This window comes from Schistocerca gregaria, chromosome X, assembly GCF_023897955.1.
Source record: "Schistocerca gregaria isolate iqSchGreg1 chromosome X, iqSchGreg1.2, whole genome shotgun sequence".
In the NCBI taxonomy this organism is placed as follows: Eukaryota; Metazoa; Arthropoda; class Insecta; order Orthoptera; family Acrididae; genus Schistocerca; species Schistocerca gregaria.
In genome coordinates this window covers 760461017-760605195 of record NC_064931.1, presented here as the reverse complement: position 1 = coordinate 760605195, position 144179 = coordinate 760461017, and the positions used below count along the sequence as shown (strand labels likewise).

The window sequence follows — 144179 nt, the reverse complement described above, 5'->3', positions numbered from 1 at the left end:
TTAAACATTATGGTCAAGGCAATTGTCCAAAACGGTTCTAAATAATTCGTAAGATTTACACGTTACAAGTATTTGTATGAAAAAGGTACATAACGCATCTAGACCTGCGAAGGGTGCTCGAGTGCATGCCATATCAGCTAGGTGGTTGAAGCAGGCATAAATATGGATATAGATTATAATATGAAAAAGGGATAAAGCAGAGTTAGAAACCGATCAAAGTAGCACTGAACAGAAGACGCAAGATGACACAGTCTCAATCTGTTCAGTTTTGTTACTCCACTGGAAACTTAGCCCGTGTGTTTTTCTTACAGTCCGCACCACGCATTAATGCTGTAATCTACAAAACGTAAAAAAAGTAGAATGTTGTAACTACGACGCATGTGTATTTGCTTTAAGTGCACCATGTTCAGTCTAACTAGGTTTAATGTAAACGTTCAAAGAACTTTCGCAAAATAGTTTTGGATTACAAGGTAGTCTTATAGGACAAAAATTATGGTACAATTTAGTGTGAAATAAAATGTGGAGAACAATATTTTTATCCTCCTTGGCTCTTCTCGATCATCCATATTATTATTTCGTATACACTGAGTTGACAAAAGTTGTGGGATAGCGACGTACACATAAACAGATGGCGGTAGTATCGCATACACATGGCACAAAAAGGCAATGCATTGGTGGAGCTGTCATTTGCACTCGGGCCATTCATGTGTAAAGGATTCCGACGTAATTATTGGTGCAAAACGGGGATTAGCAGACTTTGAACGCGGAATGGTAGTTGGAGCTGGACAGGGGAGACATTACATTACGTAAATCGTTAGGGAATTCCATATTCAGAGATTTACAGTGTCAAGAGTGTGCCGAGAATACCAAATTTCTGACATTACCCCTCACCACGGACAACGAAATGGCCGACTGCCTTCACTTAACGTCCGAGAGCAGGGGCCTTTGAGAAGAGTTGTCAGTGCTAATAGATAAGCAACACTGGGTGAAATGACCGCGGAAATCAATGTGGAACGTACGATGAACGTATCCGTTCACAGTGGAATGAAATCTGGCGTTGGTGGTCTATGGCAGCAGTCGATCCTTTTCTATCAGCACATCGCCTACAGTATCTCTCCTGGGCTCGTGACCATATCGATTGGACCCTAGACGGCTAGAAAACCGTGGTTTGGTCAGATGACTCACGACTTCAGTTGGTAAGAGCTAATGGTAGTGTTCAAGTGTGGCGCAGACCACACGAAGCCATGGATCCAAGTTGTCAACAAGGCACTATGCATGCTGGTGGTGGCTTCATAATGGTGTGGACTGTGTTTAAATGGAATGAATGGGTCCTCTGGATCTTCGGCTTCTTGGAGACGATTTGCAGCCATTCACAGACGTCATGTTCCCAAACAACGATGGAATTTTTGTGGATGATAATATGCCATGCCATCGCCGGCCGTTGTGGTCGAGCGGTTCTAGGCGCTTCAGTCCGGAACCGCGCTGCTGCTACGGTCGCAGGTTCGATCATGCCTCGGGCATGGATGTGTGTGATGTCCTTGGTTTAGTTAGGTTTACATAATTCTAAGTCTGGGGGACTGATAACCTCAGATGTTAAATCCCATTGTGCTTAGGCTATTTGAACCATTTTTTGCCATGTCACCGGGCCATAGTTGTTCGAGATTGGTTTGAAGGCCATTGGTTGGTTGGTTGGTTGGTTGGTTTGGGGGAAGAGACCAAACTACGAGGTCATGGGTCTCATCTGATTAGGGAAGGACGGGGAAGGAATTCGGCCGTGCCCTTTGAAAGGAACCATCCCGGCATTTGCCTGGAGCGATTTAGGGAAATCATGGAAAACCTAAATCAAGATGGCCGTACGCGGGATTGAACCGTCGTCCTCCCGAATGCGAGTCCAGTGTGCTAACCACTGCGCCACCTCGGTCGGTGCAGGCCATTCTAGACGGTTCGAAAAAATATTTTTTCCACCCAGATGGCCCGACATGAGTCCCATCGAACATTTATGGGACATAATCGGGAGGTCAGTTTGTGCACAAAATCCTGCGCCGGCAACTATGGCTGGCTATAAAGACAACCACCTCAGTGTGTATGTCATCTCTAGAACAGTAAGACATTTCTTCTGTGAAGTATATTGTAAGAGTGTTGTCACATTTTGTCACATTTATGTGTCGTACATTAAGTCTCTAGCACTAAGATATTACGTGGAATAACACGCAACAAAACAAAAGTTAAATACGCGATCATACTCCTTGCAGTGTAAATAGCCTGTGACATTAATCCTTCCAGAGCTGAATTTTTTCGGAGGAAGTTAAATTTTTATTTATTTATTTATTTTTAAAGATTTTAGGTGCAAGATTAATACAAAAATATGTGCCCGTTTTTAAATCATACTTTGTACACTTGGCTTCATTTTATGGATTAAAATAACTAATTACGAAATATTCTCTATTGTTATAAATAGTAAAATAATTATTTAATAATTACCATGCGAAATAACAATGACAGTATTCACTTATAGATTGGAATATAGTGAACCAATAACATCCGTGTACTGTGGTGGTCAAGAGCTGCTACGCACTGCTACATTGCTTCATAGTAATGCTCAACAGTTGGCACCAGTTTTGCATGATGAAATTGTTGAACACTCACAAATATGTATCTGAGGTTTCCAGTGGGAAAAAATACTTCTGGTCCACCGAAGACACAGTAAAAGTTAATGCACGCAACTGGAGCCAGAGGATCTGAAAGATTTAATACAAGCTAAAACTTGAACGAGAATCGGTGCTGTTGGCAGAATAGTAGGAAGCAACAGAATAAAGTCCTAACACTTCCTGATTAATGAGAATCTGCGATAAAAATATAGTGCTAAAGCTGTCCCTGGACGTCACACTGGTGTCTTTCTAACAGATTCCCTTTTAGTAATTGGAGACATTAAAATTCAATTGGACACGGATAAGAAATTCAAGACTATCCATTGATGCTGTTCTGGCGATAGGCTGTGTACACCTTAAGGACTAAATATTTATAGTTAAGAGTGCGTCCAGAGACGTAGTTAGTCTTGTGTGATACAGAATAGTCACAGAAGTTACAGTGCGGTTTAGTAATAATGAACTGTGTTTGCAAAATTCATTTCAAGGTACAACCACGGCCCACCGACGAGAACGTACTCCTGCTGAACAGCATAAGCCATTTGAACGGGGTCGCATCGCGGGCCTGATGACCGTGCAGTTGAGCGCCCCACAAACCAAACATCATCATCATCAGCATCATCGCGGGTCTGCGGCAAGCTGGATGGACGTATCGACGGACTGCTGCATATGTTGGGCACAGTATATCGGTTGCGTGTCGCTGCTTTCAAAATTCGGCTGTGGAACATTCGCACACCTATAGAACAGGTTCTGGAAGTATGTTTAATACAGGCGTACATCAAGATCGACGCATTGTTTGAGCAGCGGTGGCCGTCCGAACATCAGCCGTGGACGATGTGCGGGCACATGTTGAGCCAGCTGTGTCATCTGGGACCTTCCAAAAACGTCTGCTTGCAGCACCATTAAGATCACGTGTGCCCCTCTCCAGGCTACAACTGACACCACGACACCGCAAAGCAAGGCTACTCTGGTGTAGTGAAAGAACTGACTGGACAGTGCAAAGCGTTCTGCTGTCTTCAGTGATAATAGAGGGTTCTGTCTGTATGCGGCTGATGGACGTATATGAGTATGGTGTAGGCTTGGTGAGCTATCTGTTCCAGAGTCCATTCGCCCACGACACAGGTGTCTCAGCCTTCATGATGTGGGAGCCCGTAAATTACCACCATGCTACAGTCACATCTTCGACAGGAGGTGATGTGATTTTCAGCATTACAATGCACTTTTACATACGGTTGCTGCGTCACGACGTGGTATTTGTGGTGTGCAATAACTGCCCTGGGCCAAGATCATCCGATATATCGCCAAATGAGTACATATGGGACATGATGGCAGGAACTTGGTCTTTCTGGCTGGTTCAGATGCCTCTGAGCACTATGGTACTTAACTGCTGAGGTCATCAGTCCCCTAGAACTTAGAACTACTTAAACCTCACTAACCTAAGCACATCACACACATCCATGCCCAAGGCAGGAATCGAACCTGCGACCGTAACGGTCGTGCGGCTGCAGACTGTAACGCCTAGAACTGCTCGGTCACTCCGGCCGGCGCAAACTGCTGTGGTCATCGGTCCCTAGACATACACACTACTTAAACTAACTTATGCTAAGAACAACGCACACACAGTCCCATGCCGAGGAAGGACTTGAACCTCCTGCGGGAGGGGCCGCGCAATCCGTGACAGCAGGCCTCAAACCGCACGGCCATTCCGCGCGGCGTGTGTTTATTTTGTCTGAATTTGATATCATATACTCCTACAATGATCAGCCACCTTTTACACCGTATGTCAATAAAATGACGTCCTTAAAGTTATAGCATTATTTCTAGCAGTTTGTGTTAATTATTCTTTTAAATCACGTTCATTAAAAAAGAAACAGCTTTCTATCTCTACCTTAGAAAAATCTTCACTGAATTAGTGGAGTAACTGAACGCGCATTGTCGAGCGAGGAGAAAATATTACTTCTCAGCAGAGTTACCTTTGTTTGCAGCTCGTTTAACGTCACCGCCCTCAGCATACGGCGACTGTTGATAGCGTGCAAACCGCAGCTAGCGTTTGCGCAGTGCAGCCTTCCTTTCCTTCTCCTAGCACGACAGGTGTGCCAGAGTATAATTAACTCGCAAAGCCACTGCAGAGCCTCTCCTCCGAGTGATATTAGCAACAACCAGGGCTGCAGCTGCAGAAGACTTAATTTTAATTACCAAAGAAACTGGAACTAAAGTGAAAAGATTGCAGTGCATTACAGTTGATTTATTCACTGTATTATAGGTCAAACACATGTGTCATTCGTTTATCTCTTAGACACATATGAGTTTATGTTCCATAATGCGTGACTCGTTTTCTCGGTCTTACTTTACGCTCATTTACACGTACAATTAGGAATTATTTCACGGGGAAGTTAACAAAAGGCATATCTCGTACCTTCCTAGTCGTTGAGTAAGACGACTGGGAATACTGATCCATTCTCAAACAGTCGAACTCCGTCAGTTCAGTAGTGTACATGAATAATAATAAAATCCCGAAATGAGCGATGTATATTCTAAGGGAAAACTGAGTATTGACGAAAGATACCAACAATTGCAAGACAACAGGCGGGACATTGTCAACAGTATCGCACGCTATTTCTCCAGTAGGCACCGGGTGTACAATTGAACCCAGGTCATTAATGTACAGTTTGAGGGTGACCAACTCGATGCCACTTCCTCTGCTCACTTCACCCGTCGGCTGATGAGCTTCCATTGGTCAGTGCCATGTGGTGTCATCAAAGACACATCAACACTGCGAAGACATTTCTCTTATTTTCAAAGCTGCAGTCGCTGACCTCGTTTCTTATTATAATTTATCAGCAATTTTAAACTCAGCCCGAACAGGCCATGAAGGCCCAAGGGTTACTGACCGGCCACAGTGTTATCCTCAGCCCACAGGCGTCACTGGATGCAGATATGGAGGGCCATGTGGTCAGCACACCTCTCTCCCGGCCGTATGTCAGTTTCCGTGACCGGAGCCGCTACTTCTCAATCAAGTAGCTCCTCAGTTTGCCTCACAATTGCTGAGTGCACCTCTCTTGGCAGCAGCGCTTGGCGGACCGGATGGGCACCCATCCAAGTGCTAGCCCAGCCCGACAGCGCTTAACTTCGGTGATCTGATGGGAGCCGGTGTTACCACTGCAGCAAGGCCGTTGGCCATTTTAAACAACTGTGTTACTTAAATCTGGTTCCCGTCAGATCACCGAAGTTAAGCGCTCTCGGGCTGGGCTAGCACTTGGATTGCTGACCATCCGATCTGCCGAGCGCTGTTGTCAAGCGGGGTGCACTCAGCCCTTGTGAGGCAAACTGAGGAGCTTCTTGATTGGGAAATAGAGGCTCCGGTCACGTGAACTGACACAACGGCCGGGAGAGCGCTGTGCTGACCACAAGCCCCTCCGCGTCCGCATCGACTGAAGCCGGTGGGTGGAGGATGACACGGCGGCCGGTCGGTACCCTCCGGCCTTCATGGCCCGTTCGAGCGGAATTTAGTTTTGGTGTTATTTAAATACGATACACGTTTAAATACCATTGATTATTTTTCAATTTTTTAAGCGCTCCAAAAATAAGCTGCGACATGAGTAGAATTGTTACGAAATTTAGAGAAATTTGCTGATGACGAGCGCCTGGTGGATAGATTGGTAGCACACCCTCAACATAAACAAATACGTTATGCGCGTAATCGCACGAAAAGGGCCCATTCGTTTGACCACGCGATCGCCGATTAATCACCGAAGTACGCCAAGTATCTATACCTATCGATTTAAAGTGGAACTACCATACAACTGTAGTTGTAGATAAGGCAGGTGCCCTACTGTTTAGTGTATCTTTTACTATTCAAGCTTTCGACGTATTTTTTGCTTTGGAAAATAGCACGGTTTCAAATGTGCATATTAGCACCTTTGTCATAAATAATAATTATATGGCACACAACTTACCTGGATGTAAGTTACTTCTTAGCAAGCGTTATAACATTATACATGCAGTCATTTTCTTTTACTTGTAACCAATAAATTAGGCACCAGAGAGCTATTTTTTAATTCCGGTCACTCATATACCAAAAGCGAACTAGTTTGATAAATGGGTTTGCTAAATGATAATTCTGTTACATATTTAATGATAAGTTCATCACGAAATAATAAGTGAACTATTTTATAGAGCTAGTTACGGTATTTTGCTCAAATATTATAAACGAAATATGTACACTGCAGGAAATATATCTTTAATGCAGTTCTTTATTTCGAACATCGTGATTTTGCGAACTGACGTGTGACAGCGTCTGTTAGATTTTGTGGTATGTTTTTAATGCTTCTTATTTCAACCCACTGTTGATGTAAAATAATTCTCAAATTTTAAATCTTCTATTGTTATATGTAATTAGTTCAAAACCTCCATGCTCATTTCTTGAATCACTGTGTCCTTTGAGCCATATCCTACAAAGAACTCAAAATATGTTAGCGTTTGACATTGTAATGTTGTTTTTATGTGACCTTTAATAATTTTTTCGTTATCTTATCAATTTTATGGATTCTTAACATCAGTCTAAAGTACTGCATTTCTAACGCATTATCCACCTCAGGGTAGTATTTTGTAGATTGCAGCATTTTGTTATTTACAGAAATACGGCTATCAGTAGAACATAAACCATTCGCTTTTTGAGACTATGCTTATATGTTGACGCTCCAAATGTACTATTGAAATTCTTATGACAGTTGTATTTCGGAAACAAGATGTTAGTTTTGATAAAAGTGTATGAATTATACGAAAATAAAATAATTTTTACTCAAAGTCGATGCATAAATGTACATCCGCAGCCGACATCGATAATACACACTATTTGCACTCTGCTACAAAGTAACAGGTTGGTGACGATATTTTTATAACCAGAACTAGAGCGGCAAGGGAATGATTGGTGATAATTAGATTGTCGATTTGTGTCCAAGATTAAATCGAAAATATTTCCTTACGGTCTCACGGACTTGCAGTATGTGATATTACTGTTGGTGTTCTATCGGCCTGGGACTTAAAGTTCAGGGACACATGATATAACTCGGAACTAATAGGTTTTCTGACGGCACTGGTTTTCTATTTGTCCTTTAACTCTGTCATTGCCATCAATAACACAAAACCAAAGCAACAATCCACACACATCGATCACAATCACACAGTGAACATTACAATATTGTATTCATTTTAGATGTAGAAATTGTGCAACTATAGCGTGGCATACGTTGGAGGAACACACACCACCGATACCATTTTTAAATGAATAACACACCACATTTCCCTACAACTTTATAACAGACAAGCGTGCAGAACTATGATAACATCTCAACAGTAACAACAGTAAGTAATATACTTCCTCGTCCTTGCAATATACTGCAAGGGGTGTAACTTTAAGCTAGTGTTCAAATGTGCCTGTTATTGCTTAAACTAACACTTGCCATTTCATTCACTCTCGCACTGTAATTAAAGCGTGCACCAGTCACATAAAATCAGCACGTACAATTTAATCAACCAGGGCATGGACAGAAAGTGGACTCGATTTAGAAAAATGACCTTATTCCTGCATATGTGATTAGAGGGTATCATTCCGATAAAAACTGAGCTACACCAAAGACGCAACACCCGCACTTCGAATAGGAGCAATTTTCAATGGGCGCTTATAAGGAAAAACTTTTATGTTTGCTGTCTGAGCCAGAAAATCCATACAGTATTCGAATTTATTCCGCCATAACACAAACGAAATGCTACACTGGACAAGCATTCGTCAGTTACCCGCACGACATGCATACATATACACTCCTGGAAATGGAAAAAAGAACACATTGACACCGGTGTGTCAGACCCACCATACTTGCTCCGGACACTGCGAGAGGGCTGTACAAGCAATGATCACACGCACGGCACAGCGGACACACCAGGAACCTCGGTGTTGGCCGTCGAATGGCCCTAGCTGCGCAGCATTTGTGCACCGCCGCCGTCAGTGTCAGCCAGTTTGCCGTGGCATACGGAGCTCCATCGCAGGCTTTAACACTGGTGGCATGCCGCGACAGCGTGGACGTGAACCGTATGTGCAGTTGACGGACTTTGAGCGAGGGCGTATAGTGGGCATGCGGGAGGCCGGGTGGACGTACCGCCGAATCGCTCAACACGTGGGGCGTGAGGTCTCCACAGTACATCGATGTTGTCGCCAGTGGTCGGCGGAAGGTGCACGTGCCCGTCGACCTGGGACCGGACCACAGCGACGCACGGATGCACGCCAAGACCGTAGGATCCTACGCAATGCCGTAGGGGACCGCACCGCCACTTCCCAGCAAATTAGGGACACTGTTGCTCCTGGGGTATCGGCGAGGACCATTCGCAACCGTCTCCATGAAGCTGGGCTACGGTCCCGCACACCGTTAGGCCGTCTTCCGCTCACGCCCCAACATCGTGCAGCCCGCCTCCAGTGGTGTCGTGACAGGCGTGAATGGAGGGACGAATGGAGACGTGTCGTCTTCAGCGATGAGAGTCGCTTCTGCCTTGGTGCCAATGATGGTCGTATGCGTGTTTGGCGCCTTGCAGGTGAGCGCCACAATCAGGACTGCATACGACCGAGGCACACAGGGCCAACACCCGGCATCATGGTGTGGGGAGCGATCTCCTACACTGGCCGTATACCTCTGGTGATCGTCGAGGGGACACTGAATAGTGCACGGTACATCCAAACCGTCATCGAACCCATCGTTCTACCATTCCTAGACCGGCAAGGGAACTTGCTGTTCCAACAGGACAATGCACGTCCGCATGTATCCCGTGCCACCCAACGTGCTCTAGAAGGTGTAAGTCAACTACCCTGCCCAGCAAGATCTCCGGATCTGTCCCCCATTGAGCATGTTTGGGACTGGATGAAGCGTCGTCTCACGCGGTCTGCACGTCCAGCACGAACGCTGGTCCAACTGAGGCGCCAGGTGGAAATGGCATGGCAAGCCGTTCCACAGGACTACATCCAGCATCTCTACGATCGTCTCCATGGGAGAATAGCAGCCTGCATTGCTGCGAAAGGTGGATATACACTGTACTAGTGCCGACATTGTGCATGCTCTGTTGCCTGTGTCTATGTGCCTGTGGTTCTGTCAGTGTGATCATGTGATGTATCTGACCGCAGGAATGTGTCAATAAAGTTTCCCCTTCCTGGGAAAATGAATTCACGGTGTTCTTATTTCAATTTCCAGGTGTGTATTTTGCACACAATGCTGAGGAATAAAGAGTTCCCCTCAAAAGGGAAAAGGGAAATTGGGATTTTTCATCCTGTTGATGATGAGGTATTTAGAAGCGGAGAACAAATTTGGATAGGACAAGGATGTGGAAGGAAACAGTATGTGTCAGTTCAAATAACGACTCATTCTGGCACTCGCCTTGATCGATTTACGGAAACCACAGAAAATCAGACGGCCGTACAAAGATTTAAGTTCAATTCCTCCCAAATGTGATTCCAGTGCCTTCATCAACGAGATGGTAGCTACTGCAAGGTGTTAGCTACTGGATCTTAAACGTTTATTGCCACCAGAAAAATCCCACTATCTAGCATTCCACAGTAGCTGACACCTCCAGTAGCTCACACTCCCAGTAACTGACACTCCCAGTAGCTGACACCCAGTACTTCTGGTGGGAACAAGTCTTGGCTTGATAAGTACGAGCTTGCTGACTAATCACTTTTACTTGTTTGAACAAATCACAATTTACTGAAACCATCTCAACTTGCTTAGTCGATGCTATGATTAAAGTTGCTGACATCTGCACATGCGGACTAACACAAACTCCAAGAATGTAATGTTTCTCCAAGTCAAGATAAATGCAGATGTGGGGTTATGAGAGAGTCACTATGTCAACTAACCGTTATTGACCCACATAATAGTGTCTGGGGGTAATTGTGAATTGGTGCAGTGATGGTCAGACCATTTGTCAAAAACTGGCTAATACCAGCAAAAACTGACCACAACTGGTACATTAACATTGCAACAAATTGCCTGCCATGTTACAGCAGTTTTAAAAATCAGCAGCTTACTCTGTAAAACTATAACAATGTAGTTGACTCTGTAACACTGCAACAAGCGTTTTCGTTACTTGGGGACCATTTCCCAATGCAGCCTTTTTCGAGTATAACCGTTTTCCAGTGTAACCATTTTCCAGTGTACCATTTGAAGTGTAACCACTTTCTATTCTGACTATTTTCCAGTGTAACCATTTGGGATATAATGACAGCTGCCATGTTAACTGACCATCATTTCCCTACCCAATAGCATCCTGGCGGGGGGGGGGGGCAATTTGTTTCAGCTTTGAAAGCACAGTAACCTTGTTACTTACCTGTACAAATGTCAGAATCCTATTTCGTCGAAGTGCCATGTAGTTTCGGCTGTGTGACAGCGGAAGATAACAACATTTTGCACTACAAGATGTAGTTACTATCCAAGTATTGGGTCACTATTAATTTTGGCTGAATGTGATGTCAGTTTTAGAGACAAGTTTTCGACAAATTTAGATAGAAGAATAACATTCTTTACTTTGGTAATTCTCGTCGATAATTGCACTTCAAGCAGTAATTTATATCAGCAGTAGTGTCCATGTGTATTTTTCGATGTTATAGAACAATTATTTTTTTGTTGAATTTAACGCAAGGTACGAAGATAGAACTACCTATATTTTATTTTAGTAGTGCCAATAAGTGAGCTGTGTGCATTTTAATATGTAATACAGATGGTTTAAATGGGAAAATATTTCATTCGAGGGTTCATTGTGCTTACACAGGGTGGTATAAAGATCGAACTATGATCAGTCACAAGAGCTACTTAAATTAAACCTGTAGTACCAATATACAAGCCACATGTGTTTCTTTTTAAATTTTGTGAAATAATTAAGTAACAACAGCAGTGCCATGTGTGTTTTGCTCTTGTAATCTTACGCATTTCGAGAAACAATACGATTTTATGTTGGTAAAACGTTCCAGTTTTCATTCATGATCAGATATTTGTAATTATACTTGCGTATCGTGTGTGTGTGTATGTGTGTGTGTGTGTGTGTGTGGGCGGGTGTTTGTGTTTGTTTGTACTCGAATCACTCCTTACTCTGATAAATCATTTTATTTCAGTGTGCAAGGATTTCATTGTCGAGATATCGACCTTTCACCCCTGTCCTGTCCCACCATTTTCTCTGGTCATGTTTCGTCTCTGTTTTGTTCTACCGTCTTATTTTGCCCATGTTGTGTTGTATGTAAATATTTAAAATTATGATGTTCTTGTACATTACGAAATTAAACAGGTTAAATGTTATATTGCAATAAAGATCTACTCAAAACACATTCCGTCCATTCTATAACCGTATTTGGTCAGTTTGTTAATCTGTTGGTATGCTGTGTGTGTTTTTACATATATTTTTGTGTATTAAGATTGTATTTTCGGTATTATTTAGTAGTTAGTTATAGGAAATACAGTCTGTGGACGTTTTAGAGAGCCTTGTCAACCGAATAGCTACTGTAACATATTGCAGCCTTCCTCGAAACTTTTTTGCGCACATAACTTCAAATAGGTCTAATTTAGATGCAATTAAAATCAATATTAGCCTGTTAATAGGATAAATTATATTTTTCGAGTGTAGAACATGTTGCATTATCTTATTCTCCTCCAAAATAGTGCTTGCGTAGCTGAAACATTACCGAAAAAACTATAAAACCGTCAGGTTATCACAGTTCGTTCTATGCACCATCAATAATATAAAATGTTGAAATGTGTGTGAAATCTTATGGGGCATAACTGCTAAGGCCATCAGTCCCTAAGCTTACGCACTACTTAACCTAAATTATCCTAAGGACAAACACACACACCCATGCCGGAGGGAGCACTCGAACCTCCGCCGGGACCAGCCGCTCAGTCAAGGACTGTAGCGCCTGAGACCGCTCGGCTAATCCCGCGCGGCATCAATAATATAGCAGCAGAGGAAACGACAACACCTTTTACGTGTTTGAGACGTAGAGATATCATTGTAACATTTGACGTAAACATTGCGTGTGTTGCTGACACTTTTTTTTTTTGGCAAGATGTGTGTTTATGTAACAATGGCATAAACAACGTTGCTGACGTCTTTCTGCGGAAATTTTACTCACTCAATTAACACTGTGAAATTTGTCAAACTCCGCAGAACAATTTAGATGTAGAAACATTTAGTTTTGGGAATCACTATACTTTATACAATGTGTTGGCTAAAATGGGAATATCATTTACCTGCTTAGGATGATACTTCTCAGCTATAAACGTTTTGTAACTACTTAAGTGGGAAATAGGAATGGGTACTTAATTTGAGAAATCACAGACATGTTTAAGGCAGAAATAGGGAAGGATGTACGTGTATGTGAATGTGTATATGTTTCGCTGACGTAATTTATAAGTGGAAATATTGTAAGTTACATTTTTTGCACAAGTCCTTGGCCAACTATTTTGAACATGGTGTAAACAAAATTTTAAAAAATGGCTCTGAGCACTATGGGAATTACTTCTGAGGTCATCAGTCCCCTAGAACTCCCGGAATGAGATTTTCACTCTGCAGCGGAGTGTGCGCTGATGTGAAACTTCCTGGCAGATTAAAACTGTGTGCCGGACCGAGACGCTAACTCGGGACCTTTGCCTTTCGCGGGTAAGTGCTCTACCAACTGCGCTACCCAAGAACGACTCACGCCCCGTCGTCACATCTTTACTTCTGCCAGTACCTCGTCTCCTACCTTCCAAACTTTACAGAAGCTCTCCTGCGAGCCTTGCAGAACTAGCATTCCTGAAAGAAAGGATATTGCGGAGACATGCCTTAGCCCAGCATGGGGGATGTTTCCAGAGTGAGATTTTCAGTCTGCAGCGGAGTGTGCGCTGATATGAAGCTTCCTGGCAGATTAAAACTGTGTGCCGGACCGAGACTCGAACTCGGGACCTTTGCCTTTCGCGGGCAAGTGCTCTACCAACTGAGTTTCAGACTCCCAGAATGATGACCATTTTAACTCAGATTCTCCGCAGATTTCACACTAGATAAATATGTTTGTTCTTGAATGGAAGTCACAATTTCGACACATTTGTACTGACATACAAAAAAATGGCTCTGAGCACTTAACATCTGAGGTCATCAGTACCCTAAAACGTAGAACTATTTAAACCTAACTAACCTAAGGACATCACACACATCCATGCCCGAGGCAGGATTCGAACCTGCGTCCGCAGCGGTCGCGCGGTTCCAGACTGTAGCGCCTTGAAACCGCTCAGCCACTCAGGCCGGTTAAACACAATTTATATAATTTGGATTCTTTTGAGCTGCTCTGGTGCTACATTAGATAAGGAGGGCACTGACCTGCTCACATGTCGACACAAATGTAAACAAAGTGGGGCAAAGAGTACCTTGCCATACAACAGGCTTGTAGAGCAGGCGTAAGGTCTTATGACTCGTGTCACGTGTAAAATGAAGTGTAAAGTTTTTGTCGATTTCCCTAAATCGATTATTCCTTCAACATCGCCGCGGCAATTTCCACCCTAATGCGAGCTACTGTTCCTTCTTTCGTAACAAAGAACTCGCAGTACGTTAAGGAGCATCACAGATCCCGTATGTTTGAGTAGGTAGGGTGTACGCGTGTGCTGGCGAAAGTTGCGGCCAGCGCGTAAGTACGAGGCGGCGCGGAGCAAGGCGGTGGTGTGGGAGGCAGCCGGCGGCCACGAGATTAGCGGCCGACCCCCCCTGGCGCTGGCCGGCCAAAGCTGGGCCACCTTTAGTCTCCGGATATTACACAGTCACTCACTGCAAACTAGGTCGAGTGTGTCCGACAGCTCCTGGAACCTCCGGCCGCTTGTAAAAGCCTCAGCGACAACCAGTTTTGGTTCCCGGCGTTCAGATATTCTCCGAGACTTCTATTACGTAAGGAAGAATGTACTCCCTTTCTGACCACACGCTTGCCTTACTAGCACTGTCGGCGCTTTGTAAAACTCTGAAAGCAGTTCCAGTCTTCGCCGAGTAAATTAACTTCCTTCGCGCTGCGGGTGACATCAGTAGTGGGTAGAAGAATGAACCGGCTGAGACAATGCCGCAGCAACACAGTAATTCTTTTGTTCCTTTTTGTTTAGCACGCTACGTTTCCTAGACGCAGAGTCGACCTGCTACTTTCAGATAATCCTAAAGCGTCCATTAACAGCAATAAAACAGTCAACTGTGTGTAATTTATGATTTATTGTAACCTTACAGTTATCTTAGAGCTGTAGCTACCCGCCTCCACAGTCGAGGTTGCTAAGGCATGTTAGTGCTTTATGATAGATGGCTCAAATATATGTACTGAACAAAATATAGACATATATCGGAACCTGAATTGTGTCTGAACGAGATGGAGAGCTGATTATGTAATACTACTGATCACAGGACTATGTGCGATTGCCACTGACATTAACGCAGTGTCTCGGGCAGAGAGGGCATACTGTACTGTTGATGGTGGTCCGTCAATCGGATGGTGGCGCTACGATAACCGGCCCCTTGCTGCTATTCGACAGAAGTGGGCTATTTTCATGACCGTTACACGATGCGCACAAGTGTGAACAAAGAAAAACTTTCCGATTTAGGCTGGTGGACTCCCAAGGGTGCCTATAACAGTATCATTCACAATCGACGATGGGTAACGACGAAGCAGTCGCATTTATTTCATGTAAAAAGCGCAACTTGTATGTCAGGCCGACCGTTGTGGCCGAGCGGTTCAAGGCGCTTAAGTCTGGAATTGCGCGACCGCTACGGTTGCAGGCTGAATGGTTCAAATGGCTCTGAGCACTATGGGACTTAACATCTGTGGTCATCAGTCCCCTAGAACTTAGAACTACTTAAACAAACAAACCTAAGGACATCACACACATCCATGCCCAAGGCAGGATTCGAACCTGCGACCGTAGCAGTCTCGCGGTTCCGGACTGAGCGCCTTAACCGCGAGACCACCGCGGCCGGCACGGTTGCAGGTTCGAAACCTGCCTCGGGCATGGATGTGTGTGATGTCCTTAGGTTAGTTAGGTTTAAGTAGTTCTAAGTTTTAGGGTACTGATGACCTCAGATGTTAAGTGCTCAGAGCCATTTTTTTTTGTATGTCAGTACAAATGTGTCGAAATTGTGGATTTCACTCAAGAATAAACACATTTATCTAGTGTGAAATCTGCGGAGAATCTGAGTTAAAATGGTCATCATTCCGGGAGTCTGAAACTCAGTTGATAGAGCACTTGCCCGCGAAAGGCAAAGGTCCCGAGTTCGAGTCTCGGTCCGGCACACAGTTTTAATCTGCCAGGAAGCTTCATATCAGCGCACACTCCGCTGCAGAGTGAAAATCTCATTCTGGAAACATCCCCCATGCTGGGCTAAGCCATGTCTCCGCAATATCCTTTCTTTCAGGAGTGCTAGTTCTGCAAGGTTCGCAGGAGAGCTTTTGTAAAGTTTGGAAGGTAGGAGACGAGGTACTGGCAGAAGTAAAACTGTGAGGACGGGGCGTGAGTAATTCTTGGATAGCTCAGTTGGTAGAGCACTTGCCCGCGAAAGGCAATGATCCCGAGTTAGAGTCTCGGTCCGGCACACAGTTTTAATCTGCCAGGAAGTTTCATATCAGCGCACACTCCGCTGCAGAGTGAAAATCTCATTCCGGGACTCTGCCTGTAGTCCTTTGGTGGTGAGTGAACAATTTAGCATTACTGCTTCTTGGCTAGGATTTTTATTTAAGTAACATCGTGACCACCAGCGTGCATGTTTTCTGTGCTTAACCAAATGTTCTCTACACGAACAGTGGATGATGCCTAATTAAGGTACACACTAGATCGTAAGATGCTTATAATATGTCCATTAAGTAAAATAAATTAATCGAACGATTGAAAACAATCAATTTCAGGAAACTCCATAAGCAGAATCCAGAAAGGATTTTTTTATGGAGCTCTATCGTGTCATTTTGAATCAGGCGAGTACACGGAAGTTAGCTAACTGAGGTAAAAGCAACGGCTTTTTGGTCTAGAGAAGCTCTGTTCCACCACCTGGCCATCCACCTTCATAGATGTCTATCGTGATTTCTCTAAGCCATTTTAGTCGAGCGCTTCTTCCCTTCTGTCTCCATTTAAGTTAACGCTCCGTCTCTAATGATCTTGTGGACGATACGTTAGACTATATTTTCTTCTTCGGTTGCGTGAGAGATTGTGTTTAATTCAGAAAGTGGAAATGTGTGTTGGTCGTTCGTCTCCAGGGCACCCAAAATGTGAAAAAAGTAACTTCTCGGTTCGTAACTAATAACAGCGAAGTCCAAGGGAGTAATCCTGTTTAATATGGTTAAAAAAATTCAGCGTGTTAAAATTCGTGCACCAGCCCCAAAGCTAACAAGCTTTTCACAGTAGAATAGGGGACATAGCGGAAATTATAAACGTCTGTTAACACTTCTGATATTTTATTTTGCTTAGATTCTAATGCAAGTGTTTGATGATAAATGGATATCTGGCGGGCATTTTTGTGCACAGTGTCAGATCAGGAAAGGAGAAATTTTTTCTTCCTAGTGTCTTCGTTGAAGCAGAATTCACCGGAAGAAGAAAGTCGGAGGTAGAGGAAGCATTATCAGTCTAAATCAAAATTACCAGATGGGGGCTTAGAAGCCCACTTCTCTGGAATACGCGTTGATTCTATTAATCAGAGCACCATATTATTTGGCGATACCTTAAGAACGTAGACGTGATTGTTCAAACTAAATTTGTTTGTTTTTTATCACTGTCTTAACCAGGACTGAAGACCACAACAACAACCATATTATCGGATTGTGTACGACGATAGAGTCATTTATCGCTTGACTGCTAGAGCTGGTAAATTATCCCACATTTGTTAAGCATTTGTTGATGGTAATTAGCCAGAGATGTCTTAGTTCCCCGAGATTGGACGTCATTCTTGCTCTAGGGTAGTAAATACAGTGGTAACTAAAGAGTTCCACAGCTGGAAAGGACAAAACCGAATAAAAATTATTTTAAAAGGGGGAGACGTGGCTGTTCAAGATAATTTATCCGTTAAACTCTCCGTTTATACACCGTGTTTCACAATTTCTATTTCTGGATTGTAGTATACAGGGCAATTGAGTGGTTCAGTTTGAGGTCGTTGCTGCAGCGTATAGGCAACGTAATGCGACTACGATTCGGGTATATAAGCACCGATATGTAGACAAGGGTTCGATGTAGCATTCGTGTCATTGCGGCGTGCATGCGGTAAATGCCGAAATGTGAACTGTGGCGACGTTATTATCAAATGATCACAAATAGGACTAACGCGCTGTTATTCTTTTCTTAGCTGCCTAAGGACAAACACAAGTACACATCCATCGGAGAATGAAGGATGTATTGGAGAGCCAAGTGCTGTGCAGATCGCGGTTCGACACAAAACGCTAGTCGACCAGAGAGGCTAGCCTCATCCATTATGGACAAGTGGGAGACACTCCACAAGCCATATAGTCCTGATCTTTTCCCATGCCATTATCTCAAATTCCGACCCTTAAAAAAGGCGTTGAAGGGCCGACGATTCGCGTTGAACGAGGATTCGCAGCAGGCGGTTACCGACTTCTTCACGCAGCGGGACATTGTCTTTTACCAAACGGGTATCTTCAACCATATGCGTCTGTGGAATAATTGCTTCAGTACTCACGGCGATTTTTCCTTATTGACATACCGCTTCTGGACTCTACGGCCTTCGAAAGAAAATGTTTTGAACTCCCACTGTAGACAAAGTTCTGATCACGGTACGCACGCAGACTGAAACGAGGACACCGTCGTCAGTCCCTGTCGTAATTATGACACGACATACCATTTTCGTCCGACTGCAACAACGGCTGCGAGGAACTGGTACATTCGCAACTAGGAGCACTGTCTGTGGTATTCCTCGAACGGGTCACACTCTACACTTCGAAAGGGACGTCCTTCGTCGCGTGGAGGAGAACCCGACGACGTGTACCCGAAACACTGTCCAGGCCGTCGGCTTCTGCAAAGCATACAGGTCAGAGCTCACTGTCTCCGCTGTGTGACTACCGTAAAACACGAGTTTTCAAATTGATCCCATATTCAAACTTATTTTACACCCATGCAGTACCTTTATGGAGATGAGTTCCATACCAAAACTTTGTCTACTAAGTCTCCTCTCTTGCAAGCTTGTACCAGTGTTGAGCCAAACCATTATAACCACCTGCTTAATTGTTTGTTTGTCCGTCTTTGAAACGAAATACATCACTGATCCTGCATATCAGAGATCCGACAGGTTGTTGGTAGGTTTGTGCAGGTATGTGAAATTAGATGTCTAAGCACAGGTCATGTAATTCGCGTAAATAACGAGCCGCTGATTTGCGTACGTTGTAATGGCGCCCGAAGCGGACGCAGATGGGTTCCATGGGATTTACATCAGACTAATTTGGTTCAAAAATGGTTCAAATGGCACTGAGGGCTATGGGACTGAACATCTGAGGTCATCAGTCCCCTAGAACTTAGATCTAGTTAAACCTAACTAACCTAAGGAACATCACACACATCCATGCCCGAGGCAGGATTCGAACCTGCGACCGTAGAAGTCGCGCGGTTCCGGACTGGAGCGCCTAGAACCGCTCATCCACCACGGTCGGTGACTAATCTGGTCGCTGAGACATCCTCAGACCACTGTAGTACGGTTCTGGCTCTCGGACACGGACGGTTAGTACACTGTTGAAAGATGATCATCGCCGTCGGCGAAGACATCAAGCATGAGGCGCAGGAGAATGTCTCCCATAGCATTATACTGCTCCTATCAGCCCGCATCCATGGCGCGCTGCACGTTTCGAATCGCCGTTCACCTCGAAGATGGTCTTTGTGAAGACGACCATCAATCTCTACATCTACATCTACATCTACATGGATACTCTGAAAATCACATTTAAGTGCCTGGTAGAGGGTTCATCGAACCACCTTCTGAATTCTCTATTGCTCCAATCTCATATAACGCGTGGAAAGAATGAACACCTACCTATATCTTTCTGTAGGAGCTCTAATTTTCCTTATTTTATCGTGGTGATCGTTCCTCCCTATGTAGGTCGGCGTTAACAAAATATTTTCGCATTCGTAGGAGAAAGTTGGTGATTGGGATTTCGTGAGAGGATTACGTCGCAACGAAAAACGTCTTTCTTTTAATGATGTCCAGCCCAAATCCTGTATCATTTCTGTGACATTCTATCCCATATTTTGCGATAATACAAAACGTGCTGCCTTTCTTTGAACTTTTTCGATGTACTCCGTCAGTCCTATCTGGTAAGGATCCCACATCGCGCAGTAGTATTCTAAAAGAGGTCGGAAAATCGTAGTGTAGGCAGTCTCCTTAGTAGGTCTGTTACATTTTCTAAGTGTCCTGCCAATAAAACGCAGTCTTTAGTTAGGCTTCTCCACAGCATTTTGTGTGTGTTCCTTCCAATTTGAGTTGTTCGTAATTGTAATACCTAGGTATTTAGATGAATGTACGGCTTTTAGATTACACTGATTTATCGTGTAACCGAAGTTTTAACAAGTTCCTTTTAGCACTCATGTGGATGACCTCACACTTTTCGTTATTTAAGGTCAACTACCACTTTTCGCACCACTCAGATATATTTTATAAATCGTCTTGCAATTTGTTTTCATCTTCTGATGACTTTATTAGTCGATAAACGACAGTGTCATCTGCAAACAACCGAAGACGGCTGCTCAGATTGTCTCCCAGATCGTTTATGTTGATAAGGAACAGCAAAGGACCTATAAAACTACCTTGGGGAACGTCAGAAATCACTTCTGTTTTGCTCGATGTCTTTCCGTCAGTTACTAAGAACTGTGACCTCTCTGACAGGAAATCACAAATCCAGTCACATAACTGAGACGATATTCCATAAGCACGCAATTTTACTACGAGCCGCTTGTGTGGTACAGTGTCAAACGCCTTCCGGAAATCCAGAAATACGGAATCGATCTGAAGTCCCTTATCAATAGCACTCAACACTTTATGTGAATAAAGCAAAATGTAATTCACCCGAAGATTCCATTGACCGACGGTCGAATCCCGATGGTCCCATTTCCGATGCAATCGTAATTGAGGATGTCGTTCTGTCAATATGTGAACACGTAGTGGTGGTCAGCTACGGAGCTGCATGTTGAACGATATACGATGAACAGTGTGCCCCGAAACATCTCTACGTGCACCAGCATTTTGCTCTTTCGGCAGAGATGCCACAGATCACCACCTATATAACTTTACAGAGCAGACAGACCTCCGAACCCCACGTTCTATGATGAGACGTGGACGTCCAACCATTCAGCGCGTGGTGGTAATTTCACTGTCCTTCTACCTCTTTTCGTAAATGCTCACGACAATAGCACGTGAAAATTCGACCAGATTTGCCGTTTTCGAGATAATCGTTAACAGGCGCTGGGTAATAATAATCTGTCCTTTGTCAGAGTCGCTTATCTGAATGGATGTCCCCATTCGCAGCCCATATCTTCGCTAGGGTGATCCCCCGTCCGTGTCTGCTCCGATTACATACGTTTGTTACAGTGTCGCGTGCCCGCAACGCCACCCAGCGATACCCAACGTCGCAGTGGGCTCAAATGGTTCTCAGCACTGTGGAACTTAACATTTGAGATCCTCAGTCCCCTAGAACTTAGAACTACTTAAACCTAACTAACCTAAGGACATCACACACATCCATGCCCGAGGCAGGATTCGAACCTGTGAACGTAGCGGTCGCGCGTTTCCAGATTGAAGCGCCTAGAACCACTTGGCCACACCGGCCGGCCGTCGCAGTGGGCAATGGTCATAATGTTTTGGCTGCTCAGTGTAGGAATTATGTGACACCCTGTACACAATCGGTATTTGAAGGTTAACTGCATGACTAAAACAATACCGTGTAACAGACAATTATGTCCAGCACATTCACAAGAGTCATACGTCAAGTATTGTTAGTCATAAAGCTAAAAATCTTTTAGTAACAATATATGTTACGAAACTCAGTAAGTACAGAGGCACATTTACCAAACTCGAAGTTGCTGTGTTCTCTTACGTTCTTCCCCTTTAGAAGAGCAAGCGTGCAGTTTTAATTATGCGACTACAACATGGAAGAGTGCGACAAAATGTACACACGACAAGGGCAAGATGTGGACATGCAACATTAGTTTCCTTGTATCTCACTGCAGCAGTCGAATATACAGGGTGTTTCAAAAATGACCGGTATATCTGAAACGGCAATAAAAACTAAACGAGCCTCGATAGAAATACACCGTTTGTTGCAATATGCTTGGAACAACAGTACATTTTCAGGCGGACAAACTTTCGAAATTACAGTAGTTACAATTTTCAACAACAGATGGCGCTGCAAGTGATGTGAAAGATATAGAAGACAACGCAGTCTGTGGGTGCGCCATTCTGTACGTCGTCTTTCTGCTGTAAACGTGTGCTGTTCACAACGTGCAAGTGTGCTGTGGACAACATGGTTTATTCCTTAGAACAGAGGATTTTTCTGGTGTTGGAATTCCACCGCCTAGAACACAGTGTTGTTGCAACAAGATTAAGTTTTCAACGGAGGTTTAATGTAACAAAGGACCGAAAAGCGATACAATAAAGGATCTGTTTGAAAAATTTCAACGGACTGGGAACGTGACGGATGAACGTGCTGGAAAGGTAGGGCGACCGCGTACGGCAACCACAGAGGGCAACACGCAGCTAGTGCAGCAGATGATCCAACAGCGGCCTCGGGTTTCCGTTCGCCGTGTTGCAGCTGCGGTCCAAATGACGCCAACGTCCACGTATCGTCTCATGCGCCAGAGTTTACACCTCTATCCATACAAAATTCTTTCTGTGGGGACACTTGAAAGACCAGATGTACCGTCAGAATCCAGAAACAATTGAACAGATGAAGCAGTACATCTTATCTGCATGTGAAGCCATTCCACCAGACACGTTGTCAAAGGTTTCAGGTAATTTCATTCAGAGACTACGCCATATTATCGCTACGCATGGTGGATATGTGGAAAATATCGTACTATAGAGTTTCCCAGACCGCAGCGCCATCTGTTGTTGACAATTGTAACTACTGTAATTTCGAAAGTTTGTCTGCCTGAAAATGTACTGTTGTCCCAAGCATATTGCAACAAACGGTGTATTTCTATCGCTGCTCGTTGAGTTTGTATTGCCGTTTCAAATATACCGGTCATTTTTGAAACACCCTGTAAAAACTACAGTTATATCGGCTTGTTCCATTCCAAATTATTTTACTCACTTGACTGAGACTCCACCGTTGCACTTCGAGTAAGGGAGTAACATACGTCAACACAGTAAATTCGATTTTTAGGAATGTGACTAAGTACTTCAACTCTGAACAGATATCCTGGAAGTAAATTATGTATAAAATATTACTGACTCTTGTGAATGTACTAGTCAGAATTAGCCTTTCATGATATTGTTTCTTAAACTGTTTCTTTCGATTCGTTCACCTTTAAACATCGAATGTACGCAAATGAAAATATTTAGAGATAAGTGACCTAAATGGGGGGTAAAAACACGTTTCTGTGTTTTAAAATTTATTGCTTTTCTTTAAGTTGTTCGAACCTAGGTACGTACTTTGCGAGTAGGAAGGAACAGAGAAAGTAGACTTTGTGTCAAAAACGGGAAAACGCTGCGTATCCGAGAAAATGTATGAAGAGCGACCAGCTGCACAAGGAGCTGTTTTTAACCTGATTTAAATTCGCGGCACCGCTTATAAAAAAGTTTTTACACGTCCGTGGAGAATGGATATACGACCGGGATGAGGTGTAGAGCCTGTAGAAGCTGGGGAGACACATCTGCGACGATAAATCATTCAGTTTATGTCACCTGGTTTGATTATTCACTTACAGCGCCCTACAGCTCCGAATTCATTTTCATTCCAGTGCGCTTGGTTTTAAATGCATTAAGAGTGTTACTCTTCTTGAGAAAAACGAGGTAGGTATGAATTATTGATCTACATCATGCTCTCGTCTGCAACGGACGTCAATTTTGAGTGTAGCAGGGCTATGTTTTAAAAGTCCTAGCGATCTGCTCTGTCTGTGGGACTACCTGGGTTGCAGGGTTCAGACCCATGTGCGACCAGCATACTTTAGGTTTAAAGCACACAAGACGGATCCCCAGCAGTTTTACGAACTCCAGACTTACTTCCGTTACCTGCCTCCAGGGGTGTTTAGGACGCTGAATCAATGGCGTTCTCCTTGTTCCAAATACGAACTTTACCAGCTACTCGGAGATCATTGGCAAGTAATAGAAACATTTTTAAATCTGAAATTTTCTACAGATGGTCCTAAACCGGTACAGATTCAAAGGCATATCCGGTCCAGGCTGCAATGTAGATATATAAGTAATAGTGTTACGTAATCGCCTGTATTATGACAACAGATATTACGTATGGCGTTATATAAACATAGCATCGCTTAAAGTATGATTGTAAGACAACACGGTTAGGCTGCAAACATTATGAGAAGGAGGAGATTAGTGTTTTAGAGTCCCGTCGACAATGGGGTCATTAGAGACGGAGTACAAGTTCGAATTAGGGAAGGACGGAGCAGGAAATCGGCCGTGCCTTTTCAACGGAAGCATCCCAGCATTTGCATTAAGCAATTTACGCAAATCACGGAAAATCTAGAACTGGGTGACCGGACGCGGGCTTGATCCGTCGTCCTCTCGAATGCGAGTCCAATATTCTAACCACTGCGTTAGCTCGCTCGGTGGAAATATCATGACACGTAAATGTAGAAGTGTCCTCTCGCACTACTTGAGCAACGTTTGGATTCTGCTTCGTACTTCTTTAAGCAAAGTTGATGCTCTTAAACTCAAGAATCAGCAAAAAATTCGAAAAATGGAAACAAAACAAAACAATTACAATTTAAAAAAATACGGATGAAAAGTTACCTTTTCCACTAACAAAAATTTGAAAGAAAAAAACTTTCTCTCAACTTCAAATTCGCAGTTGCTCCTTACACAATTCATGAATGTATAAAATTACTCTTGATATGTGTCCCGTTTATTATATAGGACAAACTACAAGACCTTTTGGTGTCAGGTACATGGAACATTTACTGGGGAAGAAAGAGGAACTAATGTACATAATTCCACTTTTGCTAATCACCTGTTAAATTCCGGTCACAAACCGAAAAGCTCTGAAAAAATTTCCATGTTACATTGAGAAAAGAAAGGTCATAGGCTCAACGTACTCGAAGAGCTGGAGATTTTCAAGGACGTTTTTAAGAACGGTGGCCTCATCCTCAATGAACAGCTACAATTACGTAACCAAATTTTTTTTCAATTGTTTCAATCCACTATTCGCGTAATTTTGATTACTCTTATTTTTTAATAAATTTTTCTGCCTCTAGTTCCGAAGCATCGTGTTCTCGAGTCTCATACATGTGTACTACTATGGTTACCTTCGTGTGGATATTGTTTTGGATTATACAGCTGTCTGCATAAATTTTGTATATTATTCTGTCCTTTACGTAATAGTAATTTCTATAAAGCCTAACAGATGGCTCTTAGTTATACTTCGTCGGCTTGTCTAGTGTGTATTTTCAAAAATACAGTAGGATCTCTTCCTTTGTATTAAGTTTTTATAGTTATCTGTCACTGTTCGCGCCCTATAGGCGGCGCAACTTGTAAGGTTTTCGTGGCAGCAATCTAAGCCACTGGGCCGATCAGTCTGATGCTCCTAGCTAGGCGTACGTGCTAAAGGCTGGAACATGTTTTATTTTATTTTGGACTTGAGCATAGCTGCTCCAAACTCTGACCATTGCTTCCTCGCACGTTAATTTTACGCAAATAACCTTTGTAAATCATGACAATTGTCATCTTGGTTAATGTTTTTTGTCGTACTTAATTTTCTAGGTATTATTTTATAGGGTTTCTCAAAATTTCATTCTGATGAAGACATCATTGGTGGTGTCAAAACCTAGCTCAGTGTACCAAACAGTTGCTTGCAACCGGTTGGCTGTGTAATTCCTATGTTGGAGGAGTACGACATACTGTATGTTGCTCAAGGTTTGTAAAGAACGATTGAATTAGCTACACCGAGCAACATGTCCGCAATGTTTAAGACACCAGAAGTTAATCGTTCCCTCTTTCTCAACTCGAAAGTAAAATTCTGTACACCGACTGGACAGAAAATCCTAAGAAGTTTCGGTCTTATGTTAAATCAGTATACTGATCGAAGCCGTCAGTCCAGACACTCTGTGGTGATAATAGCCATGAAAGGGAAGTTGTCACAAAAAATGTCTTTATCAGAAACTATTTCACAGAGGAAGATCGGACTGTAGTTTCACTTTTAAATTATCCACGCGAACGACAAATTCCAAGTACCGAAATAAGTTACCATGGGATAGAAAAGCAACCGAAGTTTCTCAGCAGCGGAAAGGGCACTGGACCTGAGAGGACACCAATACGACTCTACACACAGTGCGCGAAAGAAATTGCCCTCTTCTATCAGCAGTGGACAGTACGTTTCTGGAGGCGCGATGCGTTCCTAATGGAAAAAAGCACAGTCATTCCCTTTCTCAAGAAGGCACATTGAGTAGACCCACAAAACTATAGGCCTATATCCCTGACGTCGTTCTAATCAACATAGATACCGAAAACAACGATCTTGTGAAAGCCAGCAAGCTCCGTTCGTCCACGAGGCCCATAAAGCGGTAGGTACAGGCGCCCAGGTAGTTGGCGTGTCCCTTGACCTTCGAAAGGCGTCCTTTGGTGAAGAAAATACGAGCGTACGGAATATCAGAAAACTGAGTGAAGAGATGAATTGTTTCTAGAAGACAGAACACAGAATGTCATTCTGAACGGAGGGACGTCTACAGATGTAAAAGTGATTTCAGGGGTGCCACAAAGGATTGTTATAGGACCATTACTTTACATAATATTTATAACTAAAATAGTAGATAACGTCGGAAGTTTTATGAGGTTTTCCTTGGATGATGATCATGTATACAGTGAAGTCACAACGCTAGAAACTACAGCGGAATGCAGGAAGACCTGCAAAGGACCGATGCTTGGTGCAGGGAGTGGAAATTGATGCTCAAAATTAACAAATGTAACGTAATGCGCATTAATGAACAGTAAGACCTATTACTGTACACTGTACAAAAAACTGGTATAGGCATGCGTATTCAAATACAGAGATACGTAAACAGGCAGAATACGGCGCTGCGGTCGGCGACGCCTATATAAGACAACAAGTGTCTGGCACAGTTGTTAGATCGGTTACTGCTTCTACAATGGCAAGTTGTCAAGATTTAAGTGAGTCTGAACGTGATGTTATAGTCGGCGCTCGAGCGATAGGACACAGCATCTCCAAGGTAGCGATGAAGTGCGGATTTTCCTGTACGATCATTTCACGAGTGTACCGTGAATATCAGGAATCTGGTAAAACATCTAATCTCCGACATCACTGCGGTTGGGAAAAGAGTCTGCAAGAACGGGACCAATGATGACTGAAGAGATTCGTTCAATGTGACAGAGGTGCAAGCCTTCCGCAAATTGTTATAGATTTCAATGCTGGGCCATCAACAAGTACCATTCCACGAAACATCATCGGTATGGGCTTTCGGAGCCGAAGGCCCACTCGTGTACCCTTGATGACTGCACGACACAAAGCTTTACGCCTCGCCTGTCCCCGTCAACACCGACATTGGACTGTTGATGACTGGAAACATGTTGCCTGGTCAGACGAGACCCGTTTCAAATTGTTTCTAGCGGATGGACGTGTACGGGTATGGAGACAAACGCATGAATCCATGGATAATGCATGTCAGCAGGGGACTGTTGGAGCTGGTGGAGGCTCTTTAATGGGGTGGGGCGTGTGCAGTTGGAGTGATATGGAACCCCTGATAAATCTAGATACGACTCTGGCAGGTGACATGTACGTAAGCATCCTGTCTGATCAGCGGCATCCAATCGAGTCCGTTGTGCATTCCGGCGGACTTGAGCAATTCCAGCAGGACAATGCGATACCCCACACGTCCTGTATTGCTACAGGGTAGCTCGAGGAACACTGTTCTGTGTTTAGACACTTCCGCTGGCCACCAAACTCTCCAGACATGAACATTATTCAGCATATCTGGGATGCCTGGCAATGTCCTGTTCAGAAGAGATCTTCACTCCCTTGTATACTTACGGATTTATGGACAGCCCTGCAGGATTCATGGTGTCAGTTCCCTCCAGCACTACTTCAGCCATTACTCGATTGCCTGCCACGTCATGTTGCGGCACTTCTGCGATCTCCCGGGGATCCTACACGATATTAGGCAGGTGTACCAGTTTATTTGGCTCTTCAGTGTATGATTACACGATTACAGAGACAAAGCCATAAAATATTTAGGAGTAGGCGTTCGGAGCGATTTATAGTGGAGCGACTACATAAAATTATTCGTGGGTAAGGTAGATGCTAGACTGAGATTCAGTAGAAGAAGCCTCAGGAAATGCCGTCCATCAACAAAGGAAGTAGCTTCGTTCGACAAATACTTGAACATTGCTCTTCAGTCTGGAATCTCTACCAGATGGGATTGATACTGGAGATAGAGAAAATCCAAAGAAAAGTAGCACGATTCCTTACAGGTTCATTTAGTAAGAGCGGAAACATGAAGGGGATGCTAAGTCTACTCCACTGGCAGAAGCTGCGAGAGAGGCGTTCTGCACCCCTGTATGGTTTATTGTTAAAGTTTCGAGAACGTACGTTCCTAGAAGAAAAAAGGCCACTATGTTGTTTCCTCTAAGTTCTAATTCACTGAGCTCTTGTGAAGGACCCATTCTGCATTGGCAAGGCAATACTCCCCGCTTCCTTTTTACTGGCTATGGTTTCGATAGCTACGGTTTAGTTGACTGTTTCACAATTACACAATCTGAGAATTAGTTTCCGGACACGCCTATGTACTGCGGAACTGACCACTAGATGTCACAGCTAGTGTTTATAGACGTTCCTAACATGTGATGCCTAAAATGGAAACGAGGTGGAGACGAATAGATATAAGAAAACAAGAACTTATCTCAGCCTGAAGGTGCTAGCTGCATCCGCTAGTAACCTCCGTCTTGTTGTCAACGCTCTAAGATGGAGTAAGGACTTTACGCTGTAGCCTAGGTGGAGAAAGGGCATATCTCTCCTACGCAATGCCGTCTTTGTTATTTCGGCGTTCCTCCGTTCACAAACGAATGTTTGGTGTCAGAATGAGTGGTGAAGTATCGCGAAGCGTACATTACGCAACACGCGATAACGCGAGAATGCTTTTAGGAGGTGGACCCATCGGTCCGCCAGATAAAGACGAGCCCTCCCTAGGGTCCTTCTCTTGGGGGAGGCTGCCCAAGATCTAACAGCAACCAGTTCGTGGCCGTAATTAAACCGCTAATTATGTTTCCCTTTGGGGAGTATCGTTACAAATTGCTGCCCACGTTATTTGGGGCTACACGCGTGCTTTCTCTCTATCTGTGACAACGGGCGCCATTCAATTCACCCTTGCCTGCCCTCCACCCCGCTTTTAGGCAGTCCGTCTGTTCGCAAGCGAGCCTGCGGTAGTCAGCTTGACATCCCCGATATTATGCACAGTCCGCGTGTTTGCAGTGGCCTTAACTTTCTCCGTTCCACTAAAAGCATTTCGGTACGCCCGTCCACCCTAATACCTGCTTTCACAATCTCGCTCCCCTAACTTCGTCGGACGTTCGGTTTTAGTTTGGAGTTGAGCGTACTGCCGGAATTCGGCGCTACCACTGCCCATGTCATTTAGCACTGAAGTCTCTATTTCCGCGTACTATGCACCTATAACTGCCAAGTATTACTTAAAATAAAAATTCCGTAACAATGCTCTAAAAAATCACTGATTTGCTTTCAGTCCGTGAAATTTCTCACAGTAATCTGTCTGTCCTCGTTTTGGTTCTATGCGGCGCACTCGAATAGACACACGGTATTTTCACTTCTTGTCTGCCATAAATAGAAAGATAAATAAATAAATTGACAGAGAGAACGAGAGCGAGAGAGAGACAGACAGACAGAGAGAGAGAGAGAGAGAGAGAGAGAGAGAGAGAGAGAGAGAGAGAGAGAGAGGAGTGTCTGCGAATGTGTTTCCTGACCTTTACACGTACGAGCAGGAAGACAGAATCATTTTAATTAATGACAACACCAAGTCACATGACTAACAGATATTATATATTTTCACACTGGCAAACATAGAAAAAAGCAAGTTGTGGCTAATATTGTACAGAAACAAAAGCCTAGAGAATATATTTAATTTTTGAGTATGTGTGTCGTTCTCACTAACAAATTATGTGTACTGGCGACTGAATCACTATGAACGGCAGCCCATCTGCGTTCTTGATGCAGTAACAAACTAGCTCAGATGGTGCCTATTCTTTTCAGCCTCCCTGTTGTCGCTTTGTGGAGGGGCGTTTCCCGTAGTACTTTTGCAAGAATGAAAAGGTCCCCATCCGCTTCTGTATCAGAGAAACCACGATGACGTTATAAACTTTCAGTGTTGATGGAGAGGGATACATGTATTAATTTGAGGTAAGGGCTCCACCGAATTGAAAGTTGTAAACGAAAATCGTTCTGCTACTTCTGACGGTAGAATACATTTACCGGTACTGTTGTTACTGCGACTGTAGGGTATGCAACTTTCAGACTTGGTAGTATGAACCAAAACAAGAAAAAACAAGTCTAGCAAACATGGGCTCTAAAATGCATACCTTAAGAACTACGAGCACAGGTCCACCTTAGAGACTGTGAAACACATCTCTTCTAATGCTAACTCTTTGGTTTCCATATTTATGGAAGAGGTAGTATGGACTAAAACAATAAAAAAAGTCTCTGAAACGCATATCTTAAGAGTTATAGGCACTTGTTCAGTAGCACTGCCAGAGGTACCAGAACGATTTTCTCTTCTAACTTTCGACTCGGTCATTTTCAGACCAGAATCCCTTTCTTCAGATTGATGTGTTCATCCTTCTCCATCAGCCCTGAAAATCTGTAACGACATCACTGATTCACATTGTATACTGAGTGTTAACAAAATTGTCGCATATTGTTGCGTGGGACACTGTTAGCCAAACCTACAAAAATCTTAAAAGCCAAAGTCCTTAAAAAAGAACTTATAAAGCTACGTATGATAGCTACATGACTTTTGGGGTTACAGGTGTTCTATCAGGTTACCTCCTTCTCTCCCCCCCCCCCCCCCCCCACACACACACACACATTTCTATACGTCCTTCAGCCCTGTTTCTCAAAATACCAACAACTGGTTCGAACCCCCCTGACTCTCCTTGGTTTTGGTCACATGCTCTTGTCATCGTGGACATTATTGACGAGAGAGATAAGCGCAGATGTCTTTAGATGTCTCCATAGCTAAAGAGCTAAGGGATGAGGTAAGAATATTGGGAGAGCCACGGTGGGCACTAAACATTTGGCTCAGGTACTACGGCAGGAGCTCTAGAAAATACGCTTAATCTCTTGACGATAATGTGGATAATTTTCCGCGCTGAAACTGTCGATGAACGGCACGCCTTATGTCTTTGGTCAGTGGTACGGCCGTTTTATGTATATAGTTCCCGTAAGGCCGGCCGGGGTGGCCGAGAGGTTCTAGACGCTACAGTCTGGAACCGCGCGACCGCTACGGTCGCAGGTTCGAATTCTGCCTCGGGCATGGATGTGTATGACGTCCTTAGGTTAGTTAGGTTTAATTAGTTCTAAGTTCTAGGTGACTGATGACCTCAGAAGTTAAGTCGCATAGTGCTCAGAGCCATTTGAACCATTTTGCTCAAAGACATTTGAACCATTTTTTTGAGTTCACGTCCACGAATTGATACTAATGAAAGTCTGAATCCTTGCGTCTTTGACCGCACGAGGATACTGATCTACCACCACGTGGCTATTTCCACAGTAATCGCGTGGAGGCAGAGATAAATCCTCAAGTGATCAGAAAGCCTGCTATCAGTTTCGCTTTAATATGAACGTCATGGCAGGTAAGGTGGGTACTAAAGTTGTACGTGAATCCTCATATCTAATTGCTTAGGCTTTTTCCCCAGAGTCAGTTACCGTGAAAGTTCTCTGGGTATGGTACCGCGTCACATTATGTATAAATATTGCTGATGAAAACAACGTTTAAGAATACCACCGTAACCGTGGCTTTCATCAATAATTATTATTTACAATATGGCGTGGAAACGTACGCAGGAAAATTCCATAATAACGTATAAGATTTCCTCTCTGAACACATGAATGTAGGACCGTTACTTCTAGTTGCAACAGTTACTATTTCCTGTTAGAATATGTTTCTTAAACTGAAAACTGAGACTACGCTTGACCCGGACGTAGCCGTAAGGAGATGGGGCAAGTAACACTGTTAATTATGGGACATCCGTCAGATGAAGACGTTGGGTGTGGTGATCTCTTAACGTCACTCAGAATAAACGCAAGAAGACTCTTGTACTCGACAACAACCGAAGAGGACAGTAGTGATGTTGGCGTTAATGAATTTCTCTCAGAGGAGCTATTTCGGGAAACGAAAGGACAGACTTATCACAACGAGGTGGAACATGAGTTTGTCCAGCAAGAGCTCCGAAACTTGATATCTACAGCTTTTTTATGTTTTCTCGTAGCAGAGCTGCACTGTATTCGAAATATGGACAACCGTGTTTCGAAATCACATTTTAAATTAACAGATTTCTCTGAATCCTATATAAATTTTAGAGCAATGCTGTAGTCAGTTTCTCCGCCAATTCTCTTCGCAAATGGTGTCACGAATAACACAGCGCTTGTTCCACAACAGTAACGTCAGTAGTCCAGTTCGACGAGACTTGGAAAAGATTTTCGATGGCGTTGAGCGACAGTCATTCAATACTTGTTAAAAGAGTAAACAGACATTTGACTGTGTATTATTATTATATTTGTGTATTGCACTATCCAGATTTCAACTTTTATGTCATTATCAAAGTTGTTAGGCCATTATTAAGATGTATCAGTTACGCAGTGTGGAAGGGTTCAGTATTTACAAATGTTGTATTCAATGGAAGCTCTCTTTAAATATAGCTAAATGCAATATAGTTCACATAACAAACAGAAAGAACTCGATAGTGTCCACTTACAAGATTAGTGACAAATTTCCAAAGTCTATTGGATCGTTTAAATATATACCAACGGATACGAAAAGGGACAAAGACGCGTAATCAAGAAAGTAAACGGAAGACTGAGGTTTATTCGAATGATTCTGGAAAACTGCAATACATCTGCGAAGGAAGCGCCGTAAAAGACTCTAGCTCACCACTCTAGAGTATTGCTCCACAGTTTTGAGTCCGTGTCAAGTAGGTATTGCAACAGAAACCGGACAAAATCAGAAATATGCTCCTAGAATTGTGTAAGGTCTATAGAGCACATACAGATGTGTAATAGACGTGCTAAACGAACTTTAATGGTAACTTCTGATATAAAGACACATTTTTCTCGCTAAACTCTATTGAGTAAATTTAGACGACCGGTGTCCGAGAGTATGCGTCTGTTTGCGAGAACTTCTCTCAAGGAGTGAGACGACGGTGTCTTTTATGACACCTATTATTTAATATGTACATAGACAACGTCCTAAAGATATGGCAAAACAAAATACTGCACATTATAAGCTTAATAATAAAGTTGTAAAGAATTACTGTTTGCAAATGATCAAAGAATCTTAGCACACTCTGAAGATAAATTACATTGGGTAATTTGGTCCTAGGAAAAGGTAGGATTTCATTATAACATGACAATATCTAAAGATAAAATGAACCATGGTAAGGAACATTAAGAAGAAAAAAAAAAGTAATTGATGGTAAACCGCTAGAACAAATAAATACTTTGTAATACCTGGATTGTGAGATCGTATATGCTACATTCAGTGACGAACAATTCAAACTGCAAAAATTTCAACAGCTGGTAGGTACTATAAATCGCACTCTCTTAAAAACAATTAGGAAAGAGACAGTACTAAAATTGCATAATATGATGGCGGTACCATTTCTAATGTATGAATCAGAGACTTAGACGGCAACCGCTAGTCAACGGAGGAGGTTAGAGACTTACACATCGAAAAAAGAATAGTGGAATTATGAATGAACTGGTCGTCAAAAACATAACTACAGAAAATAAGAGAGTACAGAAAGAAATTGCATGAAACGATATCAGATGAACGAATACTTAAATAATGTATAGATATACGCCTCACGGGGAATGAAAAGTTGGGAGCCCTAAGAAGAGGTGGAAAGATCATTTGCAGTCTGCTCGAGACAGAAAAGGGTGACTAAACTAAAACTGGATTGATGATGATGATGGCGATGACGAAAATTATGTACCTTGCTCAGGAAGCACGAAAATAAGAAAAGGAAGATGAAGTCTTGTACAGGGGCACATACCTCGCTAAACACGCTAATAGAATACGAGAAAAGTGGCTAACGCTGATACATTTCCTTCGCTATTCACTGAACAGCTCCTTGCAGAGCATGTTTGCCTCTGCAGGCTTGTATTCTGCAGGAGAAAGGCTTAAATCTCCTCCGGTTGTTTACATTTAGATTTTCCTTAGTTTTCCTAAATCATTTCATGCATATTTTGGGACATTTCAGGTAAAAAGGTCGCTATCAGTTTCTTCTCCAATTATTTTTTAAAAAATCGCCATTTCACTGTGTGTTATTATATTTATCTTTTGTACTATCCAGATTTCGGCTTTTATTCCATTATCAAGTAGAATGCTAAAAGTTGTCAGACCATTATTAATATATATCTGTTAAGGCGCTCCTTCAATACTTACTGTAGATAACATGATCTTTAAAGAACAACCCAAAAATGCCGCCGACGCTATATGATAAATAGTTTAGGTATATCGAAAACATTAGTAGTCCTATGACCTTTTCTTCAAACACACTCTCTGTTACTTTCGCTTCTGTTGAATATTTAACGTTCAATATAATTTTCAGTACAACATCAGGGAAAATTCTTGAGTCAGGCATATATTTCTAAAGACACTCCGTACGACGGTATCTTGCTTGTAATTTGGTACAGTGTTGAAGAGCTTGTGGAAGACTAGGAAGATGCTAATAAGCGAGCTGTATTTCATATGAAATTTCTTTCTTGTATATGTGCTGATCCTTTGAGAGGAGCTTATTTCCCTGCAGAAAAATCGTGATGTTAGAATTAAGAAAAGGTTGCAGCATCATGAAACTAAGTGACGTTACGGATATTCGCCTGTAATTCTGGTATTCGTTTCTTTACCTGCTTTGCAACCGGGAGTAGCGTGCAATCTCTTCGGGCCACGTGCGACTTCACAGTGTCTTGACTGCATCGTCACCTCACTTGGTAAAGAGTGCCAGTACAGTATGGTGTGTGATAGACTTTTGAAGAGGAAATGTAGCAGAATAGAGGCGAAAATTAGGGACCTCGGTATTTGTGATGGTCTGCATGATGAATGGTATAATTTCTTCGTGGATTTTTTGTTTTGATTCTATGCTGGTGTAATATCAATAATTCAGGAAATGAAGGCAGTACACAACTGAAAACTCAGGACTGATTTTAGTTCCACATTTTCATTCCATGGGCAACTTCTGTACCACTCGCGATTATATTCTCGACAACTCATGCAATGGTAAAAAAAGACTCTTGGACAGGAATAGCATGCATCAAATACCAACTCTAGGTGACGTTTTATGCTTTTATTTTATCGCTATTCATGAATGCCAATAAGGGTTTTATTACGGCGGCAGTCATTTACGGCTCCTAACCTTTACCTCATTGCGCCATGGGCTGCTTAAGAGATCACAACGAGTCTTTTATTACCAATAAGCTATCTGGCCAGATAACAACGAGACAGTTATTATATGACACTGAAAGGAATAATAAGGAAGCCTCGCCATCAGTCACGTATATTAAGGACATCGTTATTTTTTTGAGTGGATGACATTGTGACTCAGTGCATCTGTAGGAATACAAAGGGTCCTGGTTTCTAGTTATAGTCGTTCTTAGGACTTTTTATTGTTCCTAGCGTGATTTTCCATTCTGATTGTTTTGAGTGTACCCCACGCCGCAGCTAGGACTAAACATTCTAAACGTGCTGCTTGAGTCATTTTTGTAGTTCAGACCATTTTCTTTGTCAGCGTTGCCCTCACAGTGGTGTAATAGCTGGTTATTCATTTCATTTCTGTGAATTTTGCGTTTTCTTTAGTTTATGTATGTGGCCAGATACTTCCCCCCTCCAGCTGAACTTAACAATATGGGAGAAGAAATCTTGAACACTATTTTTATGTGGGAAGATGGGCAACAATCCTACTATTTGTTAATACGAACGTGGGAAACCGTCCAATAATCGTTATCTCGCTGTTCGGAGTACCAGACCGACTTGATTTTCCTCAAGCTAATGTTAAGTGTTGGGGAACATGAGCCCATTCAGACTGCAGGAGTATTTCACCAAAAATAGTCATGCCTAGTGAATCTCACTAGAGCGCATATATGCCTGAAACTTGATTACTCTTTTACCACGGGATGAACTCTGAAGTCGCTAACAGCATCTATCAACAGACAGACAATTTTCCCTCAGTGTTTTTACTCTGATCGGGAAACTGCATCTTCATTTCTGTGTCATTAATTTCTGCGTTTGGCAATAAACAAATATATATTGGTGAAAACGAATATACAGGGAGGTCGAAAGAGTCTGAAAAACTTGTAAGAATGTTGCAGAGTAGGTTATGTTGAAGAATAATTGCTAAGTAAAAATTTCGATAAGTTGTGCGTTTCCGAATTAGCCAATCAGGCCGTTGCGTACCCAAATTCAAGCTTCCCGCCAAAGACTGTGTCACCAAACGTTGTCTTCATGTGGTTCCCTAAAATACGAACAAGACACCGCTACAAAAATTGGGTATAGGGTGGCAGTGAGGATCGAACCCGAGCCAAAGGCTTGCGCTATCGTCTACGCTATGAGACAGCTGACACTTCACGTAAATTGACGGTGGAGGAGGGAGAAAGGGAAGTAACTAACGATATCAGCTACATCGGGACTTCATGCGGAATCGGCGATGACGAGTGAAAATGTATGCTGAATCGAGACATGAAGTCAGGATCTCCTGATTACTAGACAGTTGGGTTAAACACTGCACCACCCGGACGCACGCAGTGTCCATCGCAAATGCGCGGACAATCCCGGTACGCACCCCCCCCACCACCAGCAGACCCGCACTCTCACCTACGGCCACCTATCCGCAGTCCCCAGTTATGCGCTTCATGCACGCAAATTTTAGATTCCTGTTGGAGGTCTAACGGAGATGTGCATCCACACTGAAGGTTGTGTATTTATTGCCCATCGAGGCGAATCAGTTATGCACTACTGGACATTAAAATTGCTACACCGAGGAGAAATGCAGATGATACATGGGTATTCATTGGACAAATATATTATACTACAACTGACATATGATTACATTTTCACGCAATTTGGGGGCATAGATCCTGAGAAATCAATACCTAGAACAACCACCTCTGGCCGTAATGACGGCCTTGATACGCATGCGCATTGAATACAGGTACAGCTGCCCATGCAGCTTCAACACGATACCACAGTTCATCAAGAGTAGTGACTGGCGTATTGTGACGAGCCAGTTGCTCGGCCACCATTGACCAGACGTTTTCAGTTACTGAGAGATCTGGAGAATGTGCTTGCCAGGGCAGCAGTCAAACACTTTCTGTATCCAGAAAGGCCCGTACAGGACCTGCAACATGCGTTCGTGCGTTATCCTGCTGAAATGTAGGGTTTCACCGAGATCGAATGAAGGGTTGAGCCACGGGACGTAATACATCTGAAATGTAACGTCCACTGTTCAAAGTACCGTCAATGTGAACAAGTGGTGACACCGAGACGTGTAACCAATGACATCCTATACTATCACGCCAGGTGATATGCCAGTATGGCGATGACGAATACACGCTTCCAATGTGCGTTCACCGCGATGTCGCCAAACACGGATGCGACCATCATGATGCTGTAAACAGAACCAGGATTCAACCGAAAAAATGACGTTTTGCCATTCGTGCAACCAGGTTCATCGTTGAGTACACCATCGCAGGCGCCCCTGTCTGTGATGCAGCGTCAAAGGCAACAGCAGCCATGGTCTCCGAGCTGATAGTCCATGCTGCTGCAAACGTCGTCGAACTGTTCGTGCAGATGGTTGTTGTCTTGCAAACGTCCCCATCTGTTGACTCAGGGATCGAGACATGGCTGGACGATTCGTTACAGCCATGCGGATAAGATGCGTGTCATCTCGACTGCTAGTGATACGAGGCAGCTGGGATCGAGCACGGCGTTCCGTATTACCTCCCTGAACCCACCGATTCCATATTCTGCTAACAGTCATTGGATCTAGACCAATGCGAGCAGCAATGTCGCTATAGGATAAACCGCAATCGCGATAGGCTACAATCCGACATTTATAAAAGTCGGAAACGTGATGGTAGGTATTTCTCCTACTTACAAGAGGAATCAGAACAACGTTTCACCAGTCAATGCCGGTGAACTGCCGTTTGTGTGTGAGAAATCGGGTGGAAACTTTCCTCATGGAAGCACGTTGTAGGTGTCGCCACCGGCGCCAACCTTGTGATATTGCTCTGAAAAGCTAATCATTTGCATGTCATAGCATATTCTTCCTGTAAGTTAAATTTCGCGTCTGTAGCAAGTCATATTCGTGGTGTAGCAATTTTAATGGCCAGTAGTGTATGAATGCGTGGTGTCTGTCCTTTCGGATATGTACGAAAGAACTGATACCACGGATTAACCCTATGTTGCCTGACGGTACTTAAAAGTACCAGTAAGTTTTGACTCTCATTATTTTCTTGTGCAGTTTCGTGATCTGAGAGCCTTTCGGTACGCAACAGTAACTCTGCTCTACTGTTTCATAGATGTTATTGTGCAATACATAGACCTCTCTGGCGGTCAAAGCTTGAAATTGTTTTTCGCGCGCTGCTGTGGAAACAGAAGATTGTATGTGCTTCTTTCCATGGTGTTGCCTGATTTTGTGCTCAGTTTATTGAAACTTCCGTTGAGTTTTCCATTGTATGTACTTACCTTCTTCGTTTTTATATAATATTTTCAAGTGTTACGTTACAAGTGAATGAGATAAAGTGGAAAATATAAGGCGGACTTATTAGTACCGTCAGGTTGTGCGAACACTTTATTGTAGCAACAATGCGTTACCTCTCACTAGTTGTTCTGTCGACTTTTTCTCACACAGAAATCGGTAAATACATTTGCCTGTGGAACAATTAGAACAAACAGGAAAGGTTTGCCAGGGAATTTACCTAAGGAAAAATGTCTAAATCAAATCACAGAGAGTCATCTTTAGACCTAAAAGTATCTCAATGGAAGGAAAATAAAGTAGTGTATTTTGCGTCAAACTTTCATGGCACTGAACAGAGGGTAGTGACAAGAAAACAGAAAGATGGAACTAGTATGACCATACCATGTCCAGTTATTGTATGTGATTACAATAAAAACATGGTCTTGACAAACGATCAAAGAAATGGTGGCACCGTCTCTTCTGGGGAGCAATAGAAATTGCTTTTGTCAATGCTTACGTCATTTTCAGTGATCTACATGGGGCACTGCCACTGCTGGAATTCAGGCGTGCTGTGGCACTAGGGCTAATGAATGAACAGCAAGTGTCAAATCCCAAAAAGAGAAACTCTGGTAAAGATGAAATAGCTCTCCCAAAGAGAAGGAAGGATAACTTTTCTGTTCCGAAGGATGTACGTCTTGGCAACCGAGGAAACCATTTTGTAGTGTTCAGTTGTAAAAGAGGACGATGCGAATTGTGTACAAAAAATAAAGTTCAGTCGAGACCACAATTACAATGTAGTACATGTAAAGTGTATTTGTGCTGCAATGAGAAAATGAACTGTTTCCTACAATTTCATGAGGTATCACTAAATATGTGATATGTATATGCTGTCAAAAATGTATAGCTAAGTTACTATGTATTGTGCAGTTGCTCTAGAATAAATTTATGCGAAACTTAAAAAAAAATTCAGAAATGTAATATTTCTGTTAATTAATTTTCTAATGTAAAAATATTTAATATTTATGTGGAATAAAGTACAAGTTATAAAAATTGGAGCATTTTTCTGCGCATGTTGTGATTCTGTCCATCGAGTCTGACGGTACTTCTGAGCACCAGGAGAGAAAAAAGTTGTGAAAAATAAAATAAAATTTTACACAAGATCCTACCGTCATTTGAAGCCACAATAGCACAAATTCTGCAAAGAAAATGTTAAAAAGTAAATTTTTTCTTATGTCAGGAAACAAAGGGTTAATACAACTGGCACTAATTGTATCTGGCGGGCCCCTTGATTACGCGTGCGCAACGGTATAATTGACCAACTTCAGTGCCAACGGAAACGCAGCAACGTATTGATTTTTTTATGAACAGTTATTACTCAACACAACCTCCTCTGTAACATCCTTAGAAGCTTTGCAGATTGTTTCTGGCAGCCCTGTGTAAGGGCCAGTCAAATGAGCACCGAACACCCATCACAACTGGGCCACGGAATAATTCCATTCAAAAGTAATCAGCTCACGCGTTAAGACATTTATCCCACTAGGAGACGAGACGATCTTTCTTATTCCGTAGAACGCAGTCGGCCGCTGACGGATCCACAACCGCACCTACTCCTGCACTTCCGTGTACGACTGAAACTGACGTCCACGCATGTCTTTCTGCAGCTCGCCAAAGATGTAAAAATCACTCGGTGAGAGATCCTGGCTGTACAGAAGATGTTGCAGTGTTTCACAACCAAAACGCTGAAGCATAGGCTTCATCTGGTTCCGAGTGTGGAGTGCAATTTATCCTGCAACAGGATGATTACAGCCGACAGCCTGAGGGCAAACGGGGCGGCCAACAGTGGAGACATTCATAGAATGAAGGCTTTCACGACTGGATGACTTAGCTGCTGGTAAATCTTTCGGGATGTGAGGTCGTGATCCAAGAAACTCTTCTGTTCCTGACGTTTCGTCCAGGACTGTACTCCTCAGAGGCGCTCCTACGTTGAGTCTTGCCGACTGACCGGTCGGACGTCCGAGAGCGACATAAATGCTGTAGGAAAGGGGGCGTGGTCAAAGTAACATGTGATCGGAAGAAGAAATCCTTGTCAGAGGTAAAACTCAACTATCGATTGTCGTCTTGTCAAAAATAAAACTGTCTAGCGATTCTGCAGAACTGCAATGCAGTGCAATTGCCATCACCCAGTAGTGGACGGGTGGTACACATCTCAACGGCGATCGACGCCAGCGGACAGCGGCCAGTTGCACTGACGTTTTCAAAACACGTGACGTCACGCCGCGGCGCGGGGGACCGCGGACACGGAATTTAGCGGTAGTCAGTAGCGAGCCAGCAGGTGTGTTGGACCTTCCAACGAGCTACAGACCTCCGCAGACGGCGACGAAACGTTGGGAACTGAGACAAAATTCATCAACCGACCACGGTATAGCAGTCCGGATAATCATAATGGACGTGACAAATTCCGGCCGTGAAAGTCTACATTTTAGTATGCCTTTGTATTAGTTAGAGGGAGGCCTATTGAGGACCTGCAACCAACCTGTATGCGTGTTAGACACACTGGACCTACACCTGAAGTTATGGTCTGGGGAGCGATTACGTATGACAGCAGGAACCCTCTCGTAGTTATCCCATGCACCCTGAGTGCAAATCTGTATATCGATGTGGTGATTTGACCTATTGTGCTGTCTCTCATGAGCAACATTCCAGGGGAGTTTCCCAACAGGATAACGCTCGGCCATATGCCGCTGTTGTAGCCCAACATGCTCTACAGTGTGTCGACATGTTGCCCAGGCTTGCTCGGTCTCCAGCATATATGGGATATCATCGAACGACAACTCCAGAATCATCCAAAACCAGCATTAACCATCCATGTATTGACCGACCAAGTGCAACGGTCATGGATCTCCATCCCACAAATTGATATTCGCCACCTACACAACACAGTGCATGCACGTTTGCATGCTTGCATTCAAGATTCTGGCGATTACGCCGGTTATTAATGCAGCAGCATTCCACATGTGCAATGGCCTCTCTCGCGTTTACATTAACTTGTGATCTTGTTATACACTCCTGGAAATGGAAAAAAGAACACATTGACACCGGTGTGTCAGACCCACCATACTTGCTCCGGACACTGCGAGAGGGCTGTACAAGCAATGATCACACGCACGGCACAGCGGACACACCAGGAACCGCGGTGTTGGCCGTCGAATGGCGCTAGCTGCGCAGTATTTGTGCACCGCCGCCGTCAGTGTCAGCCAGTTTGCCGTGGCATACGGAGCTCCATCGCAGTCTTTAACACTGGTAGCATGCCGCGACAGCGTGGACGTGAACCGTATGTGCAGTTGACGGACTTTGAGCGAGGGCGTATAGTGGGCATGCGGAAGGCCGGGTGGACGTACCGCCGAATTGCTCAACACGTGGGGCGTGAGGTCTCCACAGTACATCGATGTTGTCGCCAGTGGTCGGAGGAAGGAGCACGTGCCCGTCGACCTGGGACCGGACCGCAGCGACGCACGGATGCACGCCAAGACCGTAGGATCCTACGCAGTGCCGTAGGGGACCGCACCGCCACTTCCCAGCAAATTAGGGACACTGTTGCTCCTGGGGTATCGGCGAGGACCATTCGCAACCGTCTCCATGAAGCTGGGCTACGGTCCCGCACACCGTTAGGCCGTCTTCCGCTCACGCCCCATCATCGTGCAGCCCGCCTCCAGTGGTGTCGCGACAGGCGTGAATGGAGGGACGAATGGAGACGTGTCGTCTTCAGCTATGAGAGTCGCTTCTGCCTTGGTGCCAATGATGGTCGTATGCGTGTTTGGCGCCGTGCACGTGAGCGCCACAATCAGGACTGCATACAACCGAGGCACACAGGGCCAACACCCGGCATCATGGTGTGGGGAGCGATCTCCTACACTGGCTGTACACCTCTGGTGATCGTCGAGGGGACACTGAATAGTGCACAGTACATCCAAACCGTCATCGAACCCATCGTTCTACCATTCCTAGACCGGCAAGGGAACTTGCTGTTCCAACAGGACAATGCACGTCTGCATGTATCCCGTGCCACCCAACGTGCTCTAGAACGTGTAAGTCAACTACCCTGGCCAGCAAGATCTCCTGATCTGTCCCCCATTGAGCATGTTTGGGACTGGATGAAGCGTCGTCTCACGCGGTCTTCACGTCCAGCACGAACGCTGGTCCAACTGAGGCGCCAGGTGGAAATGGCATGGCAAGCCGTTCCACAGGACTACATCCAGCATCTCTACGATTGTCTCCATGGGAGAATAGCAGCCTGCATTGTTGCGAAAGGTGGATATACACTGTACTAGTGCAGACATTGTGCATGCTCTGTTGCCTGTGTCTATGTGCCTGTGGTTCTGTCAGTGTGATCATGTGATGTATCTGACCCCAGGAATGTGTCAATAAAGTTTCCCCTTCCTGGGACAATGAATTCATGGTGTTCTTATTTCAATTTCCAGGAGTGTATTAATCACTTAAATATGTGACCTAGACAAAGGTTTTGCCGAAATTTCATTACTTTACATCATTTATTGGTTTTTTGATTTTTTTCCCGTCAGTGTAATATAAGGTATTGTTATGTTATCGCTATTAGGCGGAGTTACTAAAAGTGCTCTAGTTATACCAAAAATGAACTCAAAAAGTGAATGGTTTTAACTAGAAGCATTGACAATTGCCAGCCAACCCATTACTGTTTCTCCCACGACTGAAAAAAAATTCCCTTAGCGTCCCCAAGATCAGCATAGTAGGATACTAATGACAATCGAGTTCTGTAAATCGCGTGTTTCCTACACTGTGTAGAGGAGATGGGAGTAATCCAAATGCAAATGAGATTTGACTGGCCGTGCTGCAGCCTTTCTGTCATTTCTAGATTATATTTGACAGGCAATAAATCTGCGTTAGTACACTGCTCTCGTTTTCGGCACATATTCACACTGAAAGTAGTCTCTCCCAGCATTTAGGTAGTGCGGTAAGACAGCGGAATGTGCACAGCAGCAACGTTATGATAATTTTCCAGACGCATATATATATATATATATATATATATATAACGAAAGCATATGTGTTTTTAAAATAAACTTATGTTTTTTAAATGGACCTCCTATATTTTTTCTTCAGCAATCCATAGCATGACAAAGCACTTTCACAATGGCGTTGATTGCATCGCAATATTCCCATTACATCCCGAGATATTGAGACGCGAAGTTGACGCTTGAACCACCCGAAATGCGCTGCTAGCGCACGTCCTGAGGCTCAGGCGTGAAACCCATGCTGCCCGTAATCGCGATGTGATTGACATGCGTAATCACACTTCCATACTTATCAAGAGGTCCGAAACGAATAATACGGTCTGCTGCCATCAACTCTCATAAGCACATAATGGTTTCCCTCTTGCACGTTTTACGTACCTACGTACACAATATGAACGAGTACCGATCTGTGTACACCCGTCAGCTTGTCTTATTTATCCTGCATACCGAAAATAAGGTTTATCTAATGCGTTATATGACCCATTGTGCCTGTCGTGCAGGGCCTGGCTCTACTTAGTCAAGTGTCCAACGTAGTTCCCACTACTGCCACAGTTACCACTTCGCCTTGTTTATGATTTGCGACCCATGCAAACTCCTGTACTCCACCACCCTCCGAGCATCCCATTTGTTGTTGCTTTGGCGTCTAGTACACCGCTTGCCAGTGTAGTCGAGCATCAGAGTAATCTAGTGAAGGCACGGAGGTAGTACACATTGTGAATAAACGTTGTGTTGTAGAACTTATACTGTACAGTATAATGTACACACATGAAGATATGGTAGAAATGCTGCTGATCTATGGAGAATGTACGTTGACGGGAAATACGTTATGAGATTGCTTGTTTGTTGATAGTACTGTTAGCGAACATTATGATTATTAAGTTAATATGTCGGTTTTCTACCCTACTCTACATACCTGTACTTTACCCTGCTGTAGGTGGACGAAATGCTGTTCAGGCAGAACGACTGTACAGAAGACGATTCCCTCACAAGCCATCGCCTTCGGGCCGGATGTTTGGTCGTCTCACATCTCGTCTACGTGAAACGTGAAGCTTAAATCCAAGACCTCGACATCGTCCTAGAACACGCACAGATGAACGTGCTGAAGTTGCTGTGCTCGCTACCACAGCTGTGAATCCTCAAATCAGCACACGTCCAATTGAACGTGAAGTTGGTGTGTCGAAGTCAAGTGCACAGTGTATTCTTAAACGTCATAAATTTCATCCTCACCATGTTCATTTACACCAGGATCTTCATGGAAATGACTTCCGCAATAGGGTAACATTTTGTCGGTGGGCTCAGAAAAAACTTCTGACTACCGACGAGGCATCATTCTCCAACAAAGGAATTGTCAATATGAGGAATATGCATTATTGGTCCGCAGACAATCCAAAATGGCTCCGTCAGGTAGAGCATCAACTTCCGTGGAAAGTTAATGTTTGGTGTGGGATTATTGGAGATACCATTATCGGACCTTTCTTTATAAATGGCATCCAAAATGGCAGACAATACTCCAGATTTATACGACACAATCTTCCTGTTCTCTTGGACATCGTACCTCTGAACCGGAGAATGGTCATGTGGTATCAGCATGACGGATGTCCTGCACATAACGCCTTACGAGCACGACGACTTCTGAACCGTAAGTTCCCTGGTAGGTGGATTGGACGAGGTGGCCCAGTTAGGTGGCCTGCCCGATCTTCGGACCTTACACCGCTGGATTAGTTTCTTTGGGGAGCATGTTTACCAACATGAACCAACATCACCAGAGGACATGAAGCAACGCATTATTGATACATGAAGCAACGCATTATTGATACATGAAGCAACGCATTATTGATGCTTGTACAGTCATCAAAGAGGAAACAGTAGCACGAAGTAGGGCATCCTTCATCCGCAGAGTGACCCTATGTATGCAAGCCAATGGGCATCACTTAGAGAATGAGATGTGAACACTATGTTTAGTATGTAGTGCTGGTATCACAGTGGACGTTTGTACAAAGGGCCATTTTACCCAGTGATGTTAAGAAACATTTGTTTGCAACAATTTGTCATTTAACGCATTAGATAAACATAACATTCATAATTATGTGATAATAAAACTAATTGGTTAAACATGTTTACATTCATCTTCTATGTCCTGCCTGAACTTCCCAAATCAAAACATTTTAACATAAACAACGGTAAAACTTTTAGTCCACTTGCTCATTTCACTAAAACCATCAACATGAATTTTACTATTACGAGTGAATGATTAACTGTCACTTGCGCTAGATCTACAGTAAAGTAAAGTTTTAACGTTGAACGGCATTAGCTTTTTAGTAACGGATTAACAATAAGCGAAGTTAACTTTGTGACTAACTTTGCGGTACACAGATATGTTACAGAACCGCATCATCCCTAGCCTATGGGATAAATACCTGCTGGAATGTACGACGTTAATGCAGGATGGCAGCAGACCGTATTATTTGTTTCGGACCTCTTGATAAGAATGGAAGTGTGATTACGCATGTCAATCACATCGCTATTACGTAAAGCATGGGGTTCACGCCTGAGCCTTAGGACGTGCGCTAGCAGCGCATGTCGGGTTTTTCAAGCGTCAACTTCGCGTCTTAATATCACGGGATGTAATGGGGATATTGCGATGCAATCAACGCCATTGTGTATGTGCTTTGTCATGCTATGGATTGCTGAAGAAAAAATATAGGAGGTCCATTTACAAAAACATAAGTTTGTGTTAAAAAACACATATGCTTTCGTTTTAGAATGTTTCCAAATATGTACATTCATGGGCCCCAGCCCTACATTGATACCGGTGAAAGTCGTTTTCCAATAGCTGTTATTGTTCCAGAGATATTTTGGGTGGACAAGATAGCTGGGACACATCGTATGCTCTAATCACCCAACCAGGCATCTTTCCACACCAGTTCTTGCACCGATATTCCAGCTTCCATGCAGTTCCATGCTTCATTCCTTTTCTCCCGCCGTATATATATATATATATATATATATATATATATATATATATATATATATATATATATATATATATACGTTTAGTAGTGGTGGCTATTGTAGTGTAGTCTGTGTCATTCAACGTACGAGTAAAACATTTATGATTAATAACCATAATGGAAACTGCCGAAGGAATTAAAAATTCTCTGTCATAATATAACATAGGGTAATGTTTCATTCTATTTTCTTCTCGCAGACATCGCAGCATTCCAGCACTCCGCCACAAAAGAGACACAACTCCATTAACTGTATAAAGCCTACATAAACGTATTTCTTTTTGTTTGGGCTGCCTGTCGCGTTGATAGAGAGGTCGTTACAGAGAGAAATTTGACTACGGACCTGTCCTCAGTATCAATGAAATTCTCCGTGCAAGACAAATTTCATATAAAATGATAACGTTGTTTGTTATATTGTAACCAGCTTCATGAAAAACGAAAATTACGTATTAAATATACACAGAAAGTTATTTTCCCTTTGACGTTTCTTCAGAATATGCGTAAAATGTCTCCTCCGCTTCCAGACTAAGTGCATTATTCAGTTACATTTAAGCATGTGCCTTAGGAGGGACGTTTACAACGGAAATTCAACTAGCGGCACGAAAATTCAGATTTTTAAAAGTAAGTTATCCGCGTTCCTAAGTATAAAAAAGCACGGAGAATTACATGAGGAATTACTTGTTGGAGCTTTCGCACGCAATACTATGTAACTCCCCCGAGATTTTTAACCAGCTGACTATGACATAGTTTTTCTCGGTTTAGCGTGAATCGTTATGTGTGAAGGACGGTGTTATGTCATAGCGAAGGTAGCGGACAGTTTCTGTAAATGACGTCTACTTGCTAAAAAGGTAAATTCGCTTTTTCACACAGAGAGTGGCACCTTCTGTATCTCCACATGAGGCTTTGATGACGTGAGTCGAAGAATTGGCAAACAGCACGCACACGGCGCCTCGAATTGGAGCGTCCAGCATTACGCTAGCACAGGTGTGCTCCACAGGCCATTCCATTCGCCAGGGAACAGTATAAACTAGTTAACACTATCAGTCTTAGCTCTACACTGTCCAAGATACATATGCACACATAGTAGCATCCTCTTCTATCACAGTAGTACATATACAAGAAACAATCACAAACACTCATCTAGAATCTATCCAGTTCTTTCTCGTGTATGTTTTACCCTCTTCTGACATTCCTAAACCCAAGGCATCGCCTCCAATTGACTGACGACATCACTTAGCTAGTTACCCATCAGACCCTCCAATTCCCATGTCTCTCTCCAAGTTATCTGAATGTCTCGATAGAGGAGCGTAACAAATCGGAGCGCCAAGTCATCCACAGAAAGCCAAGCCACCTTCTTTGGGCTCACCACGCTGCGAATACATTGTTCTGATTGACACTTCTCCATTTTCAGACATACTGTTCTTCTTATTGGGCGTCTCAACAGAAGAACAATCTAGAAAACATATATCTTTACCATCAAACACAAATTCTGTACCTACAGCACCTGCTAACAGACTGTGTTTAGGGCATTTATCCTTTGACCATTATCCTTAATTATAAGCCCTAATTCGTTCCCTCATAAGGTTACCTAGATGTCCCCCTACAACCGCTTAATTTTACGGATCCCATGATAAACTAGTAAGATATGCACAACTCTTCACCTTCCCCGTCCATCTACCTTCACCAACTTGCATTCTATACCAACTCATCCACTTTCGACACTTTATTTTCCTAGATCACCTACGATACCAATACATCAACTGAGAAAGTTAATCCCAGCACCCAGTATCGTATGCTCTAATCACCCAACCAGGCATCTGTCCACACAACTGCACCGATATTCCACCTTCCATGCAGTTCCATGCTTCATCCCTTTTCTCCCGCCGAAACTCAACCAACTCCCACTGCGCTCAACCATGATATTCGTTCCAATATTTTCCCTTCCAAATAGCTGTAGTCTGCAACGATTTATCTTACCCTTATCCCACAGTATCCTATTGTTGGTACCTCGTTTCACCTCCCCCCCCCCCCCTCCTCCTCCTCCACCGCCAATTTCAGCGTCATACGCCCCCTGAATTTTTTCATTGCAATGTCACTGTAAGCTCTAACACATCGTAGCAGTATTAACATCATCAACTCTACATAATTTTAATCAGCCCGTAAACACCGTATCAATTGTAAAAATTCGTTAAGTTGTCGTCTATGTACACTTTCAAACAAAACTTATTGCCTAGTTTGTCTAAAACATTTAACACTTCGGCTAAACAATGCTTTTATCCGCTGCCATCCCGCCCCACCACGGTGTGCTGAAATAATGATAAAGAAGAAATAAAAAAGGTGAGGTATTTATCATTGTATTAGTGTCGTGTATCATTTCGGTTTGGCCTGTAAGCGGATGCATGTGTGCACTCGTTTTAAACACTGGTTTGCTCTCTTGTTGTTATAGATATGTAATTGACTTGGTACTGAAAGTATTGCGTTCATGTTGTCTGAGTTTTGGGCCACTAATGAAGTTCTTGTTTAAATCGAAACAAAAATACCTGACTCCGTGTCAAACCAGATTGCAAGACATTCGTCTGTGCAATATTCCTGGGAGGTTAAAGCTCTGTGTTAGTCCGAGAGTCAAATTAGACACCAGGTTTAGGCGGCAGCCTTGTTCTAGTTGAGCAGTGTTTGTAAGTGGAATGAGGGTAGAAGTGCGTTCTGAAGCTTTGAATCAACTTTTGAAGAGTCCAGATGTCTCGTTCTGCAGTCGATGGTTGATATTTTGACTTTTCGCTTGCACCTATGACTGACATGGTGGAACATTCAACCTCCCGTCCTATTGGCGTAGTAATGGAGGGTGAATTCTTGATAACGCCAGCCACTCGTGCTGGTGAAAGGCCAGAAAAATAAACAAGCAACCGTTTCGAGACCATCTACAGGATACACTTCCAGAAGCGGCTACGAAACACTCTGCGATTCACTACCTTCTATGTTCATAAACGGGCTGTTTGTCCATATATCCATTACAGTATTTGAAGAGACGCCATACTGAAGTGGTAAGCGAAATATTAAATTATTTCAGATTTAATAGGTACTAACGACCTACCATTTTATTGGAGCTGACAATCAATCAATATGCGTGTAGTGAAATTTGAGAAATTTGAAAGTACAGGAGGCAACTTTTTCGTTATAAATGACGGAACGCTAAACCTTTATCAAATTCCCTTTTTCTACGAAATAAAAATAACAGAATAGAAGGAACTTACCTGTTCATGAACGTGTACTACTATATACACTCCTGGAAATTGAAATAAGAACACCGTGAATTCATTGTCCCAGGAAGTGGAAACTTTATTGATACATTCCTGGGGTCAGATACATTACATGATCACACTGACAGAACCACAGGCACATAGACACAGGCAACAGAGCATGCACAATGTCTGCACTAGTACAGTGTATATCCACCTTTCGCAGCATTGCAGGCTGCTATTCTCCCATGGAGACGATCGTAGAGATGCTGGATGTAGTCCTGTGGAACGGCTTGTCATGCCATTTCCACCTGGCGCCTCAGTTGGACCAGCGTTCGTGCTGGACGTGCAGACCGCGTGAGACGACTCTTCATCCAGTCCCAAACATGCTCAATGGGGGACAGATCCGGAGATCTTGCTGGCCAGGGTAGTTGACTTACACCTTCTAGAGAACGTTGGGTGGCACGGGATACATGCAGACGTGCATTGTCCTGTTGGAACAGCAAGTTCCCTTGCCGGTCTAGGAATGGTAGAACGATGGGTTCGATGACGGTTTGGATGTACCGTACACTATTCAGTGTCCCCTCGACGATCACCAGAGGTGTACGGCCAGTGTAGGAGATCGCTCCCCACACCATGATGCCGGATGTTGGCCCTGTGTGCCTCGGTCGTATGCAGTCCTGATTGTGGCGCTCACCTGCACGGCGCCAAACATGCATACGACCATCATTGGCACCAAGGCAGAAGCGACTCTCATCGCTGAAGACGACACGTCTCCATTCGTCCCTCCATTCACGCCTGTCGCGACAACACTGGAGGCGGGCTGCACGATGTTGGGGCGTGAGCGGAAGACGGCCTAACGGTGTGCGGGACCGTAGCCCAGCTTCATGGAGACGGTTGCGAATGGTCCTCGCCGATACCCCAGGAGCAACAGTGTCCCTAATTTGCTGGGAAGTGGCGGTGCGGTCCCCTACGGCACTGCGTAGGATCCTACGGTCTTGGCGTGCATCCGTACGTCGTTGCGGTCCGGTCCCAGGTCGACGGGCACGTGCACTTTCCGCCGACCACTGGCGACAACATCGATGTACTGTGGAGACCTCACGCCCCACGTGTTGAGCAATTCGGCGGTACGTCCACCCGGCCTCCCGCATGCCCACTATACGCCCTCGCTCAAAGTCCGTCAACTGCACATACGGTTCACGTCCACGCTGTCGCGGCATGCTACCAGTGTTAAAGACTGCGATGGAGCTCCGTATGCCACGGCAAACTGGCTGACACTGACGGCGGCGGTGCACAAATGCTGCGCAGCTAGCGCCATTCGACGGCCAACACCGCGGTTCCTGGTGTGTCCGCTGTGCCGTGCGTGTGATCATTGCTTGTACAGCCCTCTCGCAGTGTCCGGAGCAAGTATGGTGGGTCTGACACACCGGTGTCAATGTGTTCTTTTTTCCATTTCCAGGAGTGTATATACAAAATGCATACTAACTAGTTTAAATTTTATTTATTGTTTTGGATTCTGCTTGTTATCGAAATCTAACCAGTTCATGAGCAGCGTGTACCAACTGCACAAATGGGGCAGTATTCGGCACGGAAATATCCGGTCAGGATCCTGATGTATCGGAGTTTGGTCAAAGCTGCAAGGGTAGAGATCTGCTTCCATCGGTATCCTAGTCTTGTCTTAAATTCCTAACCTCTACATAATGTCTGATTTACGACAAAGAAGAGACATATTTCCGCCGAAAGATGATGCAGGATTTTCGGAGAATTTCACTGATGTAATCTTATGGCGACGGTACGTTCTACACCTATCATTTTTACGACCTTGTCCTAACATTGCATCAAGGTGATACTGTTATTCAGCTGAAAACTAGACAAGACTTCATCAGTACAGAAACAATACTTTAGACTTGTTTCCAACACGTTAATGGCAACAAGTAGATTAGAAATTTCGTGGAGAACATTTTCGAAATTTTTATACAGGCATATCTATGATTCATTATATGATATGCTTAGGCTTCTTCCGTCTTCAACCACTGATTTACCATGAGAGGCTAGTTGCTTTTAAACCACTTGTGAACAAGTTAATTTTTATGAGGTGTTTGAAATTTTGATTTTGGCCAAAGGTTTTGAATTTACCGATATTTTGAAATATTTTTAAGTCACAATGTAACTGTTCAAGTTAAATGAACACAGACCCGTGACATCGACACTGAACTGATATCACTGATAATATCTTTGATGATGGAATCATCTTGATGAAGAAGTGCTTAGAGACCAAGCACTTCCTGGGTCGAATGTGGATGGGGAAGGAATTCGACCGTGTTCATTTCAAAGGAACCATACCTAGGGAGTAATAACAGGAAACCTAAATGAAAATGGGCGGATGGCGATTTGAAACCACCTCCTCCTGAATGTGGCTCTGCTATACTAATCGTTCAATTGTTTCAATAGCTGAACACAGCGATTGCAGGGAATTTGACCATCACAACAGTTCTCGAAGTTTAAGTGAAACTCATCGCAAAAAATTGCTTGCTATAAATCAAATCAATAATTTGATAGGCTACCTTTGCGTTAACACCACTTAGTGAAAACTTGTTTAACATCGACCACCGGAAAGTCATTGTACACGCCTTTCAAAGTTTTTCGAAAACACTTTACACAGTACGGGTTGCCGGCCGTGTGTGGCCGAGCGGTTCTAGGTGCTACAGTCTGGAACCGCGCGACCGCTCCGGTCGCAGGTTCGAATCCTGCCTCAGGCATGGTTGTGTGTGATGTCCTTAGGTTGGTTATGTTTAAGTAGTTCTAAGATCTAGGGGACTGATGACCTCAGAAGTTAAGTCCCATAGTGCTCAGAGCCATTTGAACAGTACGGGGTTTTCTGTACTTCCCTCTGAAATCAATCATTAGACGTGTAGACACCTGTCAGAAGAAATTTCCAAAATAGACATTCATATCTGGAGAAGAACAGTTTCCATATACGTAACAAGTCTGTAAAACAATTCATCCCAGTGTCCAGCATCAGCTAGGAGTAACAGTCGTAGCTTTTTTTTAGCCAATCTGGTAATTATTTTAAGAAACTCATTACTGTTGTCATGGTATGGAACACGGATCATCAGTGGTAGAAGATTCTCAGAGTGTGTAGAGCAATGCACGTACCTTCGTGATTGGCAGTTTTACCATACTAGCAGTTATTAAAAAATTCACAGTAAGTATTTGCTTCCATGTCACGAAAAAGGTGAAAAATTGTTTCTCGTGCTGGTAGTGAACATATGTTACGTAAGACGGCGATATGAATCTTGCCTGCCTCTAGTAATTTTGGCACTCTTAGTACTAGTATGTAAATGTCGTGTGACGAGGGCCTCCCGTCGGGTAGACAGTTCGCTGGGTGCAAGTCTTTCGATTTGACGCCACTTCGGCGACTTGCACGTCGACGGGGATGAAATGATGATGATTAGGACAACACAACACCCATTCCCTGAGCGGAGAAAATCTCCGACCCAGCCGGTAATCGAATTCGGGCCTTTACGATTGACATTCTGTCGCGCTCACCACTCAGCTACCGCGGGCGGACCTCTTAGTAGGCGTTTGAATGACAATCGGTGGCTGTGTCCGGGGAACAAGGGGATAATAATGAACGCAGAAATTTTCCAGCGCAAGAGACGCTGTTCAAATACGACCTACGTCTCATTTTACGTTTCACGAATTTCAGCCTACTTCCTGTTACAGTTTTTTTTTCCATTTTTTGTATCTAGTATTTGCACACTTTTATTCGAGGACTGTGCAAATTTATTTTTCTATTGCCTGCAATTGGGGCTGAAAAGTAATCCATTTCGCTAAACAAACACCTGAGACGCCATTCCCTAGTGCCACACTTTGTTTATTGAGTGTATTGACAGCCGGTGTCTACGTATTGAGTTTGCAACAAATCTGTGGACGCTAGCGTATAAGCAGAACAGGAAGCCAGTGCGCAATATGAAACACGTACCAATGTCCACTCGAGATTTTAATGTTCTTGTATAACGAGCTACGTCAACAGTACGTACACACCGTAAACTGTGTTCCATGTAAGCTGTAAATAAAAATTAATGGTATTTTCGTAGTGGTGCGTAACAATATAACAGTTCACAGGCATTTTATTTTTTTAAACAAGTGAGTAGTTATTCGTAAAATGAAATAAAAGAATAAAAGAAAATTAATTGATACATTACTAGTAATGAAGTGTAACGAAACTAAATATTACAAATATACTGACAGGCATACATGTAATGTACCTACTTTTCGACGATCAGCATGTATTATTTATTTAACAGTAAATATTTCTGAATGTAAGCGTTTCCACCAGGAACAATGAAAGTCAAGTGCAGCCTAGTTTTACGCAAAAGTTCTCAGTGCCATTTCTCTATCGTTTCAGCTTCTTTGATGCCCATACGTTGTCAAGTGACCTGCTTGTTCATTTATAAGTTTCTGTCGATGTAAGTGCTAGCAGAAACTATTATAACAATACTACTGTATGAAACTTTTTGGCTAATTCTAGTGCACATTTATTAGCCAAACTCAGTATCAATAGTTAGTTCAACAATACCAACACCATGCGTCAAGGCAGTTACAGAGGAGCCCTACTGGATGTTCTACGAGTTACACGAGTGCTATTCGGAAAGTAAGGTCGGATAAATCACGAAATGGAAACGACTGTGAAAATCAAAAACCTTCCAGCTACTTCTCTATAGAGTTGCCGCTCCCACTTAAACATTTGTCGTAGCGTCGTACAAACATTCCAGTGCCCTCGTTATAGAATGCAGCCCCCTGTGCTTTCTGCCAAATCTCTACGCTGTCTGCACCTCGTTGTCTGTGACAAAATGTTGCCTTCATAGCCAGCGGTTCGCGTGAACAGAAAAGAAACTCAGTGAGAGACAGTTGCGGACTGTACTGTGGGTAATCAAACACTTCCCGTCGAGATCGCTGCAGGAGCATCTTCACTGCCCCTATAGAGTGCGGGCGAGAATTGTCATGACGAAAGAAACGCAGTACAGTTACGTTATGTTGGCTGCATGATACGAGGCGAAATCTTTCGCCAGACCTTCACATTTGACAGAAGAGACTATTTGCTAGCCATCTTTACGTGCTCGGTGTACGCTCAGAACTAAAATGTGACCTGATCGACGGCATGCTAGAGACACCAATCAACACGTCTATGCAAAGTTTCATCGGAATTTCTCTGTCGTTTCCATTTCGTGCCCGATCGGACCCTACTTTCGGAATGGCCCTCGTATTAGTCCTCGTTTATTGGAGACAGGCAACGGCCTTGACGCAGTGGATACACGGGTTCCCGTCAGATCACCGAAGTTCAGCGCTGTCGGGCGTGGCCGGCACTTGGATGGGTGACCATCTGGGCCGCCATGCGCTGTTGCCATTTTTCGGGGTGCACTCAGCCTCGTGATGCCAATTGAGGAGCTACTCAACCGAATAGTAGCGGCTCCGGCCAAAGAAAACCATCGTAACGACCGGGAGAGCGGTGTGCTGACCACACGCCCCTCCTATCCGCATCCTCATCTGAGGATGACGCGGTGGTCGGATGGTCCCGATGGCCAGAAGAGGGAGTGCTTTATTGGAGACAGTAACGTTAGACCAGCGTAAGTGAACTCTGGACTACGTTGCCATGTATCATATTCACTCACAAGAAACTCTTCATAAATTATTGTAAATTTTTGCTTATCTATTGATTGTAAATTTTTGCTTGTCTATGTTTCCCTTAGTTTTGCAGTAGTTTCTTTAGCCTATTTGGCCTTGTGACGAGGGTGTCTAACTGCCGCGTGCAAGCGAGCAACCTTAATAACATTAACTACTTTAGATGGCAGGAGATTCGCTTCCTGTCTCATTTGTGCTTAAGGCCAATCGTATTTGCTTAATACAGAGGTCAGGGTAGACTCATGACTGCAAGCATAAGAGAAATCAGTACCCATATCATTGAAAAGATGTACTACCTCATGAGTTTGGTTGTCCATTCTGTGCTTCACTGGCACTTAGACTTCCGGTATACAACCGAACTAGGTTGATGGCACGTGCAATGCAGAACTGTTGCGTCCTCTCATGTGAAAGGACCACTCTCTCTCTTTCCTTAAACAGTGATTATAAGGTCCAAAACTTAGAAATTACCTTTATCACGAGTGTTATTTAATCTATACGCAGGCGCATTCCTACATCGGTCCATCAAGCTTCCTCTCGGACGCTCGTAATGAGAGCGGTTGTGCACCACACGAGTGCAACGTCGGAACCTTCTTAACGAGCACATACTTGTACGGGGATGCTAACAAATGAGATGTGCGCTCTAAGTGGAGTGGTTGGCAGTACGACAGTGAAGACGCAACTCGGACGTGCGACGGACGGCCCGCCTCGTGCATTACGTAGCAATCGTGTGTCAGCCAGCCTCCGCCTATTGTTCGGGAGGGCACGTCTGATATTTCCAGCGATTTCATGCACATCAGTCAACGCCTTACGCCTGCCAGTACGATTTTCGCCCTTGGTTTTACGCGTCACGTTCACCCATGATCTTCGCTTTTGTTCATCGTTAACTTTCATTCGTCACGACTGCGTCTCCATTTGGCATTAGAGTTGCAAAACCACTTTACTACGAGCACACTGAGCCCATCTCAAGAGAAAGTATGGGCGCTAAAAACGAATCCACGTCTCGGTGCACTTTTCTTACAGATGTGTGACAATGTCTTCCTTTTGGAAGTTTAAGTTCGTCGAACAACAACACATAAAAAAGTATCAATAAACGGAGCCATAAATACGGACTGCGAAACTTGACATTTATAAAAATATTGTGAGTGGTCAGGGATTATTTTGTTACAGAGATATATGGTCTTCAATTCGACATTGTGTACTACAGATTGTTCGCCACGTGACTTGATACAGATGTAATTAGTGAACGTAAGAATCGGTGAAAGTGAAATAATACATTTAATGAAGTCTTGACTTTCTAAGATTTGTTCCAACACTGGGTTTCTCAACCATAACCTCTGTGATGATTTGTGGCCTATCTGTCGATAGGAAAACGATAATATTTCAAAGCTAAGTGGGTACTCTCCACAGGAGCAGTAGTGTGTTTACAAAAGCATTAGCGTGACAAATACCCCAAGAAGCCATACAGTATGCTAATGAACTTTTCATTATCCCAAAACGTGCAACATTCACTGCACACCTGCTACAGGCATCAATTTCGACTTGATATTCCTTTGTGTGTCCCGGTGGTCTAGCGGTTCTAGGCGCTCAGTCCGGAACCGCGCGACTGCTACGGTCGCAGGTTCGAATCCTGCCTCGGGCATGGATGTGTGTGATGTCCTTAGGTTAGTTAGGTTTAAGTAGTTCTAAGTTCTAGGGGACTGATGACCGCAGATGTTAAGTCCCATTGTGCTCAGAGCCACTTGAACCATTTGAACCTTTATGTGTCCGCCTCCGTAGCTAAGTGGTTAGCGCTGATGACTGCCATGTGGTGAGGCCTATGTTCGATTCCCTGAGCCGTCCTGAATTTTTCGTTGGTGGGAGAACTGGTAAGGGGTGGGCCAACTAAGGATCTACTCGATTGCTTAGCAGCGGTTTCCATGTCCAGAAACCCGACAGCGACCGAGAAAGCGGTTCACTGAGCACGTACCTCTACATTAGAATTGTAAAACTACCGTCAGCCACCATAGACTACCATAAGTAAACGTATATGAGGATAGTTCTCCCCGTAGCTTCGGTCGGTTAAGATCGTAACTGCGTTACTTGTGTGTTGCGTGTGTAGCATACCTATCGGGCGTTACCTCTGTGCGATCACTTTACGTATGTCATCAGTGTCTCACTAGATTCCCCTCGAAACCAGAAGTGGTGAACTGTCTAGAAACTGACTGAGGAGATATGAATTGCCAGGTAACGTACGGAATGTAATTTTTCTACATAATTATCCTCCTGTCTTTTGGTTAAGAATAAACAGTATTTATATCAAAACTGAAACTGTCAATGTTTAAAAAAAGTTGTATTTTAAAACTGTTGATTGGTAGCATGAAACAGATGGATGTTGTAGTAAAAAATCAACTGAAACAATGCAGATTTATCATATAACGCTAGCAAACGCAATTTCTCAACAGGAAGGTAACATAAAAGAACCTGCAAAATAGAAACTTAACAAACATCGCGTCAATACTTCGTTGAATTTATATGAAAAATGTTTGTATTATTCATAAACAAGTTTCGCGCTTATCAATAATAACAAGAAACTCCTGCCTTTGATATTATGATGAAGATTCTATTGAGTACCGATGATGATGATGAGGTCCTATACTTCGAAGAGAGTAGGGGACGATGCGGACCTAGGAAAGGTCCTAGCGGAAGTGGTTTGCCGTTGCCTAATGGGGATGAATAATGATGAAGACGACACAATAACACACAGTCATGTCGAGGCAGGGAAAATCCCTGACCCCGCCAGGAATCTAACCCAGGACTTCGTGCGCGGGAAGCGAGAACGCTACCGCAAGACCACGAGCTGTGGACCTATTGAGTACCAACTAACAACAATACATAGAATGTTTGTGCATGTAAATTTTACTTGCATCTCAAGGAATTGCTTTGTTTACATAAAAGTGCAGAAGTTAAGCGATCAACCAGGTTTTATTACTTGTGAAATACAATCTGAATTCTGCAAGGATATAAAATACGCTATGCACTAACGTTGAATGTGCAAAACAAAAACCCAAACAAACAAAAAACAAAGAGAAGTCGTCGACTCCCACTTTTTCTCTAACACATTCATTTATGTATCTTTCCTTGCCAATACTACGGGTAATCTTACCATTTAATACGTCATTTAGTACTTTACAAAAATTACCAGACCATAGTTTTGGTGTAGCGCAACACCAGTCTCCATACAGCATGACGCCATTGGTCGACGGCCGATTGATCCCGATTGGCTTGTACAAGGCCAGAACGCCGAACTTTATCGGTGTTATTCCTTTATGTAACCCACATTCGCAGCTGTCGGGTGAGACACATGGAGGATCGAGTATCGATCGCAGGCACTGCCATGGGTTATTCCTTGGTACAAGTACTGAAACAGACTTATTCCACCTTGTGGGGACTAACAAGAACAGTAATGGCCCAGAGAGTGATACTCTACGTCAGTGCTGCCCAGGAATGAGGCCTTTGAAGGAGGATGACATAGCTAATCGGTCGGTAGCGTCGTGTGATGTCGTGAGACTGACTGCAGAATTTCGTTACCTTTCCTACTTTGATATAGTACCTTACCTTTTACTACCAATCATAACTTCTAACTTCTGAAAATACTTGCGCATCCTTCCTGAATTTCCTAGTGTGTTTCGAGTACAATCACATTTACATTTCTGCCAACTAATTCGAAGAAAGGTCTACTATGGTTTTATAAACAAGTCAGACTTCATACAGTCATATAAAATTATATAAACGATTGAGCAAGATGACATGAAAGACCAGTACACATAGCACTGAAGCACAGATGTGGCCGCAAAGACCCACTTTAAGCTCACCTTGTGCTCTATCATGCTGCCACCGTCTTTTCTGTCGGGTAACGTTAGAGACGCCAAAATTCCAGGGAAATAAATTTGTGTGGCACACAACGTTATCGCGCAATTCACAGCAGGGTAGGACAAATCCATCTTGGGGAAAGTACGCCAAGACAAAATTTGGTCGACATCTTCATCTACATCTACATCTACATGGTTACTCTGCAATTCACACTTACGTGCCTGGCATAGGGTCCACCGAACGATTTTCATACTACTTCTCTATCATCCCAGTCTCGAATGGCGCGTGGGAAAAGGGAACACCTAAATCTTTCCGTTCGAGCTCTGATTTCTCTTATTTTACTAAAATGACCATTTCTCCTGACGTACGTGCGTGTCAACAAAATATTTTCGCATTCGGAAAAGAAAGTTGGTGATTGAAATTTCGTAAATAGATCTCGCCGCAAAGAAAACCTCCTTTGTTTCACTGACTGCTACCCTAACTTGCGTATCATATCAGTGACACTTTCACCTCTATTGCGCGATAACATGAAACAAGATGCCCTTCTTTGCACTTTTTCGATGTCCTCCGCCAGTCCTACCTTGTAAGGATCCCACACAGCGCAGTAATATTCCAGTAGAGGACGGACAAGTGTAATGTAGGCTGTCTCTTTATTGGGTTTGTCCCATCTTCTAAGTTTTCTGCCAACAAAGCGCACTCTTTGTTTTGCCTTCCCCACAACATTATCTATGTGGTGATTGAAATTTCGTAAATAGATCTCGCCGCAAAGAAAACCGCCTTTGTTTCACTGACTGCTACCCTAACTTGAGACGGTAATCCATATGCACGCAATTTGATTAATAGTCGCTTGTGAGGAACGGACTGTGTAATGGACCTGTCGCTAAAATTTAATTGGTCAATAACGACGGTTTGGTCCGTCATCAGCACTCGGCAGCGTCAAGTTCTCCGTTTGCTTATTTCCCGATGGCCTACATGATGTTCGATTCTGTGCATAGGCGATCCTGCAAGAAGTCCGCAAGAGCCCAACTTTTGCAAAACACAGATTTTAAATTGTCATATATACCCCGCTAGCAATATGACGGTATGTGAGAGAGGGTACTTCTGGTACCACTTGTAAGTAGGCTGTTTAGGTTTTCTTTTATTGGTAACGCCACGTAGCGCTCTGCATGAAAAATCACTGGCTGTGCTGTGAGCAGTTTGTGGCTAGTTTGCATTGTTGTCTGCCATTGTAGTGTTGGGCAGATGGATGTGAACAGCGTGTAGCGTTGCGCAGTAGGAGGTGAGCCGCCAGCAGTGGTGGATGTGGGGAGAGAGTTATTATCACTTTTGAACACATCTGAAGTCATCAGTCCCCTAGAACTTAGAACTACTTAAACCTAACTAATTTTGAAACACGTATTGTGTTCGAGTATAATGACTTTTCTGGAGACTAGAAATTTACTCCGTTGGAATCAGCATAGGTTTCGAAAAATACGATCGTGTGAAACCCAGATCACGCTATTCATCCACGAGACTCAGAGTGCCATAGACACGGGTTCCGAGGTAGATGCCGTGACTTCCGCAAGGCGTTCGATACAGTGTCCCACAGTCGTTTAATGAACAAAGTAACAGCATATGGACTATCAGACCAATTGTGTGATTGGATTGAAGAGTACCTAGATAACAGAAAGCAGCATGTCATCCTCAATGGAGAGAAGCCTTCCGAAGTAAAAGTGATATCAGGTGTGCCGCAGGGGAGTGTTGTAGGACCGTTGCTATTCACAATATACACAAATAACCTTGTGGATAACATTAGAAGTTCACTGAGACTTTTGGCGGATGATGCTGTAGTATATCGACAGGTTGTAACAATGGAAAATTGTACTGAAATGCAGGAAGATCTGCAACGAATTGACGCATGGTGCAGGGAATGGCAATTGAATCTCAATGTAGTCAAGTGTAATGTGCTGCGAATACGTAGAAAGAAAGATCCTTTATCATTTAGCTACAATATAGCAGGTCAGAAACTGGAAGCAGTTAATTCCATAAATTATCTGGGAGTACGCATTAGGAGTGATTTGAAATGGAATGATCATATAAACTTGATCGTCGGTAAAGCAGATGCCAGACAGATTCATTGGAAGAATCCTAAAGAAATGCAATCCGAAAACAAAGGAAGTAGGTTACAGTACACCTTTTCGCCCACTGCTTGAATATTGCTCAGCAGTGTGGGATCCGTACCAGATAGGGTTGATAGAAGAGGTAGAGAAGATCCAACGGAGAGCAGCGCGCTTCGTTACAGGAGCATTTAGTAATCGCGAAAGCATTACGGAGATGATAGATAAACTCCAGTGGAAGACTTTGCAGGAGAGACGCTCAGTGGCTCGGTACGGGCTTTAGTTAAAGTTTCGAGAACATACCTTCACCGAGGAGTCAAGCAGTATATTGCTCCCTCCTACGTATATCTCGCGAAGAGACCGTGAGGATAAAATCAGAGAGATTAGAGCCCACACAGAGGCCTACCGACAATCTTTCTTTCCACGAACAATACGAGACTGGAATAGAAGGAAGAACCGATAGAGTTACACAAAGTACCCTCCGCCACACACCGTCAGGTGGCTTGCGGTGTATGGTTGTAGATGTAGATGTAGAACCTACGGACATCACACACATCCATGCCCGAGGCAAGATTCGAACCTGCGAGCGTTGCGGTCGCGCGGTTCCAGACTGAAGGCCACACCAGCCGGCCCCGCTTATCACGAGAGGTCACTTCACCATTACCAACATTGCATCGTACTTCTGAACAACACAGGCACCGCAATATCGTATTTGGTGGTGGTCAGTGTTTAACGTCCCGTCGACAACGAGGTCATTAGAGACGGAGCGCAAGCTGGGATTAGGGAAGGACTGGGAAGGAAATCGGCCGTGCTCTTTCAAAGGAACCATCCCGGCATTTGCCTGAAACGATTTAGGGAAATCACGGAAAACCTAAATCAGGATGGCTGGAGACGGGATTGAACCGTCGTCCTCCCGAATGCGAGTCCAGTGTGCTAACCACTGCGCCACCTCGCTCGGTGCAATATCGTATTGATCCACCGACAATGGACAAGCGACTTTCGATCAGAATGTCTCCGTGAACAGGAATGTAAATAACGGATGTACGAGCGCAGGTTGTAGATATATGGTTGGCGACATATGGAAGTTTAGCTCTGCTGGAATCGTGCTCGGATAGCCTATTGGCAAGGCGACCGCCCGTTACAAGTGGGAAATCCGATCAAGCACAAATTTTCATTATCGTCACTGCAGTATACAAATTGTGGTTGCCCATATTGGCAATTCCGAATACATTTCACTCATTTCATACATATATGTCGGAAGGAACATTGCATCGTACTGCTGAACAACACAGGCACTGCAATATCATATTGAACAGAGTTATTGTGGTCGAGTGGATTCCTTCTGCTATGTATGATCAGTATGTTACATTCATTTACGTTCAGGTCCAACTACCACTCCCTGTGCCATTCATCATTCGCCTGCACGTTTTCCTGCAGTTCGCTACCACCTTCTGACGCTCTAATTTGTTCTAGACGACCATATCATGTTCAAACAACCTCACGGCGAGTCCGACGTCATTCAGTACATTATTTATATATAACGTAAACGGTAAAGGTCCTATCACATTTCTTTCAGGTACTCCTGAAGTTAACTTTAGATATATCGATTTTGTTCCGCTGACAGTGACATGTTAAGTTCCGTCCTCATGGAAGCCTTGAATTCAGTTACAAACCTGGTAAATGACAGTGCGGAACTATATCAATGCCTTCCGTAAGTCAAGGATCACGTCATCAACCTGAGCGCCGATGTCTGCGGCGCTCTGAATCTCAGGTAGCAGCAGAGCGCGCTGCGTTTCGCAAGATCTCTGTTTGCGGAATCCATGTTGATTTTTAAAAAGAAAATTTGGTTTCTCCAAAGACGTCACAATTTTCCACGCAGTGACCCCCATCACTGGATATTAGTTTTGTTCCTTGTGACATCAGAATGGATTCAGTACTGATAATGTTACGAACCAGTTCCCAAATGTGTGATATTCTTATCACTACATATTTCGGGACTACGTTATCCCACTATTAAGTGCTATACAACAATGAAACAAATCAATACATCGCAATACTACATATATTAGCCGTCATGTAAATATATTATCTTGTAGTAAAAACATACCTTGAAGCTTCTGTGTCATTACGGAGCGTCCTAAGTAAAAGCCCAGCAGCGAGCATGTATTGTCAAACAAACTTCTTCCTAGAGCATCTCATGTTTGCGTGTTATACTTTGAAGGCTCAGTTGCTAACTGAAGGCAGCCGCTTTCACCTAATAAAGATAGCACTTTCGTGCAACGCCTGTCACAGCCACCAACTATGCTACTGTCTATCATAAAATCTATGAACATTATTGTGAAGCCCTAGTAAATTGTAAAAACCAATACAACACCTATATCGAAATGTTTGCATCTACACTCCTGGAAATTGAAATAAGAACACCGTGAATTCATTGTCCCAGGAAGGGGAAACTTTATTGACACATTCCTGGGGTCAGATACATCACATGATCACACTGACAGAACCACAGGCACATAGACACAGGCAACAGAACATGCACAATGTCGGCACTAGTACAGTGTATATCCACCTTTCGCAGCAATGCAGGCTGCTATTCTCCCATGGAGACGATCGTAGAGATGCTGGATGTACTCCTGTGGAACGGCTTGCCATGCCATTTCCACCTGGCGCCTCAGTTGGACCAGCGTTTGTGCTGGACGAGCAGACCGCGTGAGACGACGCTTCATCCAGTCCCAAACATGCTCAATGGGGGACAGATCCGGAGATCTTGCTGGCCAGGGTAGTTGACTTACACCTTCTAGAGCACGTTGGGTGGCACGGGATACATGCGGACGTTCATTGTCCTGTTGAACAGCAAGTTCCCTTGCCAGTCTAGGAATGGTAGAACGATGGGTTCGATGACGGTTTGGATGTACCGTGCACTATTCAGTGTCCCCTCGACGATCACCAGAGGTGTACGGCCAGTGTAGGAGATCGCTCCCCACACCATGATGCCGGCTGTTGGCCCTGTGTGCCTCGGTCGTATGCAGTCCTGATTGTGACGCTCACCTGCACGGCGCCAAACACGCATACGACCACCATTGGCACCAAGGCAGAAGCGACTCTCATCGCTGAAGACGACACGTCTCCATTCGTCCCTCCATTCACGCCTATCGCGACCCCACTGGAGGCGGGCTGCACGATGTTGGGGCGTGGGCGGAAGACGGCCTAACGGTGTGCGGGACCGTAGCCCTGCTTCACGGAGACGGTTGCGAATGGTCCTCGCCGATACCCCAGGAGCAACAGTGTCCCTAATTTGCTGGGAAGTGGCGGTGCGGTCCCCTAAGGCATTGCGTAGGATCCTCCGGTCTTGGCGTGCATCCGTGCGTCGCTGCGGTCCAGTCCCAGGTCGACGGGCACGTGCACCTTCCGCCGACCACTGGCGACAACATCGATGTACTGTGGAGACCTCACGCCCCACGTGTTGAGCAGTTCGGCAGTACGTCCACCTGGCCTCCCGCATGCCCACTATACGCCCTCGCTCAAAGTCCGTCAACTGCACATACGGTTCACGTTCACGCTGTCGCCGCATGCTACCAGTGTTGAAGACTGCGATGGAGCTCCGTATGCCACGGCAAACTGGCTGACACTGACGGCGGCGGTGCACAAATGCTGCGCAGATAGCGCTATTCGACGGCCAACACTGCGGTTCCTGGTGTGTCCGATGTGCCGTGCGTGTGATCATTGCTTGTACAGCCCTCTCGCAGTGCCCGGAGCAAGTATGGTGGGTCTGACACACCGGTGTCAATGTGTTCTTTTTTCCTTTTCCAGGAGTGTATATAGAATGACCAACTGAAAAACCTAACGCCGTCAATTTGAGTAAGTCGATGGCTGCTTGCCAAAGAGGACATCGCAAAAGTGCGCTAAAAATGCCCCTTGGACACTTGTGTCTTTTCATTAATCACGCCGATCTTTCTGAACGCGCAGAAAACCTCCACTTCCTCCAAATTTAATACCAACCACACGTTATCCTTAAAATTCAATATCCTCATACTGTCTGTGATGTTACCTAAAGTATGCAGCTCAATATTGAGGTGCCACCGCAGATGAGCCATTTTATTTATTATTATGCTCTTCAAATGTTAGTTTAAAGTTTCCTACCGTTCGTCCCATGTCTGACAATTGGTGCATGATATTCTCAGTAAAGATTCATGAGACAATTGGAATTTCGCTTCACGACAGATAAATATAATGGATTCGATTGAGTGGCTTAGAAGTAGTCCATTTTTCTGTGTGGACGAAAGGGAGTACTTATGAATTATCCATAATTCAAGATGATACGCCCTAACACTTCACGTCTGTAGTCGCTTTTATCAAGGTAGTCTGTCAGTGCCTCACTTGTCTTAAGGCTACTTCGGCTGTGAATATGCTTGCTGCTAACTAAACAAAGGACTCATTTCAGATTTTGTCCTTTCTTGCTAGATTCGACGAATGGTAGTAGCCAGAAAACATAAGACTACTACTTCTTGACCAATTTCGAGAAGAGAAGTTCCAGCAAGGCAATATAGCTTACCACATGGCTGGAGCACAGACAGCCCATTGTGATCTCTCATGACTCGTTGGTAGCTACACTCACTGCTTTGGTATGGTAGAATTTGGGTTGGGTTGTTTGGGGAAGGAGACCAGACAGCAAGGTCATCGGTCTCATCGGATTAGGGAAGGACGTCGGCCGTGCCCTTTCAAATGAACCATCCCGGTATTTGCCTGGAGAGATTTAGGGAAATCACGGTAAACCTAAATCAGGTTGGCCGGACGCGGGATTGAACCGTCGTCCTCCCGAATGCGAGTCCAGTGTCCTAACCACTGCGCCACCTCGCTCGGTTGGTATGGTAGGATCTGTACTATACAAGGTTTGCGTATTCAGTTGCAGAGTAGCATAAAGCAAGCGCTCAAATCCGCCCAGTTTCTTGTTGTGGTCCGTAGGCTGTTCCCGCCAATTTACGTACAAAATTATCTGCGGTAGCCGATTGCAGCTTGGTGATCAGACAAAGCTACTAAAAAGACAGCATAACCTCTACGTATTTTGGAGTTGCACCATGATCCAGTGTTGTGTCGAGTCCTTACCACGGCTTGTCCACTTCAGGATGGTGATAAAAGGCTCTAAACATGGCAGGTACAATAAATATCATTCATATTTTGAAATATTAACTGAATTTTCCGTCGGTGCTTGGCAGAACATGATAATAATATTCAAAAGGATAACACTTCCTAATGTTCTGCAAATTTTGCATGGGCAAACAGCTGAATTGTGTGTGTGTGTGTGTGTGTGTGTGTGTGTGTGTGTGTGTGTGTAAGCGCGACGCGATGAAACAGTTATACAGGGTGAGCACAAAGTCTTGCCCTGATTATAAAAAATTATAACAGAATAACCGTTTGATATAATAATTTACATTTGATACCGTTACAGAGGTTAGTGTTACTAGTTTTTTAAGAGCATTTACGTTAGTAAACCTCAACGTGTGCTCCCTTGGTAGCTCGGAGAATGTCGAGGCGATATTCCAGTTCCCGTCAGGTGTTTCGTAATATGTGTTCTGTCACAGTACCCACAGCAGCTTGTATCCAAGCGTTCAGTTCGTCGACGTCAGCAACTGGTGTGACGAAGACTCTGTCCATGATATAGCCCCAGAAAAAAAGTCAAGGGGCGTAATGTCTGGAGAGCGAGGTGGCCAGGGTTTTGGACCGTTCCTTCCAAGGAAATCACGCACTGTCAAAGCCCAGTGGGGGGAGGGGGGCAGTTCTCCATCTTGCTGGAACACCAGTTGCTGACGTTGACGAACTGAAAGCTAGGATACAATCTGCTGTGGGTACTGTGACAGAACACATGTTACGAAACAGCTCGAGGGGAACTGGAATACCGCATCGACACTGAGGTTTACAAACGTAAATGGTTAAAAAAAAAAAAAAAAACTAGTAACTCTAACCTCTGTAACGGCATCACATGTAATTTGTTATACAAAACGGTTATTCTGTTATATATTTTTATGATCAGGGCAAGAATTTGTGCTCACCCTGTGCAGTTAGTGTACGTCCACACAAATTTGACTTCCGGAAGGCGTTAGATACAGTTCCGCACAGTCACCTGATAAACAAAGTAAGAGCCTACGGAATATCATACCAGCTGTGTGGCTGGATTGAAGAGTTTTTAGCAAACAGAACACAGAATATTGTTATCAACTGAGAGACGTCTACAGACGTTAAAGTAATCTCTGGCCTGCCGCAGGGGAGTGTTATGGGACCATTGCTTTTCACTATATATACACTCCTGGAAATGGAAAAAACAACACATTGACACCGGTGTGTCAGACCCACCATACTTGCTCCGGACACTGCGAGAGGGCTGTACAAGCAATGATCACACGCACGGCACAGCGGACACACCAGGAACCGCGGTGTTGGCCGTCGAATGGCGCTAGCTGCGCAGCATTTGTGCACGGCCGCCGTCAGTGTCAGCCAGTTTGCCGTGGCATACGGAGCTCCATCGCAGTCTTTAACACTGGTAGCATGCCGCGACAGCGTGGACGTGAACAGTATGTGCAGTTAACGGACTTTGAGCGAGGGCGTATAGTGGGCATGCGAGAGGCCGGGTGGACGTACCGCCGAATTGCTCAACACGTGGGGCGTGAGGTCTCCACAGTACATCGATGTTGACGCCAGTGGTCGGCTGAAGGTGCACGTGCCCGTCGACCTGGGACCGGACCGCAGCGACGCACGGATGCACGCCAAGACCGTAGGATCCTACGCAGTGCCGTAGGGGACCGCACCGCCACTTCCCAGCAAATTGGGGACACTGTTGCTCCTGGGGTATCGGCGAGGACCATTCGCAACCGACTCCATGAAGCTGGGCTACGGTCCCGCACACCGTTAGGCCGTCTTCCGCTCACGCCCCAACATCGTGCAGCCCGCCTCCAGTGGTGTCGCGACAGGCGTGAATGGAGGGACGAATGGAGACGTGTCGTCTTCAGCGATGAGAATCGCTTCTGCCTTGGTGCCAATGATGGTCGTATGCGTGTTTGGCGCCGTGCAGGTGAGCGCCACAGTCAGGACTGCATACGACCAAGGCACACAGGGCCAACACCCGGCATCATGGTGTGGGGAGCGATCTCCTACACTGGCCGTACACCTCTGGTGATCGTCGAGGGGACACTGAATAGTGCACGGTACATCCAAACCGTCATCGAACCCATCGTTCTATCATTCCTAGACCGGCAAGGGAACTTGCTGTTCCAACAGGACAATGCACGTCCGCATGTATCCCGTGCCACCCAACGTGCTCTAGAAGGTGTAAGTCAACTACCCTGGCCAGCAAGATCTCCGGATCTGTCCCCCATTGAGCATGTTTGGGACTGGATGAAGCGTCGTCTCACGCGGTCTGCACGTCCAGCACGAACGCTGGTCCAACTGAGGCGCCAGGTGGAAATGGCATGGCAAGCCGTTCAACAGGACTACATCCAGCATCTCTACGATCGTCTCCATGGGAGAATAGCAGCCTGCATTGCTGCGAAAGGTGGATATACACTGTACTAGTGCCGACATTGTGCATGCTCTGTTGCCTGTGTCTATGTGCCTGTGTTTCTGTCAGTGTGATCATGTGATGTATCTGACCCCAGGAATGTGTCAATAAAGTTTCCCTTCCTGGGACAATGAATTCACGGTGTTCTTATTTCAATTTCCAGGAGTGTATAAATGACCTAGTAGTGTCGGAAGTTCCATACGGCTTCTCGCGGATGATGCTGTAGTATACAGAGGAGTTGCATCATTAGAAAATTGTAGCGAAATGCAGGAAGATCTGCAGCGGTTAGGCACTTGGTGCATGGAGTGTCAGCTGACCCTTAACATAGACAAATGTAATGTATTGCGAATACATAGAAAGAAGGATCCTTTATTGTATGATTATATGGTAGCGGACCAAACACTGTTAGCAGTTACTTCTGTAAAATATCTGGGAGTATGCGTGCGGAACGATTTGAAGTGAAATGATCATACACAATTAATGTTGGTAAGGGCGGTGCCAGGTTGAGACTCATTGCGAGAGTCCTTAGAAAATGTAGTCCATCAACAAAGGAGGTGGCTTACAAAACACTCTTTCGACATCTACTTGAGTACTGCTCATCAGTGTGGGATCCGTACCAGGTCGGGTTGACAGAGGAGATAGACAAGATCCAAAGAAGAGCGGTGGGTTTCGTCACAGGGTTATTTGGTAACCGTGATAGCGTTACGGAAATGTTTATCAAACTCAAGTGGCAGACTCTGCAAGAGAGGCGCTCTGCATCGCGGTGTAGCTTGCTCGCTAGGTTTCGAGAGGGTGCGTTTCTGGATGAGGTGTCGAATATATTGCTTCCCCCTACTTATACCTCCCGAGGAGATCACGAATGTAAAATTAGAGAGATTCGAGCGCGCACGGAGGCTTTCATACAGTCGTTCTTCTCGCGAACCATACGCGACTGGAACAGAATAGGGAGGTAATGACAGTGGCGCGTAAAGTGCCCTCCGCCACATACCGCCGGGTGGCTTACGGTGTATAAATGTAGATACAGATGTAGATTTTCAACTGCTGCTATTTCACATAAAGTGTTATATTATCTCGACGGTTTTAAATTTTAGTTGCAGTAACGTGATGGTTGAAATATTCTAGCTTCTAGCCCATATTGCTTTGTTGCGATTCCATAGGCCTAAAACGCTTTCAACACCAGCTTTACAGGCTATGCTGAAGAGATGCGTGAAGCGCTGACTCGAATTGACGCTTTGATGTTTGCCGTCTCTATTCATACCGTCAGGAAATTGAAGAGAGGCATGACGTAATAAAAGTGTGACGCGCCGGCCGCGAGGGGGCTGTGGAGTGTTAATGGCGATCTGCCATCGTAATTTTGTCGCTTGTGCGAGCGATCCCTCTCTAGGATAAAAGGATTGCCGTTGCTCAGCCGGTTGCACGTGGCAGCGGGGAGAGAATGTGCTCCAGTGGAATCGCGCCAGGATCGATGGCGCCAAGTGCACCGTGCCTCTCACAGACGGATCCATCTTGTTAGGGTCAGCGCTCTGCCCTCGTCCGCACCGTTTCATCGGGGCTGCTGCTTTTCAAACCACCTTTCGAACCATTCCGCGAACCCAAGCTGCACAATGAGGGAACAAGTCACTAATGATGATACAAGCAAATGACCGATTGTTCGCTCCCGTGTTCGTTGTTGTTATCGTCGTGGTTGTGGCTCCTCACGCTAATCTATCCCGTACAAGCCTCATTATATGCGAATATTTACTGAAACCTAAATCCATTTGAACTTGCTTATCGTATTCATTCCTTACAAGGGAACCTCCCCATCGCACCCCCCTAAAATTTAGTTATAAATTGGCACAGTGGATAGGCCTTGAAAAACGGAACACAGATCAATAGAGAAAACAGGAAGAAATTGTGTGGGACTATTAAAAAATTAGTAAAATATACAAACTGAGTAGTCCATACGCAAGATAGGCAACATCAAGGAGACAATGAGTTCTGGAGCGCCGTGGTCCCGTGGTTAGCGTGAGTAGCTGCAGAACAAGAGGTCCTTGGTTAAAGTCTTCCCTCGACTGAAAATTTTACTTTCTTTATTTTCGCAAAGTTATGATCTGTCCGTTCGTTCACTGACGTCTCTGTTAACTGTAATAAGTTTAGTGTCTGTGTTTTGCGACCGCACCGCAAAACCGTGCGATTAGTAGACGAAAGGACGTGCCTCTCCAATGGGAACCGAAAACATTTGATCGCAAGGTCATAGGTCAACCGATTCCTCCACAGGAAAACACATCTGATATATTCTATACGACACTGGTGACGGCATGTGCGTCACATGACAGGAATATATTGTCGACCCACCTAACTTGTACACTTAGCGAAAGGGTAAAAAGATTATTCTACCTTGCCCGACTTAGGTTTTCTTGTGGATGTGATAATCACTCCCAAAAAAGTGATGAAAACATAAGAGTTTGTCACATAAACTGAAAATAAAAAATTAAACATGTCACTCGAGGTAGGACTTGAACCCATGATCTCTCGTTCCGTAGCTGCTCTCGCTAACCACGGGACCACGGCGCTCCTTGACTCCCTCTCTCCATGATGTTGCTTATCTTACCGTGGACTATTCAGTTTGTATATTTTACTAATTTTTTTCATAATCCCACACAACTTCTTCCTGTTTTCTCGATTGATCTGTATTCAGTTTTTCAAGACCTATCCACTGTGCCAACTTATAACTAAATCTGAGGGGGGTGCGATGGGGAGGTTCCCTTGTTAGTCTCCATCTGCAGTTTTAACCTCCCACACTTCCCTCCGCTACCAAACTGACGATAGCTTCCTGCAACAAGACGCGTCCTATAAACCGATCCCCTCTCTCTACATCTGCATGGATACTATGCAAATCACATTTAAGTGCCTGGCAGAGGGTTCATCGAACCACCTTCACAATTCTCTATTATTCAAATCTCGTACAGCGCGCGGGAAGAATGAACACCTAGATCTTTCCGTACGAGCTCTGATTTCCCTTATTTTACCTTGGTGATCGTTCCTCCTTATGTAAGTTGTGTCAACAAAATATTTTCGCATTCGGAGGAGAGAGTTTGTGATGGGAATTACGTCGCAACGAAAAACGCCTTTCTTTTAATGATGTCCATCCCAAATCCTGTATCATTTCTGTGAAACTCTCTCCCATATTTCGCGATATTACAAAACGTGCTACCTTTCTTTGAACTTTTTCGATGTACTCAGTCAGTCCTATCTGGTAAGGATCCCACACCGCGCAACAGTATTCTAAAAGAGGACGGACAAGCGTAGTGTAGGCAGTCTCCTTAGTAGGTCTGTTGCATTTTGTAAGTGTCCTGCCAATAAAACGCAGTCTTTGGTTAGCCTTCATCACAACATTTTCTCTGTGTGTACATTCCAATTTAAATTGTTCGTAATTGTAATACCTAGGTATTTAGTTGAATTTACGCCTTTTAGATTAGACTGGTTTATCGTGTCACCGAAGTTTAACGCGTTCCTTTTAGCACTCATGTGGATGACCTCGCACTTTTCGTTATTTAGGGTCAGCTGCCACTTTTCCCACCATTCCGGTATTTCTTCTAAATCGTTTTTGCAGTTTGTTTTGTTCTTCTGATGACTTTATTAGTCGATAAACGACAGCGTCATCTGAAAACAACCGAAGACGGCTGCGCAGATTGTCTCCCAAATCGTTTATATAGATAAGGAACAGTTGTGCTACAAATTTCTTCTCTTCGGAATTCTATTTAGTACCTAATCGTTAGTTATTTGATCTACCCATCTAATCTCCAGCACTCTCTGTAGCACCGCATTCCTCCTCTTGTCTGAACTGTTTACTGGCGACGCTTAATTTCCGTGTAAGACTGTAACCAATACCAGTATTTTCAAAAGCGCCGGCCGAGATGGCCGGGCGGTTCTAGGCGCTACAGTCTGGAACCTCGCGACCACTACGGTCGCAGGTTCGAATCCTGCCTCAGGCATGGGTGTGTGTGATTCCCTTAGGTTAGTTAGGTTTAAGCCGATGTAAGTTCTAGGGGACTGATGACCTCAGAAGTTAAGTCCCATAGTGCTCAGAGCCATTTGAACCATTTATTTTCAAAAACAGACAGTCTAACACTTAAATTGAAATTCAATGTTAACAAATGTCTCTTTTAGAGAAACGCTTTTCTTGTTATCATCAGTCTCCTTTCCTAATCTAATTCCCCACGACATCGCCTGATGAGATTCGACAACATTCAATTATTCTCTATTACTTTCGCTGATATTCATCTCATAACCTCTTTCCCCCCCATGAACCATGGACCTTGCCGTTGGTGGGGAGGCTTGCGTGCCTCAGCGATACAGATGGCCGTACCGTAGGTGCAACCACAACGGAGGGGTATCTGTTGAGAGGCCAGACAAACGTGTGGTTCCTGAAGAGGGGCAGCAGCCTTTTCAGTAGTTTCAGGGGCAACAGTCTGGATGATTGACTGATCTGGCCTTGCAACATTAACCAAAACAGCCTTGCTGTGCTGGTACTGCGAACGGCTGAAAGCAAGGGGAAACTACAGCCGTAATTTTTCCCGAGGACATGCAGCTTTACTGAATGATTAAATGATGATGGCATCCTCTTGGGTAAAATATTCCGGAGGTAAAATAGTCCCCCATTCGGATCTCCGGGCGGGGACTACTCAGGAGGATGTCGTTATCAGGAGAAAGAAAACTGGCGTTCTACGGATCGGAGCGTGGAATGTCAGATCCCTTAATCGGGCAGGTAGGTTAGAAAATTTAAAAAGGGAAATGGATAGGTTAAAGTTAGATATAGTGGGAATTAGTGAAGTTCGGTGGCAGGAGGAACAACACTTCTGGTCAGGTGACTACAGGGTTATAAACACAAAATCAAATAGGGGTAATGCAGGAGTAGGTTTAATAATGAATAGGAAAATAGGAATGCGGGTAAGCTACTACAAACAGCATAGTGAACGCATTATTGTGGCCAAGATAGATACGAAGCCCACACCTACTACAGTAGTACAAGTTTATATGCCAACTAGCTCTGCAGATGATGAAGAAATTGAAGAAATGTACGATGAAATAAAAGAAATTATTCAGATAGTGAAGGGAGACGAAAATTTAATAGTAATGGGTGACTGGAATTCGAGTGTAGGAAAAGGGAGAGAAGGAAACATAGTAGGTGAATATGGATTGGGGCTAAGAAATGAAAGAGGAAGCCGCCTAGTAGAATTTTGCACAGAGCACAACTTAATCATAGCTAACACTTGGTTCAAAAATCATAAAAGAAGGTTGTATACGTGGAAGAACCCTGGAGATACTAAAAGGTATCAGATAGATTATATAATGGTAAGACAGAGATTTAGGAACCAGGTTTTAAGTTGTGAGACATTTCCAGGGGCAGATGTGGACTCTGACCACAGTCTATTGGTTATGACCTGTAGATTAAAACTGAAGAAACTGCAAAAATGTGGGAAATTAAGGAGATGGGACCTGGATAAACTGAAAGAACCAGAGGTTGTACAGAGTTTCAGGGAGAGCATAAGGGAATAATTGACAGGAATAGGGGAAATAAATACAGTAGAAGAAGAATGGGTAGCTCTGAGGGATGTAGTAGTGAAGGCAGCAGAGGATAAAGTAGGTACAAAGACGAGGGCTGCTAGAAATCCTTGGGTAACAGAAGAAATATTGAATTTAATTGATGAAAGGAGAAAATATAAAAATGCAGTAAATGAAGCAGGCAAAAAGGAATACAAACGTCTCAAAAATGAGATCGACAGGAAGTGCAAAATGGCTAAACAGGGATGGCTAGAGGACAAATGTAAGGATGTAGAAGCGTATCTCACTAGGGGTAAGATAGATACTGCCTACAGGAAAATTAAAGAGACCTTTGGAGAGAAGAGAACCACGTGTATGAATATCAAGAGCTCAGATGGCAGCCTAGTTCTAAGCAAAGAAGGGAAGGCAGAAAGGTGGAAGGAGTATATAGAAGGTTTATACAAGGGCGATGTACTTGAGGACAATATTATGGAAATGGAAGAGGATGTAAATGAAGACGAAATGGGAGATACGATACTGCGTGAAGAGTTTGACAGAGCACTGAAAGACCTGAGTCGAAACAAGGCCCCCGGAGTAGACAACATTCCATTAGAACTACTGACGGCCTTGGGACAACCAGTCATGACAAAACTCTACCAGCTGGTGAGCAAGATGTATGAGACAGGCGAAATACCCTCAGACTTCAAGAAGAATATAATAATTCCAATCCCAAAGAAAGCAGGTGCTGACAGATGTGAAAATTACCGAACTATCAGTTTAATAAGCCACGACTGCAAAATACTAACGCGAATTCTTTACAGACGAATGGAAAAACTGGTACATGCAGACCTTGGGGAGGATCAGTTTGGATTCCGTCGAAATGTTGGAACACGTGAGGCAATACTGACCTTACGACTTATCTTAGAAGAAAGATTAAGAAAAGGCAAACCTACGTTTCTAGCATTTGTAGACTTAGAGAAAGCTTTTGACAATGTTGACTGGAATACTCTTTTTCAAATTCTAAAGGTGGCAGGGGTAAAATACAGGGAGCGAAAGGCTATTTATAATTTGTACAGAAACCAGATGGCAGTAATAAGAGTCGAGGGGCATGAAAGGGAAGCAGTTGTAGGGAAGATAGTGAGATAGGGTTGTAGCCTCTCCCCCATGTTATTCAATCTGTATATTGAGTAAGCAGTAAAGGAAACAAAAGAAAAATTCTGAGTAGGTATTAAAATACATAGAGAAGAAATAAAAACTTTGAGGTTCGCTGATGACATTGTCATTCTGTCAGAGACAGGAAAGGACTTGGAAGAGCAGTTGAATGGAATAAATAGCATCTTGAAAGGAGAATATAAGATGAACATCTTCAAAAGCAAAACGAGGATAATGGAATGTAGTCGAATTAAGTCGGGTGATGCTGAGGGAATTAGATCAGGAAATGAGACACTTAAAGTAGTAAAGGAGCTTTGCTATTTGGGTAGCAAAATAACTGATGATGGTCGAAGTAGAGAGGATATAAAATGTAGACTGGCAATGGCAAGGAAAGCGTTTCTGAAGAAGAGAAATTTGTTAACATCGAATATAGGTTTATGTATCAGGAAGTCGTTTCTGAAAGTATTTGTTTGGAGTGTAGCCATGTATGGAAGTGAAACATGGACGATAACTAGTTTGGACAAGAAGAGAATAGAAGCTTTCGAAATGTGGTGCTACAGAAGAATACTGAAGATAAGGTGGATAGAGCACGTAACTAATGAGGAGGTATTGAATAGGATTGCGGAGAAGTTTGTGGCACAACTTGACTAGAAGAAGGGATCGGTTGGTAGGACATGTTTTGAGGCATCAAGGGATCACAAATTTAGCATTGGAGGGCAGCGTGGAGGGTAAAAATCGTAGAGGGAGACCGAGAGATGAGTACACTAAGCAGATTCAGAAGGATGTAGGTTGCAGTAGGTACTGGGAGATGAAGCAGCTTGCACAGGATAGAGTAGCATGGAGAGCTGCATCAAACCAGTCTCAGGACTGAAGACAACAACAACAACAACCTCTTTTCCCTATATCATTTCAAGTGAATGATGGGAAGGAGCCTGTAGAAAATTCATGGACGAATTGTTATATATTCTTGTCCAAATAAATTGCTGCTCCATCTCTAATGACCTCGACGTTAACCTCTAACTTTCCTTTGCTCCTTATAGTGTGAGATAAAGTGTAAATTCGACGTTCCATGCATAATCACAAGCTTCAGTACGGAACTAGTATTATATGAACACGTGGTCTCTGTTCTTTCTGACATTTTCGGAATAAGTAAGCAGAAGATGCCGGGTTCGAGTCCTGATCTGGCACACATTTTTACTCGTCGCCGCTAATGCCTCATAAATTCCTGATGCAGCTGATACCATCAGTTTCTTCCCTTTCCTTTCTTTTCTCCTCCTGCTACCTTCAGTTTACATAATGCGGTAACTAGATCATGATGATGATGATGATGTTTGTTTTTTGGAGCGCTCAACTGCGCGGCCATCAGCACCCGTGCAAAATCCCAATTTTTACACAACCCAATCGAGCCACTGTCACGTATGATCCAATGTTTACTCAACCGAATCGAGCCATTGCCACGAATGAAGATGACGATGAGGACAACACAAAAACCCTGGGCAGAGAAAATCCCCGACCTCTCCGGGAATCGAACCCGGGACCCCGGTATCCAATGCAGCATCGTTAGCCGCTAGACCACGAGCTAGGTCATCCGGGACTACAATAAATAGATGCTCCATTAATACGCACGCAGATTTTTCCAACGTCTGCTACAAAAATATGCTGCATCTCAGAGACATTTCAAGATGGAGGAAATTGGCAATCCACCTCGTGAGAAAAGTGTAGCTGTAGGAAAGTCGAGTGCTCGAAAAATTCACTGAAATTCTGAAACATAATGGAAAAATTATTGTAAAACCATAATTTACAGAATGCTGCCTAATGTATCACTTGCAAGGAAAAATACCTCTAGCAGAACAATTTCCCTGTACCACAGCGATCGTTGTTCGACAACTCATGACGAACGAATTCTGCACGAAATATTATTTGCACTCAGTCTGAAAAGTAGATAATAACACGGTTATAATGTGAAACCAAGTGAGGTAGCAGTCATACGTTGCCTTTGAATGTGTGGCGCAGTAGTTAACCATTAATAGAGACGAACATGTCTCGCAGGTGAAGATATTACTGGCTAGAAGGCCTACAGTCTTCAGGTGTTATTGGCAGATAAATATACAACGTTATGAAAATAAATTGTGACAAGGCATCTTTCCCGTGGGGTAACAGTAAGAAGTCATTCACTGTGACTGTCGTTTGTCATTAAGGTGAATGACCTTAGTGGACAGTACGCTGCACGACATGTTTAAACTTGATGACACCTCTCTTGAGGCCTAATTTTTGGAGCACAGTTCTTGTATCATCTGTACCGACAACTGCGCTGTTTTGGTGTATACGGTGCAGCAGAGGACTGTACCGACGACGCTCACGACTCGTAATAAGACATCATGCACGAAGAGTAAGAACGCACGAAAGCCGATTCCCTGTGGTGGGAATCGTCTGACACAATAGACCTCAGTTTCGTTGTATTCCGCTGCTCTTTTTCTTAACTGGTGGATGAACTACAGCCAAGGATACTGTGGACGTTTTAGGTGATGTAGTGCATTATTCAGGATGAACCAGCTAAGGTTGGTCACCTCAAATGTGTATGCAGAATGATCGATGTACAGGATCCGCTAAGTTATACCAAACAGTATGCCTGATTTTATGACGTACGAAATTAATTTTTAACGTTTATAGCTTCCGAATTATGACATCGACTTTCGTTTCTATTTAAATGGAGGTGTATCCTTTTTTCTGTAGCATTGTAAAGTGTGTTCACAGGGAATCAAACGACGTAACAACTCAAATCGGTTCGTGTGTTTTTACCTGTGGATTTTAAGTGTTTCAGTCTGAGCTGTGTTGTTGCTGCGTTCACAGAACTTGCTCGTGGAAGTATTCAGACATACGCAATCTATACGACAGTCGAAAGAGTTGGTTGGTTGATTTGCGAGAGGGGACCGAACAGCGAAGTCATCAGTCCCATCGGATTAGGGAAGATGGGGAAGGAAGTCGCCCGTACCCTTTTAAAGGAACCATCCCGGCATTTGACAGTAGTGATTTAGGGAAATCACGGAAAACCTAAATCAGGATGGTGGACGGAGATTTGAACGGTTGTCCTCCCAAATGTAAGTCCATTGTGGCAACCACTGCGCCACCTCACTCGGGTTGAAAGAGTGGATATGGGTTTCCTTTATGGCGAATGTCGGGAAACGTGAGAGCAGCAGTGCGGTTGTGTGCTGGAAGTTATCCTTATAATGTCATGTGCCTACAGTCTGTCTTTGCGAACATCATACAAGAATTTAAAGAAACTGCAAGTGTGAAGAGTCAAATTCGCCTTGGTATACCAACTTTTGAAAGAAATGCAGCCACCATTTTAGCAGTGGTTACTGCGAGGCAGTTGGAATGAACAATTGGGATCGGCAAAGAATGCTCTTCGTATACTACATTCCAACTCTTGTCATAGACAGCTCCATGGCAACGACTTTCGTAGTCTGTTAAAGATCTTTGACTATGTCAACAAAAACTGTTAAGTGAGGCTGCATTTCTAAGCAACATTTTGATAACGGGTAAGCGTATTTTGTTGACCACGAAAAATTGGTTTTGGCTATATGAACTACTGGTCAATTGAAAATCCAAGTGTATAAACAACGAGCTTTGTCTGTCAACTTCTAGTGCAAACTTTACAAGCAATGTGTCATTAGTCTCCCTTTCATTGATGGACTCTAAAAAGCCATCGGTATGTACATTCCTTAACGGAAATGCTGACATAGTTACTGAAAGGCACCTCACTGGCAAAAGGAAAACCCTGTGGTACCAACATCGCGAACATCCCACCCATTCCGCACATATAACAGCAAATTGGGAGATCATTGAACCAGTCGTTCGGAAACAGCGATGTTTTGGTGAAGTGAAAAGTGTTTTACTACGTTATTTGTGAAAATACTTGTTATAGTTAAGTGTGCACCACAACACCTCACCACGATGCGGAGAATGAAAGTGCTTGCCACACGAAAACGCAAGTAAAAGCGAATATAGGCACGAAAACATCGCGACAAACTAAATTACATTCTAGAAGATAGGTTAACTCCCAGCAAAAAGCTTTCTCATCAATATCGTCTGGTTGCAGATGACAAGTTACCTGTCGTAACTAACACACAAGTGAACCGGAAAATTCATGCACACCAAATGTAAAGGTATTTACAAAAAGAAAAGATCTATTGTTTGAACTAATCATCCACATAGTTTTACAATCATTTAACAAAAATGTTCACATTACAGAATAAATAAAAACGAAAACCCACTGATGATGGCACAGTGGTGCCGAAACATGTTTGGGTACTGAGAAAACACGGTGCTTTGCATAACTGGTGGACCTCACATCCAACGGTATGTATAATAATACTCAGTCAAATGACGGTATATTCTTTTAAAAATTACTGCATGACTGTGGCTCAACGCCACTGAATTTTTTTTTAGTGAAACAAGACCGTGTTTTTACAAAGATACTTACGTGTGTGTATGTGACAGTATGGCTAAACAGATGAAGTGTAAAGAGTCAAATAAGAAAATAAAGAAGTGGGCTACACGTCTTTCTTTTTTTTTCCAACGTGAGCTCAAATGTTCCTGCAGTGAGCTCTGCTGTAGTGTATTTACCCACCACAATCTACGAAACGGAGTACAACAATGAAACATTATAGCTTGAAGTACGTACATAAATTTTATTATTTGTTCACTTACGAAAGAAGTGATTTTTCATGCTGGGAAGCGTGGTGTACTGCACAAAAGACAGCAGTAGCTACGTCGACAAGTGTGAACGGCGATCCGCACAACCGTTCTTTGACTTTAGAGAAAAAAAAAGTCTCAAAGCTCCTCGTTCGGACTTTAAGCCCGACGAGTCATTTTTCTGAGCTTTGAAGCGCGGAAAAACTGTGTCCTTCTGCCATGTTGCCGGACAATGATTTGACTTGGTGGCTACGCCGTTCCCCCTCCCCCCCCCCCCCTTTTTTTAGGAATCTTCCGCACGACCGCCGGTAAACAAACGTTTGTGTATCAGCGAGCTGCGATGGTACACGACGCACCTCTGGCCGAATCGTCACAATGTGGCCCGTCCGACTGAAGAATTCACAACCATTGATTGCCTCCTCGCTTACTTTTGTTGCTGGGGATTCAGCTGGAAATACTCTCCGAATCGACTGCCGTTTGATGTATAGCTAATAACGACACACAAAAGTTGGTCGCCTGTCACAATATAATACCCTGTATTGGAATGACCCTACTGAAATTTTGAAAGCGTTTTCGCGGCTTCATCGACGCGAGCCATCTTTTTTAGTTTATCTTTCTCCCTCAAACACAAACAATTAATTGTCTTCTAAAGAACTTACACTTCCACGAAGAACAATAGCAAGACGTCCTTTAATATGTTATTTACGTTTATCGCGGTAGTTGAGCTATCGTTCCGAAATTTCCACTTGGAAGTAGATTATTGATCGCTGTAGCCATCCTGGAGCAGCGCAGAAGAGAAATTTTACGTCTCTGTTTTATACTGGGTGACCTTGAAGTACAACCAGATAGTTTTTCGGAGAAATTTTCTGATTATTTTGACAAGTGATACTTGGCCTCCGGTGGTTCGGTACAAAGTAGAGCTTCGCTATAACAACACTGCGCTAGTTTTGATATAGAACGTAAATGACGTAGTAAATGGTAGGATTACCGGTAGTACTGGAAGCACTAATAGGGAAAGAAACATAAATGAGTGTGTGAAAGCCGCGCGGTCACGGTCGGAGGTTCGAGTCCTACCTCGGGCATGGGTGTGTGTATTGTTCTTAGCGTAAGTTAGATTAAGCAGTGCGTAAGCTTAGGGAAAGATGAACTCAGCAATTTGGTCCCATAAGACCTTGTTGTTGTTGTTGTGGTCTTCAGTCCAGAGACTGGTTTGATGCAGTTCTCCATGCTACTCTATCCTGTGCAAGCTTCTTCATCTCCCAGTACCTACTGCAACCTACATCCTTCTGAATCTGCTTAGTGTATTCATCTCTTGGCCTCCCTCTACGATTTTTACCCTCCACGCTGCCCTCCAATACTAAATTGGTGATCCCTTGATGCCTCAGAACATGTCCTACCGACCGATCCCTTCTTCTGGTCAAGTTGTGCCACAAATTTCTCTTCTCCTCAATCCTATTCAATACTTCCTCATTAGTTATGTGATCTACCCATCTAATCTTCAGCATCCTTCTGTAGCACCACATTTCGAAAGCTTCTATTCTTTTCTTGTCCAAACTATTTATCGTCCATGTTACACTTCCATACATGGCTACACTCCATACAAATATTTTCAGAAATGACTTCCTGACACTTAAATCTATACTCGATGTTAACAAATTTCTCTTCATCAGAAACGCTTTCCTTGCCGTTCCCAGTCTACATTTTATATCCTCTCTACTTCGACCATCATCAGTTATTTTGCTACCCAAATAGCAAAGCTCCTTTACTACTTTAAGTGTCTCATTTCCTGATCTAATTCCCTCAGCATCACCCGACTTAATTCGACTACATTCCATTATCCTCGTTTTGCTTTTGAAGATGTTCATCTTATATTCTCCTTTCAAGATGCTATTTATTCCATTCAACTGCTCTTCCAAGTCCTTTCCTGTCTCTGACAGAATGACAATGTCATCAGCGAACCTCAAAGTTTTTATTTCTTCTCCATGTATTTTAATACCTACTCAGAATTTTTCTTTTGTTTCCTTTACTGCTTACTCAATATACAGATTGAATAACATCGGGGAGAGGCTACAACCCTATCTCACTATCTTCCCTACAACTGCTTCCCTTTTATGCCCCTCGACTCTTATAACTGCCATCTGGTTTCTGTACAAATTGTAAATAGCCTTTCGCTCCCTGTATTGTACCCCTGCCACCTGTAGAATTTGAAAGAGAGTATTCCAGTCAACATTGTCAAAAGCTTTCTCTAAGTCTACAAATGCTAGAAACGTAGATTTGCCTTTCGTTAATCTTTCTTCTAAGATAAGTCGTAAGGTCAGTATTGCCTCACGTGTGCCAGTATTTCTACGGAATCCAAACTGATCTTCCCCGAGGTCGGCTTCTACTAGTTTTTTTCATTCGTCTGTAAAGAATTCGCGTTAGTATTTTGCAGCTGTGGCTTATGAAACTGATTGTTCGGTAATTTTCACATCTGTCAACACCTGCTTTCTTTGCGATTGGAATTATTATATTCTTCTTGAAGTCTGAGGGTATTTCGCCTGTTCATAAGACCTTATCACAATAAAAAAAAAGAGTGAAAGAGAAACTGGGAGCCGACGACTTCTATTTTTTTTCGTTGGTTTGTTTTCCACATAATTAGAACCGTAGAGCGTTTATTGTTAATCTATTGTGTATTACATATCCTTAAAAAATATGAATGTGATAAAACCTAGTTAATCGCGTAACTTCAGAGGCCTTATGTAAGCAAAGCAATTATATATAGTTATTATTGTTATCTTGTACTCAATAGAACATTCTTTATCATGATGAAAGGCAAGAGCTTTCTGTTGTTAATTATGTTCGACAACTAGCTCTGCAGACTATGGAAATATTTAAGAAATGTATGATGAGACAAAAGAAATTATTCAGATAGTTAAAGGAGACGAAAATTTAATTGTGATGGAGGACTAGAATTCGATAGTAGGATAAGGAAGAGAAGGAACATTTGTAGGTGAATATAGACTGGGGGATAGGAATTAAAGGGGAAGCCGCTGGTAGAATTTTGCACAGAGCATCGTGAACACTTTGCTTAGGAATAATGTAAAAAACACTGTACACATGGATGATACCTGGAGACACCGGAAAGATTCAGATTGATTATATAATGGTAATACAGAGATTTCGGAGTCAGATTTTAAATCGTAAGACATTTCCAGGGGCAGATTTGAACTCTGACCACAATCTCTTTGTTACGAGCTGCAGATTGAAACTGAAGAAACTGCTAAAAGGTAGGAAATTAAGGAGATGGAACCTGGTTAATTTGAAAGAACTAGAGGTTGTTGAGAGTTTCAGAGGGAGCATTAGGCAACAGTTGACAAGAAAAGGGTAAAGGGATACAGGAGAAGACGTATGGGTAGCTTTAAGATATGAAATAATGAAGGCAGCACAGGATCAAATACGTAAAAAGCCAAGGCTTAGCAGAAATCCTTGGAAAATACAGGAGATACTGAATTTAACTGATGGAGCGAGAAAATACAAAAATGTAGCAAATGCAGCAGGCGAAATCGAATACAAACGTCTAACAATATGAGATTGACTAGAAGTGCAAGAAGGCTAAACAGGTGTGCTAGAGGACAAGTGGAAGGATTTAGAAGAGTATTTCACCAGGCAAAATATAGATACCACTTCAGAAAATTTAAAGAAGCCTTTGGAGAACACATCAGCAGCTGTACGAATATCAAGAGCTCAGCTGGAAAACCAAACCTAAGCAAGGAAGGGAATGCTGAAAGGTGGTAGGAGTATATAGAGGGTCTCTACAAGGGAGATGAACTTGAAGACAGTAATATAGAAAAGGACGAGGACGTAGATGAAGATGAGATGGGAGATAGGATACTGCGAGAAGAATTTGACAGAGAACTGAAAAACCTAAGCCGAAAAAACTTGTACAGAAAGCAGACGGTAGTTGTAAGAGTCGAGGGGCATGAAAGGGAAGCAGTGGTTGAGAATGGAGAGAGACAGTGTGGAAATCCATCGGTACACTGAGAAAGCAATAAAGACAACCAAGGAAATTTTGGAGTAGGAATCAAACTTCAGAGAGACGAAACAAAATCTTTGAGGTTTTCCGATGACACTGTAATTCTGTCAGAGAGTCAGAGACGGTAAAGGAGTTGGAAGAGTAGTTGAACGGAATGGACATTGTCTCGAAAGGAGGATATAAGATGAATATCGACAAGAGCGAAACAAGGATAATGGAATGTAGCAAAACTAAATTAGGTGATGCTGAAGAAATTAGATTACTAACGAAACAGTGAAAGGAGTAGATGCGTTTTGCTATTTGGGCAGCAAAGTAACTGATGACGGCCGAAATAGAGAGAATATAAAATGTAGACTGACAATGGCAAGAAGAGCGTTTCTGAAGAAGGAAAATTTGTTAACATCAACTATAGATGTAAATGTTAGGAAGTCTTTTCTGAAGGTATTTGTCTGGAGTGTAGGCATTTACGGAAGTAAAACATGGACGATTAACAGATTAGAACAGAAGAGAATCGCAGCTTTCGAAATGTGGTACTACAGAAGGATGTTAAAGATTAGATGGGTACATCACGTAACTATCTAGGACGTACTGCACAGAATAGGGGAGAAAAGAAATTTGTAGCACAGCTTGACAAAAAGAAGGGATCGGTTGATCGCACACATTATGAGACATCAAGTGATCGTAGACGGAGACCAAGGGATGAATACAGTAAACAAGTACAGAAGGACGTAGCTGCAGTAGTTTCTCAGAGATGAAGACGCTTGAACAGCATAGTGTGGCATCGAGAGCTGAACCAAACCAGTCTTCGGACTGAAGACCACAATAGCAACATTGATAAGTGCCGAAGCTTGGTTTATTAATAACGGAAACACATTTTGTATAAGCTCGAAGTAGTACTGAAGCGATCTTTTTTATACTTTCGTTTTGTGTCTTTTTATTTTACCATTTTGTTCGGAAACTGGGTTTTCTAGCACTATATGATAAGTCAGTAATTTTTTTATATTTTTGCCGAGTATCCCTCAGTTTCACGTTGCAAATCACTAACTAAACATGGACAGTTTCTGTTTTGCTACAAAAAGTGTTTTTTTTTAAGTAACGCAGAGGAGGACAACTATGTAGAACAAAACTGTTCTGCAGGTAGCACGATGCTTTATATATCCTCACTCAGTTTCTAGACGGTTCCATGCTTCCAGTTTCTAGGGGTCTAGTGAGACACTAAGGGCATACGTAAGCAAAGCGATCGAAATAAAGTAAAGCCCGATAGATATACAACACTCATAACGTGCAGATAACGCGGTTACGATCTTGACTGACCAAGGCTCTTAGGAAAACTACCGTAGTCTACTTACTTATGATAGTTTATGATAGCCTATGGTAGTTTTACAACTCTAGTACAAAGTAATAATGTTACGCCAATTATCTTTGTTCTTGAGAAAATACAGTGTAGAACCCTGTAATATGGAATAACCAAAACCTACAACACAAAATAAAGAACAGAGTGACAGTCCTCAGATGTCATACTTTGTTGTTTCAGGAACGAATTGTATGGGAAATTTGAGTAAAATATTGGGAAATTCTAAGAAAATTTTAACCAGCGTCATCAAAGCGCCTTTGCTTAAACGCATTTCATTCATGTAAGTGCATTAATGAGTCACGGAAAAGTTTAAGTTCATGAGTTACATAAATGTTTACAATCTGGTATTGCAGATAGCATCTTATTTCAGTTTTTCCCGAGGAGGATTGCGTCCAGCATCTGGGACATCCGCACCAAGTGACTTTTGCTTTCACAGATGGCACGTAATCTCGAGTAAGAAAATTAATTGGAGCTGCAGCGTGAGTTGTGGCTATCGCGCGGGCCATCACGGCGTGATCGGGCCTGATTATGATGACTCGGCTGCCGCCGGCAGCTCGTTACCGCGGCTGCTTTGTTCGCGGCCCGCATTCTTACTCTTTCATATTAAACACACGGACAACAACTTTTAACATAAGCACGCCACTAGATTGGAAGCTGCTCCTCCCCATGTTGACGTGCTACCTCTCTTGTCTCGCTCATGTAACGAGATGGCTCCAAGGAGCCAAGCTCAGAATTTCGACTTTGGGGGGGGGGGGATGTGGGGGAGGGGGGGGAGGGCGGGTCCTCAAAGGCCTCCTGTACCTACTTCTTATTTTTGTAACATATCGTCAACATCTGTGTTGTTAAAGTCACAACGATGCCACATATAGAAAACTATAGTTGTTGTTGTAGTCGTCAGCCAGGAAACTGGTATGGAGAGACTGGTTCTTTCGTAGCTGCAGAACTAGAGCAACCCTCGCCCGTCGGAAACTCAGAGTATGGACAACTGCAGAGTGGGCAGTTTCTTTAGTAGATTCGTTGCATCTTCTAAGCATCCTGCCAATAAAACATAGTCTTTGGTTCGCAGTCCGCACAGTAGTTCCAATGTAAGTTGCAAGCTAAGGAAATGCCTAGGTATTTAGTTGAATCGACAACCTTTAAGTTTGTGTAATTTCTCGTGTAGTCGAAACTGAAAGGAATTTTTTTAGTATTCCTGTGGAGAGCCTCGCACTTTTTATTTTTGCGGCTGAGTTGTCACTTTTCGCGTCATGCAGATATCTGATCTAAACAATTTTGTAATGCGTTTTGATCTTGTGACGACTTTACTAGACGGTAAACAACAGCGTCAGCTGCAATCAATCAAATAAGGCTACTCAGAGTATTTCTTAAATCGTTTATATCAATTTAAGAAAGGTTGTGGACCTGTAACACTGCCTTGGGAAGTGCACTAGATGACTTCATCTGCATCTACGTTATTACTCTGCTGTTCACAATAAAGTGCCTGGCAGAGGGTTCAATGAACCACCTTCAAGCTGTCTCTCTACCGTTCCACTCTCGAACGGCACGCGGGAAAAACAGGCACTTAATTTTTTCTGTGTGAGCCCTGATTTCTCTTATTTTATCATGTTAATCATTTCTCCCTATGTACGTGGGTGCCAACAGAATGTTTTCGCAATCGGAGGACAAAACTGGTGATTGAAATTTCATGAGAAGATCCCGTCGCAAAGACAAACACCTTTGTTTTAGTGATTGCCACGCCAATTCACGTATCATGTCTGTGACACTATCTCCCCTATTGCGCGATAATACAGCCATCAGCACGTCTGCAGGGCAACGATTTCAATGTATTTGTGACATAAAGGTAAAACAGACGGCGGGTTGAAGTCTTATGACCTCTATTTGCAAACACTGTAGTCGATACAGCTGCGGATATTCCATGCAGGACAACACTACGGATTTTCTGCTTCTTACTTGGATGTGAGCGCGTTGCCTTTGGCTGTGCAAATGCCTGTTTGATAGGTGCTGCGTAGAGGGCAGCATCTGTGTACATTGCGGAGTCTGGTTCGCTCTGCGTCAGTTTCCCATCAAACGGGGACATTCATGTATTTGTTACTGTGTGGAGCGGACAGCACTATTCTTGGGAGGAAAGGGCAGACATCCATTCTGCTTATGGGGCGGTGGTTGGAAATGATTACGTTGCGCAACGTTTGTACATTCGGCGGTTTCCTAATCGTCGAGTGCCAGATCCACGCTATCCACAGGCCCCTATGACAAACAGGTTCAGCTGAGGTACGTTTTTCAGAAAAAATGGCTCTGAGCACTATCGGACTCAACTGCTGTGGTTATCAGTCCCCTAGAACTTAGAACTACTTAAACCTAACTAACCTAAGGACATCACACACATCAATGCCCGAGGCAGGATTCGAACCTGCGACCGTAGCAGTCGCACGGTTCCGGACTGCGCGCCTAGAACCGCGAGACCACCGCGGCCGGCCGTACGTTTTTCACTGGCACATTCTCGTAATGACGCATGTACATTTAAGGCCTACTTGGAAACCCAGTGTATTCATTTTGTGTTACAGGTGCGAAGGCCTGACGGACGCGATCGTCAACGGACAGTGTGTGCACCAGGGCTTGAAGAGGGGGCGTTAGCACACACCGTCAAATAGCTCGCGGCGTGTAAAATGGGCGTAAGCCATTCCATGCCATGTGGCATGAAATGATATGCACCCCTGACGCCTTCAGAAGGTTCACGCCATTAATCCCAGAGATTTTCCACGTGGAATCGAATTCTGCCAGTGGCTTTTGCAGAGGTCTTCCATTCAACCAGACTTTTCGAACAGCGTTCTTTTTATGGTTGCGGCGTCCTTTACACGAGAGGGTGTGTTAAGCAGTCACAATCAACACGTGTGGGCATGGGAAAATCCACACGCCGTTTTCGTTCGTATTCACCGAGATCGCTTAGCTGTCAACATTTCGCAGACGATAATCTTGTCCGTCCATACATGTTCCCCCGACGACTTGATACTTAAGTATTTTTACGAGAAACTCTGCCAGAATTGCTGTAACATGTTCCACTCAACATGGGACAGTGAATGTGGTACCAACACGATGGTGGACCGTTTCCGCGTCGCACTTGCAGTGCAAATGCGTTTGGTTGAAACCTCTGGTGAGAACTGGAGAGGCCACGATGGCCCAGGGGCACGGCCTGCTTGTTCCCCTGACTTGTCGGGCATTGATTTTTTTCTTATAGAGCCACCTGAAATCTGTTGTCTATGAAACATCTCTTGAGACTGCTGAAGAGTTGATAGAACACATTGTGGCAGCAGCCTCCGATGCAATTTCCACTTTGCCAGGGGCGCTTGAAAGCGTGCGACAAGTCAGTGCAGCGTTGTTGCATGGCATGCATTCAAGCAGGAGCCCATAATTTCGAGCACTTTTTGTGAAGTAACAGACACCATTGATGGCCTGCAGCCGTCTAGAACGAAATTAGAATTATATATTAATGCCTTTAGCTACTGACGGGAGTTGAAATATATCAACGGGGACAGGTGAAAATTTGTGCCCCGACCAGGACTCGAACCCGGGATTTCCTGCTTACATGGCAGACGCTCTACCCATCTGAGCCACCGAGGGCACAGAGGATAGTGTGACTGCAGAGACTATCACACGTACGCCTCCCGCGAGACCCACATTCGTAGTGTCCTTACCCAAGACATTGTTACCAAGTTCCTTAAGAGTTTGTGTAATATGTGTGCAACCACACAGAATAGGAAGGTCATGGCTGGTATTGCCACAACTATATACCTATGTCCGAAAGAACAGATACCATATCCATATAAGTATATAGTTCTGGGAATAACGGCCATGACCCTCCTCTTCTGTGCGGTTGCACACATATTACCCGAACTCTTACGGGACTTTGTAAGAGTGTCTTCCACGAGTAATGAGTATGTTGGGATGGGACACTACGAATGTAGTGTGTGGACGTACAAGGTGAGAATGTGGGTCTCGCGGGAGGCGTGTGCGAGATAGTCCCTGCAGTCGCACTATTCTCTGTGCCTTCGGTGGCTCGGATAGAGCGTCTGCCATGCAAGCAGAAAACCCTGGGCTCGAGTCTCAGTCGGAGCACACACTTTCACCTGTCCCCGTTGATATATATCAACGTCTGTCAGCAGCTGAAGGTATTGAAATATAATTCTAATTTCATTATAAACTTCTCCCCGATATCTCATTTACCCTGATATGTTGGCTGCCCTGCACAACTGGTGTGGTGTATTGGAGTAGTATTGGCCCGCTATTTCGATCTGATTTGCAAGGCGACCTTATGTCGTGGCTTTCCAGCTACCAATCTGTTGGCTACCCTGCGTGACAGGTGTGTTGTACAGGAGTGCTATCAGCCTGCTTCATAAACCTGTTGTGCAGTTGTGCAGGGCTAAACATGCTGATGGGTACTGCTGGTGAAGGGGGGGGGGGGGCAGGGGGAGTCTGAGATAGAGGAGGAATGGACCGAGGGAGGGAGGGGGCAGGAGGCGATGGATAGGCAGCGAGTGGGACGGGAGATGAAGGACAGAGAAACGCGAAAGGAGGGAGTGGACAGAGGGTTGTGGACAGAGAGGGGTGCTGGAAGTGATGGAAAGAGATAGTGGGGCAGGATGGGGAAGACAGAGCGAGGGGCAGAAGGGGAGATGGAAAGAAGGGGCAGAGGAGATGCATAGGAAGAAAAAAAAAAGGTTCAAATGGCTCTAAGCACTATGGGACTTAACATCTGACATCATCAGTCCCCTAGAACTTAGAACTACTTAAACCTAACTAACCTAAGGACATCACACACATCCATGCCCGAGGCAGGATTTAAACCTGCGATCGTAGCAGTCGCGCGGTTCCGGACATAAGCGCCTAGAACCTCTCGGGCCCCACGGCAGGCGCATAGGAAGAGGAGATGGACAAAAAGATAGAGGAGAAGGAGATGGGCAGAGGGGTCAGGAGTGGATGGTCAGAGAGGGTGAGATTCGAAGATGGGCAGAGAGGGGGAGCAGGAATGAGCTTAAACCCCTTGATCGATCTCAAACAAACACATATTACTTATTGTGTGGTAAGAAATACTGCTGGGGTATAACCACCAACCTCCCATTGTAGAAGGGGTGATAATTTGATGATAAGGGGGGAGTAGGAGATATAGAGTGAGGGGGAAGAGGAGGTTGACGGAATGAGGGGGAGGAAGAAATGGACAGAGAGTGAGGGAAGGAAGAGACGAATGAGAGAGGCGAGAGGAGGAGACGGACAGAATGTGAGGAGATGGACAGAGAGAGGGACAGGAGATGGCAGACATGGAGATTTTGGAGGAGGAGATGGAACAGGGAATGGGCAGGAGGAGATGAAAGAGCGTGGGGGAGGTGGACAAATAGAAGACTGGAATAAAAATTACCTGGTAACGTCACGTTTCTCAGTATAATTTAAATTAAAGTTCCCTGCCGCACTTTTCGGTTTTTTTGTGATGGTTAATCTCAGCAACTACTGTAGAGATTTTGCTACTGTTTCCACTAATAGTTGGGGTGACTCACGATGATGGTTGGTGTATATAGTTTATTACCACTATGCCCGACAAGTCGTTCGACCGAAGATACTTAGTTTTACTTGCGCGAAGCCGGGGTATGTCACAAGTGTTCAAAAATGTGAAGCTAGCAAGGAGTGTACTGGAAAGGAGCTTTATAGGACCAGTAACATTCTGAATATAAATAAATGATTTAATAGACAGGATATCAGCACTCCAAGATTGTTCACTCTCGATACTGTTGTCTATAGGAAAGTATCGTTTCTGGGGTATGGTAAGCGAATTCAGAAAGACGTAGGCAGTATTTTGACTTAACATACTCGGGGACAGGTGTCTCTGTGTACGGATAAATTGAAGATAATGGCCATAAAATCTACATCTACATCTACATGGATACTCTGAAAATCACATTTAAGTGCCTGCCAAAGAGTTCATCGAACCACCTTCACAATTCTCTATTATTCCAATCTCGCATAGCGTCCGGAAAGAATGAACACCTATATTTTTCCGCACGAACTCTGATTTCCCTTATTTTATCTTTGTGATCATTCCTGCCTATGTAAGTCGGTGTCAGCGAAATATTTTCGCATTCGGAGGAGAAAGTTGATGATTGGAATTTCGTAAGAAGATTCCGTCGCAATGAAAAACGCATTTCTTTTAATTATGTACATCCCAAATCCTGTACCATTCGTGTGACACTCTATCCCATATTTCGCGACAATACAAAGCCTGCTGCCTTTCTTTGAACTTTTTCGATGTACTCAGTTAGTCCAATCTGGTAACGATCCCACACCGCACAACAGTATTCTAAAAGAGGACGGACAAGCGCAGTGGAGGAAGTCTCCTTACTAGGTCTGTTACATTTTGTAAGTGTCCTGCCAATGAAACGCAGTCTTTGGTTAGTCTTCCCCACAACATTTTCTATGTGTTACTTCCATTTTAAATTGTTCTTAATTATAATACCTAGGTATTTATTTGAGTTTACCGCTTTTAGACTAGACTGATTTATCGTGTAACCGAAGTTTAACGCGTTCCTTTTAGCACTCACGTGGATGACCTCACACTTTTCGTTATTTAGGGTCAACTGACACTTTTCGCGCCGGCCGAAGTGGTCGTGCGGCTCTAGGCGCTGCAGTCTGAAACCGCGAGACCGCTTCGGTCGCAGGTTCGAATCCTGCCTCGGGCATGGATGTGTGTGATGTCCTTCGGTTAGTTAGATTTAACTAGTTCTAAGTTCTAGGAGACTAATGACTTTAGAAGTTGAGTCCCATAGTGCTCAGAGCCATTTGAACCATTTTTTGCCACTTTTCGCACCATTCCGATATTTCTTCTAAATCGTTTTGCAGTTTGTTTTGATCTTCTGATGACTTTATTAGTCGATAAACGACAGAGTCATCTGCAAACAACCGAAGACGGCTGCTCAAATTGTCTCCCAAATCGTTTATATACACTCCTGGAAATTGAAATAAGAACACCGTGAATTCATTGTCCCAGGAAGGGGAAACTTTATTGACACATTCCTGGGGTCAGATACAACACATGATCACACTGACAGAACCACAGGCACATAGACACAGGCAACAGAGCATGCACAATGTCGGCACTAGTACAGTGTATATCCACCTTTCGCAACAATGCAGGCTGCTATTATCCCATGGAGACGATCGTAGAGATGCTGGATGTAGTCCTGTGGAACGGCTTGCCATGCCATTTCCACCTGGCGCCTCAGTTGGACCAGCGTTCGTGCTCGACGTGCAGACCGCGTGAGACGACGCTTCATCCAGTCCCAAACATGCTCAATGGGGGACAGATCCGGAGATCTTGCTGGCCAGGGTAGTTGACATACACCTTCTAGAGCACGTTGGGTGGCACGGGATACATGCGGACGTGCATTGTCCTGTTGGAACAGCAAGTTCCCTTGCCGGTCTAGGAATGGTAGAACGATGGGTTCGATGACGGTTTGGATGTACCGTGCACTATTCAGTGTCCCCTCGACGATCACCAGAGGTGTACGGCCAGTGTAGGAGATCGCTCCCCACACCATGATGCCGGGTGTTGGCCCTGTGTGCCTCGGTCGTATGCAGTCCTGATTGTGGCGCTCACCTGCACGGCGCCAAACACGCATACGACCATCATTGGCACCAAGGCAGAAGCGACTCTCATCACTGAAGACGACACGTCTCCATTCGTCCCTCCATTCACGCCTGTCGCGACACCACTGGAGGCGGGCTGCACGATGTTGGGGCGTGAGCGGAAGACGGCCTAACGGTGTGCGGGACCGTAGCCCAGCTTCATGGAGATGGTTGCGAATGGTCGTCGCCGATACCCCAGGAGCAACAGTGTCCGTAATTTGCTGGGAAGTGGCGATGCGGTCCCCTACGGCACTGCGTAGGATCCTACGGTCTTGGCGTGCATCCGTGCGTCGCTGCGGTCCGGTCCCAGGTCGACGGGCACGTGCACCTTCCGCCGACCACTGGCGACAACATCGATGTACTGTGGAGACCTCACGCCCCACGTGTTGAGCAATTCGGCGGTACGTCCACCCGGCCTCCCGCATGCCCACTATACGCCCTCGCTCAAAGTCCGTCAACTGCACATACGGTTCACGTCCACGCTGTCGCGGCATGCTACCAGTGTTAAAGACTGCGATGGAGCTCCGTATGCCACGGCAAACTGGCTGACACTGACGGCGGCTGTGCACAAATGCTGCGCAGCTAGCGCCATTCGACCGCCAGCACCGCGGTTCCTGGTGTGTCCGCTGTGCCGTGCGTGTGATCATTGCTTGTACAGCCCTCTCGCAGTGTCCGGAGCAAGTATGGTGGGTCTGACACACCGGTGCCAATGTGTTCTTTTTTCCATTTCCAGGAGTGTAGATAAGGAACAGCAAAGGGCCTATAACACTACCTTGGGGAACGCCAGAAATCACTTCTGTTTTACTCGATGACTTTCCGACAATTACAACGAATTGTGACCCCTCTGACAGGATTCCCGCGCCCGGGTTCCCGTGTTCGATTCCCGGCGGGGTCAGGGATTTTCTCTGCCTCGTGATGACTGGGTGTTGTGTGATGTCCTTAGGTTAGTTAGGTTTAAGTAGTTCTAAGTTCTAGGGGACTGATGTCCATATATGTTAAGTCCCATAGTGCTCAGAGCCAATTATTCTCTGATAGGAAAAGCATGGATCCAGTCACATAACTGAGACGATATTCCATAAGCAGACAATTTCACTACGAGCCGCTTGTGTGATACAGTGTCAAAAGCCTTCACAGGAACGATGTTTTCTAAACACATGTTGACTGTGTGTCAATAGACCGTTTTCTTCGAGGTAATTTATTACGTTCGAACACAAAATATGTTCTCAAATCCTGCTGCATATCGAGGTTAACGATATGGGCCTGTAATTTAGTGGATTACTCCCACTACCTTTCTTGAATATTGGTGTGACCTGTGCAACTTTCCAGTTTTCGGGTACGGATCTTTCGCCGAGCGAACGGTTGTATATGGTTGTTAAGTATGGAGCCAATGCTACAGCATACTCCGAAAGGAACCTAATTGGTATACAGTCTGGACCAGAAGATTTGCTTTTATTACGTGGTTTAAGTTGCTTCACTACTCCGAGGGTATTTACTTCTACGTTACTCATGTTGGCAGCTGTTCTCGATTCGAATTCTGGAATATTTACTTGTTCTTCTTTTGTGACGGCATTTCGGAAGGCTGTGTTTAGTTACTCTGCATTGGCTGCACTGTCTTCGATAGTATCTCCATTGCTTTCGCGCAGAAAAGGCATTGACTGTTTCTTGCTGCTAACATACTTCACATACGACCAGAATCGCTTTGGATTTTCTGCCAGGTTTCGAGACAAAGTTTCGTTGTGGAAACTGTTATAAGCACCTCGAATTGAAGTCCGCGGTAAATTTCGAACTTCTGTAAAAGATCGCCAATCTCGGGGATTTTGCGTCTGTTTAAATTTGGCGTGTTTGTTTCGCTGTTTCTGCAACAGTTTCTAACCCGTGTTGCGTACTTAAGAGGATCAGTTCGTCGTTTGATAATTTATTTGGTATAATTTTCTCACTTGCTGCCGATATTATTTCTTTGAGTTTAAGCTAAATCTGGTCTACACTTATATTATTAATTTGGAATGAGTGGAGTTTGTCTCTGAGGAAGGGGTCAATTGACTTCTTTATCTGCTTTTTTGAATAGGTATATTTGTCGCAGATTTTTCTAGGATTTGGGGATTACAATATTCAATCTTGCTACGACAGCCCTATGTTCACTAATCCCTGAATCGGTTTTGATGCTCGTTATTAACTCAGGATTATTTGTTACTAAGAGGTCAAGTGTGTTTTCACAACCGTTTACTATTCGCATGGACTCATGAACTAATTGCTCGCGATAATTTTCAGAGAATGCGTTTAGCACAATTTAGAATGATATTTTATGCGTACCTCCGAAATTAAACATGTATTTCCGCCAACATATCGAGGGTAAATTAAAGTCACGTATGATTCGGGTATGTGTTTGAAATCAAACACAAGTTTTCTTTGAACCTTTCAGCAACTGTATCATCTGAATTGGGAGGTTGGTAACAGAGAAAAAAACTAGTGGTAATTTCATTTCGTAATCAGTAGAAAAATTCTGGAGGCTGTTCAAAAAAAAAAAATGTCTCTGAGCACTATGGGACTTAACTGCTGTGGTCATCAGTCCCCTAGAACTACTTAAACCTAACTAACCTAAGAACATCACACACATCCAAGCCCGAGGCAGGATTCGAACCTGCGACCGTAGCGGTAGAGCGGTTCGAGACTGTAGCGCCTAGAACCGCTCGGCCACTCTGGCCGGCCTGGAGTCTGTAAAACGGTTCAGATACCTGTGGGCATTTCTACCAAACCATATGAAATAGGATGTACACGTAAAATCAGCAGAAAGGGAGGCTATGGAGGACTGAGAATTATTGGGAGCGTTCTGAGTAAATTACGTATTTGAAGCTAATGCGACTAATTTCTGAGTATCGGTCCAGCGACTAGAATCAATTCAGTAATCATCCAAAAGCGAATGTATTGAGAGTCACGCTTGTTGTATTGAAGCACGAAGGTGTAACACAATTGCTCAATGAACTTAAAATGACAATTTTTGAAGAAAAGCCATTTTATTGAAGCAAAATCCTGTTGGGTCAATTTAGAGGTCGATATTAGAACAACAAAATGGAACCATTCGGATGCCTCAACCGTATAATGTATGTAGGGAAATGACGATATAAGATACGTCATGTCAGGAAACATTTCACCGCGTGAGTTTCTTTTAATTAAATGTAACACTTCAAGTAATTTCATTTCATGTGCGATTGTAATTACGCGCCCTTGCTATCTGTCAAGCGACGGGCCACGAAAGTTACCTTATACAGGGTGTTACAAAAAGGTACGGCCAAACTTTCAGGAAACATTTCTCACACACAAAGAAAGAAAATATGTTATGTGGACATGTGTCCGGAAACGCTTACTTTCCATGTTAGAGCTCATTTTATTACTTCTCCTCAAATCACATTAATCATGGAATGGAAACACACAGCAACAGAACGTACCAGCGTGACTTCAAACACTTTGTTACAGGAAATGTTCAAAATGTCCTCCGTTAGCGAGGATACATGCATCCACCCTCCGTCGCATGGAATCCCTGATACGCTGATGCAGCCCTGGAGAATGGCGTATTGTATCACAGCCATCCACAATACGAGCACGAAGAGTCTCTACATTTGGTATCGGGGTTGCGTAGACAAGATATTTCAAATGCCTCCATAAATGAAAGTCAACAGGGTTGAGATCAGGAGAGCGTGGAGGCCATGGAATTGGTCCGCCTCTATCAATCCATCGGTCACCGAATCTGTTGTTGAGAAGCGTACGAACACTTCGACTGAAATGTGCAGGAGCTCCATCGTGCATGAACCACATGTTGTGTCGTACTTGTAAAGGCACATGTTCTAGCAGCACAGGTAGAGTATCCTGTATGAAATGATGATAACGTGCTCCATTGAGCGTAGATGGAAGAACATGGGGCCCAATCAAGACATCACCAACATTGCCTGCCCAAACGTTCACAGAAAATCTGTGTTGATGACGTGATTGCACAATTGCGTGCGGATTCTCGTCAGCTCACACATGTTGATTGTGAAAATTTGCAATTTGATCACGTTGGAATGAAGCCTTATCCGTAAAGAGAACATTTGCACTGAAATGAGGATTGACACATTGTTGGATGAACCATTCGCAGAAGTGTACCCCTGGAGGCCAATCAGCTGCTAATAGTGCCTGCACACGCTGCACATGGTACGGAAACAACTGGTTCTCCCGTAGCACTCTCCATACAGTGACGTGGTCAACGTTACCTTGTACAGCAGCAACTTCTCTGATGCTGACATTAGGGTTATCGTCAACTGCACGAAGAATTGCCTCGTCCATTGCAGGTGTCCTCGTCGTTCTAGGTCTTCCCGAGTCGCGAGTCATAGGCTGGAATGTTCCGTGCTCCCTAAGACACCGAGCAATTGTTTCGAACGTCTTCCTGTCGGGACACCTTCGTTCTGGAAATCTGTCTCTATACAAACGTACCGCGCCACGGCTATTGCCCCGTGCTAATTGATACATCAAATGGGCATCTGCCAACTCCGCATTTGTAAACATTGCACTGACTGCAAAACCACGTTCGTGATGAACACTAACCTGTTGATGCTACGTACTGATGTGCTTGATGCTAGTACTCTAGAGCAATGAGTCGCATGTCAACACAAGCACCGAAGTCAACATTACCTTCCTTCAATTGGGCCAACTGGCGGTGAATCGAGGAAGTACAGTACATACTGACGAAACTAAAATGAGCTCTAACATGGAAATTAAGCGTTTCCGGACACATGTCAACATAACATCTGTTCTTTATTTGTGTGTGAGGAATGTTTCCTGAAAGTTTGGCCGTACCTTTTTGCAACACCCTGTATACTTTCAGCACGTCATGATCAGAACGGAAATATGGAAAAAAACAGCACTTAATGGCGTATCTAATAAGCATGCAATACAACCATAGTGGTTATGGTCACAACTGTCACCCATATGCTTTCGTATAAGCAAAACAAAAAAGGTACATTGGATGTGCTGGTTTACTACTAGCATACACAACACATTAAATCCTGTCAGCAAATACCTTAAAGTAAAAATTCTCATGGACTGATCAATGTCTTAAAATAAATTGGATGAACGGCTGTGAATTCATGAATGGAACAGTATTATCTAAGAACTGCAGTTACAGTGAAAATGAGGTAGTCAGCTATCTGTTACACGTACATACGTCATGTAAACACATTAGTGGAATATAATTTACACTTCTAAGTGGTAGGAGTTGAATTAAATTTCCCTCCCGGTCATCTAGATTTAGATTTTCCATGGCTTCTCTAAGGCTAATAAAGAGATAGTTCCTTTAGATAGGGAACGGGAGCTTAATCCCTATTCTTCCTTCTTCAAAAAATGGTTAAAATGGCTCTGAGTACTATGGGACTCAACTGCTGTGGTCATCAGTCCCCTAGAACTTAGAAGTACTTAAACCTAACTAACCTAAGGGCATCACACACATCCATGCCCGAGGCAGGATTCGAACCTGCGACCGTAGAGGTCGCACGGTTCCGGACTGCGCGCCTAGAACCGCGAGACCACCGCGGCCGGCTCCTTTTTCAAAAAGAATTCGAAGCCAGGTTTGTTTTTCCCGCGGCGCTGACTGGCATGAAATGTCACGTGTCAGTTCTGTGGTTTACGCTGGAAATACAATGGAAAAGTTAATATTACTTGAATATAACTCAAATGGTCTTTTCAGTATTCTACATTTATTCTATGAAGACAAAATTATAGTTATAAATTATTAAATTACTGATATTTGTCTGATTATGGAGACAGCACATATAAAACGAATAAGTTGGAAAGAGAAGACTGGAACTTTTGTTAGTAGTCTCTACAGCCACGTACTCAATGGCCTGAGTTTACCTGCTAGCCTTGTAAGATATAATTTTTTCCTGCGGAGTACCTGATTCAGGCCGGATAACCACTGTGTCTCACTTAAGGCTGATTAATTAATAAGCAGTCATACATGACTACGTCATTGCTCTTGTGGAGGGAAGGAATTTCATGACGCCGCAGGCTTGGCGGAGATATGACGCCCTTGAGAAAACTGTGTGACTGTGGGCAGAACGGTATCGAAGAACTGGAGACTGGAATAGGCGAATCATTCATGTGACCTTAGATGATAAGGTGGTGAACACATCACAGCAAAATCCATTAATGAACGCAGTGTAGCGGAGACACAATTGCATTTCCTAAGTATCTGGATTAGATTCTGCGCTATCTTCGGAGGTCCAGACTACAATTCAGACGTACAGTCGTCTCGGAGAAACTTCGTGATGATCATCGACTGTACCACTAGCGTTTGTCGGAGGCAATAATATTTACATTTGATGTAAGGCATTATTTTCCGGCGGATCGGTATTTTATTCTATATGTGATGGTCCTGGACCAGTATAAACAGTAGGCTCAGTGACGACCTGTTGAGAGCCAAAATACACTCTTGGAAATTGAAATAAGAACACCGTGAATTCATTGTCCCAGGAAGGGGAAACTTTATTGACACATTCCTGGGGTCAGATACATCACATGATCACACTGACAGAACCACAGGCACATAGACACAGGCAACAGAACATGCACAATGTCGGCACTAGTACAGTGTATATCCACCTTTCGCAGCAATGTAGGCTGCTATTCTCCCATGGAGACGATCGTAGAGATGCTGGATGTAGTCCTGTGGAACGGCTTGCCATGCCATTTCCACCTGGCGCCTCAGTTGGACCAGCGCTCGTGCTGGACGTGCAGACCGCGTGAGACGACGCTTCATCCAGTTCCAAACATGCTCAATGGGGGACAGATCCGGAGATCTTGCTGGCCAGGGTAGTTGACTTACACCTTCTAGAGCACGTTGGGTGGCACGGGATACATGCGGACGTGCATTGTCCTGTTGGAACAGCAAGTTCCCTTGCCGGTCTAGGAATGGTAGAACGATGGGTTCGATGACGGTTTGTATGTACCGTGCACTATTCAGTGTCCTCTCGACGATCACCAGAGGTGTACGGCCAGTGTAGGAGATCGCTCCCCACACCATGATGCCGGGTGTTGGCCCTGTGTGCCTCGGTCATATGCAGTCCTGATTGTGGCGCTCACCTGCACGGCGCCAAACACGCATACGACCATCATTGGCACCAAGGCAGAAGCGACTCTCATCGCTGAAGACGACACGTCTCCATTCGTCCCTCCATTCACGCCTGCCGCGACACCACTGGAGGTGGGCTGCACGATGTTGGGGCGTGAGCGGAAGACGGCCTAACGGTGTGCGGGACCGTAGCCCAGCTTCATGGAGATGGTTGCGAATGGTCGTCGCCGATACCCCAGGAGCAACAGTGTCCGTAATTTGCTGGGAAGTGGCGGTGCGGTCCCCTACGGCACTGCGTAGGATCCTACGGTCTTGGCGTGCATCCGTGCGTCGCTGCGGTCCGGTCCCAGGTCGACGGGCACGTGCACCTTCCGCCGACCACTGGCGACAACATCGATGTACTGTGGAGACCTCACGCCCCACGTGTTGAGCAATTCGGCGGTACGTCCACCCGGCCTCCCGCATGCCCACTATACGCCCTCGCTCAAAGTCCGTCAACTGCACATACGGTTCACGTCCACGCTGTCGCGGCATGCTACCAGTGTTAAAGACTGCGATGGAGCTCCGTATGCCACGGCAAACTGGCTGATACTGACGGTGGCGGTGCACAAATGCTGCGCATCTAGCGCCATTCGACGGCCAACACCGCGGTTCCTGGTGTGTCCGCTGTGCCGTGCGTGTGATCATTGCTTGTACAGCCCTCTCGCAGTGTCCGGAGCAAGTATGGTGGGTCTGACACACCGGTGTCAATGTGTTCTTTTTTCCATTTCCAGGAGTGTATATCCTATAACCATCTCACAATAGCCCTGTGTCTGTGGCAGTATGGATCTGCATGTCTTCCCCTGGACACGAAATGTGTCATGTAATTGGAGACTTCCTTGATGCTGGCTACTATTTGGGTATTAGGATGCTTCGCGATTCCTTAAGACCGATAACTTCTTTCTGAAGCAGTAATCTATTTCTAGTCGGACTTGTCTTCAACAGACATGTTAATGATGGTAAAGAGGTTGTTGCAGGGCAGAAAGGGATTCCTAAATTGCCCTTCCACTACTCCAGGCCTCAATCCTATCGCAAACGTATGAGCGCAGTGGAAACGAGTAGTGTGAAAAATAAATTGTCCTAAGTCCGTGCCAAGAATCCGAGATGGCATTTGGAACGTCACCAAAGCTGCGTGGGAGGAGGCGGCGGAAATTGAGCTATTTGCTGGTCACCACATAGACTCCCTTCCTCCCACGATGCAAATGGTAACTGAGGTCGAAGGCCTTTAGCAGTGATATTAAGTAATGTAACATTTCGTGGCCCATTGAATGCTGTAACCATTTTAATAAGAACTATCATATCTTCATTGCGTTAAACATATTTCGTTGTGATGCAACACTTTCGAGTAGTAACACAAATATTTCTTCCACAGCAGGGTTAGTTCCAAACACTATTGTTGAAAGGGATTTTCCTATTTGCCATGTCGATTTTCATGAATTGGCCACAATTGTGAATGAAGTTGCGAATCTGATAAATGTGCTCAACATCTGTAGTATCGATATAATCATATTCTTTGCAAGTCTGTGTTTTGAGACCAAAGATGTTATAGTAAGTCAGAGAGTAGAAGTGTGTTTTTTGTGTTGAACTGTCTGGCTATGTAGTTGGTTTGAAAAGGATGGAAGCTGGCCTGGCCTGTAGTGGAAGCATCATTACTTAAGAAGGATTTTGTACTGATGTGTTTTGAGGAAAGAAAACCTGATTACATCAGTAGAGGAATGTTAGAAGGGGAAATTTTAAGGTAATTCAGTTTTTTATATATATTTGTAACTGTATAATTTCTTTTTGTTGGAACTTTGCTTATGGTTGAAGTTTACTGTAGAAGTATTATAATGAAAGATATGGTTTTGTCTCATAATTGAAACAAGTATCAAGGGAAGTAATTATACACAGGAAAATCATTAAAAATATTTTGCTAACTTGTCTAGTTGTGAGAACTTTATGAAAGGCTGTATTGTTGCTACGGTTTAATGAAGCATAGTTATGCTTGGAGTCTTTGTTCTCATTTATCAGTCGTTGAGATTAATTACCCATGTTCTTTTTTTTCTAGACTGCTTATGCTTACTCGCATTGCACATCGCTAGTTGTTTACTGAGAAACATTTTGTGAAAATTCGTAAGAGAACGTGTTGTATTCAACAATCTGAAGTACGGTAATTGAAATTTGAATTTTGACAATCTCATCATTGTCGTAATAGCAACATGTAGCAGAATAGACGAGAGTTACGTGAGCAAGGGCAAACCAGTAAGATTAATTACCATCAAAGTTAATGTCAATTGTAAGGCACAGTGATTGTCTGGGTGTATTTGTGAAAATAATATCAGTCTCAGTACTGAGCATCAGTATCAGTAACAGGTTTCACTAAAGTGCTATCTTGTGAATTTTCAAACATTTTTATCAGTTAGTCAGATACGGTAATTTTTATGTTCATTTGCTGAGTAATTGCAATGACAGTTCTGGTATAGTGACTGTTTGCGAGAGTAAAGGTAACGATTAATAATATTCAGGGACAACATTTTAATCTGAGTCATTTGTTTTGTAGTCAAATAGCATAGGTAAATTTTATTGAAAACGGATTGCTTTAGCGTTAGCTTCAGATATTTCCGTTCAAAATATAATTTTAACATAGTTCTGTTGCCCGGCATTGAGATTTACATATTTCGGTATCAAAATATGTTTTATACATCTATCAGGTACCAACTTGACACAAACACAAGTTTAACTAATGACAGGAAACTTTCATCGGCGCGCAGGTATGTTCCAATATGTCGTCTAACGGACTGTGCCACCAAATCATAACGACAGCTACATCAATATCCAAGTATTTCTTTTCATTTTCCACCCTTGACTTAGTCAAATTTATAATCCTACACATATAAGGTGCCAGTTTGCTTGTACTGAATGTCGACGAGAATTAACTCTTTCAATCATTCACACAACTGCAAGCGTCCTTCTATGAGCAGAATTATACATACTATAATGTGATTCCGCTTCTCTGTTCTACTGTGTGTAGATCAGATTTCAAACCAGGAAAATTTATAATATAGCCCACAAATTGCATTTACAAATAGACAATTTAGGATACATTGCAGAGTAACAAAGTGAAGGAAAATTTAAAACAGGAATACTCGAGTAAATCTGCTTCTGACCGACGCAATCACAACACATCGCACACCTCTCTTACACTGTCTGATAGAGTAAATCTGCTTCTGACCGACGCAATCACAACACATCGCACACCTCTCTTACACTATCTGATAAAAAGTATCTGGAGAGCCTTATGTAATGCGGGACTCGCCAAAGGATAACTGAAGTGAAGCCATCATACAACTGTTATTCATGCAATACTGAGGATATTCAGCCTAGTTCTCAATCGTGTGATTATTGTCACAGTTTCGGGACAACATTCTCCCCTTTTTTATGCCATTAGGCCTCGTCACAACTTAAAAACAAGCTAGATATGTGCATTGTCAACTCAAACCATAAAACATTACAAGCTGGTGCATCCACGGTTCCCGAGTTAAAGTTGCGAACAATGGCAATAATCACACAGTTGACAACTGGGCTAAATATCAATATTGACCTCCGACAGCAGATCCACCAGTACATATCTCAACATCTACATGACTAGTCTGCAGTTCACACTTAAGTGCCTGGTCGAGCGTTCATCGATCCACCTTCAAACAGTTTCTCAACCGTTACAGTCTCGAAAAGCGCGCAGGAGAAATGAACACTTAAACTTTTCAGTGTGATTTATGACTTCTGTATCACACTACGATGATCATTTTTCCCTATGTAGGTGGGCGCTAACGGCATATTCTCGCGTTCGGAGGAGAAAGTTCGTGAAAAGATCGCGGCAACGAAAAAGTCTTTGCTTTAATGACTGCAACCCCAACTCTCGTACCATATCAGTGATTCACTCTCCCCTATTTCGCGATAATACCAAACGACTTGCCTTTCTTTGAACTTTTTCCATGTCTTCCGTCAGCCTTATCTGGTAAGAATCCCATACCACGCAGCAATACTCCAGAAGAGGACGGACGAGCGTAGTGTAGGCAGTTGTCAACTCAAACCATAAAACATCACAAGCCGGTGCATCCTCGATTCCAGAGTTACAGTTCTAAACAATGGCAATAATTACACGATTCACAACTGGGTTGAATACCCGCAATCTGTTGCATCTTCTAAGTACTCTACCAATAAAACGCAATCTCTGGTTCGCCTTCACAACAACAATACCTTTGTGATCATTTTAATTTAAGTTGTTCGTAATTCTAATCTCTAGATGTTTCAAGTTGAATTGGCAGCCTTTATATTTGCTTAATTTTTCCTACAACCGAAATTTAAGGATTTTCCTTTTAGTATTCACAACTGTGACCTCACACTTTTCATTATTTAATAGTCAATTGCCACTTTTCGCACCATACAGATACCTTGTCTGAATCATATGGCCATTTTTTTCGTCTTCTGATGGCTTTACTAGACGATAAAATACGACATTATCTGCAAAAAATCTCAGATGGCTACTCAGATTGTCTCCTAATCGTTTACATATATTAGGAAGAAGACGGAGCCATGGGGCCTACAACACTGCGGGGATTATTCTGTTGTCAGTAGAGAAGCAGTTACAGCAGAGTGAGTCTGCACTAGTCACTGAATGTCACCTGAGTAACAAATACGTCACGGAGATTTAAACCCTCTAAAACTACCGAAGTCTACTGTTAGTGTTGTGACTGTGACATGGAAACGAGAAGAAACAAAGCCAGCTAAACCAAACTGACAGGGACAATCGATCGTTGGAAGGGTAGCTGTAAAAAGTCGCATGAAATCAGCGGAAGGAATCACTTGTGAGTTCCGAGATCCTACCAGCAGTCCAGCTAGCTCAATCACTGTACGTAAGGAGTTCGAAAGAATGAGGTCCAATCCTCTAGCAGCTCCTCATAAGCCAATCATTTCTGTAGTCAGTACTAAGAAAGGCTTGAAGTGGCGCAAAGAGTGACGCTCTTAGACAGTGGATGACTGGAAACGCGTGTTTTGTAGTAATGAATCGCGTTATATCACGTGGAAATCCGATGAAAGAGTTTGGGTGTGGCGAATGCCTGGAGGAAGTTACCTACCATTGTGTGTAGTACCAACACTGGAGTATGGAATTGAGGAGGTGATATTACCCTATTGGGCTGTTGCGCGTGACTAGGGCGTGAGTCTCTCATTGCGTTTAAGAAAACGCTAAATACAGACGAATATGAACGCACTTTACAGGACTGTTCATACAGTATCTGAACACTTCGGAATCGATTATTGTATTAACGTGATAATTAACCCTGTCATAAAGCACCACCTGCAAGGCAACGTTTCTTGAACAGTAACATTCCTGTATTGCACTGGCACGCCCATTTTCCCGACCTTAAACCGAATGGAACACCTTTCGGGTGAGTTAGCACATCGACTTCGCTCCGGACGCCAGCACCCAACATAAATACCTTCTCTGGTTCAGCTCTTGACAAAAAAATGTGCTGCTACTCGTCCAAAAATGGTCCAAATGGCTCTGAGCACTATGGGACTCAACTGCTGTGGTCATCAGTCCCCTAGAAGTTAGAACTACTTAAACCTAACTAACCTAAGGACATCACACACATCCATGCCCGAGGCAGGATTCGAACCTGCGAACGTAGCAGTCGCACGGTTCGGGACTGCGTGCCTAGAACCGCGAGACCATCGCGGCTGGCGCTACCACTCGTCCACAGACATTTAGACACTTTACTGAAACTGTCCCCGGCAGAGTTCAAGCTATCAGGAGGATAAAGTGGACACCTCATATTAAGGTCCACTAATAGATGTTAGTACACTTATTTTCAGACGGTGTCACCCTACACTGAAATGCCAAAGAAACTGGAAGAGGCGTATTCAAATACAGAGATATGTAAACAGGCACGCCTATATGCGAGAAGTGTCTGGCGCAGTTGTTAGATCGGTTACTGTTGCTACAATGGCAGGTTATCAATATTTAAGCGAGTTTGGACGTCGTATTATGATCGGGGCACTAACGGTGGGACACAACTTCTCCGAGGTAGCGATGAAGTGGGGATTTTCCCGTACGATCATTTCACGAGTGTACCGTGAATATCAGGAATCCAGTAAAACATCAAATCTCCAACATCGGTGCGGCGGGGAAAAGACCTTGCAAGAATGGAACCAACGACGACTGAAGAGAATCGTTCAGTATGAAAGAAGTGCACCCCTTCCGAAAATCGCTGCAGATTTCAATGCTGGGTCATCCGCTAGTGTCAGCGTGCGAACCATTCAACGGAACATCACGGATATGGGCTTTCGGAGCAGAAGGCCCACTCGTGTACCATTGATGACTGCGCGACACAAAGCTTTACTCCTCGCCTGGGCCCGTCAACACCGACATCGTACTATTGATGACTGAAATCATGTTGTCTGGTCGGACAAGTTACGTTTGAAATTGTACAGAGTTGATGGACGTGTACAGGTATGGAGACAGCTTCATGAATCAATGGACTGTTCAAGATGGTGAAGGCTCTGTAATGGTGTGGGGCGTGTGCAGTTGGAGTGATATGGCACCCCTGATACGTCTAGATACGACTCTGATATGTGATACGTACGTAAGCATCCCACATGATCACCTGAATCCATTCATGTCCATTGTGTATTCCGACGTACTTTGGCAATTCCAGCAGGACAATGCGACATCCCACACGTCCAGAATTGCTACAGAGTGGCTCCAGGAACACTCTTCTGAGTTTAAACACTTCCGCTGACCACCAAACTCCTCAGACATGAACATTATTGAGCATATCTGGGATGCCTTGCAATGTGCTATTCAGAAGAGATCTCCACTCCCTCGTATTCTTACTGATTTATGGACGGTCCTGACGATGCATGGTGTCAGTTCCCTCAGCACTACTTCAGACATTAGTCGAGACCATGCGGCTTCGTGTTGCAATACTTCTGCGTGCTCGCAGGGGGGCTACACGATTTTAGCCAGGTGTACCAGTTTCTTTGGTTCTTCAATACATATGATACAGGTACCGTAAAACTGAGCAAACTATTAGGAAGAATTTCATGCCTCCTACCATGCTTTTTGGAGTACACAGAAGGTTAAACGCATACAGTACAAAAAAAAACTAGTCTCCTTTTTCATTTTGACAGACCTTACACCAACAGAAGAATGTTTTTGGAAATACTGTACTTACATAATTAATGGGAGCGCGTTGCTCCGGTAAAAAGCAGTTTATCTCAGCTACTATATAGGTTCCCGATAATCCCGCGGCTCCCACCCTCTCTCTCTCTCTCTCTCTCTCTCTCTCTCTCTCTCTCTCTCTCTCTCTGAGAGAAGTGAAAGTTAAGACACGCAACTCGTAACCTGAAGGAGCCGGATGCGAATCTCTATCTGGCCGTCTTGATTCAGGTTTCCCTGGTCTCCCTTTAATCAGCAGAGGAAACGGCAGGTTCCTCTCCCCATCCTTGTCCACTGCGAAATGCTCCTACCTAATGACAGGACGTTCAACTCTAAACTTACTCCCTTCCTTCTTAAGTGAAGCAGTGTTACTAAAGGTATGGGCTGCCTCTGTAATTAGTTTCATCCTGTTTGAAAGAGCAAAGGACCATCTCTACTAATGTTCTTATCGACACTCTATGAACTCTGCGAAAAATAACACGGGCTCGTAACAAATCATAACTATAGCGTTCCCTAGCGGTTAAAAGCCAATTACAGGCCGAAAAATATGAAGCTGTTATACCGAATAAATACGTGAGAAGAGACTTGCGTATCGAGAAGCGATATTCATTAGGTGATAAATACGAATCATTCTGAAAAGTACAATATGTTAACCCTCTTGCCCCTGGCTACATGGCGCCAGCCCAGAGACGAGTGAAACCCGCAGCTATGGCAATGCCACAGCTGGCAGAACACAATTCACGTATGTGCTGCCTGCGGAGGGGGGCGCATCACACGGAGATGGCCTACACAATCAAGAAGTAAATTACGTTTTGAAGCGAATAATTATAGTACCGTCATTAGCTACTTCTTGCACCGAGAGTGAATTTCCACGTAACAAAGGGAACGCTTACGTTAATTTCACGCAATGACGCGTGAAAATGAACCATGCTGGAACAATAAGTACGGCATCTTATTCTCCTCACGTATCATGTGCGGGAGTGGAAAGAGCAGCAATACGGGCATGTAATTAAACGAGGTTTGCAAATCGAACCCAACTTATGGCGGCAATCTTTGTCGTTCTGTATTGCGTCTGTGTAAACAGCATTCATGAGCTTCCATTCCTTCTCTATCTCTATACGACTCTTGCATCTAATCATCCTCATCTCTCTCTCTCTCTTTCTCCCTCTCTCTCTCTCTCTCTCTCTCTCTCTCTCTCTCTCTCTCTCTCTCCTCTCTCTCTCTCTTTCTCTGTCTGCCTATCTCTTAGGCACCCAACTATCCACCCACACCCACCCACACACCCACACACCCACACACCGACACACACGCACACACACATACACACATACAAACAAGGTCATGCAGTGGTTAAGAACTTGAAAGTCTGGGGCTCAAATCCCAAACCATTCATCCTGGTTTAACTTGCCGCAGATGCTCAGTTCAGTGGCAAGCATACGTTCATCTAGCGTAAAGTCCAAGCTTCCTTTAGTTAGAAGTATGCCGTGATCATCTGTCAAATCAAGGGTTTAACTGTTAGCAAGCTGGATTCTACTGCGGGGTTGCATATAACAAAGCATTGCATCCAGTAACTCAACTTGTACAGAAGGTGCCCGTTTATACTAGCAACATAAAAACTCGGAACTGCATAACTAGCTCTATTTGGAACAACAAGGTTTCGGATCCTCACTCTGGTCCATACATTTACATAAATTACTCCAGCAATTCTTTTTATAGGATTAGTCCAATTATTGCGTAATTATTGTCGTACGAAAGATAATAATACAAGGGCTGTCCAGAAAGTAAGTTACGATTGATCGTGAAATGAAAATCACAGCGAAAATCGGAAATGTTTCATTTGTAACAGTTAGCTACACCTTTCAGCTACTTCTCTACGTAGTCGCCGTTCTGACTCAGACATTCGTCGTAGCGTTGTACCAACTTTCCAATACCCTCATCATAGAAGGCAGCCGCCAGTGCTTTCCGCCAATTCTCTACGCTGGCCTAAAGCTAGTTCTCTGTGCCAAAATGTTGTCTTCATAGCCAGCGGTTCGTTTGAGCAGAGATGAAACTCAGTGGGAGACAATTACGGGCAGTATTGTAACCAAACATTTCCAATTGAAACGATGCAGGAACATCTTCATTGCCACTGCAGATTGAGGCTGAGAATCGTCTTGAAGAAGAAACCGCACGACAGTTATGTAATGTTGATTGCATAGCTTGAGGAGAAAATTCTCACCAGCCCTCGTACTTGGCGGGAGGCACTATTTTCTATAACATCTTCACGCGCTCACTAAGAGCTCAGAAAGGAAAAGAGCTACGTAATTCTACCTAGGGACATACTAGAGACACTTCCCAACACATCTTTGCAAAGCTTTATCGGATTTTCGTAGTCGTTTCCATTTCGCGACCGATCGTAACTTACTTTCTGGACAGCCCTCGTACAAAGTAACTCGAAAATATAACCTATTCGTATCGAGGATGCTGGCGTCTAACGTGTCACTGTCAACAAACTGTTTAAACGTTCACTTACATCAAAGGGGATCATTCGGATGTGTGACTATGGCACATAACAACTTATTAATTACTGTTCCTATGGAAAATTTTATGGCCTGATAAATCTGTAATTGTATATTACTCATTTTGCTGTTTCGTGTGTTTTCTGTACTGCAAATGTACTTATAATGATCATTCAAACTATACTGCAAGCAAGCAATTCCCTTTATTGAATAATCTATGCCCAGCCCTCAAATTGTTAAAACTTTCAGTTTCAAACGGCTTTCCATTTCTTTGTGAGCCTCTCCTTACCCTAATTCTCCCCTGAACAGCGTCCTTTTTAAGATTCAATGACCACGGTCTTTAATGTTCATATATTTCTGATTAACTGACGAGAAGTGTGTACTGCGGACAATTTTGTACCTAATTCCAGTTTAATGCCCGATATCAGAAATTTACTTTTCCGTAAATACGGTTCCTTTCATTCTGTTCTGCTTTTAACTCATCCGCCTCCTTAGTTGAGTGGCCAGTTCGGCTCAGTGTCACGCGGAGGACCTTGGTTCGATTCTCGGTAGTGGCAGGGATTTTTCCTTTGCGGGAGAAATGCAACGGAGCCAGTGCCAGTTGAGGAGCTACTTAACCAGATAGTAGCAGCTCCAGGTCAAGGAAACTGACAACAGACAGGAGAGCGGTTTGCTAGCGCTGTACCCCTCCACATCTCATCCTAAAATGTCATTGGCAGAGGATGACACGGTGGTCGGTCGGTACCGATGGGCCTGCCACGGCTTCTGGACGGGGTTTTTATTTACTTTTAATTTTCATCGTTCTTTAATTTCATGTAATTTTCCTTACCGAATAGCAAAACTGCTACTTTTCCCTTCCCCACTTTCATTGTTAGTAAAGCTACTAACGTCATTGATCCTTGTTCATTACCCATGTTTGGACAAAAATTGTTTCGAATGTTTTATGCCTAGTTTTTTCACATCAGATAACTTTCGGATAGTGAAAGGTACTTATAATCTCATTATGAATTAGAGACCAACTTTTTCGCGGCTTTATTAATGACTCAGTTAATGATACCAATTTAAAATAATGTAGAAATATGGTATTTATTATTTCAGAAAAGCGGATTTAAATGAAAAAATTCAGTCATATAACTCTTTTTCTATGTGTGACAAACAATTACGCAACTAAAATTCTTTGCATTAGGGGTTTTTGTATTGTTGTTGCGCCTATTTGAATAGTGTGTCCACAGAAATTTACTTATACACTTTTTATGTAACACGCGGGGTGACAATCATTGATCTATACGAAATAAAATCGTCATAAATATTGAACGGTTTGCGTTATCACGTTCAAACTGCACGGTTGGCCGAGGGCATGATGGGAAATTATATGGACAAGCGCATGCGCCCTGTTGTTGTCGGCCATTTGCACGTGCAAATGTCATGATACACCGTGTCTTAGCGTAGAGCGCTTGTGAAGGTCTACTATGCGAGCAATAACAGCCCAACTGCGGCTCAAAGGAAGTTTGCGACCGAGTTCAAGATGAAGACAGCCGGCCCAAGTGTGCTAACTATCAAGAATTTGATTCGCAAGTTTGAGAGAAGGGGTAGTGTTCGTGATGACAGTGTTGAAATATCGGTAGTCCAAACAGGATGAAAACGCCTGAAAACATCGAGAAGGCACGCGCTGTGTCTCAAACCAGTCTCAGGTAATCGATCAGACTAGTTGCACAACAGGTGGGAATCAGCTGGGAGACACTGTGCCCAATTGTTGTTGAAGACCTGCATTTCTTCCCATACAAAATTCAAACCCATAAGCTGTTAAGCCCCAGGGCCATAGAACGGTGGTTCTGTTTTGCCAACACTATTGTTCACCGAACTGACGAACAGGACCTTGATGTAAATATGGTTTGGTTTAGCGACGGAGGTCACTTTCATTTGGATGGGTTCGTCAATAAGCAAGACTGGCGCATTAGGGGGACTGAGAACCCGCGATGGAGAAGTCTCTTCACACTCAATGGGTGACTGTGTGGTGTGCAATGTCCAGTCATCAAATAATCAATATTTCTTGGTGCATGGTCACTAGTGAACGGTATGTGAAGGTTTTGGAAGATGTCTTCATCCCCATTATCCAAAGTGACCCTGACTTCGACAGGATGTGGTTCATGCAAGACGGAGCTCGACCCCATTGAAGCAGCAGAGTGTTTGATGTCCTGGAGGAGCACTTCGGGGACCGCATTTTGTCTCTAGGGTATCCAGAGCCCACTGGCATGGGAGATGTCTTCATCCCCATTATCCAAAGTGACCCTGACTTCGACAGGATGTGGTTCATGCAAGACGGAGCTCGACCCCATTGAAGCAGCAGAGTGTTTGATGTCCTGGAGGAGCACTTTGGGGACCGCATTTTGTCTCTAGGGTATCCAGAGCCCACTGGCATGGGAGATGTCTTCATCCCCATTATCCAAAGTGACCCTGACTTCGACAGGATGTGGTTCATGCAAGACGGAGCTCGACCCCATTGAAGCAGCAGAGTGTTTGATGTCCTGGAGGAGCACTTTGGGGACCGCATTTTGTCTCTAGGGTATCCAGAGCCCACTGGCATGGGAGATGTCTTCATCCCCATTATCCAAAGTGACCCTGACTTCGACAGGATGTGGTTCATGCAAGACGGAGCTCGACCCCATTGAAGCAGCAGAGTGTTTGATGTCCTGGAGGAGCACTTTGGGGACCGCATTTTGTCTCTAGTGTATCCAGAGCCCACTGGCATGGGAGATGTCTTCATCCCCATTATCCAAAGTGACCCTGACTTCGACAGGATGTGGTTCATGCAAGACGGAGCTCGACCCCATTGAAGCAGCAGAGTGTTTGATGTCCTGGAGGAGCACTTTGGGGACCGCATTTTGTCTCTAGGGTATCCAGAGCCCACTGGCATGGGAGATGTCTTCATCCCCATTATCCAAAGTGACCCTGACTTCGACAGGATGTGGTTCATGCAAGACGGAGCTCGACCCCATTGAAGCAGCAGAGTGTTTGATGTCCTGGAGGAGCACTTTGGGGACCGCATTTTGTCTCTAGGGTATCCAGAGCCCACTGGCATGGGAGATGTCTTCATCCCCATTATCCAAAGTAACCCTGACTTCGACAGGATGTGGTTCATGCAAGACGGAGCTCGACCCCATTGAAGCAGCAGAGTGTTTGATGTCCTGGAGGAGCACTTTGGAGACCGCATTTTGTCTCTAGGGTATCCAGAGCCCACTGGCATGGGCCTCGATTGGCCGCCATATTCTCCGGATCTGAACATATGCGACCACTTTTTGTGGGGCTATGTTAAAGACAAGGTGTACAGCAAGAACTCCAAAATCAATGCTGAGCTGAAAACAGCGATTCAGGAGGCCATTTAAGGCGTCAATGTTCCGACACTTCAGCGGATCATACAGGATTTAGCTGTACGTCTGCGCCACATCATCGCCAATGATTGCAGGTACCTGAATCCGAATGTCTGTAATGCCTCTGAGCACTATGGGACTTAACTTCTGAGGTCATCAGTCGCCTAGAACTTAGAGCTAATTAAACCTAGCTAACCTAAGGACATCACACACATCCATGCCCGAGACAGGATTCGAACCTGCGACCGTAGCGGTCGCTCGGTTCCAGGCTGTAGCGCCTAGAACCGCACGGCCACTCCGGCCGGCTGACGTTTACATGTTGAATAAAGTTTGTGCATGTCGTAGTTTGTAACTAATTTTCGTTTATTTCCATACAGTTCAATTATTGTTGCTTTGTATTTCTGGCGCCTGAAATTTGAAATGTACTCACAGTATTCCTCGTCTATTAAGTTGTTTACCCTAGTCACATTACGCCCAAAAAGAAAATATAATGAACAAACGTAAGCACGGACTTAAAAGTGTGTAAGACTCTAGGCAGCACCCTAGATTACTGCAATGTGTGGTGTATGAGGGGTTCATGAGAAAAGCAGCAACTACCAATATGTCATTTTGGATGTGGAGAGATGTGTAACGCCTCTGTTAATAAAACGCAGTATATCCCACAGTCGAGTGCTTGCAGTATTGAAACTTGAGGCGTGAGAGGTGACTGGATGAAATTTAAAATGTAAAAATTATATGTTCCATTAATATTGGTGACCTATGGCATATTTGAGGACAGATAGTTTTAGGCCTGTGTTAGCAGCGCGGGATTAGCCGAGCGGTCTGGGGCGCTGCTGTCATGGAGTGTGCGGCTGGTCCCGGCGGAGGTTCGGGTCCTCCCTCGGGCATGGATGTGTGTGTTTGTCATTAGGATGATTTAGGTTAAGTAGTGTGTAAGCTTAGGCACTGATGACCTTAGCAGTTAAGCCCCATAAGATTTCACACACATTTGAACATTTTTGAACAAGGCCTGTGTTGCTGTATAGACGAAGAAAGAAAAAAGTGTTGGGTAATCTGGACTATGTACTACATGTAACCGGAATTGTTGTCTTTAAGAAGGAACGTGTGAGTATCAGTAATATTTATGAAGCATGTCTAAGACACGGGTGTAACCGTTGTTTTGACCAATTGTGTCTATGCAGCAAATTCAAGTCGTACCAGAAAATAAACAGAGCAAATATCCAGAGCTATATTTCATCGATGTTCATGATATGCAAAAGTCTCTACAGTTTATAAAAAAATGTTTCTCTACAAAGATGACAGAACACGAAACACGTAAAGCCAAATTGAAATCATTTTAATCCCTGAAGAGATATTAAAGTATTATCCATACATACTGTTCAAAGTTCCCCATCATAAATTCATCGCATTGCTTGACAGGTGCGGCTCCTTAATATTACATCACGGTGTGTGCGCTATGAACTACTTTGATACTCTATATTTACTGTCAGAAATGGATTCAAGTCTTTAAATATTACATCCTATCATCCGATAACCAGTCTGCTATGGTACGTTACACAATTTCTTTATGTCCTGAAGAACTCCTTAAGACACGGCAAAACACTATTCATTTGAGACCTAGCCTACGATGTGCTACACTCTAAATTTTAAATCTCTAATTTCTTTTTTAATGTGTTTTTCTTTCGATTTTCATGTAATTCGGTTTCTCATTAAAGTACTGCAAGACGAGGAACTAACGGTCTGGGTCACAAGAAATATCATTTACACGTTCTGGATTGGTGTTCAAAGAAATAGCTCTCAGCACTATGGGACTTAACATCTGAGGTCATCAGTCCCCTAGAACTCAGAACTACTTAAACCTAATTACCCTAAGGACATCACACACAGCCATGCCCGAGGCAGTATTCGAACCTGCGACCGTAGCAGTCACGCGGTTCCGGTCTGAAGTGCCTAGAACCGCTCGGCCACCGCGGCCGGTTTTGCTGTTGTGTTTGTGATGAATGAAAAATTATAATTTAGCTTTTAATAGCCTTTTCTGAGGACAGGAAAGTACGTTCTATGGAATTCTCATTCTAAAATAGGTAAAATCTAATTAAAAATATTCTTCTGGGAAGTTATTCATAACTTAATCGAAAGAATGCCGCAAGATATGTGAAGGCCAAACAACAAACGGCCAGTGTCATATTACGTGTGACATCAGATAAAGAGTGTAGACTCCTACGCCCCGTTTGAGAGGATAGTTAAAGCGATTTGATGGCATGCAATACAGTTCTATGGCCCATCATATTGTACTTCGGGCTTAGTGCAACGATGCTCTTTGATGAATCATAAACTATGATTAGAAAGAACACTTAACTGTGATGGAACGGCGACATAACGAATCTCCATTCAGCCGTTCTAAAAAGTTTGCATAAAACGTATGTGTGCGTCGTCACTGCATTTAAATTTGTACAGATTTTTATTTTTTCTCCTGTTTAAATGTACATACCTCATTAAAAATTCTCTCGTTGCTGGCTACGCACACGTTTAATTAAACTAACTACGAAATGTTAAATATTTTTCCTACAGACATATTGTTTCAGGAAGTATTTTATAGAAAGGACCCAAATAGGTAGTTACAATTTTTTAGTTACAATTAACTGCAGCCTACTGCCACGAATTTATTTTTTATCGTGCCAAATAATAGAAAATAGAGATTCATCCTTGAGAAAATTTTGATCTATGTTTTACATGACTAACAAGTAACTGAAAGCCGATAAGAATATGATCTGGAATCTCATACTGCTTTTACAAAGATGAAAAATGGTTGATAAAAGACACAAAATAACAACTGGGTTACAATGTGTGTGGGATTGGCTAGCCTTATTGTCTCATTTCAAGTTTTACAAACAATATACAAATAATAGCTATTAATAGCGACAGAAGTAATAATACTAAATTAAAAATTGCACAAGAGAAAGATCAAGAGAGGAATTTGTCACATGGCTTTGACTGCTTCACAATAAAAAAACGTTGTTGAGACAAATGTAGTGATCAGTGACACTACTGTTGAAGAACTGGTACACAAGTTACGAGGACGATACCATGGAAAGAAATCTATTGACATGTGCTGTCATTAGTCAAAGGAGCAAATTGAAAACAGAAAAGACAGCAAAACAAAAATTAACGAAATAATGGCAGTACCGAGTCTAGCATATAGTAGTGACACATGGATTTAATCAATAAATGAAGAGCGAAATCCAAACAGGAGAAATGACATTCTGAGAAAAGTGAAACTACACTATAAGCTGTATAAGGTAAGAGAAGGTTCACAATTGATACTGCTAAGGTTGAGAGAAAAATACACGAAAACAGAAAGAATTTACAGAACAAAACTAACATGGATGACGCTAAACTGGAAAAGGCAGTATAAGTCTAGAATCTAAAATGATAGGATCGGGTATGAAGACTTTGGGAAAGATGGGAGTAACATTTCGGATGGAGCTGAAGAACAATTTTAGACTATAAGGAGCATACTTTTAGCTATATTTCCATGCAGCTTCTCTACTGCGTTCAGTTTACCGTAGTAATAATCTTGTTACGAAAAGGGAAAACCATCAACGATTCGATGAAATGTGGACAAGTAGATCATTTTTAAAAAATGCATGTAAGTCTGAGCTCCCTGTCCTGACAGCGACGAAGTCTTAGAAATGCAGCACAAGTTTGGGTTACGATGGGGTAGAAGGAATCATTTCATAATCAGCCTAGAACCCTTTGGGTATACCAAGGGGAACTTAACCAGTATAATCTGTCAGCGATTTGGTATCCACTACTTCTGAAATACGTATCAAGTAAATTAATTCCAGTGTCAACTCTCTCGATTTAATATTTATGTAGGGTGGTTTTGTAAAACGAGACAAACTGCAGGAAACCACCCCTAAGAGGATAAAGAGTAAAAAAAGTCATATCGATATACGGCCGGAAATGCGTTCCTACGTGTAGCTGGAGATGAAATACACGCTAAGAAAAGAAGACAAACAAATGATTACGATTTCAGAAATATGGGCTGATTTATTCAAGAGAAATAGTTTCCCGAACAGATCAAGTGAATAACGCGTTGGTCCACCTCTGGCCATTATGCATGCAGTTATTCGGTTTACCATTGAATGATAGAGTTGTTTGTTGTCCTCCGGAGGGATATCGTGCCAAATTATATCCAAGTGGATCGTCAAAACCCGGAGATGGTTGGAGGGTCCTGGTCATAATGCTCCAATCGTTCTCAATTCGGGACAGATCTGACTGCCTTGTTGGACACGATAGTGTTCGGCAAGCACGAAGACAAACTGTAGAATGTGTGCCGTTTGTGTGTGGGTACTATCTTGCTGTAACGTTAGCCAGGATGGCTTGCCATGTGGGACAACAAACTGGAGCTTAGCATATCATCGAAGAACCGCCGTGCTCCAGGGGTGCAGCGGATGACAACCAAAGGGGTCCTTTTATGAAATGCATTGGCAGCCCAGGCCAGCACTCCTGGTTGTCGGGCCGTATGGTGGGCGACGCTCAGGGTGATGTCCCACCCCTGTCCAAGGTGTCTTCAGACACGTCTTCGCTGACCATCTGGGTAAGTTCGAAGCGGCATTCATCACTGAAACCAATTCTGCGCTAGTCAATGAGACTCCAGTCCAAAGACATGTGTAGAGACGCACCGGAGAGTGCTGGGATACCAGTAGTGATGGGCTGGAGAGTCATTTCTTTTCTCAGGAGGACCACTTTGGTTGTCATCCGCGGCACCCTTAAAGCATAACGGTACGTCGATGATATTCTACGCCCCGTTGTGTTACCCTTCACGGGATGCTATCCCGAGATTACATTTCAGCAAGATAATGCCCCCACGCACACGGCGAATTCTTCTAGTGCTTGTCTTCATGCTTGCCAAATCCTACTCCCCCAATTAAGAACGTTCGGAACATTTTGAGCAGGGCCCTCCAACCATCTCGTTATTTTGACGATCTAATGCTCCAACTGGACAGAATTTGACATGATATTCCTCAGGAGAACATCCAACAACTCTATCAAGCAATGCCAAGCCGAATAATGGCTTGCATAAATGCCAGAGATGGATCAACCCGGTATTGGCTTGTTCAATTTTGGAGAGTACCTTTGACAGGGACCCCGGCATCAGTACCAGGTAGCTCGACCGTTAGCATAGGGTAAGCCAGACGATTGTGTGTGTGGCCAGCCGATGTGGCCGAGTGGTTCTAGGCTCTTCAGTCTGGAACCGCGAGACCGCTACGGTCGCAGGTTCGAATCCCGCCTCGGGCATGGATGTGTGTGATGTCCTTAAGTTAGTTAGGTTTAAGTAGTTCTAGGGGCTGATGACCTCAGATGTTAAGTCCCATAGTGCTCAGAGCCATTTTTGACTGTGTGTGGCATTATCCACGACAGCTGTGACTATTCGTATCACATAGAACGCGTGCAGGCCTTGTTAACTACGGAATCGCCTCCACGCCGGTGGTTTTGTCTCTGATTCGTTGCATAAGCCACCACAGGATTTCTCTCATCCACCCTGTTCACAGATGAGACTACCCTCACGAGAGGCGGTATGGTCAACCTTTGCTACACTCTCTAGTGGGTTACAGAGAAATGTACCATTCTAATGCTTGATGAAGTTCATAACTTTTCTGCTTGCTCGCGATACGCCGTAGACGAGAAGTACGAAATCGAGTACCCACACATTTCTGAAAAACGATACTTACTTCGTGATGTCTTAATAGTAATTCTTTTGTACGACAAATTTGGATACGGGAACTAGTTGAAAGCTAACCTAAGAAGCATCTGAAGCAATTCAATACTTTCAGTATCTACTGACACGAGACAAATTAAGGGATAAATGTTCATAACCCAGATCAGTAGCCCTCATTTATATTTTACGAGATTTGCCTGAAATTACTCCCGACGATCCCTGGGATGGGTGATTCAACCAGATTCTGTCTTCATTTCTGAGATAAATGCTTCCTTTCCAATGACTAGGAAATCGACGAAACATTAATCTTCGAGACAACGTAAAATCCAGCTGACAAAAGATGAAGTTCTCAGTAGGCAAGAAGAGGATAGATTTTCGGAGAGAAACGAACAAAAATAAAAAGAAGGTATTTGCAGTTCAGCGTCCGGCCAGTTCGAAGTCGTTAGCACAGGAGGTGAAGTGCAGCTTAAGGAATCGGCTATAGAAATGTTTTAGCAACCACTGATATTGTTTAATGAAACCAAGAATAAAATTTCGTCAGCATGTTATGATGGCATTTAATTTCTATCCTCCCGAGTACGTGTGATGTGTTGAAGCCACTGTTGTTATTTGCAAGTGCGGATTATAAAATGCTTTGCCTCGAAGAGTATGTATAACACGAAAAAAAAGAGTAAAAATCAAATGCGACAGATGTAACAAGAGGCAAGTCATCATCCACAGGACGCATGGTTAATACGATTTTTATAGGCAACCACAAATTCTAAAGAAAAATCATGCGTGTGTATAGTGCCTCATGTTACTGACGCAAAGGAAACATCAGGAGTTGGTAAGCGTGATCTACATCAGAAAATCACAATGTGCAGTTTCTCAGAAAGGGGCTACTTTCATGCAGAGGACTGGAAGGAAAACTAATCTGTGTTCACAGCAGGCACGTTGATAAAGATACTACTATATTACGACGACTATGCCAGTATTGTTATCGAGCGCGATGGCAGCTGTTTAGGAATATCGACTAATATCGGAAAGTTGTGATTTGAAATCGTCGTTTCATACTGATCAGAGTTTTCAGTGTTTTGTTATGCAATTTCAGACGAATGCCGGGGTGTTGCCGAAATAATTGCGCAGTCGATTTCCCCTATCATCTTTGACTAGGTTCCGGAAAACTAATCTGTGTTCACAGCAGGCATGTTGATAAAGATACTACTATATTACGACGACTATGCCAGTATTGTTATCGAGCGCGATGGCAGCTGTTTAGGAATATCGACTAATATCGGAAAGTTGTGATTTGAAATCGTCGTTTCATACTGATCAGAGTTTTCAGTGTTTTGTTATGCAATTTCAGACGAATGCCGGGGTGTTGCCGAAATAATTGCGCAGTCGATTTCCCCTATCATCTTTGACTAGGTAAGCCCGATCACCGTACCTAATGTGACGAACGTCTAGCAAACCCTCTTTATATGAATCATTAAAAATGAGAAAAACGAAATTTAAAATTAACTACATAATGAAAAACCTTATAAGCTGTAGGAAAGTATTGGGTACTTATCAGGAAAGACAATACTAGCGGGGCACCTGACGTGATATAGAGGATAAGTGTAAAATCTGAATCAGAGTAGCCCTTCCCACGAAATATTAGGTAACGAAATATAGAGCTCGAAAAATTAGACGTTCGATATATACTGAAGCGCCAAAGAAACTGGTACACCTGCCAAATATCGCGTACGACCCCCGCGAGCACGCAGAAGTGCCGCAACACGACGTGGCATGGACTCGACTTAAGTCTGAAGTAGTGCTGGAGGGAACTGACACCATGAATCCTGCAGGGCTGTCCACAAATCCGTAAGAGTACGAGAGGGTGGTGATCTCTTCTGAACAGCCCGGAGCAAGGCATCCCAGATATGCTCAATAATGTTCATGTCTGCGGAGTTTGGTGGCTAGCGGAAGTGTTTCAACTAAGAAGTGTGTTCCTAGAGCCACTCTGTAGCGATTCTATCCGTGTAGGATGTCGCATTGGTTCAAATGGCTCTGAGCACTATAGGACTTAACATCTGAGGTCATCAGTCCCTAGGGCCCCCGCGAGTACCAGAGTGCTGCAACACGACGTAGCATGGACTCGACTAATGTCTGAAGTAATGCTGGAGGGAAGAGACACCGTACATCCTGCAGGCCTGTCCATAAATCCGTAAGAGTACGAGGGGTTGGAGATCTCTTCTGAAATACACGTTGCAAGGCATTCCAAACATGCTCAATAACGTTGATGCCTGGGGAGTTTGGTGGCTAGCAGAAGTTTTGAAACTCAGAAGCGTGTTCTTGGAGCCACGCTGTAGCAATTCTAGACGTGTGGGATGTCACATTTCCCTGTTGTAACTGCCTAAGTCTGTCGGAATGCACAATGGACATGAATGGATGCAGGTGATCAGGTAGAGTCGTATCTAGATGTATCAGGGGTCCAATATCACTCCAACAGCACACCCTGACAGCATTACAGGGCCTCCACCACCTTGAACAGTCTCTGCTGACATGCAGGATCCATGGATTCACATGATTGTATCCATACCCATGCCCGTCCATCAGCTCGATGCAGTCTGAAACAAGACTCGTTCGGTCAGGGAACATGTTTCCAGTCATCGACAATGCAATGTCGGTATTGAGAGGCCCAAGTGAGGCGTAAAGCTTTGTGTCGTGCAGACATCAAGGGTACACGAGTTGGCCTTCGGCTCCGAAAGCCCATATCGATGAGGTTTCGTTGAATGGTTTGCACGCTGACACTTGTTGATGGCCCAGCACTGAAATCTTCACAAATTTGCGGCAGTATTACACTTCTTTCACGCTGAACGATTCTCTTCAGTCGTCGTTGGTCCCGTTCTTGAAGGATCCTTTCCCGGCGGAGCGCTGTCGGAGATTTCATGTTTTACCGGATTCCTGATATTCACGGTACATTAGTGAAATAGTCGTACGGAAAAATCCCCATTTCTTAGCTATCTCAGAGTTGTGGTGTCTCATCGCTCGTACGCTGACTATAACATCACGTTCAAACTCACTTAAATCTTGATAACCTGCCATTGTAGCAGCTGTAACCGATCTAACAACTGCGCCAGACACTTAATTTCTTGTTTAGGGGGGAACGGTTAGAAACGTTGAACCCCAGATACGAACCGAGGATCCTTGCTTGGAGGGGGACATTCCAGACCTTCTATAAGAAAGTAAGATAAACTAAAATATAAATAAAAAATAAAAAAGTGCTTGGTAATACCAGGATCTAAGTCGTGTCTTCAAAGTTGCAAACATTGTGACTGCACAGATACGGACACGGCATACATATAACAATGTAATGGTGAAAATAATATTCACCGCAAGAACTGAGCGACTTTCACACCATCCGCGGTATGTAAACTTCTGTAACATACTGACGACTGTCTGAGATACTTAATCACATAGTTTTTTTATAAACATGGGTTCGTGTCTGTCGAGACGAACGATTATCCTTCGAGATTTTCATACCAACGAGAAAGATAATGACTATCGCAAGAATCATACAGGTATGGTTGAGAAACGCAGTGTCCGAACTTAACATGATACATTAGGGCATTACTAGGTACCTAGAAGATCTAGAAGTTTCATTTCTGGTGTAACCATTTGTGCCTCAGCTGACCTCACCGTAATCAGCTCTGTCGCGTTCTATATCTGGCACAAATGAAACTGTACAACTAACATTAAAAGCAGCCAGTGAATGTCTCGACTGCCTTAATACTTGGCCCTTCATTTCAGATAGCGCAGGTTGCAAGATGCTCTTAAAAACAACTGCTCGTTTGCTAGGTAACGTTTTCTTAATTTTCCAGCCAACCGCATATCAGATATGCGACGAGAAATGTGATGCAGCTTCCATGTAATGGAAGAAACAAAGCTTTAAGTGTTTGCACAAAGTGAACAGCAACTTCATTTTAAGCCTTACCAAGCAGATGAATTCCTCGAAGGAGAACTTAGCGCGATAATTGTCATCTGTCAGCGGGGGAACACGTCTTGCGTGCCTGTTGTAATAATCACATCACACAGTGCTACGGCCGCGTGGCTCGCTATCACTTTCCACGGAACGAAATTGTTCAACATGTGTCTTTCTTGTCATTTCTGTTACCAGTAAATAACTACATAATTCCTCATTCATCTTTCTCCTTTTTCCTTTCTCCTGTTGGCACACAGAGGCGAACGCAGAGATAAAATGGCACGTACACTTCGAAAGCGAGTAGATTATCTTTCACTTTACCAACGATGATGTAATAAAAAATGCGGAAACTTACAACGTTTTCTTTTTCTTGTGTCTTTGGACTGTATTAAGTACGCTGTTCGTTACGTACACCTGTGGTTTGGATATCCCTGAGAATGTGGAATATGTGATAAAAACATAAATACGAGTACTTAACTTATGTTAATAACAGAACTGATACTCTAATGTTTCTTTCTCAGGTAACAGTTCAAACTGTCTTCAAAGATGTGGAATAAGTGAAAAAAGTGATCATATTTAAAATCCTAAATTAATATAGAACTTATCACAAATAAGTGAAGGTGTACAAGGTGGATATGCATAAGGTAATTTCTAGGCTGTTATATGCGAGCAGCGCCAGAGAAACAGTTTTGTTTGTATATTTTTTCATTTAAACTAACCTGTTAAGGCAAGCACGTTCTCTCTTACATCGGACCAGTGTTTCGCACGTACTATACCTTACTTACATTATAATTAACCTGAGAAATAACAATTTTTAATGACAAAGACTATTAAAATCATAGTGTCTGCAGAAAATCAACAGTTTACAGACATACTTACACAGATCGCATTACTGTGACAAAGATTATAGTTAAGTGATATAGTTAAGAACACATGCGTCAATTCCATCTGCTAAGAAATTCATTAACACGGTAGAAATAGATATTTCTGAAACGCTTTTCTCGAGCAAAGTAAGTAGTGTTCAGTGGTCATGTAGGTCGTATTTGTAAAAGGGAGTTCTACTATCTACCACAAACCTCTTTAAGAACTGAATATACACTCCTGGAAATTGAAATAAGAACACCGTGAATTCATTGTCCCAGGAAGGGGAATCTTTATTGACACATTCCTGGGGTCAGATACATCACATGATCACACTGACAGAACCACAGGCACAAAGACACAGGCAACAGAGCATGCACAATGTCGGCACTAGTACAGTGTATATCCACCTTTCGCAGCAATGCAGGCTGCTATTCTCCCATGGAGACGATCGTAGAGATGCTGGATGTAGTCCTGTGGAACGGCTTGCCATGCCATTTCCACTTGGCGCCTTAGTTGGACCAGCGTTCGTGCTGGACGTGCAGACCGCGTGAGACGACGCTTCATCCAGTCCCAAACATGCTCAATGGGGGACAGATCCGGAGATCTTGCTGGCCAGGGTAGTTGACTTACACCTTCTAGAGCACGTTGGGTGGCACGGGATACATGCGGACGTGCATTGTCCTGTTGGAACAGCAAGTTCCCTTGCCGGTCTAGGAATGGTAGAACGATGGGTTCGATGACGGTTTGGATGTACCGTGCACTATTCAGTGTCCCCTCGACGATCACCAGAGGTGTACGGCCAGTGTAGGAGATCGCTCCCCACACCATGATGCCGGGTGTTGGCCCTGTGTGCCTCGGTCGTATGCACTCCTGATTGTGGCGCTCACCTGCACGGCGCCAAACACGCGTACGACCATCATTGGCACCAAGGCAGAAGCGACTCTCATCGCTGAAGACGACACGTCTCCATTCGTCCCTCCATTCACGCCTGTCGCGACACCACTGGAGGCGGGCTGCACGATGTTGGGGCGTGAGCGGAAGACGGTCTAACGGTGTGCGGGACCGTAGCCCAGCTTCATGGAGACGGTTGCGAATGGTCCTCGCCGATACCCCAGGAGCAACCGTGTCCCTAATTTGCTGGGAAGTGGCGGTGCGGTCTCCTACGGCACTGCGTAGGATCCTACGGTCTTAGCGTGCATCCGTGTGTGGCTGCGGTCCGGTCCCAGGTCGACGGGCACGTGCACCTTCCGCCGACCACTGGCGACAACATCGATGTACTGTGGAGACCTCACGCCCCACGTGTTGAGCAATTCGGCGGTACGTCCACCCGGCCTCCCGCATGCCCACCATACGCCCTCGCTCAAAGTCCGTCAATTGCACATACGGTTCACGTCCACGCTGTCGCGGCATGCTACCAGTGTTAAAGACTGCGATGGAGCTCCGTATGCCACGGCAAACTGGCTGACACTGACGGCGGCGGTGCACAAATGCTGCGCAGCTAGCGCCATTCGACGGCCAACACCGCGGTTCCTGGTGTGTCCGCTGTGCCGTGGGTGTGATCATTGCTTGTACAGCCCTCTCGCAGTGTCCGGAGCAAGTATGGTGGGTCTGACACACCGGTGCCAATGTGTTCTTTTTTCCATTTCCAGGAGTGTATTAAGTATTAGTAGTAAGTAGCAGTAGTGGTAATAGTAGCAGTAAGAAGTAGTAATAGTAATAGCAGTAGGTATAACAAGATCTGCAAACAGGTTTCTGCAGGACACTGTAAAATTCACACCAAATACTATTCACGTTGCATGATTTTGGTCTCATAGCAGAAGACGTTAGGGAAATAAGAAACGTGCTGCGCTCTACAAAATTTACAGCACCTATCAATCCGTTAGAAAATCAAGAAACTTATTGAAGCGCCCAATCATGTGAAATGTAGCATTTTCGGAAAGAACTCATTCTTAGATGGACAACGAATATGGAAACGTCAGACATAAGACGTTTACGATTGTACTGCTCTCAGTACGCAAGTGTGTGTGTGTGTGTGTGTGTGTGTGTGTGTGTGTGTGTGTGTGTGTGTGTGTAAGGTCTGGTGAGAGTTCGACACTTGCGTTTAAGTCTTTAGCTGCCGTCATCGCTACATATACAGGGTGTTACAAAAAGGTACGGCCAAACTTTCAGGAAACATTCCTAACACACAAAGAAAGAAAATATGTTAGAGCTCATTTTATTACTTCTCTTCAAATCACATTAATCATGGAATGGAAACACACAGCAACAGAACGTACCAGCGTGACTTCAAACACTTTGTTACAGGAAATGTTCAAAATGTCCTCCGTTAGCGAGGATACATGCATCCACCCTCCGTCGCATGGAATCCCTGATGCGCTGATGCAGCCCTGGAGAATGGCGTATTGTATCACAGCCGTCCACATTACGGGCACGAAGAGTCTCTACATTTGGTACCGGAGTTGCGTAGACAAGAGCTTTGAAATGCCCCCATAAATGAAAGTCAAGAGGTTTGAGGTCAGGAGAGCGTGGAGGCCATGGAATTGGTCCGCCTCTACCAATCCATCGGTCACCGAATCTGTTGTTGAGAAGCGTACGAACACTTTGACTGAAATGTGCAGGAGCTCCATCGTGCATGAACCACATGTGTCGTACTTGTAAAGGCACATGTTCTAGCAGCACAGGTAGAGTATCCCGTATGAAATCATGGCGGTGAATCGAGGAAGTACAGTATATACTGACGAAACTAAAATGAGCTCTAACATGGAAAGTAAGCGTTTCCGGACACATGTCCACATAACATATTTTCTTTCTTTGTGTGTGAGGAATGTTTCCTGAAAGTTTGGCCGTACATTTTTGTGACACCCTGTATGTGAGGTTACACGCTAGATCGATTAAAGAGTGATAAGAAGAGTAAAAAACTTCCGTACCGACATTGGACACTGATTATGCTAAACTTATTGTCATTGTAGCGTAAGGAAAGAAAGTAAACGTCTCATAGAAGCGTGAACTCAGGAACACATGATTCTTATTTCACTCGTATTTTTCAGTTGTAAAGGATCATTTCTGTTTCACATTTAATAGGAGACTTATACTTCTATTTTAACATCTTCCTTTTAGAAGTTTGTTGTCGTCTATTTTTTTGTGTTTATGTCTCCGAACTGTGCCGGACCGAGACTCGAACTCAGGACCTTTGCCTTTCGCAGGCAAGAGCTCTACGGACTGAGCTACCCGAGCACGACTCAGTACTCTTCCAGTACCTCGCCTCCTACCTTCCAAACTTCACAGAAACTCTTTTGCGAATCTTGCACAACTAGCACTCCTGGAAGAAAGGATATTGCGGAGACACGGCTTAGCCACAGCCTGGGGGATGTTTCTAGAATGAAGTTTTCACTCTACAGCGGAGTGTGCGCTGATATGTCTCCGCAATATCCCCTTCTTCCAGGAGTACTAGTTCTGCAAGGTTCGCAGGAAAGCTTCTGTGAAGTCTGGAAGGTAGGAGGCGAGATACTGGCGGAATTAGAGCTGTGAGGAGGAGGTGAAAGGGGGGGGGGGGGGGCGTGAGTCGTGCTTGGGTAGCTCCGTCAGTTGCCGGCACGGTAGCTCAGCGTGTTCGGTCAGAGAGCGGATTGGCATCTGTAATAAAAAAAAACTGAGCGGAAGGATCAACCACCGGACTTGAACAGGATGTCTTGCGACGTCCGCAACGACCAAACACAACGATCAATAACGAACAAAATGAAAGCCAAAAAAAATAAAGAAAAAAAGTCGGTATAAAGCACTTGCCCGCGAAAGGCAAAGGTCCCGAGTTCGAGTCTCGGTCCGGCACACAATTTTAATTTGCCAAGAAGTTTCATATCAACTCCCGTCTTATCATTCTGAAAAAGAATATAATTATCCGTTTAAGTGGAAGGGAATAATAAGGACAATTATGGGTTTATGTCCCATCGACGACGAAGTAAATCACTAGATTAGATTGGAAAAGGAGAGTGGAGTGTACCGGCTATTATATTTTGAGATAAACCAGCCTGGATCTACCATAGTCCATTAACAAAAACTAAGGAGAACCTCAAGCTGCATGGCGGGGCGGGGATTTGGACCTCACTCCTCCTGAACGAGAGGCCAGTGTCTTCCCGCAGAGGCACCTCTCTGTCCGGCTAAATGAAACGATACCGGCAATCACCGTAATCTACACTCCTGGAAATGGAAAAAAGAACACATTGACACCGGTGTGTCAGACCCACCATACTTGCTCCGGACACTGCGAGAGGGCTGTACAAGCAATGATCACACGCACGGCACAGCGGACACACCAGGAACCGCGGTGTTGGCCGTCGAATGGCGCTAGCTGCGCAGCATTTGTGCACCGCCGCCGTCAGTGTCAGCCAGTTTGCCGTGGCATACGGAGCTCCATCGCAGTCTTTAACACTGGTAGCATGCCGCGACAGCGTGGACGTGAACCGTATGTGCAGTTGACGGACTTCGAGCGAGGGCGTATAGTGGGCATGCGGGAGGCCGGGTGGACGTACCGCCGAATTGCTCAACACGTGGGGCGTGAGGTCTCCACAGTACATCGATGTTGTCGCCAGTGGTCGGCGGAAGGTGCACGTGCCCGTCGACCTGGGACCGGACCGCAGCCACGCACGGATGCACGCTAAGACCGTAGGATCTTACGCAGTGCCGTAGGGGACCGCACCGCCACTTCCCAGCAAATTAGGGACACTGTTGCTCCTGGGGTATCGGCGAGGACCATTCGCAACCGTCTCCATGAAGCTGGGCTATGGTCCCGCACACCGTTAGGCCGTCTTCCGCTCACGCCCCAACATCGTGCAGCCCGCCTCCAGTGGTGTCGCGACAGGCGTGAATGGAGGGACGAATGGAGACGTGTCGTCTTCAGCGATGAGAGTCGCTTCTGCCTTGGTGCCAATGATGGTCGTACGCGTGTTTGGCGCCGTGCAGGTGAGCGCCACAATCAGGACTGCATACGACCGAGGCACACAGGGCCAACACCCGGCATCATGGTGTGGGGAGCGATCTCCTACACTGGCCGTACACCTCTGGTGATCGTTGAGGGGACACTGAATAGTGCACGGTACATCCAAACCGTCATCGAACCCATCGTTCTACCATTCCTAGACCGGCAAGGGAACTTGCTGTTCCAACAGGACAATGCACGTCCGCATGTATCCCGTGCCACCCAGCGTGCTCTAGAAGGTGTAAGTCAACTACTCTGGCCAGCAAGATCTCCGGATCTGTCCCCCATTGAGCATGTTTGGGACTGGATGAAGCGTCGTCTCACGCGGTCTGCACGTCCAGCACGAACGCTGGTCCAACTGAGGCGCCAGGTGGAAATGGCATGGCAAGCCGTTCCACAGGACTACATCCAGCGTCTCTACGATCGTCTCCATGGGAGAAAAGCAGCCTGCATTGCTGCGAAAGGTGGATATACACTGTACTAGTGCCGACATTGTACATTCTCTGTTGCCTGTGTCTATGTGCCTGTGGTTCTGTCAGTGTGATCATACGATGTATCTGACCCCAGGAATGTGTCAATAAAGTTTCCCCTTCCTGGGACAATGAATTCACGGTGTTCTTATTTCAATTTCCAGGAGTGTATTTAAGAAAACCACTGAAACCAAAATGTACGAATCGTCAATAAATACTATATATGATCGTATTCTGTGTTATAGTATGAACTTAGCAGATGCAATAATAGAATACTGTTTTCTGAAGTTAGATTTTGTACTGTAATATGCGCGTAATGTAAATACAACGTTCCAGTGCATCGGTGCAGTAGACATATATAAAAAAACTTCGTTTTTGGTAAAATCTGCTGTGGTAAAATGTTGAGATGTGGCACAGTGGTGGCAGTATTAACAGGACCACTTCTAACACAAATGAAATATACCACTTCCTACAATATTGAAGCACGAGTCGGAAAGTTATAATAGGCAGTTCAAATGGTTCAAATGGCTCTGAGCACTATGGGACTTAACAGCTGAGGTCATCAGTCCCCTAGAACGTAGAACTACTTAAACCTAACTAACCTAAGGAGATCATACACATCCATGCCCGAGGCAGGATTCGAACCTGCGACCGTAGCAGTCGCGCAATTCCGGACTGAGCGCCTAGAACCGCTATACCACCGCGGCCGGCAATAGGCAGTCAAATGAAAACAAGACAGATGGAAAAGAGAAAGCAAACTTTATTATTTCAAAGGTAACTTAAAATGTCTTTTCCATTGAGAGTCGAGACGGTCAGCCCTTCCATGGAAAAAAGTTCGCGGTTGACCGGGGACCCATGGTCGTATCCAAGCTTAGCGCTCTTCACTTGAAGTAAATCGACGACCAGGAATGTCTTTCTTCAGAAGTAGAAAAATATGGAAATCGCTTGGAGAGAAGAGAGACGGGGACTGTAAATTGCTTCGCAGCGAAACTCTGCAGCGTATATTCGAAACAGCCTTGGCGACATATGGGCGAGCATTATCGTGCAACAGAATGATCCTTGGCGTTAAGAATACGCTGAAGAAGTTTCGCTGGGAAGCCCTTACGCATCCTACATACAGTCTCAAATTCTCTCCATTTGATTTACATATTTTTGTGGCCCTGAAGAAAGACATTAGTAGCCGTCGATTTGCTTCGCACGAAGAGGCGTCTGGGTACAGGCATGGTTGTTGTTGTTGTTGTCTTCAGTCCTGAGACTGGTTTGATGCAGCTCTCCGTGCTACTCTATCCTGTGTAAGCTGCTTCATCTTCCAGTACCTACTGCAACCTACATCCTTCTGAATCTGCTTAGTGTACTCATCTCTCGGTCTCCCTCTACGATTTTTACCCTCCACGCTGCCCTCCAATGCTAAATTTGTGATCCCTTGATGCCTCAAAACATGTCCTACCAACCGACCCCTTCTTCTAGTCAAGTTGTGCCACAAACTTCTCTTCTCCCCAATCCTATTCAATACCTCCTCATTAGTTACGTGATCTATCCACCTTATCTTCAGTATTCTTCTGTAGCACCACATTTCGAAAGCTTCTATTCTCTTCTTGTCCAAACTAGTTATCGTCCATGTTTCACTTCCATACATGGCTACACTCCAAACAAATACTTTCAGAAACGACTTCCTGATACATAAATCTATATTCGATGTTAACAAATTTCTCTTCTTCAGAAACGCTTTCCTTGCCATTGCCAGTCTACATTTTATATCCTCTCTACTTCGACCATCATCAGTTATTTTACTTCCTAAATAGCAAAACTCCTTTACTACTTTAAGTGCCTCATTTCCTAATCTAATTCCCTCAGCATCACCCGATTTAATTTGACTACATTCCATTATCCTCGTTTTGCTTTTGTTAATGTTCATCTTATATCCTCCTTTCAAGACACTGTCCATTCCGTTCAACTGCTCTTCCAAGTCCTTTGCCGTCTCTGACAGAATTACAATGTCATCGGCGAACCTCAAAGTTTTTACTTCGTCTCCATGAATTTTAATACCTACTCCAAATTTTTCTTTTGTTTCCTTTACTGCTTGCTCAATATACAGATTGAATAACATCGGGGAGAGGCTACAACCCTGTCTCACTCCTTTCCCAACCACTGCTTCCCTTTCATGCCCCTCGACTCTTATTACTGCCATCTGGTTTCTGTACAAATTATAAATAGCCTTTCGCTCCCTGTATTTTACCCCTGCCACCTTTAGAATTTGAAAAAGAGTATTCCAGTCAACATTGTCAAAAGCTTTCTCCAAGTCTACAAATGCTAGAAACGTAGGTTTGCCTTTTCTTAATCTTTCTTCTAAGATAAGTCGTAAGGTCAGTATTGCCTCACGTGTTCCAACATTTCTACGGAATCCAAACTGATCCTCCCCGAGGTCTGCATCTACCAGTTTTTCCATTCGTCTGTAAAGAATTCGCGTTAGTATTTTGCAGCCGTGGCTTATTAAACTGATAGTTCGGTAATTTTCACATCTGTCAGCACCTGCTTTCTTTGGGATTGGAATTATTATATTCTTCTTGAAGTCTGAGGGTATTTCGCCTGTCTCATACATCTTGCTCACCAGCTGGTAGAGTTTTGTCATGACTGGCTCTCCCAAGGCCGTCAGTAGTTCTAATGGAATGTTGTCTACTCCGGGGGCCTTGTTTCGACTCAGGTCTTTCAGTGCTCTGTCAAACTCTTCACGCAGTATCATATCTCCCATTTCGTCTTCATCTACATCCTCTTCTATTTCCATAATATTGTCCTCAAGTACATCGCCCTTGTATAAACCTTCTATATACTCCTTCCACCTTTCTGCCTTCCCTTCTTTGCTTAGAACTGGGCTGCCATCTGAGCTCTTGATATTCATACACGTGGTTCTCTTCTCTCCAAAGGTCTCTTTAATTTTCCTGTAGGCAGTATCTATCTTACCCCTAGTGAGATAAGCTTCTACATCCTTACATTTGTCCTCTAGCCATCCCTGTTTAGCCATTTTGCACTTCCTGTCGATCTCATTTTTGAGACGTTTGTATTCCTTTTTGCCTGCTTCATTTACTGCATTTTTATATTTTCTCCTTTCATCAATTAAATTCAATATTTCTTCTGTTACCCAAGGATTTCTAGCAGCCCTCGTCTTTGTACCTACTTTATCCTCTGCTGCCTTCACTACTACATCCCTCAGAGCTACCCATTCTTCTTCTACTGTATTTCTTTCTACTGTATTTCTTTCTTCAATTGTTCCCTTATGCTCTCTCTGAAACTCTGTACAACCCCTGGTTCTTTCAGTTTATCCAGGTCCCATCTCCTTAATTTCCCACATTTTTGCAGTTTCTTCAGTTTTAATCTACAGGTCATAACCAATAGATTGTGGTCAGAGTCCACATCTGCCCCTGGAAATGTCTTACAACTTAAAACCTGGTTCCTAAATCTCTGTCTTACCATTATATAATCTATCTGATACCTATTAGTATCTCCAGGGTTCCTCCACGTATACAACCTTCTTTCATGATTCTTAAACCAAGTGTTAGCTATGATTAAGTTGTGCTCTGTGCAAAATTCTACTAGGCGGCTTCCTCTTTCATTTCTTAGCCCCAATCCATATTCACCTACTATGTTTCCTTCTCTCCCTTTTCCTACACTCGAATTCCAGTCACCCATTACTATTACATTTTCGTCTCCCTTCACTATCTGAATAATTTCTTTTATTTCATCGTACATTTCTTCAATTTCTTCATCATCTGCAGGGCTAGTTGGCATATAAACTTGTACTACTGTAGTAGGTGTGGGCTTCGTATCTATCTTGGCCACAATAATGCGTTCACTATGCTGTTTGTAGTAGCTTACCCGCATTCCTATTTTCCTATTCATTATTAAACCTACTCCTGCATTACCCCTATTTGATTTTGTGTTTATAACCCTGTAGTCACCTGACAAGAAGTCTTGTTCCTCCTGCCACCGAACTTCACTGATTCCCACTATATCTAACTTTAACCTATCCATTTCCCTTTTTAAATTTTCTAACCTACCTGCCCGATTAAGGGATCTGACATTCCACGCTCCGATCCGTAGAACGCCAGTTTTCTTTCTCAGGCATGGTAGGCAATGGTAAATATTTTTCCATAAAGGCAAGGATCGTCTTGTCTCACAATGTGATAAACGTATTAACAGTTGTGGTGATTAAGTTTTGAAATAATTAACAGTTTACTTACTTCTTTCCATCTATCTCGTTTTCATTTGTCTGCTCCTTATACAAAAAACAATTTAGTCTACGTTTTTTTTCTCAATCTGAGACTCGATATGTTGAAAAAAAGAAAAAAAAAAGCATTCCACTTACCACTATTGCCGTACGCAGAATTGCTTTTTGAAGCACACAAATATTCTCGGAGAAAGAAGGACTAGAGCTTAACGTACCATCGTCGACTAAGTGGTAGCAGACGAAGGGGAGAATCAGATTGCGGTAAGATGGGAAAGGAAATCGGCGTTGTTCTATTCAACGGAACGACTTCAGCACTTATCTTTACAAACTTAAGCAAACTACCGAAAATCTTATTATGGATGGGCGTACGAGAATCTGGATTTCCGTCGTCCCAAACACTAGTTCACCTCGGTCGGTGAAAACACCCTATCAGGTCGAGATAGCAGATACAACGTCCAGCGTTAGAAACTGAAATCTGAGGGCTGGACAAGAACAAAATATTTCACAAAAAACTTAGGAAACCTTGGAACTACTATTTCTAACCTTGGAACTACTGTTTCTACTGTTCGTTCGAAACAATCGCGTAAAATTTTACACTATAGCGAAACTAAGAGCTGTAGCGCCGTAATTTTAGTGATAGCATTTTTTGTGTGTGTACGGATTTGTTCCGCCTTGAAAGCAAAGATATTACAATACAAAAACCACCGGGTTGAGAAAAATTTATTACTGCAAAAGCTTTCCAGGCAGTTAGTTACATGTTACATAGACCATCTGAAAGATTTTTTTATCGAAACGATGTATAGAAGGAGTCCGCTTTAGTGGCTGAGCGGTTCTAGGCGCTTCAGTCCGGAACCGCGCGACCGCTACGGTCGCAGGTTCGAATCCTACCTCGGGCATGGATGTGTGTGATGTCCTTAGGTTAGTTAAGTTTTAGTAGTTTCTAGGTCGAGGAGACTGATGACCTAAGATGTTAAGTGCCATTGTGCTCAGAGCCATTTGAACCATTTTCTTGAGTCCGCTTTCAGGGTGTGTATAGATGATTAATTTTCACGTTGATGACAGCATTATTGCTTAGTCCTACTCATGTATCTACACTTAAAAACCACATGTTCTTTTACAGCCTACCAGTTTTTCATTAAAATTTCATCTGACGAACAGAAGGAGTCGTCAAGAAGAAATGCTCCTACGTTAAACTTAAAACTTGCTTTGCTACCTACCAGACGTTTTATGTTATTGGGCAAATTATCAGAACATTTTGTTGATCCATACTGAACTCCTTTCTGGATCACTGACAGCTTTAATGATGATGATGAAGTCTCATACTCCGAGGAGCGTAGGGGACGATGCGGGAGACCTGCACCGCCGTGCTAGGGAAGGTACTAGTGGAGGTTGTTTGCCATTGCCTTCCTCCCACCGTAATGGGGATGAATGATGACGATGCAGACGACACAATGACACCCAGTCATCTTGAGGCACGAAAAATCCCTGACCCCGCCGGGAATCGAACCCGGGTCCCCGGCGAGAACGCTACCGCAAGACCACGAGCTACAGCTTTAATAACGGGTAATAAACGTCATTTCTTCCTTATGGTGTTCTAGTTGTGGGCGTCACTATTCTTCTCAAATTGTGATGGAATTATTTATGACTAATTTTATTAGCGAGTTTACATAATTTTGAAAGCGTTGTTAAAGTGCCTAACTCCGTGAAGAAGTACCTACAAGATGACTGCGGGTTAACGCCACATATTATTCTTACTGTTTGTTTTTGTACAAACAGTACTTTCTTTCTAAGTGATGAGTTGCTCCAGAAAATTATTCCATAAGACCTTACTGACTGTGATTATACAAAATAGGTTTGTAGGTTGATTCGTTTATTTCCCAGACTAACAATTAAAGAAAAATGAAAAGTAGCTGTACTTGGCTGTTTGAGCAGATGATTAATCTGCAAATTCGTTGATGCAATACTGGGGGAGCATATTTACGGTCGCTCTGATAATTATGTCCAAAAGTTACTTTACGTATTTAAAATTCAGCCCATTGGCCAAAAGCGAGTTAGGTTTCGCATGTCCTATACTGAAGCCGAGATTCGGACAATCGTTGGCGTGATCCAGGTGACTGAACAGGTGCGCTTTCGTGAGGTATTTGGCCAGCAGCAGTGCCTAAACTAACACCGAACTGCTTCCCGTGGCTGATAGCAGGTCCAGACAAGAAATCACACTGTCACCCGCTTTCATATTCGCTCATAAATATTTATGATGGGAGATTATCTCGGAGGTTCCCGTCGACGTGGAGGTCCCTCAGACGTATCTCTCATCTCTGTTATATGACGAAAGGGGAAGCAATTGACCGTGCCTGTTGTTAATGAGCCAGCTGGCCGCTCGCCGCTCCTCTGCACTGTTTTAAAGAAATACGGGACGCCATCCCTAAGGCGTGCTACTTGCCACGATCCCGTGATACTACAGCCAGCAATGCAACGCACTTTTAGCTATACGAACACTGAGAATCACGATCGTGCTTTGATTATTAGAAGCACTAAAAAGAAAAGAAATATCTCTGGAAACGGTGCCACATACAGTTCTAGCAATAAGTGTTGTTCAGATTGTACAAATGTTTGCTTGATTATTATCACACGTTTTTTCTACGGAAATCTAATTTCACAAATTCTTAACCCTTAAGTACTATGATGGCCTCTCAGACATTTACAGTTTTTTTTCTTGTGATATTTCACACTCCCTGAGAGGTGAAGTAGACTCTTCTCTGTACATTCCTATTGGATGACAAGCTACACTTGCCAGAAATCTGGCATTATTTTTGCAATTTGTTTTTATTTTTGGTGCTTGAGATGTCTCTTAGACGTACCATAGTGTTTGAGTGTCAGTTTTTTTTTTTTGTTTAACGGTACCGTTTCTTTTTGACAAAGAAAGCTAGATCTTCTATGCAATGTTTTCTATGCGAGACTAATGTGGGTGTTGAAGAATGCCTGAGTGAATTCTCAGATAAAGACTTTGATGACAGTGAAAATGATCCTGATTTCAAGTATTTAATGATCACGATACTAATTCGGAAAAGAAAACTGAAAGCGATGAAACTTTGACAGGTGACGACGATGAAGAAGCGCACTTCTTCGATAAGAACAGAAAGATGATTTCAACAGAGAAAACAAAAGTTAATAACAAACATACGAGCAAGGCAACTGAACATTGTCTTCCAGCGGCCTGAACTGCAACATATTCCTGAAAGCCTCTGTGAAAAATCTTTGTTTTGGAGGTAATATCAACCTTTTATAGTCCTTGTCTGAAGTGGAAAACAATATATCCGTGTCCGTGTTCCGATTTGGTTGATGAATTGTAGGAGGGTCTGCGTGAAGTACATGCAGAATGAAAGCAATTAAAATTTTATTCAGGGTCAAAGAAGAATACATAAGGTGATTGTTAAAATGAAAATATAGCGAAATTTCTCCCTTGATAGAATTATAGGATGGAATAATCGCTCTGAGGCTGAAACGATAAGTAGTAAACTCAAAGTTGATTCCAAATACAATTTGTCGTAACTTAAGTGTGCTTTTCCATAGAGTTATGTTGTGAATGTGTAATACCATCTCCCTGATGACAATCTGTGAGCGAGTAGAGAGGAAAATAAGTGCTGTTTTTTTAGTAATACATAAAATAAAAATAAACTGTAAATTTGTTGTGTTTTAGTTCTCAAAGTGTTTAACATTCTGCATTGTTTAAAAAATGCAAATTTCCATAAAATCTGTTCCCAAGGAGGGTAACGAACAACAGGAAGTCATGAAAATAAAGATTCATTAGAACAGTGGCTTTATACATAAAAAATAAAAAGGCGGTCTGAGAGACCGCGCTATAGTAATTGTGTTCCTGTCAACATCCGTAGCAGCAAAGGGTTAAGGGCAATTTTTTACGTGTAGTATGTAGTAAAAATACTTCTAAGAACGCAGCATAATTGTAATTCCGAATGGATTTATTGTTTACACTTGGGGAAGATTTCTCACATACTCCTCAGTTGTTTAGCGGCAGTGACTGTGAATGAACCTGTAAGTAGACTTGGATATCCTCTTTGCTTGACGTAGAACTTTCTCCTTATTTCTTGTATGAAAGTTACAAAAGTGCAGATGTTTCCTCCAAATCATTATATTGAAAGTAGAAATAATTTTTGAAAATAACGGTAATGTTGTTTGATTAAGTAGGCCTACTAAAGCAGAAACTGATTTTAAGTGTGTTAGAGAAAAAACAAAGGAATGCATGAAGTTACCAGTGCTGTACTACTAATTTCATATTAAGCTGACTGACTCTCAGTACGTAATAATACGTATTTCTCCCCTTTCAGCTTATAATTATGTAACTATTAATAATAAATAATTTCAGCACTGGAACTCGCTTTTCGTTTATATATGCTTGTTACAACCGGTTTCTAAGAATCTGATTGATGATTTTCTTCTTAGTTCCATTGCATGAGCCTGTAGAATATTTAACTGGAAGACCATTGAAATGATATTATCTTTCAAAATTTGATTTTAAATATTAGGTAGACGCTGAAATTGAGAATGAAATACTACGAACGATCTACAAATAAGTTCTTTTTTTTTTTACGAAACATACATTTAGTGCTTAGGTCGTATTTCACAAAAAGGAAAACCTCTTTCCGTTTTAGAGTCCCAGGGTGAAATGCAGGAAAGACAATGAAAAAAAATTAAGAACAATTTGTACCTGATCCGATCGGCTACAGATTCTATAAATAATGTAGCCAGTACGTAGAATTTAAAAGGGACTCGATATCTGGCTTCACTATTTAAGGAATTTAATTTGTATGTTTCATCTCATTACTACTGCGAATGTCGTTTGTAATTGTAACATGAAGTGCTGACAGGAGAATAGTAGACTGCAATTATTTACAGTGTCTTGACTGTATCACGTAAACCCAGAGATTCCAGGTGCCACATAGTGCGCGTTGTCACAGCAGAGGCGGTAAACAGCTAATTTCCCAGTTGGCTTCTACGGAACGTGGCGCCAATTAACAGTCTATTTCGAATATTTTCCCGAGGCAGTTTTCAACATGTACGCGCATCTAGTAGACCACTGTAAACAGTTTGTTTTGCGGTTTGCTTTTGTGTTTGTTTATTTCTAGGCTGGCAGTTTGATCACCGATTCGGCAACACCGGTTTACAATTCGAAGGCTTTTGCTCCTTGTTTACTCGGGTAGTATTATTGGTTGGATGACAAACGAAACTAGAGCAGTTATATATACCGTGCCGATGTGGCGTCATCATAAGGGGTCGCTTGGCCACAGTGTGATACCAAAACCAGACATTTGTGCTCGACACTAAAACACTTTTCCGATACATCTGTCATTTAGGGAACTATTACACGAGAAATGGAAACAGTTACGCTTTGCATCATGTACCTGACACAGAGCGAACACCCAGCAGGAAATCTATTCTAAATTCGCACACATGAAACGCATGTTATCATAACGGATGTGTGTGGACAGCACGTGATGCACAACAGTTCCTAATAACTTGTATTTTTATGTCAGTGTGGTGTGCTGACGAATATACTGCGTTGGAGCCTGAGTATTACTGTTTTAAATCGTCGAAACCGCTAACGCTGTAACTCTTCATTTGTTTTCATGTGTTCGTCCCCGCGGTCATTGTAAAGTAGAAAAAAATACTTAAATAGTTCCACAACTACCACATTACAACAACCTTCTTTATTTTATTACCGGAACTATTTATCACGAAGTTATAATGGAACAGAGAAGTTTCTACGTTACTGTGATGCAATTTTATAACCAAGTTTTAAACACTGCAACTGCATTCCAACTCGGGACCCAATCCATAACGCCGCCTTCCGTGGCAGATTCTCAACTAACTGAAACCAACCCTAAGCGTTACGTATGTCCTACTATTAAAAACTCCACAATTGCCCATACAGATATCTTTGCCGTTTCAATACATTTTAACATGTAGCGACCTTAGTTTGCCAAGAATTTTGAATAAAAATACTGTCCGTTGCATTACCATTTTTTTAAAACATTCAAATGAATTGGAATAGAAAGAGTTTCAAAAACGGTTTAAACTTCGATCCTTCGAAATGAAAAGATAGAAATATAAAATATACTGTTGTTGTGGTCTTCAGTCCTGAGACTGGTTTGATGCAGCTCTCCATGCCACTCTATCCTGTGCAAGCTTCTTCATCTCCCAGTACCTACTGCAACCCACATCCTTCTGAATCTGCTTAGTGTATTCAGCTCTTGGTCTCCATCTACGATTTTTACCCTCCACGCTGCCCTCCAATACTAAATTGGTGATCCGTTGATGCCTCAGAACATTTCCTACCAACCGATCCCTTCTTCTGGTCAAGTTGTGCCACAAACTTCTCTTCTCCCCAATACTATTCAATACCTCCTCATTAGTTATGTGATCTACCCATATAATCTTCAGCATTCTTCTGTAACACCACATTTCGAAAGCTTCTGTTCTCTTCTTGTCCAAACTATTTATCGTCCATGTTTCACTTACATACAAGGCTACACTCCATACAAATACTTTCAGAAATGGCTTTCTGACACTTAAATCTATACTCGATGTTAACAAATTTCTCTTCTTCAGAAACGCTTTCCTTGTCATTACCAGTCTACATTTTATATCCTCTATACTTCGGCCATCATCAGTTATTTTACTCCCCAAATAGCAAAACTCCTTTACTACTTTAAGTGTCTCATTTCCTAATCTAATTCCCTCAGCATCATCCGATTTAATTCGACTACATTCCATTAGCCTCGTTTTGCTTTTGTTGATGTTCATCTTATATTCTCCTTCCAAGACATTGTCCATTCCATTCAACTGCTCTTCCAAGTCCTTTGGTGTCTCTGACAGAATTACAATATCATCGGCGAACCTCAAAGTTTTTATTTCTTCTCCATGGATTTTAATACCTGCTCCGAATTTTTCTTTTGTTTCCTTCACTGCTTGCTCAATATACAGATTGAATAACATCGGGGAGAGGCTACAACCCTGTCTTACTCCCTTCCCAACCACTGCTTCCCTTTCGTGTCTCTCGACTCTTATAACTGCCATATGGTTTCTGTACAAATTATAAATAGCCTTTCGCTCCATGTATTTTACCCCTGCCACCTTTAGAATTTGAAAGAGAGTATTCCAGTCAACATTGTCAAAATCTTTCTCTAAGTCTACAAATACTAAAATAAATAAAAGCTAATAATGTGAATGCTGGTCTCCTTCAAGCGATGCCAAAAATTTTGATCCAGGAAAACATCGAGTTTTGGATTCCGTACGTCGCATTCTACTGCGTTTGATTCATAATAGTTTGAGTATCTCAGCTGTACAATTCGTGAAAATACGGGATGTTGTTCGTTGCACTACACGGAATTGTATTAACTGTTCAAATGGTTCAAATGGCTCTGAACACTATGGGACTTAACTTCTGAGGTCATCAGTCCCCTAGAACTTAGAACTACTTAAACCTAACTAACCTAAGGACATCACACACATCCATGCCCGAGGCAGGATTCGAACCTGCGACCGTAGCGGTCGCGCAGTTCCAGACTGTAGCGCCTAGAACCGCTCGGCCACCCTGGCTGACGTATTAACTGTCATAGCATAGAAAAGTATAGCTGCATTGTATCACTTTGATATCAGATTTTTAGCTGTACACCAAAGTGAGCCACGAAATACTTGAGATTAAGGTTTAAAATCTCGATCACGTAAACGAAAGTAGCCTAACTATGATTGTGAAAGGAGCATTCACTTTCTTGTCGAATTATTTCAACCCCAGACTCACGAAAGCAACGCTATGATGAATTAATTGTTGGTATAGTACTGATACTGGTGAAGTAATCAAACTTTGGTGGTTAAAAATCAGTTACCTGCAACAGTATTTCCGCTCCCGCATGAAATAGTCTCCTTTGAGGACTGTAGCCCTCGTCCAGTGAAGTGGAAGACGGTTTATGAGAGCTTTGTCAAACTGCGAAACGAATCGGCAGCGATGTCGCTAAAAACATTAATTACTGTATATAGTGGAACGGCTTTACCAGAAAACTAGAAAATCCTAAACAAATAGAACGTCATAGTTTCAGGATACAGTCCAATAATTTGCCTTGGCGACGGGTCTCGTCTTAACAGTTATGTTACCTTGTGTACTCTTGGTTTCTCATAGCTGACTGGTGTTTTTTCTGAATTTTTTCCCTCAACCTCACCCTTTTCTATCCACCAGGAATATGATCACGTACTACTGTGCAAAAGTGCGTGACCACAATAAAAGGCATAAAGTTATGAAAGTGAGAGGACGCAATGAACTGCTTTGTATGTCGAATGCTTAAGTTCACTGATCTGCATCACACAGAAGAAATAATAGTAGCATATTAAGTAAGAAATTAAAACGCAGTCGAACTTGCAACACATTGTTGTATGCAGAAGTGGTTTATTTGTCCTATGTGGAAACTAGACGACATATATTATTGAAATTTTCTTGTTGCCTATGCTGCACAAAAATTGAGAAAATGAATCCAGTGTAGCCCTTATGAAGGAACTATTAAGATATTCGGATGAATCGGAAGCCGAGAGAAACCATGATTCTGAATTTTTGGACAAGGATTTGAATACAAATTCCATTCGAGTAACTATTTTATCTCGCCGCTCTCAGCACTCATAAGATGATTTCAAAATTCATCTTCTATTCACACATGCAACATGGAGACAGAAACAAAACAGACCGTTTGCGTATCAGAGTGACTTCAGTTGAGTTCTTCACGGCGGCAGTAGCCTAATGCTACGAACACGAACTGCATAGGATAACACCCTCATAAAAGATCTACTGTTGTACATTGCTGCTGCAAATGAATAGTTTTTAATTGTGGCATCTACGAAGACTGAAAAACAAGGCATGATTTGTCTACTGTGGCTCGTTTCGGTAATTCGGAATGGATTCTTTTACAGCAGAAGATGAAATGCGAACGATGCGATATGCTATCAAACAATGTTCGGATTACGGTATCTATAGATATTGTAATAACTTTCGAAACAATATAAAACATGTTTCATGGATGCTACTGGCACGGTTACGGTGACGTTAAACGGATTTGTTTTTCGTTTTCTGGTAGCACTCTGAAAATTATTTAGAGTTTTAGTCACATTTTTACAGTGAGCTTTTTCTGTCTTTCGGCTGTGCTCTTTGTTCAAAAGTAAATAGGTAGTGAATGATATATACTCGGATGCCTCATTTTTTGACGCCTTTGTCTGTTCAACGCGAAAACATCGTCCACTTTCACGTACATCTAGACTAGAGCATGTGTTATTTAGAATAAAGTGAACAAACCAAGTGACCTACAAAATTATAGCTTCCTTAAAGAGACCGAGTTTGTCATATACCAAGTTCTGGTGGATGCAAGTTTAAAAAAGAATGAAATTTAGTGTTTATAATTGTGTTGACGAATAATTCATTACAGACGCAGCACAACATCGAGTTAGGAAGTACATTACCTACGTGGCTACCAACGAAACCTTCCCGTTATTTGTCTTCAGCGATTTCGAGAAACCGCTGTCAATATAATTCTAAACGGTCTGATTGGGATTTGAATTGAGGCGCTGGCGAATGCGAGGCCAGTGCCTTAACGACTGCAGCACGGCTGTACGATGTTTTCATTACATCTACATCTACATCTACATGACTACTCTGCAATTCACATTTAAGTGCTTGGCAGAGGGTTCATCGAACCACAATCATACTATCTCTCTACTATTCCACTCCCGAACAGCGAGCGGGAAAAACGAACACCTAAACCTTTCTGTTCGAGCTCTGATTTCTCTTATTTTATTTTGATGATCATTCCTACCTATGTAGGTTGGGCTCAACAAAATATTTACGCATTCGGAAGAGAAAGTTGGTGACTGAAATTTCGTAAAAAGGTCTCGCCGCGACGAAAAACGTCTATGCTGTAATGACTTCCATCCCAACTCGTGTATCATATCTGCCACACTCTCTCCCCTATAACGCGATAATACAAAACGAGCTGCCCTTCTTTGCACCCTCTCGATGTCCTCCGTCAATCCCACCTGGTAAGGATCCCACACCGCGCAGCAATATTCTAAC

At 43.6% G+C, this 144179-nt stretch overlaps 1 non-coding gene across 1 annotated transcript; it reads right to left on the bottom strand.

Moving 5' to 3' along the window:
- Positions 1-13867: 13867 nt before the first annotated feature.
- On the bottom strand, positions 13868-13952 carry Trnas-gga (transfer RNA serine (anticodon GGA)). The gene is given in 2 exon segments: positions 13868-13902; positions 13912-13952. It is a non-coding gene; the product is annotated as a tRNA-Ser (tRNA).
- Positions 13953-144179: the final 130227 nt, after the last annotated feature.